Source organism: Mesoplodon bidens, assembly GCF_964165515.1.
Source record: "Mesoplodon bidens genome assembly, chromosome: 6".
In the NCBI taxonomy this organism is placed as follows: domain Eukaryota; kingdom Metazoa; phylum Chordata; class Mammalia; order Artiodactyla; family Ziphiidae; genus Mesoplodon; species Mesoplodon bidens.
The window spans coordinates 38887001-38999026 of NC_138162.1; the positions used below are offsets into that span (position 1 = coordinate 38887001).

The 112026-nt window shown below is 39.4% G+C and overlaps 2 protein-coding genes across 4 annotated transcripts; both read left to right on the forward strand.

Moving 5' to 3' along the window:
- Positions 1 to 4154: 4154 nt before the first annotated feature.
- On the forward strand, positions 4155 to 33418 carry ZNF367 (zinc finger protein 367). Its single transcript, XM_081236949.1, has 5 exons — positions 4155 to 6076; positions 23617 to 23767; positions 26793 to 26912; positions 28236 to 28374; positions 30898 to 33418. The coding sequence occupies exons 1-5, from the start codon at positions 5666 to 5668 to the stop codon at positions 31118 to 31120; spliced, it is 1044 nt and encodes a 347-aa protein (XP_081093075.1). The 5' UTR covers positions 4155 to 5665; the 3' UTR covers positions 31121 to 33418.
- A 2203-nt stretch (positions 33419 to 35621) lies between these two features.
- SLC35D2 (solute carrier family 35 member D2) lies at positions 35622 to 87264 on the forward strand. Of its 3 annotated transcripts, XM_081236950.1 has the most exons (12): positions 35622 to 35826; positions 51499 to 51532; positions 53483 to 53569; positions 60157 to 60224; positions 64639 to 64710; positions 65908 to 65976; positions 70358 to 70460; positions 71757 to 71849; positions 77180 to 77247; positions 84748 to 84826; positions 85804 to 85886; positions 86609 to 87264. In XM_081236950.1, exons 1-12 carry the CDS (start codon positions 35675 to 35677, stop codon positions 86709 to 86711), a joined length of 1011 nt encoding a protein of 336 aa, XP_081093076.1. In that variant the 5' UTR covers positions 35622 to 35674; the 3' UTR covers positions 86712 to 87264. The 3 variants fall into 3 exon arrangements, with proteins under 3 accessions (XP_081093076.1, XP_081093077.1, XP_081093078.1); XM_081236951.1 differs by lacking the exon at positions 64639 to 64710; XM_081236952.1 differs by lacking the exons at positions 64639 to 64710; positions 65908 to 65976.
- Positions 87265 to 112026: the final 24762 nt, after the last annotated feature.

Sequence of the window (112026 nt, forward strand, 5' to 3'; positions counted from 1 at the left end):
GTGACAAAACAGTAGTCTCTACCTGTACTGTCCTTTTATAGGAAAACTCTACACTGTGAAAAGGAAGCTCATGTCTTTGGTGGATATCTAGTTGTGTGACACACCAGACCACTCTATCATTAGAGCCATTCTGTTGAAATCCAGCTTGGATATAGGTACTCTACCAGTTAGGAATGGCTTTGGGCCATTAGTGACAGATTCCAGAAATAAGAATGACTGAAGACCAAAGTTTATTTCTCTGTCACATAAAAGATATCCAGAACTGGGCCATCTTGGCAGGTGTGGCTGTTGCATCAAGTCATCAAGGACTCAGATTCCTTCTGTTTTTCTGCTTTACCATTCTTAACACTAAGCTTCAGTTTTTCAAAATGGCTGCTAAATCTCTAGACATCACATTCACAATTCAGGCTGGAAGAGAGAAGTAGGGTGAAAAGACTAAAGAAGCTTCCTGAGATACCACCTAGTAACATAGCTTAAGAGCTAATTGAAAATGAACACATCTAGTTTCAAGGGAGGATGGTAGATGTAGAATTTTAGCTAGGTACAATGATGCATCAAAAATATAGGGATTTTATTAAGAAAGAAGGGGACCATACATAGTCAGCTAGTGCCATAGGGTCATTCTGAATACAGAAAGGAGGAACATATAGCTTCCTGCTATGTTTCAGGGTAATAATGATTCAGTGTGGCACATTGGGTACTTTATTCCCTGATTAACCACATGAACTGGGTAAATGCAAAAACTAAAAATATTGTATTTTTAGAGTCTTGGAATTTCTGAGAATCAAATTCCAACTTATAGTCAGTCTAAATAATCACCAATTGTCATCACTATATGTGTGTTAAACAAATTTCATATACTTCAATGTGGTGTTTCCCAACCACATCACACATATTCACTTATGAAGTTAGTCAGTCAATTAACAAATATTAATTTAACCTCTGTGATATGCTCTGCAATTTGAAAGCTACTGGTGAAGATGAAAAAGAGACAAGACATAAGTGCATTGAATTCAGGGTCCATCAAATGGGATATATAAGATCAAATAATATTCTAATACATGTCAAAAGACTTAAAAGTTTTGCAAACTTTTGGACCTATCAATTCTACTTAGAAAAATATAACCTGAGAAAATTATCATGAATGCAGGCAAAGATTTAACTATATGCATGGTCATTAAAGCATTGATTTTAAAAACAGAAAACTAAGAAAACAAATTGAAAAATAGAGGATAGTTCAAGAAGCTATGGTGCTCCCATGCAACTAAATACAATGCCACTTAGATCACTGAGAAAGAATACTTATGACATAATACACGTTCATGATTTACTGTTAAATGGAAAACACACATCTCATTGGAAAAGATGTACCTTTTGCATTTTTAGTACTACCTACAAGCCATCTCCCTCTTCTCTGAGAACTGTTCTTCAGATCATAAAGATCCCAGCCCACCTCTTTACTACTGGATTGTGCCTGCTGATTGCACTACCTGATCCAAGCTGGACAATCAAATTCTACCTCTTAATAATTTGAAGTTGAGCTTTGCAAATGCCAATCTGTTTCTTCTGGTGGCTTGAATACAGCATAAACAACTCAGAGGCTGGTGTATGGTTGTGTATATTTAGCCATTTACTCGGAAAAGCAAAGAAACGTGTCTTCAGAGAGGAAAGAATGAAGTACACCTACAGATAGAAGAACTGAGGCCAGAAACCATGTGTCCCCAGAAGGCTCTGAAGACCAGTTTCAGGTTCTAATCCTGACTTTGAAGTCCATTTGACACCCCTGTTTCCTTTTAATAATTCTGTCTTTGTTTTCTAAACTGGTCTGACAGGCTTACTCTTACTTGCAGCCAAAGTTAGATTGCCTATTTGAAAGCAAAAGAGCTATTTCTAAGAAAATTAGCAATAACATCATAATGAGATATTTGGGCATTTGTGATGGTAGGTAGGCAAATCAATGTTAAAAATGTTTCCTTATACTCTTAACTTGATGAAACTCTCATTGCACAAAGTTTTTGGAAAATATTTTGGGGAAAGCTCTTTTGAATGAAAAACATATCTGGTCTATGTAGATATATTCCTGTTGATAGAGCTTAAAAATCCCACTGAAATACTATGGGGAACCATTTCCTCCTAGATTTCTTTCATCGTAAAAAGACTTTTTGGAACTCAAGTTTGAGTCTTCTGCCAAACAGAACATTGAGAAAATTATTTTGGATAATTTTTATGGTAAAATATCTTCCTGTTAATCATCTCAAAAGAAGTGATCAGGCATTTTTATCCCATTTCATGTACATTTATTTGCAAAGCTGTTTTATCTGCACTTTTAGCTGTGAAGACAAATCACTTAAAAGGATTTATGTTATGCTCAGTCTCCCACATTAACCAGAAGATTCTGTAGCAATCAAGCAGCTTCAAATGCTTGTTGATATTGTTTTCAAAGTGAAAAAAATCTTGCTTTCTTTTACTCAGATTGTATCTTGAAACTTTAAAATATATTTTAAAAAGAGAGTTTGAGGTATATAACTTTATCAGAATAGGCCTACATTTTTAACAACTGGAAAGACTACTGTAATTATATAGTAAGTATCCTTAGATGGGTTTTAGTATTCTGGGATGTTGACTCTGCCTAGGGCAGAACAAAGACATCAGAAATATGATCCACACACTTCAGACAGCTTCCTAGTTGCATGGAAATGGAGCCAAACAAGCAGATCTTGTATGACCTCAGCTCTGCTCCTAGAATCATCCTCTGCCCACTTCATACATTCCTGGCATGTCTTTCATTCTCTTGTGGCAGAGAGCAAGTGGAGTTGCCAGCTTACTGTTGATGAAGAGTAATTTTTAGAAGCAGAAAGTCAGTGTCTTGGTTCTGAATGATTCATCTTGAACTCTGGGGCATGTTAAATAGTAACTATTGGTGCTTAATCTGTTGGATCTTACTCAACCCATAATTTGAGAGTCCAAGATGGATATATCACTTTATTCTTTTCAGTGTTTTTCAAGTATAAAATAGATGGATTATAGTTTCCTTCTAATGGACTCACAAGTATGTGGTGCAGTCATTTGGCATAAAATTACAAAAACAAAATGAGTGTTTATTAATTAAGTAAAATGAGAAATGAACTTTCAACTTTCCACATCAGCTATTTATTAAAATATCAAATTGGTTTTAACCTCTAAGACCTGAAATTTCTAGAACATGAGGAGGTCTCAGAAATGTGGGGTGCCCATTTTTCAGCCACTTCCTCCTTTAGTTCAGCAGACTCTAAGGGGTATACTCCATAGGCAGTTTTCAGAGCCATCCTTACAAAAGATTTTTATCGAGTTAGGTGACCTTGGACAAGCCTGAAATTTCCTCATCTATAAAGTGGGAATAGTAATAACTACCTCACAGAATTGTTGAGAGCAGTAGAATGTAAGTGAAGCATCCAACCATATTATTGTATATCAGTAGATATATGCTATTATTATACTAGGCCTCCAGGAGATGGTAGCTACATACTATTTTGTTTATTTATTGCAAAGATATTTTCACTTGTTTCAAGGTTCAAAAGATACAAAGAGTTATATGTTGTATCTTTTGAAATCTTTCAATTTGTTTCCCAGCCATATAATTCCCCTTCTTGGGGTCAACTTATGTATCAGTTTCTTGTGTATCTTGCTAGTATTTTGCATATCTAAAAGCAAAAATGTATGTTTATTTTCCACCTTTTTAAAAAGATGAATAAAATCATACTAGTCCATTAAAAAAAAATTGTCTGCGCCGGGTCTTAGTTGCGGCACGCGGGATCTAGTTCCCTGACCAGGGATCAAACCCAGGCGCCCTACATTGGGAGTGAGGAGTCTTAACCACTGGACCACCAGGGAAGTCCCCATTTTTTCTTTTAATCACTTAAAAATGTATCTTAGAAGTTGTTCATATAAGTTAAACTTGTTTTTAAACACTTGTGGCATAGGGGTGTGTGTGTGTGTGTGCGCGCGCGCGCGTGTGTGTGTGTTGGGGAGAGAGAATACTCAGCTATTATGCAGGTCTGTTCTAATTACTAATCCTAACCTTTAACTACCAAATATTCACTCATTTATTCAACAAATATTTATTGAAAGTCTACCATGAGTCAGGCTCGGCCCTGGCAATAAACCAAAGAACAAAACAAAACACAGTCACTTCTTTCACATTCTAGTGAATACGAGGCTGGACATCCCATTTTGCCCCATCCCCTTCCGAGCCCACACTGGCCCTCGGTGAGTGACTGTCAGACTTGGACTCCGGTCGTTCAGGATCCCTCTGGTGCGGGGTGGGGTCCTTGAGGCGGGGGCGGGCAGAGCCGGGAATGACCCGAACCCTCCGGGGCACCCACAGCTCAACGCCCCTCCAGACGGGGGATGAAGGGCCGGCCCCGGACGGGTGAGGAACCACGGCGGGAGGGCGGGGAGTCCTCTGGCGTCTTTGGGGCATCCGTCCCGGGGGTAAGAATGGACACACGCCTGTGTTCATGTCCCCTCCGAGCCGCGAGCAGCACACAGGGACCTCAGAGACGACTTCCTTAACTATCCCACTTTACACAGACGGGAAACCGAGGCCCGGGGAGGCGAAGGCTGGGACTGATGCCCACCTCAGCCTTGGGGCGAGTAGGGGGTGCGGAGAGGGTCAACTCACAGCGAGTCCAACAGCTGGGCAGATGGGAACCAGTAAGAAACGACGCACCTTTTGGTGTCTACTAGAAACTGCAGTAAGAAGGCCTCGGTCCCCCTAGAGCGGGTGGCGGGAGCCACGGACGGCAGCGGGCAGCCCGGGCCCCAGCCCTTTAAATTCCCAGCCGCGCGGGAACGACAGCCCAACAGCCACAGGCGGGTGGGGCCGGAAGACGCGCGCCCCCGTCGGCCAACTACCACCCCTGGCCCGCCCCCTTTCTGATAACTTTCCAATCAGCAACTCTCTTACCGCCCGCCCCTGCCTGTCGCCCACAGCGCGCCTCCAACCCTGACTAACCGCGCGGAAGGACGGCAGGGGCGGGGCTACTGGAGGGTGTGTCTGGGCGAGTGCAGACGACGCGCGCTCCCCCGGAGTTTCGAACGCTGTTGGCTCTTCAGGCAGAAAAAAAATACAAGAGCCGCGGCCAATAGCGTGGCAGAAAGGACCCGCGCGCAGGTCCGGCTCCGCCCCACTCTAGCTAGAAAGAAATCCAGGCACAGCTATTGGCTCGCATGTCCTGTCACTCGTCGCTGCGGCCAGCGGGCAGGGGACTCGCGGTGATTGGTTCCACCCAGGCGCGAAATGTAACGCGGGAAAAACTGGAGCAGGGACCCCGGCGGCAGGTGGTTATTTTCGGGGGCTCGGCGCCGCGCGTCCTGCTTTCCTGTCATCGCAAGGCAAGGCGCCCGCTGCTTCCCGCCGCTGCAGCCTGCGTTGGGGAGCACAAAGAGTGGAGGGCGGGCTTGACCCAGGGTTGGGGTCCGGCCCTGGCAGCCTGGTGCAGGCCGAGCGGCTCTTCTCCTTCGCTGGCCGCCGCGCAGGAGGGTTCTAGGAAACGTCCGCCTGCCATGAGCCAGCGGGACTGAGAGCCGGCGACTCGGAGCAGCGCGGGCGAGCGGAGCAAAGGGCCAGACCCAGGCTCAGGGAGTGCGGCCCACGGCCGCCGGAGCTGCGGATCGGGGCCGGGCAATGATCCGGGGTGTGGAGGCGCCCATGGCTGACAACCCGCCGCAGCCGCCGCCCGTCATCTTCTGCCAGGACTCCCCGAAGCGGGTGCTGGTGTCGGTCATCAGGACGACCCCGATCAAGCCCACATGCAGCGGCGGAGGGGAGCCGGAGCCGCCGCCACCGCTTATTCCCACCAGCCCCGGCTTCAGTGACTTCATGGTGTACCCGTGGCGCTGGGGCGAGAACGCGCACAACGTGACGCTCAGCCCCGGAGCCGCCGGGGGCGCCGCCTCGGCTGCCTTGCCCGCCGCCGCCGCAGAGCACCCAGGGCTTCGGGGCCGGGGCGCGCCCCCGCCCACCGCCTCGGCCGCCGCCGCCTCAGGGGGTGAGGACGAGGAGGAAGCGAGCAGCCCGGACAGCGGCCACCTCAAGGTAAGCGGCGCGGGCGGGGCTTGGGGCAGATGGAGTTCGTTAACGGCGCGGCCCGGGAGCCGGCAGCGCCCGCAGACGCGGCGGGCGGGGCGGGGCCGAGTTTAAAACGCGAGGTCGCTCTGGCAGGGGCGGTGGCGTTGGCGGGTGACAGGACGCTGACGTCACTGCCGCGCGGCAAAAAACTGCCCCCGGGGGCGGGGCTAGGTTTCGGTCACGTGACACCTCCCGGTGGGTGGGGAAGCCCAGCAGACCGGAGGCCACAGGCCAGCAGGTGCCGTAGGCGGGAGCGTGGCCTTGTTGTCACGGAGGGGGATGGTCAACCCGCTCTGCCAGTCGTTCGGCCCACCGCTGAGTCTTTTCTGGCGGGAGAGGGCGGGAAGGGCCGCAGGCCTTGAACTGTTCCTCTGGGTGCGGGGGGAGGGGTTGCGCAGTTTCTGCCTCACCGGAGATACCCCGACCCTGCTAAAGATGCCCTGTAGAGATAGCCGAAGAACAAGAATGGACTTAGGGGAATCTTCCCCAGCGGGAGTTGAGCCCTCGCTGTCTTTCACGCATCCAGCGTACAACTTTGCTAGGTTCTGAGAGCTCAAGGAGTGGAATGGGACGCTTGTTGTCACCAACCTCGAATTGCTTGGAGTCTCAGACTGTATTAGAGCTGGAAAGGATTCGAACCTACAATTTACGGATCAGGCAATTGAGGCTTAGAGGCATTGGTGAAGGGAGCTCCCCAAGGTACACAGCTAGGTAGCGGGAACGCTGGTACTGTAGTTGAGTTTTTGTGGCTCCTAGTCCTGAAGCATGTGTTGGAGGTGCCTCTCTGCTGACATATACTTACCTCTATAGACTGTAAGCTCCAGGAGCTCCGGGACAATTTCTCTCTGGTAGACTTATTTGACTTTAATACCTTATACTCTGTAAATGCTGAATAAATGTGCTCAGTTAAGTATTTGTGTAATGAATGGTGCTAATATAAGGTTAATATTCAGATTCTATTTGTTAAGTGGCTATATAAGATAAGCAGTTTGCTAAAGATAAAACAAGTAAATCACCTTGTTGATAAGTACGTCTATATTGGCAAATACTATAAAAATTGAAACAGGTTTTATCATCATTTTACACGCAGTAGCAAAGATGTTGAAACACTGTGTTGAGCCCTGAGGAAATTGATACACTTTGTTACTAATGGCATTGTTATTAAAGAACTATAAATTTATACAGCTATATGCCTTGACACACTTCAACTCTTGAAACTGCACTTCAGTAAAAATTTGAAAGAAGAAGTAGTAGAAATATTTAGATTAGTGCTGAGTTTGTGAAGTGAACTATCACTGTGTGCTGTCTCTAGGTAGCCCTTAGTAAGATGGCTGGGTATCCTAGATATTTTTCCGTGTTAACATATTTACATGTTTAGTACTTAAAAAATATATATGTAGTAGGTTATATGGTTGAGCAACATAAAGACATATATGCACAAGTTACTTATAGAAGATTTTGCATCTATTATTTTATTCTTAATTATAACTGAATCTAATTTTGGATTATCCAAGAAGATTAATGTTATAATAGATAAGTGAAATCTATACTTTTGTGGGGGGGGCTAAAACAGTTTTATCTTCACATAAACCTTTTAGAAAACATTCTTAATGCGTAGGTTTGAATTTTATTTCCACTTTGTCTACCTCTTTTCAGAAGTAAAACATAACACAAGTTATGAAAAACATTTAAAAGTGAAAAGGCTCTTATATATTTCACTTTTTTGCCTCCTCACCATCTTTCATACCATAACTGTTTCATAAATTAGTAAACAAATTGATTTTAACGTGTCCTTTTATCAATGAAGCAATCCAAATACAGCTCCAAAAATTCATTCATTTAGTTTCTGCAACTTGAGGGGGAGCCTCAAGCCTCCGTATTTTGTGGCTTCTGGAATATACTTTCATTTAAGGAAGTTACCTAGTTTGATTTGTGATCAGTACATTCTAGACTAAAGATTGGGAGTTCCAGCCTCCTTTACTTTGTTTTGCTTCTCTAAAGTACTCGTAGTTCTTTTATCTCCATATACATCGTAGGTGAATCATGCTGGCTGAGTCTGCTCACTTTTTGGGAAGACAAGTTTGTAATATAGTTGGTGCCAATAACATGGCACCAACTTCTACCCCCTTCTCTCAGTATGTGGGTTAGAGGCAATAACAGCTGTGGGTTTGAGAACAACTTTTGTGTTCATTTACTGTCTTTTGATGCCACCTTTCCCATGGGAGGTGTTAACATCTGAGTCCTACACACCTGGTGTCAGCTTTTGCTTGCTTTCTTGTTTGTTTCTGCCCAACACTGCCTCTCCGCCTATGAGGAGAACGTCCATCTTCTACCAACTTATTTTGGCCCCTCATCACAAGATTGTTTAGCACTATTGGGATATAGTTATATATTAGCACTGTCTCTTCCCAGGTTGTAGAATTCTGGGAAGGAAGGGAGAAGGTCTAATTTTCATCTGCCAAATGATATTCCAAGCTTCCATATTTTGTGCCCTTTACTCAGACTGCATTCATGAGGTTACTTCTCCACTTTGGGACCTGTGTAGTTTGGCTTCTCTGCACATCCTCAGATACCACTTACCCTTCAGGACCCGCCAGCTGCCTATCCTGTTTCCCCTTTCTATCACCAATCACTTTAAACATCTAGGCTGCACATGACCTTACAAACAGCTGATTAGTACACAGAAGTTTTTGATAACCACCATGTTTAAACATAACGTCATGTTAACATGTTAACGTGAACATAGTAGCCACCATTTGTTATTTATTGCCTTGCAGAGCAAACCACCAGACTTTGTGTTGATTGTTTTGCATTCTTTAATTAATTTACCTTGTTTACCTGATGAAAAAGGATGAATTAGAGAAGTCCCCAAGATTAAGTTAACATCATACAAGTGGCAGAACTGATTGGAAATTTTTAGAGCCCTTACTCTTAATCTGTACCTGATATTGCTTCTGTGTTTATCATGTGTGTGTTGACTTTAGGGGTTTATTTATTTATTTTTAGTATTAAGAAGATGCAAGTAGGGAATTCCCTGGTGGTGGTCCAGTGGTTAGGACTCTGCGCTTCCAGTGTAGGGGGCATAGGTTTGATCCCTGATCAGGCAACAACATTCCGCCAGGCAGCATGGCCCCCCCACAAAAAAAAGAAGATGCAAGTAGACTTATGAAGTAATACACACTATTCATAACTACCTATATCTTGATTGAGATGCATCATGAGAATACACACAGTACAACAGATAGATGCAAATTAAGACTTAGAAAGTGGTCCAGATAGGTCAAGGTGAGGGATAGAGTTAGGAAGCAGATATGCGAGCCATAGGAAATTTGGATCTAAATCTGAATTCGAAAAGGGAAATAAGATCTATTTACATTTTCTCATGAAAGTGAGAAGGTACACATGCCTCCCTCTGAGAACTGTTTTTCTTTTCCTTCCATGTTGTATCTGTATAATTTATTTGAATTTTACTTTGTACAAAAATGTGTTGAGGACTTTTAGTTTTTTTAGTAATCACATGAATATAAAGTTTGAACATAACTTTTTCTAAAGCTTAGGTAAATGTGTACATTATTCTAAGTGGCTTGAGAAATAACTCCAATTTTATTAAATAACTTTAAAGTTATTGACAATGAAAACAAAATATTTACCATGAAATATTTTAGAAAACACTTTCAAAATCACTATCTTCTGGAGGTACGGAGATTGTTTTAAAAATTAAACCTGCTGAAGTATGCAAACATTTTTGGCGATTTATTCATTTTTCTTTCTAGTAGCTTATTTTGCAGCAGTTGCCATATAATAGCAATAGGATGTCTAAGAGTTTCTTTTTTAACTTTACTTTTTTTTTTTTTGCAAATCATCAAGCAGTCTTGACAAGATTTCTCTCTTAAGCTACAGGTACACTTAGTGGCTGATGAGTTAACTCTGTTATTGTCAAAATGTACATAGATACATGGTTTTCTTATTGCTAAGGCTAAAATGAAAAAGGTCCTCTTTAAGTGACACTGCTTATTCTTGTATATATGGTTAAAATATGCTATTTATTCATTTATTTAGGGTATTAGATGATTACTTGCCTTGTTTAATTTTCTTGGTTGAAAGAATGCACTTAGTGAAGTCTTACCTGTATATGGCTGGGATGTTGTATTATGTTGCATTTTTCAGCTCTTTATTTCTCATTTGGAAAATGCAAGTATGATTTGCATTTTCTTGTTCTAGATGAAACAAGATCTTAGAGTTACTGGGAGGCAGCCAAATAGTTAACTTAAAAAAAAAAAATCTTCCCCCACTATTAAACATGCTTGTTAAAATTTTTTTTTAACCAGAAACAGAGAAAATAGTAATGGATAATCTTAAAATTTTGATACTAGATAGTATTTGATACTAAATCAGTGATTTCAAATTGTAATAGAGTCAACAATATGTTTTTATGTATTTAAAAAATATTAGGGGGCTTCCCTGGTGGCACAGTGGTTGAAAGTCTGCCTGCTAATGCAGGGGACACGGGTTCGAGCCCTGGTCTGGGAGGATCCCACATGCTGCGGAGCAACTAGGCCCGTGAGCCACAGCTACTGAGCCTGAGCTTCTGGAGCCTGTGCTCGGCAACAAGAGAGGCCGCGATAGTGAGAGGCCCGCGCATCGCAATGAAGAGTGGCCCCCGCTTGCCACAACTAGAGAAAGCCCTCGCACAGAAACGAAGACCCAACACAGCCAAAAATAAAAAATAAATAAATAAATTAACAAAGATTTGTTGAGAATTACTGACCCTATACTTTGCAATACTATACATTAAATGTATTAAAAAAAATTAGGGAAATGATCCTTTCATGGCAGAGGAGTTGTATTACTAAGGTTTTTAATTAATCTTATTTCATGTTCCATTTCTTTCTTAACAGAACAAATCATCTGCTATTTTTATGGATCATAGATGCTGTGTTTGTTTTGCATTTTAAAAACTATTTAAAACAATTATTCATGATATGATCATAACCAGCAACAATTTATACAATTATTGTGGAGAATTGATGAGATCTTTATCCCATTAACAAATATTTATTAACAATGTGCCTAAGTCAGTTAGCTTAGGCTAAACCATGCTGCAGAATGAACCTCAAAATCTCAATCTCAACCTAAACAAAGCTCGTGTTATGTATCCTGTGAGGTTAACAGCAGGTGTGCTCTTCATCCTGTTCATTCTGGGACCCAGGAGGAACATCCCCTACCTGGGACATGCGAGTCTCAAGGCAGAGAGGAAAGAGAGATGGTAGAACCTTGTGATGGGTTTTAGAGCTTTTGCTCAGAAGTCACACATGTGATTTCTATTCACATTTTATTGGTCAAAGCAAAGTCATATGGCCAAGTTGGCCTCATTGGGGCCCACAGTGCGGAAAGAGCAGTGAATATTTTAACAATATTATAATCTGCCACAGTGCTTTCTCACATTCTTTTCCCTTATTATCATTATTATTTTGGCTGCATCGGGTCTTAGTTGTGGCACATGGGATCTTTGTTGAGGCGTGTGGGATCTTTTTTCGTTAAGGCACGTGGTCTCTTGGTTTCGGTGCTCGGGCTTCTCTCTAGTTGTGTCTTGCAGGTTTTTCTCTCTCTAGTTGTGGCGTGCGGGCTCCAGGTCATGTGGGCTCTGTAGTTTGAGGCACGCAGGCTCTCTAGTTGAGGCATGCGAGCTCAATAGTTGTGGCGCCAGCTTAGTTGCCCCCCAGCATGTGAGATCTTAGTTCCCTGACCAGGGATCAAACCCGCGTGCTCTGCATTGGAAGGCAGATTCTTTACCACAGGACCACTGGGGATGTCCCCTCACATTTTTTTTCTTTTTATACTTTTGTGGCAGAAAACACATAACATAAAATTTACCATCTTAACCATTTTGAAGTATTAACTATATGAACATTGTTGTAATAGAACTCCAGAACTTTTTCATCTTACGAAACCAAAACTGTACCCATCTCGAGCTCCCCCTTTCTTCCTCTCTGTGGCCCCTGGCAACCACTATTCTGCTTTCTGTTTCTAAGTTTGACCATTTTAGATAACGCATGTAAGTGGAATCATGTAGTATTTGTCTTTTTGTGACTGCCTTATTTCACTTAGGATAATGCCCTTAATATTCATCTATGTTGTAGCATATGGCAGAATTGCCTTCTTTTTTAAGGCTGAATAATTTTTCATTGTATATATCACATTTTCTTTATCCATTCATCTGTCAGGGGACATTTAGGTTGCTTCCACCTCTTGGCTGTTGCAGAAATAGGTTTTAATATCTAAGAATTTTTTAGACATGACTTATCCTATAAGATAACTCATCCATGTTGAGATTGAGCTTTTCTTTCAGGGTGAAAAGTGATTGAAGGGAATTTTGCTGTGGCTTATTATCAAGGTTCCAGGCTGATGTTTTTAAGCTTTGGGAAGGCTTTAGGTTTTTATATTGACAGCAGTAAAAACATCTTCAGTTTGGATGTAGGTTTTTTAAAATTTTTCTTTCTTTTTTCATTTAACTTATATATGTAAAAATTTAACTTACATGGAAAGAAAGTTTTTTTCTTCAAGGATATGCTTATTTTAGATTAGTTTTACATACGTAGAAATGTTAAGACATTACAGGGAGTTCCCATTAACCACATATCCAGTTTCCCCTATTGCTGACATCTTGCATTAATATGATATATTTGTTACAATTAACGAACCAAATTGGTACATTATTAACTAAAGTCCATAGTATGTTCAGAGCTCGTTAGTTTTTTTAAAAAATTGAGCAGAAATTCACATAGCATAAAATTAACCATTTTGAAGTATAATTCACTGATATTTAGTAATTCACAATGTTGTGAAACCACCACCTATATCAAGTTCCAAAATATTTTCATCGCCCCAAAAGAAAGTCCTGTATTCATTAAGTATTCACTCCCTTTTCCCCTCTATAGGCAGTCTCTGGAAAACACCAATCTGTTTTCTGTCTGTGGTTTTACCTATTTTGGACATTTTATTACATGGAATCATAAAATATGTGGCCTTTTGTGTCTGACTTCTGTTACTTACTATACTGTTTTTGAGGTTCATCCACCTTGTAGCATGTATCATTTCTATGGCTGAATAACAGTCCATTGTATATGTATATATACATATGTATATGACATTGCATCACACTGTCAAACTTTTCCACAGTGGCTAAAACTTTACATTCCTACCGGCAATATATGAAGTTTCTAGTTTCTGCACATTCTTGACAAAAAAACACCTATTTCTACTTTTTTCCTGTCTTTTTTTTTTTTTTTTTTTGAGTATAACTGAGTTGGTGTGAAGTCGTATCTCACTGTGAGTGTGTGTGTGTGTGTGTGTGTGTGTGTGTTTAATTTTTTTCCCTTCAGGCTTTACTGAGATATAATTGACCTCAATTATAGTTTTGATTTGCATTTCCCTAATGACTAATGATGTTGAGCATCTTTTCATGGGCTTGCTGCCCATACATACAACTACTTTGGAGATATGTGTATTCAAGTCCTTTACCCATATTTTATTTGAGTTTTTGTTGTGTTGTAAAGGTTCTTTATATATTCTGGATACTAAAACCTTATCAGACATATGATTTGCAAGTATTGTGTCCCATTCTGTAGGTTGTCTTTTCACTTTCTTGATAATGTCCTTTGACACAAATGTTTTATTAAATTTTAAGTCCAGTTTATCTATTCTTTTGTTGCTTAGGCTTTTGGTGCAACATCTAAGAATCCATTGTCAAATCCAAGGTCATGAATATTTATCCCAGTTTTCTTTTAAGAGTTTTAAAGTTTCAGCTCTGACATTTTGGTGTATGATGCATTTTGAGTTAATTTTTTATATATTGTGTGAGGTACAACTTCATTCTTTTGCATGTAGAATTCCAGTTATCTCAGAGCTATTTGTTGAAGAGCTATTCTTTCCTCATTGCATGTTCCTGGCACCCTTGTTGAAAATCAGTTGGCCATCAGATAAGGGTTAATGTCTTGATTCTCATTTTGTTTCATTGGCCTATGTCTTTCCTTATGCCAGTACTGCACTGTCTTAATTGCCATTGCTTTGCAGTAAATTTTGTAATAGGGAAGTGTGAGTCATGCTTTGTTCTTTTAAAATATTGTTTTGTCTACTTGGAGCCTCTTGCAATTCCATGAGTAGAGGATTGCTTTTTCCATTTCTGCAAAAAAGGTCTTTGGGATTTTAATAGGGATTGCACTAAGTCTGTATATCACTTTGGGTAGCAGTGGTATCTTATATTAAGCCTTCCAGTCCTAGAAATGTATCCCATAAATTTTGATATGTAGTGCTTTTATTTTCATTCGTGTCAAAGTATTTTCTAATTTCCTGTGTGATTTCTTCTTTGACCCATTGGCTGTTTAAGAGTGTTGTTTAATTTCCACATATTTGTGAATTTTCCAGTTTTCTTTCTGTTATTGATTTATAGTTTCATTCCAAGTATGTCAAAGAAGATGCTTTGGATGATTTCAATCTTTTAAAATTTATTGATTCTTGCTTTGGGCCTAACATATGGTCTATCTTGGGAAACGTTCCACGTGCACTTGAAAAAAATGGATATTTTGCTGTTTTTGTGTGGAATGTTCTTCATATTCTGTTAGGTGTAGTTGGTTTATAGTGTTGTTCAAGTCTTCTATATCTTTGTTGACCTGTCTAGTTGTCCTATCCATTAATTGAAAGTGAAAGTCTCCAGCTATTTTTGAGCTGTGTCTTTATTTTCAATTCTGCCAATTTTAGCTTCATACATATTGGGAGCTCTGTTGTTAGGTGTGCATGTGTTTATAATTGTTATCTCTTTTTCCATCCTTTCACTTTTAAACCTATTTATGTTTTTGGCTCTAAAGTGAGTTTCTTGTAGATAGCATATAGTTGGTTCATTAAAAAAAAAAATCCATTCTGCCAGTCTCTGCCTTTTGTTTGCAGAATTTAATCTATTTACATTTAAAGTGATTACTTACAAGGAAGAACTTCTCCCATTTTATTTGTTTTCTATAGTGTTATACCTATTTTGTTTATCAATTCTTCGATTACCGCCTTCTTTTGGGTTTGATTTTTTTGTAATGAACCATTTTCTTTTCTTTCTTGTTTCCTTTACTGTTTTTTTTTTGAATTAATATCACCTTAGCACCAATAGTATACAAAAGTTCTGCTCCCATATATTTCTGTCCCTCCCTTTTTGTTATTGTTGTCATAATTACATCTTATATTGTGTTCCCATTAACAAAGATTTATTATTTTTTTAATACACTTGGCATTTGTCTTTTATATAGGAAAGAAAAGAAGAGTTATAAGCCCAAAGTGCAAAACTTCTGGCTTATGTAGTTACCTGGTGTCGTTTATTTCTTTGTATGGCTTTGAGTTATTGTCTAGTGTCTTTTCATTTCTGCCTGAAGAACTAACTCCGTTTAGATTTATTGTAGGAAAGGTCTAGCAATGAAGTCTCTTAGCTTTTGTTTGTCTGGGAATGCTTAATTTCTTCATTTTTGAGTGATAGTTCTGTTGAATATAAGATTATTGTTTGATTTTTTTTTCCTTTCAGCACTTTAAACATGTCATCCCACTGATTTGCATAGTTTCTCCTGAGAAATCAGCTGTTAATCCTACTGAGGACTGGTATGTGTGATAAACTGCTTCTTTCTTGCTGCTTTCAAGAGTCTCTCTTTGTCTTTGTCTTTTGATAGTTTGATTATATCTCCATGTATATCTCTCTTTGTGTTTATGCCATTATTTCTTCAAATATTCTTTCTGCCCTAGTCTCTCTTGCCTTATGGATCTCCAATTATGTGTGTGGGGGTATGCTTGCTTGATGCTGCGGTGTCCCCCAGAATTCGTGTGTTGAGATCCTGACCCCCGAAGATGGTGGTGTTAGGAGGTCTTTGGGAGGTGCTTAGGTCATGGGGGTGGAGCCCTCATGAATAGAATTAGTGCCTTTATGAAAGAGGCCCTGGAGAGCTCTCTTGCCCCTTTTGCCATGTGAGGACACAGCAAGAAGGCACTGGCTATGATCCAGGAAGTAGTCCCTAACCTGACCATGCCAGAACCTTCATCTTGGACTTTACAACTGCTAGAACTGTGGGAAATAAACTTTGGTTGTTTATAAGTTACCCAGTCTGTAGTATTTTGTTTTAGCAGCCCAAATGGACCCATAAGACACTTGATGTCCTACTGGTATCATAGGCCCTGTTAATTCTTTTCTCTTTCTGTTCCTCAGACTGGATAATTTCAGTTGACCTATCTTTAAATTTGCTGTTACTTTCCTCCTGACCGTTCAAATCTGCCATTAAGACTCTGTAGTGAATTTTTTTCATTTCGGTTTTTGTATTTTTTAGTTTCAGAATTTCTATTTTTACAAATAATTTGTGGGGCTTCCCTCGTGGCGCAGTGGTTAGAGCCCGCCTGCCGATGCAGGGGACATGGGTTCGTGCTCTGGTCCGGGAAGATCCCACATGCCACGGAGCAGCTGGGCCCGTGAGCCATGGCCGCTGAGCCTGCGCGTCCGGAGCCTGTGCTCCACAGCGGGAGAGGCCACAAAAGTGAGAAGCCCGTGTACTGCAAGAAAAAAAAATTATAATAATTTGATTCTTTTTTGACATTCTCAGTTTGTTGAAACAGTGTTCTCCTGGTTTTCTTTTGTTCTTTGTCCATGGTTTCCATTACCTCTTTCAGCATATTTAAGACAGTTTAACATCTTTGTCTAGTAATTCCAATGTCTGCTTCCTCATAGGAGAAATTAACTCCTATGTATGGGAGTTAATATTTTTGTTTTTTTGCATGCTTTGTAATATTTTGTTGAAAACTGGGTGTTTTGAATATTATAAAGTAGTAACTCTGGAAATCAGATTCTCCTTTCTCCTCAGAGTTTGTTTTAGTTGTGTGCTGTGGTTTGTAGTTGCTTGGTGACTTTTCTAAACTGTTTTTGTAAACTCTATTCTTTATTGTGTTTGTTCTTTAAAGTCTGTTTCTTTAGCTTTAGTCAGCTCATATTTTGAGAGAGATCTTGAATGCCAAAAGAAAAACCCTCAAGAAACAAAAACAGAAAAGAAAAGAAAGGGGGGAAAAAAAACCCTTCTAACTTTGCAGAATGGTCTGTGCTGTAGCTCTCCTGCTATACTTAGCCAGACTGTTTACAAGTCTGTCTTAGCCTTCATTTCTTGCTTGTGCTGAGCCTAAAGATCAGCCAGAGGTGAAAACTTATGTTCTCTTCAGGTCTTTTCTGAGTATGCTTCCTGCGCTGGGCAGGCAAGTGTGTGGCTTCCTAAATTCCTGTCTTTAGGATATGTGGGCACTTTACAGTGCCCTAATTTCCCGAGGAAATTCTCTCCCCAACTTTTCCTCCCAGGCTTTTGGTGTGTCTGTGTGCCTTAGTTGAAATCTTTTCCCCCAGGTGGCAGCAAGTTGTTATTGGCCTTACAAGGTTTTTGAGAGATGCCCTCTGTGTAGCCACTTTTCTGCCCAGAGAGAGTTCTAAGTTAGCAAAACAAAGACAAGCATCTTGTGTCAGAACTTCAGGTAGCCCCCAGGCTGGGCAAAACAGACAAACAAAATTCTTTCAGAGTAGATAGAGTCTTCTCTCTTCTTTCTTGAACCAGGGACTAGATTCCTACACTAAGAATGAAGGCAGTAATCTTCAAAGACCACTGAGTGAAGGGGTGGGGCAAGGGTTGTAAAAATTGCTGCAAAGCTTTCCTACTGTGTTACGTTCCTTGTTTCTTGATTCATTGTTCTCTGAGTTGCTGTAAATTTCTCATCATTTTCTGGAGTTGTGACAAAGCTGATCCTGAACAGTTTTTGTACGACTTCTTAGTGATCTTTGGAGGGGTGGGCACTTGGAACTACCTACTCTGCCATTTCACTGATGTCACTCAAGAAAGGTTTCAAAAAATTATTTACAGTTATACCTTTGAGATATTGAGGGTTCAGTCCCAGACTGCTAGTCACACAAGCTTTTGTTTCCCAGTGAATAAAAAGTTATGTTTACACTATACTGTAGTCTCTTAAGTGTGCAATAGCATTATGTCTAAAAATTACCTCAATTAAAATACACTTTAAAAAAATTTTTCTAAAAAATATTTCTAAAAAATGCTAATCACTATCTGACAACACAGGGTTGCCACAAACCTTCAATTTGTAAAAAACGCAGTATTTGCAAAATGCAATAAAGTGAAGCGTAATAGAGACTCTGGGAGGGCTCCTGCCAAGGAGTACTTCCCAGAACTTCTGCTGCCAGTGTCCTTGTCCCCACGGTGAGCTACAGCCACCCGCCGCCTCTGCAGGAGACCCTCCAACACAAGCAGAAAGAAGTAAGAACTTGATTATCTGGGCAAGAGTCAGCTCTAGCCAACACCAGTCCCTCCCATCAGGGAACTTGCACAAGCCTCTTAGATAGGCTCATCCACCAGAGGGCAGACAGCAGAAGCAAGAAGAACTACAATCCTGCAGCCTGTGAAACAAAGACCACATTCACAGAAAGATAGATAAGGTGAAAAGGCAGAGGGCTATGTACCAGATAAAGGAACAAGATAAAACCCCAACTAAATGAAGTTAAGATAGGCAACCTTCCAGGAAAAGAATTCAGAATAATGATAGTGAAGATGATACGGGACCTCGGAAAAAGAATGGAGGCAAAGATTGAGAAGATGCAAAAACTGTTTAACAAAGACCTAGAAGAATTAAAGAACAAACAAACAGAGATGAACAATACAATAACTGAAATGAAAACTACACTAAAAGGAATGAATAGCAGAATAACTGAGGCAGAAGAAAGGATAAGTGACCTGGAAGACAGAATGGTGTAATTCACTGCTGCGGAACAGAATAAAGAAAGAAGAATGAAAAGAAATGAAGACAGCCTAAGTGACCTCTGGGACAACATTAAACACAACAACATTAGCATTATAGGGGTCCCAGAAGGAGAAGAGAGAGAGAAAGGACCAGTGAAAATATTTGAAGAGGTTATAGTCGAAAATTTCCCTAAAATGGGAAAGGAAATAGCCACCCAAGTCCAGGAAGCGCAGTGAGTCCCATACAGGATAAACCCAAGGAGAAACATGCCGAGACACATAGTAATCAAACTGTCAAAAATTAAAGACAAAGAAAAATTATTAAAAGCAGCAAGGGGAAAACAACAAATAACATACAAGGGAACTCCCATAAGTTTAACAGCTGATTTCTCAGCAGAAATTCTACAAGCCAGAAGGAAGTGGCATGATATACTTAAAGTGATGAAAGGGAAGAACCTACAACCAAGATTCCTCTACCTGGCAAGGGTCTCATTCAGATTCGATGGAGAAATCACAAGGTTTACAGACAAGCAAAATCTAAGAGAATTCAGCACCACCAAACCAGCTCCACAACAAATGCTAAAGGAACTTCTCTAAGTGGGAAGCACAAGAGAAGAAAAGGACCTACAAAAACAAACCCAAAACAATTAAGAAAATGGTCACAGGAGCATACATATCGATAATTACCTTAAACGTGAATGGATTAAATGCTCCATAGGGACACATACAGACTGAAAGTGAGGGGATGGAAAAAGATATTCCATGCGAACGGAAATCAGAAGAAAGCTGGAGTAGCAATACTCATATCAGATAAAATATACTTTAAAATAAAGAATGTTACAAGAGACAAGGAAGGACACTACATAATGATCAAGGGATCAATCCAAGAAGAAGATATAATGATTATATATATATATCCACCCAACATAGGAGCACCTCAATACATAAGGCAACTGCTAACAGCTCTAAAATACGAAATCGACAGTAACACAATAATAGTGGGGGACTTTAACATCTCATTTACACCAATGGGCAGATCATCCAGACAGAAAATTAACAAGGACACACAAGCTTTAAATGACACAATAGACCCAATAGATTTAACTGCTATTTATAGGACATTCCATCCAAAAACAGCAGATTACACTTTCTTCTCAAGTGCGTATGGAACATTCTACAGGATAGATCACATCTTGGGTCACAAATCAAGCCACAATAAATTTAAGAAAAATGAAATCATATCAAGCATCTTTTCTGACCAGAGCGCTATGAGATTAGAAATCAATTACAGGGAAAAAAATGTAAAAAACACAAACATATGGAGGCTAAACAATATGTTACTAAATAACCAAGAGATCACTGAAGAAATCAAAGAGGAAATCAAAAAATACCTAGAGACAAATGACAATGAAAACACGATGATCCAAAACCTATGGGATGCAGCAAAAGCAGTTCTAAGAGGGAAGTTTATAGCTATACAAGCCTACCTCAAGAAACAAGAAAAATCTCAAATAAACAATCTAACCTTGCATCTAAAGGAACTAGAGAAAGAAGAACAAACAAAACCCAAAGTTAGCAGAAGGAAAGAAATCATAAAGATCAGAGCAGAAATAAATGAAATAGAAACAAAGAAAACAATAGCAAAGATCAATAAAACTAAAAGCAGGTACTTTGAGAAGATAAACAAAATTGATAAACCATTAGCCAGACTCATCAAGAAAAAGAAGGAGAGGACTCAAGTCAATAAAATTAGAAATGAAAAAGGAGAAGTTACAACAGACACTGCCGAAATACAAAGCATCCTAAGAGACTACTACAAGCAACTCTATGCCAATAAAATGGACACCCTGGGAGAAATGGACAAATTCTTAGAAAGGTATAACCTTCCAAGACTGAACCTGGAAGAAATAGAAAATATGAATATACCAATCACAAGTAATGAAATTGAAACTGTGATGAAAAATCTTCCAACAAACAAAAGTCCAGGACCAGATGGCTTCACAGGTGAATTCTATCAAACATTTAGAGAAGAGCTAACACCTATCCTTCTCAAACTCCTCCAAAATATAGCAGAGGGAGGAACACATCCAAACTCATTCTATGAGGCCACCGTCACCCTGATACCAAAACCAGACAAAGATACTACAAAAAAAGAAAATTGCAGACCAATATCACTGATGAACATAGATGCAAAAATCCTCAACAAAATACTAGCAAACAGAATCCAACAACACATTAAAAGGATCATACACCATGATCAAGTGGTATTTATCCCAGGGATGCAAGGATTCTTCAATATAAGTAAATCAATCAATGTTATACACCATATTAACAAATTGAAGAAGAAAAATCATATGACCATCTCAATAGATCCAGAAAAAGCTTTTGACAAAATTCAAGCCCCATTTATGTAAAAACTCTCCAGAAAGTGGGCATAGAGGGAACCTACCTCAACATAATAAAGGCCATATATGACAAACCCACAGCCAACATCATTCTAAATGGTGAATAACTGAAAGCATTTCCTCTAAGATCAGGAAGAAGACAAGGATGTCCACTCTCACCACTATTATTCAACATAGTTTTGGAATTCCTAGCCACGGAAATCAGAGAAGAAAAGGAAATAAAAGGAATACAAATCGGAAAAGAAGTAAAACTGTCACTGTTTGCCGATGACATGATACTATACATAGAGAATCCTAAAGATGCTACCAGAAAACTACTAGAGCTAATCAACGAATTTGGCAAAGTTGCAGGATACAAAATTAATGCCCTGAAATCTCTTGCATTCCTATACACTAATGAGGAAAAATCTGAAAGAGAAATTAAGGAAACACTCCCATTTACCACTGCAATAAAAAGAATAAAATACCTAGGAATAGACCTACCTAGGGAGACAAAAGACCTCTATGCAGAAAACTATAAGACACTGATGAAAGAAATTAAAGATGATACCAAGAGATGGAGAGATATACCATGTTCTTGGATTGGAAGAATCAATATTGTGAAAATGACTATACTACCCAAAGGAATGTACAGATTCAATGCAATCCCTATCAAATTACCAATGACATGTTTTTTGGAAGTAGAGCAAAAAATCTTAAAATTTGTATGGAGACACAAAAGACCCTAAATAGCCAAAGCAGTCTTGAGGGAAAATAACGGAGCTGGAGGAATCAGACTCCCTGACTTCAGACTATAGTAGAAAGCTACAGTAATCAAGACAATATGGTACTGGCACAAAACCAGAAACACAGATCAGTGGAACAAGATAGAAAGCCCAGAGATAAACCCACACACCTATGGTCAACTAATATATGACAAAGGAAGCAAGAATATACAATGGAGAAAAGACAGTCTCTTCAATAAGTGGTGCTGGGAAAACTGGACAGCTATATTTAAAAGAATGAAATTAGAAAACTCCCTAACACCATACACAAAAATAAACTCAAAATGGATTTGAGACCTAAATATAAGACCGGACACTATAAAACTCTTAGAGAAAAACATAGGAAGAACACTCTTTGACATAAACCACAGCAAGATCTTTTTTGATCCATTTCCTAGAGCAATGGAAATAAATAAATAAATAAACAAATAAATGGGACCTAATGAAACTTCAAAGCTTTTGCACAGCAAAGGAAACCATAAACAAGACGAAAAGACAACCCTCAGAGTGGGAGAAAATATTTGCGAACGTATCAACGGACAAAGGATTAATCTCCAAAATATATAAACAGCTCATGCAGTTCAATATTAAAAATCAAACAACCCAATCCGAAAATGGGCAGAAGACCTAAATAGATCTTTCTCCAAAGAAGACATACAGATGGCCATGAAGCACATGAAAAGCTGCACAACATCACTAATTATTAGAGAAATGCAAATCAAAACTACAATGAGGTATCACCTCACACCAGTTAGAATGGGCATCATCAGAAAATCTACAAACAAATGCTGGCGAGGGTGTGGAGAAAAGGGAACCCTCTTGCACTGTTGGTGGGAATGTTAATTGATACAGCCACTATGGAGAACAGTATGGAGGTTCCTTAAAAAACTAAAAATAGAATTACCATATGATCCAGCAATCCCACTACTGGGCATATACCCAGAGAAAAACATAACTCAAAAAGACACTTGCATGCCAGTGTTCATTGCAGCACTGTTTACAATAGCCAGATCATGGAAGCAACCTAAATGCCCATTGACAAACGAATGGATAAAGAAGATGTGGTACATATATACAATGGAATATAACTTAGCCATAAAAAGGAACGAAATTGGGTCATTTGTAGAGATGTGGATGGATCTAGAGACTGTCATACAGAGTGAAGTAAGTCAGAAAGAGAAAAACAAATATCATATATTAATGCCTATATATGGAACCTAGAAAAATGGTACAGATGAACCGGTTTGCAGCGCAGAAATTGAGACACAGATGTAGAGAACAAATGTATGAACACCAATGGGGGAAAGTGGTGGGGGGTGTGGGTTTGTGGTGTGATGAATTGGGCGATTGGGATTAACATGTATACACTGATGTGTATAAAATTGATGACTAATAAGGACCTGCTGTATAAAAAATAAAATTCAAAAATTGAAAAAATAAGTGAAGCGTAATAAGTAAGGTATACCTGTATTATGATATTTTGTTTTAATGAGTGGAGTCCAAGAAATTATTTTAATGTTTATGCACATTGTTAACAGGATGGAATCCGACGTGGTAGACCCAGAGCAGATACTGTACGGGATTTAATAAATGAAGGAGAGCATTCGTCCAGCAGAATACGTTGTAACATCTGTAATAGGGTGTTTCCACGGGAGAAATCGCTCCAGGCTCACAAACGGACTCATACAGGTAAGTTGAGCAAATTTTAGAGAATGCCAAAAGTGATACTTAACTGAAAGCTGATTTGATGTTTGGGCCTATAAATTAATTTTTAGTTACCTTACATTTCCTTATTGTAAAGTTTTAAAAACAGGCACTGTGTAGTCAGCTTCTCTTTTGGTGGGGAGGGATAGTTTTCTGAACATTGATACCGTGTTATTTCCAAAGTTATCATGGTAATTAATGTAGTTGACACAGAAATGTTATTACTAAATTTGGTTCTATCCTTCTATGCACCCGAATTTTACTTGATATGCCCTTAAGTTGTCTGTATAATTGCTAAAACTGATTTGTAGGCCAAATCCTGTATCAGTTATAGTCAAATTTTTAATAGAATTTCTAGAGTCCTCAGGGTATTTGACCTAACTATTAAATCTAAGGTGAAGTATAATTTTTCAGAATTAAATGTATTGTAGGTAGCTATCCCAAGACTATCATACATCTTTTTTTGTGTAGAGAAGTTATACTTGAATTTAAAATACCATAAAAATACCATATAGAGGGCTTCCCTGGTGGCGCAGTGGTTGAGAGTCCGCCTGCCGATGCAGGGGACGCGGGTCCAGGAAGATCCTACATGCCGCGGAGCGGCTGGGCCCCTGAGCCATGGCCGCTGAACCTGTGCGTCCGGAGCCTGTGCTCCACAATGGGAGAGGCTACAACAGTGAGAGGCCTGCGTACCACAAAAAAAAAAAAAAAAAAATACCATATAGAGAGCAAAAAGATAATATAAAGAGGGCCTTGTTCTTTCCATAGATAAAGTTGGTCCCACCCAGAAGGAGCCATATGGTTCTAATAGTGATATCAAATAATTTACAGATGAGGAAACTGAGGCACAAAAACACCCAATTACCACTGACTTACAGCTTCTCATACCCTTAAGTCTAGAACTACACTGGCCAGTATAGTAGCACATGTGGCTGTTGAGCACTTGAAATGTGGCTAGTCTAAATTGAGATGAGCAGGATGTTTAAAATACACTTAGTATGAAAAAAAGAGAGTAAATGATATCTTTAATAATTTTTGATAATGATTACAAATTGAAATGATAGAATTTTAGATATATTGGGTTAAATGAAGTATATTATCAATTAATTTCACCTGTTTCTTTTTACTTTGTTAATGTGGCTACCATAAGTGGTTCTCATTCTATTTCTGTTGGTCAGTATGGGTCTAGAACTTGGGCTTTTAACCCTTAGTCCCCTGTTTGTTCCACTATGTTTATGGTCATCACCTGTTTCTTTTTTCTTTCTGTTTTTGAAAAGATATATATATATATATATATTTTTTTTTTTTTTTTTTTTTTTTTTGCCGTACGCGGGCCTCTCACCGTTGTGGCCTCTTCCGTTGCGGAGCACAGGCTCCGGACGTGCAGGCTCAGTGGCCATGGCTCACGGGCCTAGCCGCTCCGCGGCATGTGGGATCCTTCCGGACCGGGGCACGAACCCGTGTCCCCTGCATCGGCAGGCGGACTCTCAACCACTGCGCCACCAGGGAAGCCCGAAAAGATATATTTTAATGGTATGCTAGAATACAGTTTTCTTAGCTAAATCCCTGAAAAAGGGTAAAATTTTAATTTTGAATCATTATAAACTAAGTGGCCAAGATGTTTTGACTTTAGATTATTCAGTAAAACTATTACTGAATGAATATCTGATTTTGAGAATTTTTGTATTTTTTCAATCTACTTAGTCTGAAATAACCCCAAATAACTGGTACACAGCTGTAGAGTACATGTTGCTAGTGTGAAATCAGTTGCCAAGATTCAAGACCATGTGGCATAATAAGAAGGTGCCTGAGTCCCAGTCCGATCTACCACTAATCCATTGTGTGTCACCCAGTACTTCCAGGCTTACTACACTGTATGCCAGGGAACTGAGCCAAAGATCTCCATGCTGTAGTTAAGCTCTAATAGTATATGCTTTGTAAAAAGCTTTTGTCTTACTTTATCCTATGTTTATTAACTTGTGTCCAACTGTCACATTCGTTTAGTACATTTGTAAATAATGAGAAATTTAGGGAAGACTCATTACTGTTCTTTGAGTCATATGGGAAGAACCAGTATATAATTGTTAACCAAAGAATGTTTATTCAAGGAATAATAAGTTTAATTATGATTGAAAAACAACCTTTTTGAGTACCTTCTTTAGCCTAGCACTGTGTTGTATATAGGAATTGAAATGGAGTACAAGGTGTTACGCATCTTTGTATAAGGAGGGTACCATGATACATAAACAACATAGGACACTAAGTTAGTGAAGGGATATGTAGCTTAATATTTGGAGGTGGGGGTTGGGGGGTAGGGAGGAGTTTTACTGAGACTACAGGATTGGGAAGATTTGAATGGGCAGAAAAGATAGGGATTTCAAGGAGTAGAAGATGGGGAACTGCCTCATGGCTGGAATGAATCTCCAAGAGGGAAGTAAAGATAAACCCCACTCCCTAACCTAGTAGCTATAGTGCAGGTATTAGAGGACCATTTAAAAGTCAGCAGATAATTTTCAGTTGTTCAAGGAGTATAGTAGGGTTTGGGGTAATTTTAGAGGGTAGTTGCATGGCAGCTATTCTGGAAGTGCTGTGCAGGTCAGAGACTAGAGGCCTGCCAGGGTTCATTCTAGGTGGGAGGGGCTACCAGTCTGACCAGGGGAGGTGGCAGTGGGAAGGCAGGAGTGGCAGACATGTTAAAGAATCAGCAAGAGCTAGCGATTTGGATTGTGGGGTGAAAATGTGGAATAAGTTGAAGATGATAACTTTAAGGATTTGAACCTGGGTACCTAAAAGCTCAACGCCTAAAGAAAATATTGGGCTTCCAAGTGGATAGATGCTTCATATCATCTAAGTGTGCCCTTAGCACTTCCACCTGCAGCTCTGCAGAGGCTGTGACATGTTTTATTGTTGTTTGCAGTCGTAACTTATATAAAGGTTGATTCTCTCTCCCTGCCCCTTCCCCTTCTCACCTTATTGTCTCAGAAATAATATATACCATCTGTCTACTAAGGTGAGAGACCCTATCTGTGTGACTATCCAGACTGTGGAAAAGCCTTCGTTCAAAGTGGACAGCTCAAAACCCATCAGCGTCTTCACACCGGAGAAAAACCTTTTGTTTGTTCAGAAAATGGTATGGTGTTAGGAGTTAAGTTTATGGAATAGCTAGTTGGGAGTTAAAAGTTAGAATATCTTTTGCTTGAATTTTGGGGAAGTGAGATTTTTGATAAAGATTTAATCAAACCTCATAAGTTTTCTTCCTTGTTAATTGTGATCCATGCTCGATTTCCAGGAAATGACTGATTTTTAAATATTCTTTTTAGGTGAAAATCTTAAAGGGCAATTAAAAATGCTATATCCAGTTGTATGCTGTAGAAAAATCTATACAAGTAAATACAACCTTTAGAGTAGGCTTTTACTTTGGTTTTAAACTTTTTAACTGTTAAACTGAAAGAAGCACATTATTGTCGAAATTTTCAGTACAGGAGCGGGGGTGGGGTGGATTTTACCAGCTCAACACTGCTACTGTTGGTAATTTCATAGTTTCTTAAGCTGTTTTTCTTATGTACATTTTTACACAGTTATATTTGAAATCCAGTACAGTTTTGTTCTGTTGCTCCATGGTTTTCTTTTTTTTAAATAGATCTTTACTGGAGTATAATTGCTTCACAATACTGTGTTAGTTTCTGTTGTACATCAAAGTGAATCAGCCATGTGCATACACATGTCCCCACATCCCCTCCCTCTTGAGCCTCCCTCCCACCCTCCCTATCCCACCCCTCTAGGTGGTCACAGACCACAGAGCTGATCTCCCTGTGCTATGCTGCTGCTTCCCACTAGCCAACCATTTTACATTGGGTCGTGTATATATGTCCATGCTACTCTCACTTCGCCCCAGCTTTCCCCTCCCACCCCGTGTCCTCAAGTCCATTCTCTATGTCTACGTCTTTATTCCTGCCCTGCCACTAGGTTCATCAGTACCATTTTTTTTTTTAAGATTCCATATATATGTGTTAGCATATGAACGATTGCCTCAATGTTAGTTATTAAATATTTAATTTGTTTTTAAAATTTGCTTGTTACCAACAAACATGAGGGGCATGTTTTCCTACTTAAACTTTTGTTTACCTTTGGGATGTTTTTTTATGATAGAGTCCAAGAATAAAATTCCTGGGTCAGAGATTTTGAACATTTTTATGACTTGTGCTAATAAATCACTTTCCAGTGGGGTTGAATGCATTTACATTGTGATGACCAAGGTGAAAGAACCGTCTTCACATTCCTCTCAGTGGCATTGATAATATCAGCTTAGGGTTATTTTTTTTTTCTCCTCAAGTTATAGAATGATAAATTTCATCATCTTAATTTATTTTTCTCGGATACCAGAGAAACTGAACATTTTCCATGTCCGCTGGATGTCCAGATTCTGATAACTGTTTCCTTCTGTGTTTTGAAGGCTGCCTAAGCAGATTCACCCATGCAAACCGCCACTGTCCGAAGCACCCTTATGCCAGGCTGAAGCGAGAGGAGCCCACAGATGCTCTCAGTAAGCCCCAGGCTGTGGACAACCAGGCTGCCGCCGAGTGGTTGGCAAAGTAAGGCTCTCTCTGGAGTCTACTGCAGAACACTGCCCAGTGTGGGGGTTGAAGTTGGGGACTTTGACAGTTCTTTCAGTTTAAATAAGTTGCTTTTCTACACATTTTATAAAATAACTTGAAATGGCACTCTGTTTCCTGAAACCACAGAATTGTTAGGAGTTTCATTTGGATCTGTGTGATAGAAAACTACTATATGATATTAATTAGTCTGAGTGCTCAGACCACAATTTATTTTAAAAGCAAGAGTTTACCCCATTTGAAAAGAATGTTTTTTATGTATTCTATTTCATTTGTCATTAATGCAGTCCCTCTTCATTTTCTTTATATTGGTTTTAGCTACGTGTTGATTATTAGAGGGATAGAGACTAGATGTTATTCTAAAGTAAAATTCCAAAAAGCACCCAGTTTAATTTTTTCTAATGGCAACAAGGGGACCAGTATAAAAACATTTCTCTAAGGATATTTTGATTTAAGGAGTCATCTATCACATACACACCAGCAGCAGCTGACTGCCGCTCCCCAGCTTCACTGGCTTCCTCTGTACTGAGGATAAAGTCTAGAATCCCTAATTGTGTTGCTGTGGCTCTGCCTCCCTCTAGCAACACAGCTGTCTCCAGCCACCTGGGCTCCTTGTCTCTCAACAGCACTATTGCTGTTGTTTCCAGGCCTTTGTGCTCACTTCCCTCTTCATTTAGCCACTCTGCTCGTTCTTCATTTCTTACTCAGGTTAAACACCACTTCAGGAAGTTCTTCCCTAACCTGCCCACTAACCCCCAAAACAAACAAGGTTAAATGCACTTAATAGATGCTTTTAAAACACATTGTATTTTCCCTCTCAAAACCTCCTTCACACATTTACTTGTTCAGTGGCTATCTTCCCTGCTGGATCGTAAGCTCCACAAGGGCAGGAAATATGTTTGTCCTGAGTACTGCATCACTTCCTTCCTCTCTCTTCCTCCTGCCTGGCCCCCACTGCCCCATTATATCTAATTTTGCCCAAGCCAGAAACTTATTAGTCATCCTTGTGTTTATCTTCTTTTTCTCCCATCTACTCAGTGACCAACCTATGGATTCTACTTCCTTAACAATTATCAGATTCAGCCACTTCAGTCTTCTCAATCCATTCTCCATGCTGCTGCCAGAGGAGTCTTTCTAAAATGCTAATATGATGCTCAATATTAAGTCTAAGTCCTTTATTATAGCATTCAAAGCCCTTCATTACCCAGTCCTTGCTGACCTTGCTAAGGTATTTTGCTATTTTGCTATTTTCCTTTTTTAGTTGTCCTTCAAGTCATACTGAACTGTTTGCATTTGTCTTTTTATACTTCTGAGTATTTCCAAAACTTTTCTAGTTTGAGTAGTCTGGATTTCCTGAAATCTGGTAATTGTATTTTTTTTTGGTATGTAATTTTAAAAACAGCTTTATTGAGGTATAATTGGCACACAATAAATTGTACATATTTAAAGTGTATAATCTGGTGCGTTTTGACATATGTAGACACCTGTGAAACCGTCACCAATATCACGATAGTGAACTTACCCATCACTTTCACAGGCTTCCTCATGTCTCTTTGTAATCCGTTGTCCCTGCATCTCCCTGCCCTCCTCCACCCCAAAGGACACTGACTGATCTGCTTTCTGTCACTATAGTTAGTTCACATTTTCTAGAGTTTTATACAAATGGAGTCATATAGTATGTACTTGTTCGTCTGGCTTCTTTCAACCAGCATAATTATTTTGAGAGTCATCATGTTGTTGAGTGTATCATTTCATTCCTTTTCATTGCTGTGCAGTAATCTGTTATATGGATGCACCTCCATTTATTTATTAATTCACCTCTTGATGGGCCTTTATGTTGTTTTTGGCTATTACAAATAAAGCTGCTATGAACATGAATATACAAGTCTTTGAATGGACATTTTTGTAGGTAATGGTACTGTCATTTAAATATGCCTTTCTTTGGTTATCAAAGAAGGTGGAACATTTGTATTTTCTCTTGTGAATTATCAGTTGGCTACGTAATAGAAAATGATGGTGCTCTTAAATTTTTGAGTAAGCTCTATGTGTTACACATATTAATCCATTTGTCCTATTTTGTGGGTTTAAACTTCCTCATAGTTAACTCTGTCAGCAGCCATCATTCCTCTGTGGATAGAATAAATGGGTTTCTAATGATTATTCTACTGTTTCTATATTTTATTCTAGTCCATTTCACATATGATCTTTAAGGCAGCTATAGTTTAATGACAAAAACACGTGACTAGAGAGTTGAGTATAAGACCCAGAACTGCCACTTGTTGATTTTGTTATTCTGAGCAAGTCCTTCAACTTCTTGAACTTGAATTTTTTCCTCTGTTATGGAAAAACATGTAATGTATGTGAAATCCCTTTATAACTTTATAAACTGAAACACAAAATAATACTGTAGGAAAGACCTCCCCTTTTTTTTTCTTTAAAGAAAAGTGAACATTTGAGAATGTTATATATACTGTATAAGTAATACGGATGCATTTCATATAGGTACTGGGAAACACGAGAGCAGCGTACTCCCACCTTGAAAGGAAAGCTGGTTCAGAAGGCAGATCAGGAGCAGCAGGACCCTCTGGAGTACCTTCAGTCTGACGAGGAGGACGATGAGAAGAGTGGTGCCCAGCGGCGTCTGCAGGAGCAGCGGGAGCGCCTGCACGGAGCCCTCGCTCTCATCGAGCTCGCAAACTTGACGGGAGCGCCGCTCCGCCAGTAGCCAGAACACTGACTCTTTCCACTGTACAAAAGTACTGCCCAGCGTACTTAAAAAGTAGATCCTTGGGCGTAAGCTAAGCACCTTATTTGCTTATCATAGGCTGCTATTCTGTAGAAATTTATGAAGAATGTCATTGCCCCAGAATATGGGGTGAGAGAGAATTGCACTTTTTTTATATGGTATTGGATTTCTTGTAAAGTTTAACATATTGTAAATATGGGACGTCTAGTACAGGGTAGAAAACTACATATTGTGGGAAGCTAGATTTTGCAAGTTTAATGCATTCATTGGAAGCAGTTCTCACAGGAAGCACTTTCTGAATAAGACACTTGTATGAAAAAAAAAAAAAGAATGGTACATGTAGCCAAAGAAGGTTTAAATAGATTATTTATAAGATCATTTTTAACAATGTATATTAGTATGTTTAACAATACTGTAAACACTGAAACAAGCAAGAAAGTATAAGATGTGTGTAAGATATATATTTTTAAATTGCAAAATAGTGTGCCTAATAAGACTAGAGAAATGGAAAACTGACTATTTCGGAAGACTTTCTAACTTACCGACTTTGGAAGAAAATAGGTATTTGAAGATCTTGGTAAGATGAACAGTTCAGAATTTTCAAAATTGGAGTAAAATCAGTCTTATTCTATCTTTCTGAGGCTTTACAACTCACTGTGATATTTAGGTTTGAAAGCACTCGGCACCCTTAGCTTGTTAACTTGGGACCTTTTGCACATTTCATGTTTCTCATTTGCTGAAATTGAATGATTAATCTTGCAAAGTCTAGGTAACTTGGTAATTGGTATTTTTTAAAAATATTATGGGCCCTGTAATGAGATTTGGCAGTTGGATTTTTTTAATAAAAGGGACATCTACAGGGTTGTTTTGTAGTGAACTGTTTTAGATCCTTTGTTAGCAAACACTAAATTTAAATGTACTGCTTGTTTAGAATTATTAGCAAATGGAAGCCTCCTATTTATATTTTCAGTGCATAAAGCCACCTTCTTGCTTTACTTCAGAATAACATGCCAAGCTATTTTGTGTTCACTAAATTTAGCTATCAGTTAAACACTGCAGAAAATATTAGCGACTCAAATAAGTAGGCTTCTGGAATAGTTTTAACTGCAAGTGTGTTAACTTGTGTGGTGGTTTTAAATCATTTTTTCCAAAATAGATGAAGTTTTTAAACACCACTTTATGTACTGAAGCATGAATAGAAAAATCAAGAGCTGAGTAGTTCACCTCCTTTATGTAGGCATAAGCCTCCACCATTTTAACTTGTTTTAAGCAGAAACTAAATAACATCATAGCATGGTAATTTCATAGATTGCTTAATTGGAGTAAACTTCAGAATAAGAGAGGGAAATATGGGCTCTTCAGCGCCTTTTGTTTCTGTTTTGTATTGAAGTAGTAGCCTACAGATATAGGTTAAACATTATCTAAAATGTAGGCTTCTTTATCTCAAAATCCCAACGTGTTGCAGTACACAGATAGTTTAAAATATGTAGCCATGGGGAAGGGGAGGTATGTAAATGTCTTGAAATGGAGCAAAAGTATGAAAGATGATAGTAACAAATAATGTGTATGATGAGGACATACTTTAAAAATGTAATTCCTCTGTACAGTAAATTACAAATCTTGAGGGATTGTGTTGTTTTTTTTTTTGTAACAAGAGAATTTATATTTGTAATGGTTTAAGAATTTTGTTTGTAATCTGGTATATAGAAATTTAACTTGGAGCACTTAATGAGCAAGTAAGAGAGACTATAGTATCTGAATTTTCTTGGGTTAGGTTTCAACATTTTTCTCTAGAATTTTTCCTCTCAAATATGACTTAAGTGAATTTAAAAAGCGTCGTCAGTCTTGGGAAATTTAAAATTTGGTGAATTTACCTAAAGAAGGAAGTGCAGTAAGAATTTAAAAAATACAAATACTTGCCAGTTCACAGATAATAAAATTTAAGGCCTTCAAAAGTAAGAGTTTTTGTTTGTTTATCCTGTCAGCTTTTGCCAACTATAATAGTTATATTCACAAACTTTTTATTTGTATAATTGGAAGTTTTAAGAAATTATTACAACTATTTACTCTAGAAATATTTAAAATGTTCTTTTTTGATATAAGCTGTATACTTGGACAAAATACATTGGCATCTAAAATTTGAGGTGTGTTAACACTGCTTTTTGTTTTAAAAATGTGGTTTACATTCAGATTTTTGAAGTGTTTTATGCTTCATATGGCTAAGTTGTAGTTTGGCAGAGTTAACAGCATAAGAATAAACATGCTGTAATTTTAAAAGATGCTTTGAATAAAAACTTATTTTAATTTACAGTTTAAAGTACATGTTCATTCTTAAACCCTTTATAATTTGTTTTTCTTTTTAAAAATATAATAGCCATAATATAAAAATCTAAAGATGGAAAGAAATGTCAACTATAGCCATACATTCTCCCATCATTATTTTGGTGCATTTTATATTTCATTCCAGTCTCATTCCAGGCATCATTTTAGCATAGTTGGAACCATCATGTGGATTCCTTTTTCTTACTTTAAAATTATGGCCTTTTAGAATATAGATATTCATTTAACTTCCTCATCTGTTTCATTATTACAGTGTTAAAAATACTGGTGTAAAAAAGTATTAAACTATTGCCAGCTCTATCCCAGGCTTTATATTAGGGTAATCAGCAACTGGGATTTCATTTCACTTGTATCCAGGATGTGTTGAATCTGGGGTCAAACCCATAGAATCCACTCAGGGCCTGATTACTTCTCTGAGTCAAGCAAATTTAATTTTTTTATTAGTTATTTTTGGTAGATCTTTAGTTGTTTACTTGCAATGGCAAGGTTCAGCCTGTGCAGGCTTTGTGCAAAAGAATTTCACAAGCAACTCTTTAGTGTGAGTTGTGGTTTAAACAAAGTAAGGATGAGATTTTGACAGTGACTTAAGTTCCTGGAAGTATGTATATAGAAGCAAATTAAATGCAAATATGATTAAGGCTGTCTTTAAAAGTGACTTTAAAATAGTCTTAGACTTCCCTGGTGGTCCAGTGGTTAAGACTCTGAGCTTCCAATGCAGGGGGCTCTGGTTGATCCCTGGTCTGGGAGCTAAGATCCTGCATGCTGTGCAGCATGTGTGTGTGGGGTGGGGGGAGGGTGGGGGGGTGGGGGAAGCGTGACTGTTTTGCAGCCAAAACTTATTTGGAGACTCACTGGAAACACAGTTGATCTTTTTGAGGAAATTAACCAAAATGACTTCCAAGTTCAGATTTTTGGGTTCAACTTGAATATGAATTTATTTTCTATTTTAAACAGTCTTATGTGTGTTTGTTCCTTTCCTGTTTTGGGTAATGTAGACTCTTCCTTTCTGGCTCTTTTAGTGCTAGTTATTTGTCAGAAGTTCTGCTTTAGTTCTTATCAGTACTGAAAATGTTTTTGGTTGTTCAGTGACTCCAAAAGAAAACCATTGCATGGCATCGATATAATTAGGCTCAAATATCTATTTAACTTGAAATCTTTAGCTTTTCTAAGAAGTTGAAATTTCAGATTTTTAAAATTAATTATTTAGAATGAAAATATGGGACATTTAATTGAAAAAATGCTAGAGCAGGTAGACTGGTCAGAGTAGGCAGTTCTGGGAGGCCCTCCTTCAGTTAACATGAACAACAACCCGATGTTTAGATGCACCCATGTAGAAAAGAAATGGGTAGGGGGAGAACCTGCCTTAAAGCACCCAGAAGCAAGAAAAGCCTGGAGACTTTGCACCCACTATACCCCTAGCCATTCCACTCCTACGTATTTCCCGAAGATGAATGAAAATATACGTTCACACAAAATCTTGTACACGAATGTTCATGGAAGCATTTTTTTGGTAATAGCCCTAAACTGGAAACAACAAGACATGCCCACCACCTACCTAGTGAATGGATAAACAAATTGTGGTACTACTCAACAATGAAAAGACTCGAACATGGGTGAGTCACAAAAATAATAAAAGCGAAAAGAGCCTTGAAAGAGTACATGCTCATTTATATAAATTTTCTGAAAAGGCAAATCAAACCTAGGGGGGTCGACCAATGGGACACAAAGGGCACTTTTTGGGGTGATGTACATGTTCTATGTTTTGACTTGGGTGGTTACACGGGTGTGTGCATTTGTCAAAACATCGACTGTGGACTCATAAAATCTGCATTTCATTGTATGTAAATTGTCAGTTAAAAATATTGGGAAAAAAAGAAAGCAAAACAAACCCTAAGTCTTAACGTTTCTCACCAAGGCAGCAGTTTGGAGTATAAAGTAGGGTCTTTAAACTCTCCCAAACCCGTCTCTGTTCTCCTTTTAGACACTGAGAGTGGTGCTTTTGAGGACGAACTCCAGCCGAACCCGCTCCTCCCGCGCCGGCAGCGTGGGGCGCCCGGCAGGGCTCTCGGGCTTGCAGGGTTCCCGCCGTGGCCCTTCCTGTTTCGGCCGCGCCCTCTCCCGCGCCGGCCGGGGGCGGGGACGGAACTGGGGCAGCGCGGGCCGGAGTGCGGCCGAGACTGGCGGCTGCGGGACATGACGGCAGGCCGCCAGGCCGAGGGCGCGGGTACGGACCACGCCTCCGCGCGTCTGCCCTCCCGGGTGGCCAAGCTACTGTCGGCACTCTTCTACGGGACCTGCTCCTTCCTCCTCGTGCTGGTTAACAAGGCGCTGCTGACCACCTACCGGTGAGGCGGGCGCCAGAGGTACGGGCGGGGTCCGCAGGGGCCCCCGGCTGCTCCGCGGCGACCTGCCCCGGGACCTTCCCGTTCCGGCGCCGCGCTGTCCGGCGGGAGCTGCCCCGACCCCCGAGGTCCCCGGGTGGGGGAGAGCGGCGGGGCTGCCTCTGCCCTCGGTGCACCTTGGCCGCGCCCTGGTCAACGGGCGGGCGGGAACAGCGAGCGGGGAGCCTCACTGCTGACTCCCGTGCCAGTGTGGGCGGCTGTGTGCTCGGCACAAGGACCACGTTTTCACAGGGTCGGGACCTTCAGAGTGTTCTGAAAACCAAACCACAATCTAGCAAAGTCATTCTACTGTCAGTGAGTGCGGGCACACCTCACCGCCACTTACTGCTGTAGGACATTCCTCGCAGCTGTGCTTGTAGAGCTACCTCCCAGTGCTTTCACAAGTACTGGTGAGCTGGAACAAGTGATCTGAGTATGTTCTTCAAATGTGACTGTTTTTTATACAAATCAAGATGTTCAACCATCAGAAAAGTCCTGAATGGATAAGTTTATTCGCATTGTTTGACCATTCATTCTCAGATTATCAGCATGTTCATGGAAAAATGGGGAAAACAATTAAAAATTCATATTCTATACTTTTTTGGATGAATGTGCAGTAAACCAGCAAATTTGTAGTTCCTTGAACCTATTTGTAAAGAATAGAAAATCCTGTTTAATTTTGCATTCGTTGTATTGGCATTGAAAGAGTTGTGAATTTAGACCCAGCTCCACCATTTAATAGCTGTGCCTCTTGGGCCAGCCTCAGAGTGGGCAGTTTTTTCAGATGCAAAAGCTGGATAATTACAACTCTGTGAATTACCTCCCAGATCTCTGTGCGAGCTGTCAGAAGTGAGGGCTCCTTGTAAACTATACTGTGCTGCAAGAATGAAAAATCAGAATTTTATAAAGAGCCCAAAGAGACCTTAGAGTATCTTCAGCCCAAAGAGAGCGTCAGAGTATCTTCTTTTTACTTTATACTTGCAAAAGCTGAGACCTACATGAGCTTGGCTGGTTCCACCTCTAACAGATATTTACCAAGCACCTACTATGTGCCAAGCCCATCACTGGCACCAGGGAAGCAGCTGTGAAAAACGCAAAGCTCCTGCTGTGGAGATTCCATATCAGCGGTAGAGACAGAAAATAAACAGGTGGGCTCATGAATAAGCAAGGTGATTTCAGGTATGCTATGAGAGTGCCTGGGGTGGAATGGTTGGGGCTACAGCATTACACACAGAAGAAAATGTGCTGAAGTGGGCATGAGCTTCGCCTGCTGGAGGAACAGAGAGAATGTCATTCTGGCTAGAATGAGCAAGTGGGAGAAGGTAGGCGGGGAAGGCAGAATCACTTCATTCATTCATTCAATAATATTCACTAAGCCCCTGTTATATGCCAGGCACTGTTCTAGGCATTTGCGATACAGAGTGAACAAAGCAGATCAAAATTCCATACGTCGTGAAGCATCCATCCATATTCCTGGAGCATACCCGGAGCCTTCTAGTGGATCAGTAAATAAACTGGTAGAATTTATATTAAGTCAGATGCAGCTGTGTGGTCAGGAGAAAAAAATAAGGAAAGGGAGTTAGGGACTGTGGGCATGGGGAAGAGTTTTCAGTCTCAGCGTGATCAGTGAAGCCTCATTAAGGAGGTGACCGTTGAGCCAAGGCATGAATAATGTGAGGGAGATGGGGGAAGAACATTCCAGCATGGAAGAGTAAGGAGTTTAGGTGGGAATGGTACTAGATAGGGTCCCAGTATAACGGATTTCTAGATTGTGTAGGGCCTTTGTGGCCACTGCGGAAGCTCTGAGGGAGCTTCTGGAAGGTGTCAAGCAAAGGAGTAACATGATCTAACTCCCTCTAGCTGCTATGTTGAGAGCAGATTTTGGGGGACCAGGGTGAAGGTAGAGAGACCATGATAAATAGTTAAATTTAGTCTAAATGCAATTGGAAGTCCCTTGGAAGGTTTTAGAATGGGTAGTGACATGGCATCATTTGTATGATTAACAAGATTTCTTTGGCTCTTGGGTGGGTGAAAAACTGATGGTATTGGAGCCAGGAATCGATTGTAATATTCTAGATAATTTTAAGTGGTGGCTTGGACTGGGGTGGAGGGTAGCAGTGGATATGGAGGGAAGGGATGGATTTGGGATATTTTCTGGTGTTCCTAGGGCTATTGATATTCTTTACAAGGTCTATTAGTGTGTTGCAGCATGCTTGCTGGTGTCCATGGGGAACAGAAACCCTCCCTCAAAGAAATTAGAATGAATAGATCATTTAGTATACAATGCAAGCAAATGAAAGAAAAAGAAAACTTAAACACCTACCGTAAAAAACAAGAGAATGCTATTATAGGCTTTTGGGGAGTGTTGACAGTTATGTCAGTTGAAGTTTGAAGATAAGTCTCTGTTTTCTGCTCTTGACTAAGTAGTGTGCTCACTGACCACGGCAGTCAGTGCCTCCAAAAACATGTGTCTTCTTGTTGGAAGCAGGACCAATAAACACTGGTTAAGTGCTTGGAAGATGAAGGATAGTGTCCGAGCAGAAAGAATTTATATGAGACATCTCATGCTCTAGCCTTTTCATCTTTAAAATTTTGAGTTCCATGATTGAAGGAGGAAATTGAGTTTTTGTCTCAGCAAAGCAAAGCCCCTTATAACCTTATAAGCAAATATTTTCACGTTTCCATAATGTAATATTCAGTTGGAGGGCCCTGTTCAAAAAACATTGTTTATTCTCTCATCTCAAAATAGTTTAGGAGCACGTTTTTGAGGGGAAGAGGGTTGGGGTGATTTGGTTATAACAATAAACCATAGAAATCTGATCCAAACATTAGCTGTTTGAGGACAGAATGTTGTGTTGTAGGATAGAAGGAAGGACCTTTGTGTAGGTAGTCACCTAATTTGCAGGATTACGGGAATGTAGCTCAGGGGATTTTTTTTCTCTTACAGTTTGAGTAGATTGTGTCTGGTTGGGGTACAAGACTGGTGGGTGGTCTTAGTTATTTGTTAGTTTTAGGTCGTCGAGATGCTAAATTTACCTGGTTGGACAGAGAGAGCCTTTGAAGGACTTGGACTGTCAGACCCTGTTGGGGTGAGAGGGAGAAGCACGAATCTGTGGCCACTTGGTGACACTAGTGGTTCTTCGGAATCACATTCATGAGGGTTGTGCAGCAGCCTGGAGTGGGGTTTTTTTGTTGCTATTTTAATACTATTCTCTATGACATGCGAAGATTTCCTAATGATGCTTAGTAAAAAATATAAACTTAGTTGTATTCAGTTCAACAAGTATTTGCTCCATATTTGCTGTGTGTCTACTTTTATGCAATCGAAGTCTTTAGGATCATTTAACACAGTGGTTTCCAAACTTGCTTGGTAATGTGAATCACTTGGAGAGTTTTTTTTTTTTTTTTTTTTTTAAAGCTATTGAATCCAAGTCTCCAGTGGTGGGTGCTGGAAGTCTATATTAAAGAACAAAAACAACTCCTAATTTTCTCTTACTCTGATGAAAACCGGCTCTCTCCCAAAGATGCTGTTCCATTTGGCCCCTGGAATAGGAGCTGGATCCTGGTCACACCCTAGGTGTGGCCAGGAGGTGGAGTTGAGTCCTTGTAGCTTCCCACTGCCCCTGCTCTGTGGAGAGTCCAGACTCAGCACTCACTTTCTGTCCTCTCTGTAAGAGGCTCCTGAGCTTCTGTGGCTCATTTAGTGGAGTCCTGGTATTCCTCTCCACCCAGACTTGCATAAGCCTTCAGGACTTTGGGATACACATGCTGAACCATCACAGCCTGCCTTGTCCCACATCCCGTGGTCACTCCTAGGGCCGTGTGCTCAGTGTGACCCTGCCAGCCACTCCAGTCCCTGTGCAGGATGTCCACGCTCTGTGCTGCAACCCAGCTCATTTCTGCCACATTGCCCTTCAGGCATCCCTTCCCTCCTGGTCCAGCAGGAAGGCCCCTGCGCTGGAAGCCACGAGACTCCTTTCCAGCTCCTGCCTTGGCTGGTACTTGTCCTGCACAGCCTACCTTCTGCATCCTTCCTTCAGCATGGAGCAGCTCTGACTGTCCTGGGAGAAAAAACACTTTTGGGCTGGCTGGGTTGACGTTGAATTGATGATCACAAGCCTCAACCGGCTCTAGTACCACCTGCTAGTTTCTTCTGGGGGATTGCTTTCCTTGTCACAGAAATGACTCCTTCCCACTTTCTCTTTTACCCTGAAACCTCCCACACCCCCATCCTCCACTCTCCTCTGATACTTCATTGAGGAAATTGAAACTGTCAGATGATGTCCCCTTTCTGCTATGATGGAGGGAGCATCTTGTTCCTGTGGAAGGTCCAGCTCCCCACTTCTGGATGTCCCCTTCTCCCGGCTCCTTTCATTGTCCTCCTCTATTCTGCGTCAGCAACCTCTCTCTACCGGCTTAAAACATGTTTAGGTTTCTCAAGCAAAAATAACCCTCCCTTGATCCACATGGGTGCTCATTTCTCTGTTCCTTTCAGAGTCAGACTCTTCAAAGAGTTTTGCACACATACTGTCTTTACTTCCTTGCATTCAGTCCTAAAATAATTCAGTTAAAATTGGGAGTTACTTAAATACAGAAATGTACAAAGAAGACAGTAATAATATTGCATATTCCCACTACCTAGAATCAATATTTTGAAATATATATATATATATATATATATATATATATATATATATATATATATATATATATATATATATATTTTTTTTTTTCCCAGTACGCAGGCCTCTCACTGCTGTGGCCTCTCCCGTTGCGGAGCACAGGCTCCGGACGCGCAGGCCCAGAGGCCATGGCTCACGGGCCCAGCCGCTCCGCGGCATATGGGATCCTCCCAGACCGGGGCACGAACCCGTATCCCCTGCATCGGCAGGCGGACTCTCAACCACTGCGCCACCAGGGAGGCCCTCCTCCACCACTTTTTATTATGAAAAGTTTCAAGCACACAGAAAAGTGGAAAGCAAAGTACAATGAATACCTATACACATACCACTGAGGTTCAGTAATTAACATTTTGCTATGTTTGCATTTTCCCCTGAACCATTGAATATAAGCTGCATACATTATGACACTACACTCAGATATTTCAACATGCCTCTCCTGAAATATGGATATTCTCCTACATAGTATCATTTTTGTTCTTAACAAATTTAACAGTAATTTCCTAAAATAATCTAATACCAAGTCTATAATCATTCCAATTATCCCCAAGATGTTTTTTATGGTTGTTTTAAACATTTGAATCAAGATCCAATCAAAATTCATGCAACACATACAGTTACATCTTTTTAGTTTATTTTAATCTAGAAAAGTCCCCCGTTCCACCTCTTTCCCCTGACACTGAATTTGAAAAGCCTGGGCCAGGTGTGTTGTAAAGTGTCCCATATTATGGGCTGTCTGGTTTATTTTTTGAAGTCTCACTTAACTTACTCTCTTTTTTTAACTGAAAGTTAGATCTAAAGGCTTGATTACATTCAGATTAAACCTTTTTTGGCAAGACCACTTTATAGTTGACCCGGTAAACTTCAGCTTGCATCATATGAGGGATTGTGCTACCATTAGTCATGCTGGCTGTGTTTGAAGGCTTACTTAAGGTGGGGACTGGAAGTTGCATGTACATATAAAATGTAGTTTAACTGAATTGAATGGAGAAAAGAGAAATTAGAGTTCAACAAAAAGAATTGTTGACTTTCAAATATATATTTTTTCAATTTCTGATGGTATATATGGCTTCTCTGCTATAAATGATGACATTTGCATACTTCTCCCCATCTTTCCTCCCCTCCATGTCTTCTTTTACAGTGTAGCATCCTGTTGTGTAATTATAATCCCATAGTAGTTTGAATCTGTTCTATATTAAATGGATACAGTAGTCAGCACCCTTTTATCACAGTGTCTCCATTCCAGAGTTCATTATTTTGATTTGACTCCTAATTGGTTGATTCTGTTGTATTGTAGTATTTTTATGGAGAGTTCATGGCTGCTGTATTAATCGTGTTGAATATTCTTAACAGCTTTTTCTGCAACAAGTGTGCTTTTAGATCTGGAGAGTTTACTTATTCTCCCCATGTCAAGGAAACAAATTTGCCTTTTATCTTTTAATCGTTTTCTCTCTTTATTGAGAGAACAGCACAGCAATTAGCCCTCTCTGGTGGTATCTATCTTCTATATCTGTTTATGTTTGAGAGTTGGTCTTTTCCCTACTCATTCACTGTGATTACGTCATCTTGGTAATTCAGTTTAAAGCAGTGGCCATTTAGTTCTGTGTTGTTTCTAAATGGTTCATGTGGCAGTTATGTGGGGTTTTTTTATATCTTTATTGGAGTATAATTGCCTTACAATGTTATGTTAGTTTTTGCTGTATAAAAAAGTGAATCAGCTATATGTATACATATATCCCCATATCCCCTCCCTCTTGTGTCTCCCTCCCACGCTCCCTATCCCACCCATCTAGGTGGGCATAAAGCACTGACCTGATCTCCCTGTGCTATGCGGCTGCTTCCCACTAGCTATCTATTTTACATTTCGTAGTGTATATATGTCCATGCCACTCTCTCACTTCGCCCTAGCTTAACCTTCCCCCTCCCCATGTCCTCAAGTCCATTCTCTACATCTGCGTCTTTATTCCTGTCCTGCCCCTAGGTGCTTCAGAACTTTTTTTTTTTTTAAGATTCCATATATATGTGTTAGCATACAGTATTCGTTTTTCTCTTTCTGACTTACTTCACTCTGTATGACAGTCTCTAGGTCCATCCACCTCACTACAAATAACTCAATTTCATTTCTTTTTATGGCTGAGTAATATTCCGTTGTATATATGAGCCACATCTTCTTTATCCATTCATCTGTTGATGGACACTTAGGTTGCTTCTATGTCCTGGCTATAATAAATACTGCTGCAATGAACATTGTGGTACATGACTCTTTTTGAATTATGGAATTCTCAGGGTACAGGCCCAGTAGTGGAATTGCTGGGTCATATGGTAGTTCTATTTTTAGTTTTTTAAGGACCCTCCATACTGTTCTCCATAGTGGCTGTATGAATTTACATTCCTACTAACAGTGAAAGAGGGCTCCTTTTTCTCTACACCTGCTCCAGCATTTATTTGTAGATTTTTTGATGATGGCCATTCTGACTGGTGTGAGGTGATACCTCATTGTAGTTTTGATTTGCATTTCTCTAATGATTACTGATGTTGAGCATCCTTTCATGTGTTTGTTGGCAATCTGTATATCTTCTTTGGAGAAATGTCTATTTATGTCTTCTGCCCATTTATGGATTGGTTTTTTTTTTTTATATCGAGCTGAATGAGCTTCTTGTATATTTTGGAGACTAATCCTTTGTCAGTTGCTTCATTTGCAAATATTTTCTCCCATTCTGAGGGTTGTCTTTTTGTCTTGTTTATGGTTTCATTGCTGTGCAAAAGCTTTGAAGTTTCATTAGGTCCTATTCATTTATTTTTGTTTTTATTTCCATTTCTCTAGGAGGTGGGTCAAATAGGATCTTGCTGTGATTTATGTCGTAGAGTGTTCTGCCTATGTTTTCCTCTAAGAGTTTGATAGCGTCTGGCCTTACATTTAGGTCTTTAATCCATTTTGAGTTTATTCTTGTGTAGGGTGTTAGGGAGCGTTCTAATTTCATTCTTTTATAAGTAGCTGTCCAGTTTTCCCAGCACCACTTATTGAAGAGGCTGCCTTTTCTCCATTGTATATTCTTGCCTCCTTTATCAAAGATAAGGTGACCATATGTGCATTGGTTTATCTCTGGGCTTTCTATCCTGTTCCACTGATCTACATTTCTCTTTTTGTGCCAGTATCATACTGTCTTGATTACTGTAGCTTCATAGTATAGTCTGAGGTCCAGGAGCCTGATTCCTCCATCTCCATTTTTCTTTCTCAAGATTACTTAAGCTATTTGGGGTCTTTTGTGTTTCCATACAAATTATGAAGTTTTTTGTTCTAGTTCTGTGCAAAATGCCAGTGGTAGTTTGATAGGGATTGCATTGAATCTGTAGATTGCTTTTGGAAGTATAGTCATTTTCACAATATTGATTCTTCCAATCCAAGAACATGGTATATCTCTCCATCTGTTTGTATCATCTTTAATTTCTTTCATCAGTGTCTTACTGTTTTCTGCATACAGGTCTTTTGTCTCCCTAGGTAGGTTTATTCCTAGGTATTTTATTCTTTTTGTTGCAATGGTGAATGGGAGTGTTTCCTTAATTTCTCTTTCAGATATTTCATCATTAGTGTATAGGAAGGCAAGAGATTTCTGTGCATTAATTTTGTATCCTGCTACTTTACCAAGCTCATTGATTAGCTCAGGTAGTTTTCTGGTAGCATCTTTAGGATTCTCTACGTATAATATCATGTCATCTGCAAACAGTGACAGCTTTGCTTCCTGTTTTCTGACTTGGATTCCTTTAATTTCTTTTTCTTCTCTGATTGCTGTGGCTGAAACTTCCAAAACTATGTTGAATAAGAGTGGTGAGAGTGGGCAATCGTGTCTTGTTCCTGATCTTAGAGGAAATGGTTTCACTTTTTCACCATTGAGAATGATGTTGGCTGTGGGTTTGTCATATATGGCGTTTATTATGTTGAGGTAAGTTCCCTCTATGCCTACTTTCTGGAGGGTTTTTATCATAAATTGGTGTTGAATTTTGCCGAAAGCTTTTTCTGCATCTATTCAGATTATCATATGGTTTTTACCTTCAGTTTGTTACTATGGTATGTATCACATTGATTGATTTGTGTATGTTGAAGAATCCTTGCATTCCTGGGATAAACCCCACTTGATCATCCTTTTAATGTGCTGTTGGATTCTGTTTGCTAGTATTTTGTTGAGGATTTTTGCATCCATGTTCATCAGTGATATTGGCCTGTAGTTTCCTTTCTTTGTGACATCTTTGTCTGGTTGTGGTATCAGGGTGATGGTGGCCTTGTAGAATGAGTTTGGGAGTGTTCCTCCCTCTGCTATATTTTGAAAGAGTTTGAGAAGGATAGGTGTTAGCTCTTCTCTAAATGTTTGATAGAATTTGCCTTTGAAGACTTCTGGTCCTGGACTTTTGTTTGTTGGAAGATTTTTAATCACAGTTTCAATTTCAATCCTTGTGATTGGTCTGTTTATATTTACTATTTCTTCCTGGTTCAGTCTCAGAAGGTTATGCTTTTCTAAGAATTTGTCCATTTCTTCCAGGTTTTCCATTTTATTGGCATATAGTTTCTTGTAGTCATCTCTCATGATCCTTTGTATTTCTGCAGTGTCAATTGTTACTTCTCCTATTTCATTTCTAATTCTATTGATTTGAGTCTTCTCCCTTTTGTTCTTGATGAATCTGGCTAATGGTTTATCAATTTTCTTTATCTTCTCGAAGAACCAGCTTGTAGTTTCATTGATCTTTGCTCTTGTTTCCTTCATTTCTTTTTCATTAATTTCTGATCTGATCTTTACATTTTCTTTCCTTTTGCTAACTTTGGGGTTTTTTTCTTCTTCTTTCTCTAATTGCTTTAGGTGTAAGATTAGGTTGTTTATTTGAGATGTTTCTTGTCTCTTGAGGTAGGATTGTATTGCTATATACTCCCCTCTTAGAACTGCTTTTGCAGCATCCCATAGGTTTTGTGTCACCGTGTTTTCATTGTCACTTGTTTCTAGGTATTTTTTGATTTCCTCTTTGATTTCTTCAGTGATCTCCTGGTTATTTAGTAGTGTATTGTTAGCCTCCATGTGTTTTTATATTTTACAGATTTTTTCCTATAATTGATATGTAGTCTCACAGCATTGTGGTCGGAAAGGATACTAGATACGATTTCAATTTTCCTAAATTTAACAAGACTTGATTTGTGAGCCATGATATGATCTATCCTGGAGAATGTTCCATGTGCTCTTGAGAAGAAAGTGTATTCTGTTGTTTTTGGATGGAGTGTCCTATAAATATGAATTAAGTCCATATGGTCCAATGTGTCATTTAAAGCTTGTGTTTCCGTTTTTATTTTCATTTTGGTTGATCTGTCCATTGGTGAGAGTGGGGTGTTAAAGTCGCCTACTATTATTGTGTTACTGTTGATTCCCCCTTTTATGGCTGTTAGCATTTGCCTTATGTATTGAGGTGCTCCTATGTTGGGTGCATAAATATTTACAATTGTTATTTCTTCTCTTGGATTGACCCCTTGATCATTATGTAGTGTCCTTCATTGTGTCTTGTAACAGTCTTTATTATAAAGTCTATTTTGTGTGATGTGAGAATTGCTACTCCAGCTTTCTTCTGATTTCCATTTGCATGGAATATCTTTTTCTATCCCCTCACTTTCAGTCTGTGTGTGTCCCTAGGTCTGAAGTGGGTCTCTTGTAGACAGCATATATATGGATCTTGTTTTTGTATCCATTCAGCTGGTCTTTGTCTTTTGGTTGGAGCATTTAATCCATTTACATTTAAGGTAATTATCAGTATATATATTCCTATTACCATTTTCTTAATTGTTTTTGTAGGTCTTTTCCTTCTCTTGTGTTTCCTGCCTAGAGAAGTTCCTTTAGCATTTGTTGTAGACCTGGTTTGGTGGTGCTGAATTCTCTTAGGTTTTGCTTGTCTGTAAAGGTTTTAATTTCTCCATTAAATCTGAATGAGATCCTTGCTGGGTAGAGTAATCTTGATTGTTGGTTTTTCCCTTTCATCACTTTAAATATGTCCTGCCACTCCCTTCTGGCTTGCAGAGTTTCTGCTGAAAGATCAGCTGTTAACATTCTGGGGATTCCCTTGTATGTTGTTTGTTGCTTTTCCCTTGCTGATTTTAATATTTTTCTTTGTATTTAATTTTTTGATAGTTTGATTAATATGTGTCTTGGCATGTTTCTCCTTGGATTTGTCCTGTATGGGACTCTGAACTTCCTGGACTTGATTAACTATTTCCTTTCCCATATTAGGGAAGTTTTCAACTATAATCTCTTCAAAGTATTTTCTCAGTCCCTTTCTTTCTCTCTTCTTCTTCTGGGACCCCTATAATTTGAATGTTGGTGCGTTTAATGTTGTCCCCATGGTCTCTGAGACTGTCCTCAATTCTTTTCATTCTTTTTTCTTTATTCTGCTCTGTGGTAGTTATTTCCACTGTTTTATCTTCCAGGTCACTTATCCATTCTTCTGCCTCACTTATTGTGCTATTGATTCCTTTTAGAGTATTTTAAATTTCATTTATTGTGTTGTTCATTATTGTTTGTTTGCTCTTTACTTCTTCTAGGTCCTTGTTAAACGTGTCTTGTATTTTCTCCATTCTATTTCCAAGGTTTTGGATCATCTTTACTATCATTACTCTGAATTCTTTTTCAGGTACACTGCCTATTTCCTCTTCCTTTGTTTGGTCTGGTGGATTTTTACTTCGGTCCTTCATCTGCTGCGTATTTCTCTGTCTTCTCATTTTGCTTAACTTACTGCGTTTGGCGTCTCCTTTTTGCAGCCTGCAATGTCATAGTTCCTGTAGTTTTTGGCATCTGCCCCCAGTGGGTAAGGTTGGTCCAGTGGCTTGTTGAGGCTTCCTGGTGGAGGGGACTGGTGCCTGTGTTCTGGTGGATGAGGCTGGATCTTGTCTTTCTGGTGGGCAGTACCACGTCCAGTGGTGTGTTTTGGGGCATCTGTGAACTTAGTATGATTTTAGGCAGCCTGTCTGCTAATGGGTGGGGTTGTGTTCATGTCTTGCTAGTTGTTTGGCATGGGGTGTCCAGCACTGGAGCTTGCTAGTTGTTGGGTGGAACTGGGTCTTTGCGTTGAGATGGAGATCTCTGGGAGAGCTCTCGCCCATTGATATTATGTGGGGCCAGGAGATCTCTGGTGGGTCAGTGTCCTAAACTTGGCTCTCCCACCTCAGAGGCTCAGGCCTGACACCTGGCTGGAGTACCAAGTGTCAGCCACATGGCTCAGAAGAAAAGGGAGAAAAAAAAAGCAAGCAAGCAAGAAAAAAATAAATAAAATTAATAAAGTTATTAAAATTAAAAAGGTAATAAAAAAAGAAAGAGACCAACCAAACCAACAAACAAATCCACCAATTATGACAAGCACTAAAAACTAAATTAAGATAATCATAAAAATCAAAAATTAGTCATTCACATACAGCAAACCCCAAGTGTACAGTTGCTCCTAAAGTCTACCACCTCAATTTTGGGATGATTCGTTGTCTATTCAGGTATTCCAGAGATGCTGGGTACATCAAGTCGATTATGGAGATTTAATTTGCTGCTCCTGAGGCTGCTGGGAGAGATTTCCCTTTCTCTTCTTTGTTCTCACAGCTCCTGGGGTTCAGCTTTGGATTTGGCCCCGCCTCTGCATATAGGTCATCTGAGGGTGTCTTTTCTTCTCTTAGACAGTAGGGGGTTAAAGGAGAGGCTGATTAGGGGCCTCTGGCTCACTCAGGTTGGGGGAAGGGAGGGGTACAGAACGTGGGGTGAGCCTGCAGCGGCAGAGGCCGGCTTGACATTGTAACAGCGTGACATTGTAACTACTCTGGCAGTGGCGGGCTGCACAGGCTCCCGGGAGGGGAGGTGTGGATAGTGACCTGTGCTTGCACACAGGCTTCTTGGTGGCTGCAGTAGCAGCGTTAGCGTTTCGTGCCCGTCTCAGGTGTCCATGTTGATAGCTGTGGCTTGCGCCTTTCTCTGGAGCTTGTTTAGGCCGTGCTCTGCCCTCTGTGGGCAGACAGGGAAGGAATCCCCTCTCCTCCCATACCCTGAAACAATGGTCTCTTGTCTCTTAGGCAAGTCCAGACTTTTTCCTGACTCCCTCCTGGCTAGCTGTGGTGCACTGGCCCCCTTCAGGTTTTGTTCACGCAGCCAACCCCAGTCCTCTACCTGGGATCTGACCTCCGAATCCTGAGCCTCAGCTCTCAGCCCCCACCTGCCCCTGCAGGTGAGCAGACAAGCCTCTCAGGCTGGTGAGTGCTGGTTGGCAATGATCCTCTGTGCAGGAATCTCTCCTCTTTGCCCTCTGCATCCCTGTTGCTGCACTTTCCTCTGTGGCTGCGAAGCTTCCCCCTGCCACCTCCCGTCCCCACCAGTGAAGGGGCTTCCTAGTGTGTGGAAACTTTTCCTCCTTCACAGCTCCGTCCCAGAGGTGCAGGTCCTGTCCCTATTCTTTTGTCTCTGTTTTTTTTTTTGCCCTACCCAGGTGCGTGGGGATTTTCTTGCCTTTTGGGAAGTCTGAGGTCTTCTGCCAGTGTTCAGTAGGTGTTCTGTAGGAGTTGTTCCACATGTAGATGTATTTTTTGATGTATTTGTGGGGAGGAAGGTGATCTCCACGTCTTATTCCTCCACCATCCTGAAGGTCCTCCCCCAGTTATGTTGTTTTGATCCTCAGTTGCTTTCCTTAGATCAGTAGGTTCCCTTTTCATCTCACTTGATTGCTTTGTTATCTCAATTTTGAGCTCTTGTTTTATTGATACCTTCTTATTAAGGTGTTCCGTAGCTGGAAGCAATTATAAAGGGTGCCTTCTCTCTCTGTGTTATATTCTCTTCTAGGCTTATCTCTTTGTCTTCCTTCCGTAAGCCTTTCGTTGTTGTTGTTTTGTTGTTTGTTTACGTTGTGGTTTTATTATTTTGCTTCACGTTGCAGGTTGTATTCCTAAGCAAGGAGACTCTCAGATACAGGGGAAGTATACGGGGCGGAGCTCTTGGGACCCACTCCTGTTGGGGAGTAAGGGAAGCAGGATTAGGTAGAGCGAGAAGCTGGGCTGTGCTTTATCACAACAAAGCCTGATCCCAGGCCCTCGGGAGCTGGAAGGGCTCTACAGAGTTGTCTTGAATTGGGGTGAAAGCCCCTGGCTTTTATACCCCTGCATAGACACACAGGCTTGGAACACAGGCTGCTCTCCGGGAGTGGGGGTGCTATTGGCGAGGCAGCTTTCTTCAGCTGAAGTTGCCCTTGAGCAACGGGGGAATGAGTGCTTCAGTCCAGAAGAGGGTGTCTGGGTGGCACACCTGGCATCCATTAGAGCTCATTTGATTCTCACAGTGGTGCTGTCCAGTCATTCAGTTTTCTCTGATAAGGTAGGTTGGTTCTTTATTCTTTTCTTACCCTATATCTGAAATAAGTGTGTTTCCCTTTGACGTACAGATGGAGGGCTGAGGTGGTGGTGGTGGTGGTGGTGGTGGTGGTGGTTTTTGAGGTGATATTCCCCCTTTTTTAGTGGACTGAGAGAATGACTGGGAGCCAGTGAAGGGCTGGAAAGTGAGTGAGCCCGGTGAAGTGATGGGCTACCTTGTTAAGTATGGTATGAGGTAGGGGTTAAGATTCTGATTCCAGTTACCTAGGGCCATTTGTTAAAAGACCATCTTTTCCCTACTGCTTGCATGGTCATCTTTGTCATGAATCAGGTTTCCATAAAGCTATGTATCTGTCCCCATCTGTGTTCTCTTGCTTTGTCCTGTTAGACTATCATTGTGCAAATAGCGCACTCTCTCATTTATTGTAACTTTAAAATGAATCCTGGGGACTTCCCTGGTGGTCCAGTGGTTAGGGCTCCGTGCTTCCACTGCGGGGCACAGGTTCAGTCCCTGGTCGGGAAACTAGGATCCCTGCATGCAGTGTGGTGCAGCCAAAAAAAAAAGATCCTGGCATCACGTAGAGTCATTCTTCCAACTTTGTTTTTCTTCAGGATTATCTTGGATCATGTTTGCTTTTTGCCTTTGCATTCAGTCTTAGGATCAGTTTGTCAGTTTCCACAAAATACCTGCTCGTGTTTTTACAGAGAGATTTGATTTGATAGGTCAGTTTGTGGATAATGGTTCACTGCAATATTGATTCTAATCCATGAAATTTATTTAGGGCTTCTTTAATTTTTTAAATATTGATTTATAGTTTTCTATGTAGAGGCATTTCTTAGAAATCTTTTATTAGATTTGTACCTGGGTATATTATTTTGAAAAAAGGAAAACCGTATAATGAATCTCCATGTAGCCATCATCCAGTTTCAACAACCTTGTTAAATTTATATCACTCCTCCTCTCAATCCCAACCTCTCCCCCAAGATTATTTTGAAGCAAATTAAAAATGTATTAAATGTATTAAAATGTCATATGCATTTCAATATGAATTTCTGAAAGATAAGAGGGACTTATGTGTTTAAAAAAAAAACTACCACCCCAATATTATTTCATGCCTAAAAAAGTAAGAATGATTCCTTATTACCATAAAATATCCAGTTAGTGTTATTTGATGTTTTTTGGGTGCTATTGTAAATGAATACCTTTAAAATTTTATGTTCTTTGTGTTTTTATGATATATAGACATAGGAATGATTTTTTTTGTGTGTTCATCTTGTATCCAGTAACCTTGCTAAAGTTATTTATTATTTCTAGTAATTTATCCCCAGATTACTTTAGCTTTCTACATATACAATTGTGTTGTTTGTTAATATGACAGTCTGCCTCAAGGGGCAATAGAAGTTGCCAAGTTTAGCAATGATCAGTTTAAAAAGTGGAAAAGAAATGAACAAATGAAAAGTGAACAAATTTGACAATTTCACTAAGACTGAAAAAAAAGTCTAAGACTTTTTAATAACTCCTATCATTATGTGTTGTATATTGTCTTCAACTTTTTTTATCAGTTGCTAATATTATTTGTTATTCTATGTTCTTTGTAGTTTCCCATCACCAATTGTTCTTGGAATTGGACAGGTAAGTGAAAAAAAAATTACCCTCTTAATTAGTTGTCAGTACACATGATGAAATTTTAAGTGCTTTTGTTTAAGACTGGGGTTTACGAATTTGTTCAGCTGGCAGAGGACCATGGTACTTTTGGTGAAACAACATGAAGTATTGACACACATCTTATTTCATTTTACAATTTAAGAACAGTTGTATTTGTAGGAAAAAACAACTAATTTTAACTTCCTTAATAGAATTTAATTACTCTAAAGCAAGGGGGCAGCAGACTGAAAGCCTCCAAGGTCTGCTGGGTAACAGATGAGTGTGCACAGTTTAAGCCACTGTGCCTGAGAAGAAAAGGGTTAGGGAGATGAGGTGAGGCCCACTAGGGATCAGGGAAATCTAATTTTTACATCAAACCCCCTAATTTGTAAATGGTGGCAGCAGATTCATATTTTCATAAAACTCTCTACGGGCCGAACAAAACAGTTTCCTTCCTGAAGTTTGTGATGTTTGTTCTCAAGTGTAAGGATAAACTTGGATAAACTTTCAAACTTACCCCATTTGGCTGTTTCTGAAATTTTCCATTAATATTCATTTGTGGCTTTTTTACTTTTTTGGTCATATGCTGATGATTTCTAGTAGGCACATGGTAACAGGCACCAAAGTTTTTTTGTTTTCATTTTCCTTTAGTTTATAAGGAGAAAAACTTAAAATTATAAAAATTGTATCTGTTAACTAAATTTTAAATTGTGAATCTGGAATTTATATGATTAAACATTATTCTAGTTAAATGTTTTGCTAATAAGGTACTCTTTGCACATCGTTTTAGGGAGAAAAAAATCATGAGGAAACAATATCTTTCCTTAAGGTCAAAAAATTTATATCTTTATGGTTCAGAGTGAAAATATGTTAAAAAGTACTTTAATAGATCAATAATATGTGGTAATGTGCCCTTTGTAATGCCCAAAGCAAATAAATTCACTGGATTGTACTCAATTAAGGTAAAAACGTTTATGATTTGCAATTTGTGGGGGAAGAAGCCAGCAGACCAAATTTAGAAAGTCTGAATTGTAGAATATTTTAAATAAGTGTTGGTATATTTCTGTAAGAATTATAAAGTAAGTCATATATACAAACTACAATTATAATTCAGGGTGGGCTTGAGTTATATAAATCTATTATAAGTATTAAGTTTGTACACTCAGGCTCGAGGTTTAGGATGGTAATCATTTTGAAGGAGACCTTAAATTTTTGCATCCATGATAATCATTTTGAAGGAGACCTTAAATTTTTGCATCCTAATGTGGAGAAAAGTAAGTTCTAAAATTTGTGTAGAAAGATGATATTAAAACTTTTTATTTTATAATAATAATCTGGAGTATTTCTGATATACCTGGTGTAATCCAGATTAATAGCATTTGAATGAGATGTTTTTGCAACACCGGCTAGATTGGAGAGAAAAATAAATCCCTTTTAAAGTTTGTTTTGCTCTTAATTTGACTTTTGTGTTATAGAAATATTAAACTTTACAAAATATGTTTATGTGTGGAGTTTGCCTCCCTTACCCCTTCCTTTCATCCCCACACTTACTTTCTGGGGTAAGGTGACCATATGCTCAGTACATAGGAAGGATGGTCCAGGATCAACAAGCAGCCTCACCGCCTGTGGTCACTCTGGTCAGTTTTGGGGACACCGTTCCTTTTTCCCACTGTTGTCGTTCCTTGATCCCCTTGAGATGTCGTATATATGTTATATTTGATGTTATACTTTTTGCCTATAGTTCTGGTGCAATCTATACGGTGGCAAGAAAAACAATTTTAATATTTCAAGGAATGATAATTTTTTTGGAACCTAGAAAATGGACTTTTCAGATATATATATATTTTTGGTGAATCTCTTTTCTTTTGATGATGTGTTTGTACCTCAAATAGTCTTTCCAGATATTTTGCTGAAGTTTTTCTCTCCCCTTTTCTTTAGATGGCAGTTACCATAATGATACTATATGTGTCCAAGCTAAATAAAGTAATTCACTTCCCTGATTTTGACAAGAAAATTCCTATTAAGGTATGTGATGGAAAGTACATATAGCTATGATGGAAGATGTAGAAATACTATAGAATTACAAATTGATTTTAAGAGTACAGGTCTGCTTCTGTACACATGTGCTTCCTGCTGGCAATGGGTAGAAACTTCTTAGTAAAGATTTCATATCATTCAGTGGTCCACTAATGTAACATAATAATAGTAAAAGTATGTGCTTAGCAATGGATATTAAATAAATACTATGTGTCTTTTGAAATGGCAAAGCTTTCTAACAGGAATTGGCAGGCTTATCTGGTAAACGACCAGATAGCAAATAATTAGGCTTTGTGGGCCAGACCATCATTGCTGCAGCTATTCAGCTCTGTACTATGAAAACAGCTGTAGATGATACGTATATAAATGAATCGGTGTAGTTGTGTTCTAATAAAACTTTATTTGCATAAATAAAAGATGGGTTAGATTTATCTCTTGGGCCCTCCCAATTTGTTGATCCCTGTTTTAAATTTTCATTTTTAGCTTGGATTGATAACAGTTGTGAGTAGAATGATGAATAAACACATTTTGATATACGTAGTTTTTTTTCCACGGTGGAACTAGAAACATGAGACCTGCCATTCCTTCCTGGGAATGTGGAATGGAACTAACTTATTTATTTATTTATTCTTTTTGCGGTACGCGGGCCTCTCACTGTTGTGGCCTCTCCCATTGCGGAGTACAGGCTCCGGACGCACAGGCTCAGCGGCCATGGCTCACGGGCCCAGCCGCTCCACGGCATGTGGGATCTTCCCGGACCGGGGCATGAACCCGTGTCCCCTGCATCGGCAGGCAGACTCTCAACCACTGCGCCACCAGGGAAGCCCCGGAACTAACTTTTATTGTACAGTTGCTGAGTGACATGCATGAGGCCAGACATTTAATTCCTAGAGCAATCCCATACGACAGGTGGTATTAAATCGATCATGGTGACATTTTTGGATTTAGGGAGGTTAAATCAGACTGCAGTTTCTTGAGAGTGAGGACCTCACATGGTTTGTTCACTGCCACGTCTCTCAGGCCTGGAAAAACACTGGCGTCTAGCTCTGGATTATTCATCAGGTCGACTAAGCACATACTTACTGCATCAATAATCAGGGACATCCACAAAAAGAGAAAAACAAAATATTGAAGTATAGGAAAGATATTAACCCAATCATCAAAAGAAAAATCAGAATATTGTTGGGGTTGCTTACACTTAGCTTATGATATAATTTTTAAATACTTTGAACAATTGTGAAATATGATCTAGACATAGGAAAAAAGGCATCATACATGACTGTGTAGTTGAATGAATAATTACCCTTGTAATCATTACCTACGTCATGAGATGGGATCACACAATCCTTCTTTACCCACTATTCTGACTTGTAGTAATAATTTTCTTGCTTTCTTTGTAAGTTTTCTGTATCCTTGAATTCTGTAGTTTAGGTTTGCCTATTTTGGGATGTTATATAAAGGGAATTAAACTCTATATATTCTTTTGTATCTTGCTTCTTTCACTTAATATTATGTTGGTAAGAGTCATCCACATTGTTGTGTGTAGCTGTATTTTATTTCCATTGTATAAATATATTACAATTTATTTATCTGTTTTACTGTTTATGGTAATTGGGGTTGTTTCTAGTTTGGGCCCTAGAAAAATAAAAAGTACTGTTCTGAACATACTGATAGTTGGATCTTGATGCACAAGTATTAGTCACCTAAGGCTCCCATAACAAAATACCACAGACTAGGTGGCTTAACAGAAATTTATTTTCTCACACTTCCAGAGGCTGGAAGTCCAAGATCAAGGTGCCAACAGGGTTGGTTTCTGATGAGAGTTCTCTCCTTGGCATATAGACAGCTGCCTTCTCACTGTGACCTCATGTGGCCTTTACTCTGTGCCTATGCACTCCTGGTGTCCCTTCCTCTTCTTATAAGGACACAAGTCCTATTGGATTAGGACCCCACATTTATTACCTCATTTAACCTTAATTACCGCCTTAAAGGCCCTATCTTCGCATGCAGTCACCTGGGGGCTAGGGGTTCAAAATGTGAATTTTGAGCAGATACAGTTCAGTCCAAAACAGCACATGTGCGTGAGTTTTTTGGGAAGCTTATCAAGAAGTGAAACTGCTGACTCCTAGGGTGAGCATATTGTCAACTTGAGTAGATAATGGCAAACTGTTCCCCCAAGTGGTTGTACCAGTTCCCACTCCTGACGAAAGTGCATGAAGGTCCCTATTGCTCCTCATTCTTGCCAATCCTTGGTATGCCAGTCATTTTAAATTGTGCTGATCTGGTGGGTGCATAATGACATCTTCTTGACTTTTATTTGCATTTCCCTGTTTATTAATGAGGTTGAGTGCCTTTTCATTTTTTAGTGCCCATTTTGATATCCTCTTTTGTGAAATACTTGTTCAAGACTTTTGCCCATTTTTCTGTTGGGTTGATGTCTTTTTCTTACTGATTTGTGTAGGAGTTTTAAAAAATATATTAATGATAGTCCTCTTCTTAGTTATACACAGCATTACAAATATATTTCCCCGCTCTGTTTCATATCTTTTTATTTTCTTTATTATGTATTTATCTTGTATTCCTTTATCATGTATTCCTTATCATGAAAAGGAATCTTACTTTTAAAATAGTTAAATTTTATCAGTCTTTTTCTTAATAATTAATCACTATTTTTCTATTTAGGAAATTCTTCCCTACTCTGAGGTTATGAAGATATTTTTCTAGATAAAAGATATATTGTTTTTCAGAGTTAGGTTTTTAATCTGCTTGGAGTTGATTTTTGTGCATGGTGTGAGGTAATGGTGTACAATTTCATTTATTTTTTCATTTGTCACAGACTCAGCTGAAAAGTTTATCCTTAATATTGTGCCACTTATATCATGGTACTGTTGTTCACATATGTTTCTAAGCTCTCCATGCTTTTTCATTTGTCTATTTGTGTTTCTGCACCATTACCTCACAGTCGGAATTACTATTGCTTTATGCAAAGTCTTGCTATCTGGTAGAGCAAGTCTTTCCTCCTAAGTTCTTGGTTCTTCACATTTTTATGTGAATATTAGAAGCAGGTTGTCAAGTTTCATGAAAAATAACCTTTTGGGATTTTGACTGGAATTGCATTGAAGCTCTAACGCAATTTGGAATGAATTGACATCTTTAAAGTATTGAATCTTTCAATCCATGTACATGGTATACATACCCCTTCTTTAACTGCCCTCAGTAAAGTTTTATAATTTTCTCTATAGAATTCTAACAGTTTTTATTAGATTTGTTCTGAGGTACATCTTTTTTTTTTTTTTGGCTATTGCATGTATCTTTTAAAAACGGGAATTCCCTGGCAGTCCAGCGGTTAGGACTCCACACTTCCATTTCAGGGGGCACAGGTTTGATCCCTGGTCAGGGAACTAAGATCTCGCATGCTGCGTGGCACGGCCAAAAAAACCCCAGATTATTTGGAAAGTTAGAAGTATATCCACTAAAAAATTATTCACAATGTAAAAGTTGAGAGTTATATTTTATTCGGCGGGAATTTTTAGTACTTCAAGCCTGGGAGGCAGCATTTCAAGTAACTGTGAGAGACCTGCTCAGAGGAGGTGAGGTTAGGACCCAGGACATATAGGAGTTTTGCAACAAAGGGCAGGTGGTCTGAACATCAAAAGATTACTGTTAATTAAAGAAAACCGGATATGTCAACTTAAGGAATTTAGAGCTTTTCTATATATGGGAAGATGCAAGAGTCTGGGCTCACTGAAATCATTCCTTTGATATGCAGCTCAGCTATCTGGGACCAGTATCCTGTGTTTTCATATCCTGAGTTCCTCAGGGCTCACCAGCTCACCATAGGCTGTGGCTGCAAAGGTGTGGCTGCAATGGCTGGTGACTGTGACATCCTTTGTTTGCTGATATGGCAGGACATATTCCACTTCTCAGCTACATATTTTTATCTTTCTTTTGTATATTGTCTTTGTATCTGCAACATTCTAACTTTGATTTCTTTTACTTGCCTTACTGTATAGCACAGGACCTACAGTGCAGTGTTGATAGAAATGGAAACACTGGGCATTTTTGTCTGATCTCAAAGGGGACACTTTTAATATTTCGCCATTAAGTGTATTGTTTGCTGTAGGTTTTTTTGAGATGCCTTTTTTTCTGTGTTCCAGTTGCCTTTTGCTGTAGGGACATAGACACTACCTCTGGATGGAAGGGAGTGTCAAAGTCACATTTTAAGAGTATGTGAGAAGAGAGATATTGCTACAGCCATTATGTCTGATTATGGATTTGTCTATTTCTCTTGGCATTTCTGCCAGGTTTTTTGTTTTGTTTTATGTATTTTGAGACTGTATGATTAGCTGCCTAAATTTTTTTTTTTTGATTGTACCTCGTGGCATTCGGGATCTTAGTTTCTTGACCAGAGATAGAACCCATGCCCCTTGCAGTGGAAGTGCAGAGCCCTAACCATTGGACCGCCAGGGAATTCCCATAGGTGCCTAAAATTTAAATTAGTTAAATCTTACTGGTGAATTAAAGTGTTTAATTGTGCACAGTGGAACTCCTCTGTTTCAGTTCTTTTAGTGTTCCCCTGGAATTCAAAACAGGCATCTCTAACTTATCAAATTATAAAGTTGATTAATTAATGCACTAATTAATCAGCAGGGGAATTAGCACAAATAATTTAGCCCATGGTTAGCAGAAACTAGAAGTCAGTACTGTCTTTATTTTGAATTGTATATGGAAATAGGGACAAGTGATTCTCTTCAACACCTAAGAAACTCTAAAGTTGTAATATCACCAGCTGTGTGATTGTTGAGTCAGTTGTACACTGTTAACCAGAATGTTGTTGACTGAAAAAAAATGTGCAATGTAAAAGTTGAGAGTTACGTTTTATTTTGTGGACAAAATGAGGACTTAAGCCCAGGAGGCAGTCTCTCAGATAGCTCAGGTGGCTCTGAGGGACTGCTCCCAAGAGGTGAGGGAAGGGCCAGCATATAAAGGAATTTTTGCAAAAAAGACCAGGTAGCTGGAACTTCAAAAGATTATTGTTAGTTAAAGAAAGCCAGATAGTATCTCAAGCTAATGAATTTAGTGCTTTTCTATGTATGGGAAGATGCAAGAGTCTGGGCTCATTGAAATTATTCCTTTGATGTGACCTTAGCTATCTGGGACCAGTATCCTCTTCCTTTCCATCCTGAGTCTCCTCAGGGTGCACCATGGGGGTGACTGCAGTGACTGAGGGGTTGGCAGTGGGCAGCCTGTTTGTCTCCATCCTGAGTTCCCTCAGGGCTCACTTTCAGGGGGGCTGTAGTGGCTATCAAGCCATCAGGCTGCAACATCCTTTGTTTACTGATATGGCAGGCCCAAACAATTTTCATTTACAGTGTTGATGAATAAAAGGGAAGGTCCTGGATCTATTTTCTTGCTTATGTTTCTTGAGCAAATTTCCTAATAAAGAAATTCTGTAACTTTTTTGCAGATGACACATAGTATTTAAAAATCTTTCAAAAGATATCTGAGTTGCACGCTTAGTGTCTTTTTAGTGGAAAAAGAAATGTTGGAGTCATCTTGATAGCTATGGAGTATTATATTATTTAAAAAGTTCTTAAAAGTTATCGTATGAGCTTATGAAGGGATTTTTTTTTATTTATGGAAGACTAGGTGTTACGTTTTGTCTCTTTTTCAGTGTGTTCTGAATAATATTTCTCTTAACAATCAGAAAATAATTCAGGAGCTCAGAGCTCAGTAAACCTAATTCAAGTACAAGCTACATTGTTTAACCTTGGTAGATATTTAATTATTCTAGGCCTTTAAAACAAATAAAGTAACTCCAAAGTAATGTGGCCAGTATACACAACTTTTTTTTTTTTTTTTGCGGTACACGGGCCTCTCACTATTGTGGCCTCTCCCTTTGCAGAGCACAGGCTCCAGACGCGCAGGCCCAGCAGCCATGGCTCACGGGCCCAGCCGCTCTGTGGCACGTGGGATCCTCCTGGACCAGGGCGTGAACCCGTGTCCCCTGCATCAACAGGCGGACTCTCAACCACTGCACTACCAGGGAAGCCCCATATACACAACTTTTTGAAAGTGTCACCAACTGTGTGACACATCAATGGGATATAGACCTTTGCCTTTGTCCAGAAAAGTGCATGTATGCATAGATAACAGAAGTTTGCATACTTTTTCAATGGCCTTCTGAATCTCATTCATAAACTATATTTATATAGTTTATCAGCGATAAACACCCATCCTCAACTCACCAACCTGGCTAGGGGTCTCCACCTAAGAGAGGTGCTTGTTTAGAGCTTTCTTTTAGGGAAATAGTCTACTAATGTGGGCAAGGTCAAGAATTCCATTTCTATCCAGCCTCCACACCACCACCATGATTATGGATATCACTTCCTACCTATTTTTTGATCACATGGAGAAACTCATGATGTGTTCTGGATTCTGGAAAATTTAGTCATTGCAAGGAAAGGAACTCAGAATGATTTGCTTACTGATGGGGAGTGAATGTCACCATTTTTATATATGAAAGAAAATGTTATTAGAGTACTAACCAAATATTCTTTCTTTTTTTATTGAAGCTGTTTCCTCTGCCTCTCCTCTATGTTGGAAACCACATAAGTGGATTATCAAGCACAAGTAAATTAAGGTAGAGTGCAGGATAATGGTTTATCGGAGTCTTCACTTGTTTGCTTTTAGTGTCACAAAGACCAGCTTTGATTTTTCAAGATATTGCTTGGGCTACATATAGAAGACAATAATATTCCATATTTTAAGAAAATAAGGTAGAGTTTTGAATTTAATTTGATAATGCTTTAGAAATGTTAAAAAGCTGATATATTTTTCTTTATGTTCAAGTCTGAAGATAGAATGTGAGATCTATAGAAATCAAGCTAGAGAAGGTATGATTTATTCAGGAAGATTCATTTATACGAACATGGTTCTGTGTAACTTTTGGTTTCATCACAGTTTTATAAAAGCAGGAATATTCTGTCAGATTTGGTGTAGGTCAGGCTTGGTACAAGGAGAAATAAATGACAGACGTTATTTTCAAGTATGTGATATGTACTTCTGAAATCTGCATTTGCATTTATTTTATGGTCCTTTGACTACTCTGTTAAAAGTCACTGCAAAAATGAAAATAGAAGTGTACAAAGACCAAGTCATCCTATAAATTGGAAAGCGTGGTGTGAAATATGTAGACTAATGAACACACATTAGGGTGACAAACCTTATGAAAAAGATGTGAATAATGGGAAAATAAAGTCTGACCAAAGGGTGACAGTAATGGAAGGAAACCTGTTTGTATAGGGAGAAAAGAAAAATGGCAGGTAGGAGGTAGACCAGAAGGAGAAAGTATGTATAAAACTGAGAAATGTGAAATTAGGCCTGTTGCCTTTCACTCTTGTTTGGAAAGGACAGATTGTGGTTGTTGTGAAAAACAAAATGTCCAATACTGTTTTTAGTTACGTATTTTAGTTGTTTTGTTGTTTCCTTCTGGGATTAGGACAGTCAATTTTCCTTAATTGTCTTAAATTTGTATTAAAACTCCCTGTGGTAGGTGCTATTGCTGTGTTGCCACATATCCTCTTGCCCTGTCTCTGAGCCCACTTGCAGTGTGGGGATGCCTTCAGTTACCCTCATAGCTGCCCAGCTGCACTGGGGGTCTCTGCCTCACAGATGAGGACTTCTTGTTTTAGTGATCTTACAAACAGCTTTATTACAAGTGTTCTTCAACATTTCTCTACATGCATAGCAGAAGAGGTAAGATGAAGGCTTCTTGGGTGCTGTGGGGGCTTTCAGCAAGTGAGACTGAGGAGGAAGGAAGGAAGATTGCTTATACGTGGTGTTAGGTAGTATGTTTCTCTGTCTCCCCTATTTTCCATAAACTGGTAGTTGGTCCTAGAGGCTTGATCAGATTCAGATTCAATTTTTCAGGCAACATAGGTTTATTGGTGATGTTGGGTTCCTTCTACTGCATCACCTCATGGGACACATAATGTTTTATCCCACCTTTAATGATATTTAATTGATCAGTTCCACTTTTAATGATTTTAAGGGGTCAGTCTGGTCCCTTCATTAGAATGTTTCCCATCAATTTTTCATCTAATGGTTTTAGCCTCTATTGATGATCATTGTCTAGATCCGTTATTTCATTTCAAATTGAAAAATGATGATTTTCTAACTATATCAGCCCTTCTACATTAATTGTCTAAACTTCCTCAATAGATACAAACTTTCATTCACCATATCATACAGGAAAGGCAGGATAAAGCTTTATTTATAAATGTTCAGAGTAATAAATTAGTGTCCTGTCACCTTCAATAGTGAGTTGTTGTTTTTTGTTTGTTTTGTTTTTTACCATCATTATTAACTCATGCATTTTCATTTATTTGAAACAAGTCCCTCATGAGATATGCATTTTGCAAATATTTTCTCTCAGTCTATGGCTTGTCTTTTCATTCTCTTAACACTGTCTTTCAGAGCAGAAGTTTTAATTTTAATGAAGCTCCACCATCATTTTTTTCTTTCACAGATTGTGCTTTTGGTGTTGTATCTAAAAACTCATTGCCAAACCCAAGGCCATCTAGATTTTCTCCTACATTATCTTCCAGAAGTTTATGTTTTACATTTAGGTGTATGATCCATTTTGAAGTTAATTTTTGTGAAAGGTTTAAGGTCTGTGTCTAGATTCAGGTTTTTTTACGTGTAGATGTCCAGTTGTTTGAGCACCATTTGTTGAAAAGGCTAGTCTATCTCCATTGAATTGTATTTGCTCCTTTGTCAAAGATTAGTTGAATATATTTGTGTGGGTATATTTCCAGGCTCTCTATTCTGTTCCATTATTCTATTTGTTTCATTTACTTAATGTTTTAATTCATTATATAAATACTTCTTTTGATGCTCAAATTATATCATCTCAGGTCAGTGGGAACCTCTTTGAGTTGACTCCTATGTTCTAGGGCCCCAGTAGTCTTTGATTACTTCCTTGCTTCCTGGCACATGATGTCCCAGATTTATTTGGACTTTTCCTGCCATTTCTCCAAGGATCCCCTGGTTATTTTTAGTGTGAGGTTGAGGCCATAGTCTGGGTGCTGGATATATTTAGAAGGAAGGGCTAACACAGTATCCTGATGAATAATATGTAGGGTATGAGAAAAAGAAAGACCAAGATGCCTTCATGGGTTTTGGCCTGATGAAGTGGAAGAACAGAATTGCTATTGATTAGGTCTATACCTAGGAGTAGGATTGCTGGGGTATGGCCATTCTGTGTTTAACATTTTGAGGAACTGCCAAGCTGTTTTCCAAAGTGGCTGTGCCATTTTACTTTCCCACCAGCAGTGTACGAGGGTTACAATTTCTGTACATTCTTGCCACATTTGTTATTGTCTATCTTTTTGATTATAGCTATCGTAGTGGTTGTGATGTCGTATCTTATTGTGGTTCTGATTTGCATTTCCCTGATGATTAATGATATTGACCATCTTTTTTTTTTTTTTTTTTTTTTGCGGTACGCGGGCCTCTCACTGTTGTGGCCTCTCCCGTCGCGGAGAACAGGCTCCGGACCCGCAGGCTCAGCGGCCATGGCTCATGGGACCAGCTGCTCCACGGCATGTGGGATCTTCCCGGACCGGGCACGAACTCATGTCCCCTGCATCAGCAGGCGGACTCGCAACCACTGCGCCACCAGGGAAGCCCCTCATGAGACATTTTTAAGTGAAGTTCCTGAAAATTCTTTCTGCACTGCTCTCTGGTTGTAGTGTGAAACCCCTCCTAAGGTCTGGTCAGGAGGAGCTGCCCACCCCACCCCCTAAACGCTGTGGTTCTGACTTTCCTTTCTTTGGTCACCATCTTCTCAGGGTCACATTGGAAGCAGATGGAGGTGTGTTTTTCCAGCCCTGGCGGTCTGTGGCTGTGCATTGAGCTGTGTCCTGGAATCTCTGGGTTTTGAGAGTGGGTGAAAGATTCATAAGTATTTTTGAAAGGCAGTGAATGTGGCCTCATTACATAAAGTTTTAGAGAAAAATTACCCATAATTTTATCCTCTAACATACTATTTTAAATACTCACTTTCAGTCTTTTTCCATATACAGAATGTATTTTATTACAGTTGTAGACTCTACATAGTTTTGTCACCTCCTTGATTTATTTAACATTCGTTTTTCAAGAGTGGTAAAGTTTTATATTATAGAATTAATGTATAATGTTCCCCCAAGTGGATTTATCATCAGTTATTTAATCATTGCCTTGTTTGATATTCAGGTTGTTTCTGATGTTTTTCCCAAAGACATTTCTGTAATGAACATGTTTGTGCGCATGATTTTTTTTCTTTCCTTTGGGTTATTATCTTAGGGTAAGTTTCCCAGCAAGAAGTAATTAGGTCTGGGCTTCCCTGGTGGTGCAGTGGTTGGGAGTCTGCCTGCCAATGCAGGGGACACGGGTTCGAGCCCTGGTCCGGGAAGATCCCACATGCCGTGGAGCGGGTAAGCCCGTGCGCCACAACTGCTGAGCCTGCACTCTAGAGCCCGTAGGCCACAACTACTGAGCCCATGTGCCACAACTACTGAAGCCTGCACGCCTAGAGCCTGTGCTCCGCAACGAGAGAAGCCACCACAATGAGAAGCTCGTGCACCACAACTAGAGAGAGCCTGTGCGCAGCAGCGGGGACCCAACGCAGCCAAAAATAAATAAATAAAAATAAATTAAAAAAAAAAAAGAAGTAATTAGGTCCTAGGTTAGGATTATTTAATGACTGTCCATACATAGTCCCAACTTGATTTGTCAGAGGCTGTATTGGTTCACATTGTATATAATCTTTTAGCACAAACTTTGTAGTAGTTGGATAGTATGATGTTTTGAATTTTTAGTAAGTAAAAGTGGCGTGAAATTATTAAATCTTCATTTCTTTTTATTATTTAATATGATTTATTAGTAACATATGTGATAATTAAGGTTAATTCCTTATATTTAATTTGGAAAATTAATGGGCTTAATTAAAAATGTAAGGCATTAAAAAAATACTTGGTGTCTGATGATATTATACTTGAATCTTTTCCTGACAGCTTGCCGATGTTCACCGTGCTCAGGAAATTTACCATTCCACTTACTTTACTCCTGGAAACCATCATACTCGGGTGATTTTTGTTTTTCTTCTTTTCCTCTGGTGTCCTCTCCCCACACCCCACATTATTTTTACCTAGCAAATTCTCAACATCTAGTCATCTTTTCAAATAGTTGATTTGAAGTGCTAGTAGCAACAACTTAAGGGCAAATGGTTTGTTCACTTAAAAGCAGTCTCCTATTTCCATGATTCCCTAAGAATGTAATGAGTGTTTTTTAAAAACAATTATAATTTTACATTAGATAAATAAAATGTGTGTTTGGTCAAAAATTATTAAAAAAAAAAAAAAAAGACAAAGAACCCCAAAACAGATGTAAACCTGTTTCCTGAGCCAGATGGAATATACACTGATTTTGGAATGTAGAGGAAAAGTTGTCCACGTATATAGTATAGAATAGGAGTGCAGAAAATCAGGGAAATTCATTCTGATGCAGTAATTATGATGTAACATCAGAATCAATAAATTTTTATAATGTTGGTTTAAAAATTTCTCATAAAGATACTCAGGCTGACATCTAAAAAGGTGATTCTTGATTTTGCTGTGCAGATTATTGAAGGATGAAATTTGGATGATGGCCCACTGTTTTAAGTTTTACTATTGAATTTTATCTTAATCTTTGGATGCTTGATAAAAGTATATACCAACTAGACCCACCAGCAGGAGCTCTTCTGCATTTTGTCCCAGCGTCTTTCTAGTGAGAACAGAGAAATACATCTGTAATTAGATTAAGACAACTACTTAAGAAATAAAGTAAATTTGGTCTGATTTCCTAATCCATTTAAGTTACCTTTAGTACTCTTTTTACATAAAGCATTGTCCATTAGATATTAGCTATAAAACTGTTAACAATGTCTGTTTGCAGTTTATTTATTTATTTATTTACTTTTTGCGGTACGCGGGCCTCTCACTGTTGTGGCCTCTCCCGTTGCGGAGCACAGGCTCCAGACGCACAGGCTTAGTGGCCATGGCTCACGGGCCTAGCCACTCTGCGGCATGTGGGATCTTCCCAGACCGGGGCACGAACCCGTGTCCCCTGCATCGGCAGGCGGATTCTCAACCACTGCGCCACCAGGGAAGCCCTGCAGTTTATTTTAAAAATATAATCTATATTTTTTCCTCTCCTCCTCCTTTCCTTATCTATCTATCTATCCATCCATCTATCCATCTGTCTGCCTACCTATCCATCCATCTGCTATTTATTTATTACAGGAAACAGTATTCCTTGAACATCATTGTCAGTGTCTTTGCCATCATTCTTGGAGCTTTCATAGCAGCTGGGTAAGACTTTGGACTATTTCTGCTCAATAACTCCTTTGTGTCTTTGACAATAGACCTGGCCCCCTCCTCATTTTTCATTTTCCATCTGGCTGCAGTTGAATTGAGCAGCCAAGAGACAAATCTGTTGACGTTAGTGGAATCCCCATGTGTTCCTCTGAAAGTCAAACTGGGTTCCAACTTGGCCAGAACATTTCTGAGAAATATATAGAGTGAGCATTATAAGGTATTAATACATCTTTTCTTCATAAAAAGGAGTAAACTGTATACTTTTATTACTGAATGTTTGTCTTCAATATAAAAATTTTACAAAGAATTTTGAAAAGTTCTTAGGCATTTGACTAAGAAGAATAACAGATTTATAAAGCCCTTGTAAGCTGATTTGTTTTATCATCCTGTGATGCCTTATTGGTCAATATTTCCAAGGGTGGAATACGCTCATTAAATGTTTGGGACATGAGCCAATACCAGTGCATGACTACTATCTTATTCATTAATATACCTGACCAGGAATAGGACTCCAGGTTTGCATTTGAAAACAGGCACTCGGACTCCTTTTATAGCATAGTGGTTAAAGCATGTGTGCAGTTACCTTCCTTGGTTTGAAACTTAACTTCCGTCAGCTATTTCTTAGCCTCTCTGTGCCTCAGTTTCCTCATTTATAAGGTATAAATGATACATTTGGCCCTGTGTGTCCAAGGCTTCTGCATCTGTGGATTCAACCAACCATGGATCAAAAATATTTTTTTTAAATTCCAGAAGATTCCCTAAAGGAAAACTTGGATTTGCTGTGCACTGGCAACTATTTACATAGCATTTACATTGTATTAGGTGTTATAAGTAATCTAGAGATGATTTAAAGTATATGGGAGGATGTATGTAGGTTATATGCAGACGCTGCACATCATTTTATATAAGGGTCTTGAGCATCCGTAGATTTGGGTACCTGCATGTGGAGGGCGTGGGGGTGTGGCGTACTGGAACCAGTCCCCCGTGCATATGGAGGGACGACTGTAATAGAAAAGAAAAACCTATGCGAATGAAAGGAAGAAAGAAAAAGTTGGAGGGATTTCAGTTAAACTAGTTTCATTAACTCATTTAGAAACAAGAGTTCTGGATCATTAATTGCAAATTAAATAAGGTGTGGGCTACAGAGCCAGGATGTCTAGAACCTTATTCTAGTCTCCTCACTTACTGGCTATATAACCAAGAACAAGCTATTTAACCTCTGTGCCCCAGTTATTTTGACTATGAAGTGCAGATTAGAATATCATCCACCTAATAGCATCACTATGAGAATTAAATGAGATAATAATAAACCAAGATTTACACTAGTTCGTGGCCAAATTCAACAAAAACATGTTGAAGCATTTACTGTATGCCAGGCATCATTCTATGTGCTGAGGAATCCAGCAGTTAACAAGACCGAGAACAATCCTTGCCTTCATGGAGCTTTCATTCACGTTGGTGGAAACAGATAATAAGCAAAAGAAATTGATTAAAAATATAGCATGCCAGCTGGTGATAGATATTAGCAATAATAATGATGTTTATTATTGTTATAAATGTATTTAGTCCCTTGCCTAGACCAGGGTTTATTATTTGCATTTTTATCTGTAACTTCCTCTTCTCCAATTCTAGCTGTGGCTGAGCTCAGCCCCCTTAAAGCTGGCCTGTTTGGTTTCAGTGCTGTGTTTCATGCCTGATATGGTGCTGGTACAGACATTAAGATGCCACACTTAGAGCCTGTTTTGGTCATGAAGACTTTTGTTCAAACAAAACATATGCGTGAAGTAGCTAAAAAAGGGAGGTGCTCTGTTGAAAGTGCCGTCCTCCCACAGGGCTGAGGTCTCCCCTGGGCCTCCTCTCTCTTCTAGGTTTCTTGGAGCTCAGTTTGAAAACCACTAACTTAGAGCCAGTTGAAGACTTTTACAAAAATTGGTTTATAAAAATGTAAGTCTTTGATGAGGAATGGAACTTCAGACTCTGTGTGTATGAAAGCACATCTCCAGAAGCAGTTAGTAGGAATTCAGCTCATAGGTGATACTCTAGTGAGCTGAAAGGGTAAATAGTGTTTCCCAAAACATCTAACTTTTACCCAAGAGCCAGCTTGGAATAGTAATTCTCGGCTTTCCCCTTCCTCAGCACCCACAGAATGGATAGTATCCCTGTGGGTAACAAGCACAGTTCTTAGCTGCAGCCCAGCTGTAACCGCACCCTTCTCTGCTCTCACTCAAATTAACTCATCAAATGCAGGTAACAGATGAGCCAGTTTAGGCAGCTGTAACAAATAGCCCCTACATCGTGGTTGTTTAACATACCAGATATATTCTGCTCACACTCCAGATACATACTAACATCAGTGAATGCTGTGGGAGCGCTCTGCCCATTGTAGCTACTTAGGGACCCAGGGTGATGGAACCTCTGCCTTAAAGGGGGTTTCCTTGCTCATCCAGAAGAGAAGAAGGCATGTGGGAAATTGTCTGCTGGCTCTCCAAGCTTTTCCCCAGAAGTGATGTGTTACTTCTTCTTACATTGTATTTGCCAAAGCAAGTCACATGACCAGCAAAAGTTGAAATATAATGTCTGTGAACAGCCCTAAATGACAATCACATGGCTTAACCATGAATCTGCTCCCATTTATAACACAAGTAAATTCTTATCAAACTTCTGTGCTTTCACTACTGACCTAAACAAATGATGTTGGGAATTCCTGGCCCCCTCAAGTAGGAGACCTGAAAACTCCAAGAATTCCCCTTAGGCTCTCTGAGGAAGTGAGTAACACTTCCTTTCCATTCCTCTGGAATCCTCACTTTTTTGCTCATTCATCTCTTTGCCATCTTAGGGAATGGCAGACTCTTCTTAACACTGAGCTGAATGTGGGTAGGAAAGATCTGGAAAACCCTTATTTTCAGAGGTTCTATTGTGATTGAGCCAGATAATTATGATTTATGATGATCTAAAATTAATTTATATACTCACAAATATATTTGTAGGTAAATAATGCCAGTGGAAGCCTCAAGCAAAATCTGGTTTAATTTGCATTCAGATTTTGATGCAGTTTTTGCCTATTTCCTTCTTTTTGGTTAGAAATAATCTTATTTTGATACTGAAGGGGATAAGGATATGCCACTCCAATATATGCCACTTTGGCATAAGCATTATTTTGAGTTGAAGGCAATTTAGAATCAACAGATGTGGGAAGAGTTCTCTGCCCTCCCTTTTCTGCCTAAAAGTAGACCATAAATTTGCCTTTGTGAAGGTGTCCCTTGGTCCTGTACTTGAAATAGAAAAGCAGTTCTTATCACCAGAGACAGAGAGTAAGCATCAAGATGAATCTGCATAAACAAACCTTATTAAAATAACCCTTATCTTCCACTAGTTTCCCCTATATACTTCCTAGTCCCTTTCCCACAATTTATTTGTTCCTTAACACCCAAACCCTCTTTTTTGTTAAAATGGTATCTAAGCCCCAGAGTCTGACCACTTCTTTGATTTTCATTTCTTTTCTGTGAACTCCTGTGCATGTAAAATATTTAAAACAGTTTGTATATTTTTCCCCGTTATTCTGTCTGTTGTCAGTTAAATTCGCAGGCCCCCAGAAACTGACCCAAAGAGGGTAAAGGAAGCCTTCTTGACAATATATACTTAAGAATTTGGACATAGGTGTGGTACTGTTTGCAAGGTCAAGTGCAGGTGAACGCATCACATCTGGGATTAGCTGTTGTTCACTCTCTCCTCCCTTTGCCATATTCCCCCCGAACATTTTTATACTAGTGTTATTTATTTAAAATGGAAATTGAAGAGAAGATGCTTCAAAGAATGGGAAGAAAGGGGCCTTAGAGGAGTTGCAGAGAAGGAATGGATCCCTGCCTTGCCTTTTTGATGGGCAGGATAGTGGAGGTGCTAGTGGATGACGTGACTGTTTGAGGACCAGATGGAGGTGTCAGTTCCTTATTTGACCCCTCTACCCTGTCACTGCTCAGCTATCCCCAGAGGGCTGTACTCTGGGGAAGGCCCTATTTACTACAATAAGAAAAGCCACAGGTGGGTTGAACAAATCACTCCTCTTAGAAAAGCAGGGCTCATGCCATTTATCAGTTAGCAAAAGAATGGCTTTGCAGTCAAAGGAAGATGGTTAATGTCCCTCTGGTTTTAAGCGGTTGTGATTAAGTTTAAGCCTCCGGAAGGCCTGGTTTTGTTTTTGTCTGGGGACAGGGCAGAAGAATTAACCATTCATCCCCATACAAGGGGAAAATATGCCAGAGAAAAGGTAGTTACTAGCATCACAAATGGATTTGATTAGGAAAGATGAAACAGAGAGTGTCTGAGGCCAAGTTGTGAGTTTCTGAATAATCATACTCCTCTGTGTTCTCCCTCCCAGTTCTGACCTTGCTTTTAACTTGGAAGGCTATATTTTTGTATTCCTGAATGATATCTTCACAGCAGCGAATGGTGTTTATACCAAACAGAAAATGGACCCAAAGGTACCAGATCTTCACTCCTTTAGCGTTTAGGCTTTGTCATCTGGCCACTGAAATTACATGAAAAAATGAACTTGTAAAGCTGACATTTAATTTAATTTATATGTTATGATCTACAGATGACTAATTTCTTTTTAATTATCTTGTCTGCATAGGTTCTTGTTACTCCTTGTCTTGCCAAGTTTGGGTGAAAATTAGGTAGGAAGGGAAAAATGGGCACTATTTTAGATGCAAAGTCAGGCTACTATATAGAAAGGGGATTGTTTTGAAAGGCAAATTAAAATTAGAAGAAGATTTTTTTACCATCATCATCAGTGACCAATGTGAAGTCAGGAGTATTCTGAAAGCAGCTGTAGTTTGAGAGTCTGGAGATGTGGGTTACAGATACAAGTTTTGCTGCTGACTGGTTATTGTGACCTGGAACCTTCACTTCTCCAAACCTCAGTTTCCTCATCTGTGGAATGAGATGATTGGAATGGATAATTTATAAGGTCCTGTCACGGGCGGGTGGGCAGATGAGCTTTCCTTCGGTGTGGCTGCCCTCAGGTCAGAGCTCCCAGCCCTCACCCCCACCCCAGCTGTGCAGGAAGCTCTGGAGGATGGGCCAGGCATATGTTTTTTTGTTCCAAGTTCTTTGTGTTGAGTGAGGGTGTTCTCTCTGATGGACAGGCTTATTCCTATGAGCTGTTTTTTTATCTGCGCTGTATTTTTCTGCACTACCATTTGTTTTTTAATGGTGGCAGTTTTACAAAACTGGTTTTGCTGTCTTTTGAGAATCACAGTATGTCACCCTGTATGGAAAGTGGTGGATGTAGCCTCTAAAGAAAATTAAATTTATGCAAGATTAGAAAACAAGATACCTGGTGTTTTAACCCTGCTGTTCCTTAATAAAAAGAGCAGATGTTTTTAAGGGGTTCTGTTTATATTAATATTGTTAATGCTGTTTACTTTGTTCCAGATTTCCCATTTTGAATAACATGCTTTTAAAAAAAGAACAATTAGAATGTTAGAGATGGATGGAACCTCGGAGTCCATCCATCTCCATCCATTTTATCTGTCATTTTTTGGATAAAACAAATTTTTTTTTGGAAATCACAGTACACTTGAAATGAAGCATTTTACATCAGAAATTTGCTGAAAATATTCCAATACAGAGCTGGTCAGAATGCATGTTCTAACTCTGCATAAGTACATGGTTGTATAATTAGCTTCAGGGGAAAATAAAATAAAATAAATGGCTCCAGGAAATCTGATGCTTCATATTTCTAAAATTGAGTGGAGTTTTCTTGGTTTTTGCAGGAGTTAGGGAAATATGGAGTGCTTTTCTACAATGCCTGCTTCATGATTATCCCAACTCTTATCATTAGTGTCTCTACTGGAGACCTTCGACAGGTGAGCTGATGACAGTCATTCATTCTTACTTAGCAGTGTTTAAAATTTTAATATTTAACCTGTGGTACTTACTGAAATAAAAAGTGTATAAAGGTAACTAGGATTTCGGAAAGCAAGATGTTTGGTACCCCCAGTAATACCTTTGGCACTTTCCTTTTTTTGGCATTTATCTTTAGAACTGTGGGGAGTAGCAGGAAGTAGTCAAAAAAACTCTGGTCTTGAAGCTTTTTGCAAAACAACAACAAAAATCTGAGTTTGAGTCTCACTTTCCCCTTTGTTGGCATGGGGATCCTGGGAAAGCTAGTTAACTTTGAAGGGGATTTTGATAGTTTAAAAAATGGATTTACCTATTTATTACCCTTGTTATGGACATTTGGAAAAATACACACAAAATAGAGAGAATAATTTAATGAACTCTCATGTACCTATCACACAGCTTCAACATTTTTTGGCATTTCACCATTCTTATTTCATCTATCCTCACCTGCTCTCACTTTTTTCCCCCCGGAATATTTTAAAGTAAATCCCAGACATCATGGCATTTGCTTCTAAATATTCCAGGATCTACGTTTGAATTTTGAGAAGGTTTTGTTCTTTTGGTATTTGCCCTGTTCACCTTATCTGCTGTACACCTGTCAGAGACAAATAAAATGATAAATTAGTATAAGGATGGGAGGCCCAGTTGGGGGGTGGGTATCTCTTAGGAAGAGTGAATGTTCACCCCATAACATCCGCATGGCTACTTTGAAATGTGCGGGCTCAGAAAGTTGCCAGACAAACCACTTTAAGTTCCTGTGAGAAACAATGTGTGCTGGGCAAAATCCTGGTCTAGTGTGGCCTCTGGCCTCTCCCACAGACGTCCCCCTCCACACCATGGGCTGGTCATTAACCTTCATGAACCCTGTTGTTGCTGGGCTGGGGGTGGGGTTCACAGTCCCCCACCTTTGCCCCCACCCCAGCGGCAGACGTTGACGGCATTTCTGTATTGAACAGTCAGCATGGTTGTGTGGTGCACACAGGTTGAGCCTCAATCCCATTTGTCACCTTTTAGGGGTTTGAATGACTTTAGAAGGTTTCAGATTCCGGGGACTCCTGGGGTGAATGTCAGGGCTTGTTGTTCTTTCTCAGAACTATACTTTCTCCCTTGTACAGTTCCTTTCTCAGAACAAGAGAAAGGTTGACCGGCTTAGCAGCAGTGTCCCCAGGGGTAAACATCCATTTCCATATGTTTATATTGAAAACTACCAAGAAACCCCAGTTTTGATTAAAGGGGTCTCAGTGTGTGAACCTGGGCCTCACTGTTAGTTCAGAATATTGGAAGTTAAGGTAAGCACCCCATATACCTCTAGCAATGATGAACAGGGCAGAATATCTAAAAAACACGTTATTTATTTTTCAGCTACCATCAATTAAACCAATTTAGTGTCAGCAGCATTACATAAACAAGGTGAAATTATGAGCCCTCAATGTCCTACCGGCTTGTCTCTTTTCATTATCATAAAAATGAGTTTTTCTTTTGAGTCTCTGGAGTTTATCTGTTCTGAGGTTCTGGTACTTTATAGCCTTTCAGATATATATTTATTTCTAGAAATAGAAATCTAGAAACTTCTAGGAACTCTTAGAACACCTGATTGAAACTAAAAGCACATTTCCCTATGGGAACAGTGTTATAAATGGCATAGTGACCAGAAACTGAATTTAGGTACCTTTTGAAAATAGACTACGTGTATTATGTTAATAATTTATAACAGCATTTCAATAGGAATATGTATTTCCACATTTAAATCATTGACTTACAAACTTATAGCATAGTGCTTTCAGAAGTTGCCACCTGCTTGTAATGATTACCATGCAGAATTATTATACTTTCTCAAGTAATAGTAAAAATAGCTAATAATTATTGAGGAATTATTCTATCAGACATTGTTTGAAGGATTCTACATGAACTGTCTCATTGCATTCCCACAGTAGCTTGAGGAGAAGGTACTATTATTATCCCCATTTTATAGACAAGGAATCTAGGGCACAGTGTTCAAAAAACTTTCCAAGGACAGTTAGTGATAGATCCAGGAGGCTGTCTGGCTCTAGAAACACATCATCTACTGTAATCTCAATTTTAAAAAAATAATTTATTTATTTATTTTTGGCTGCGTTGGGTCTTCGTTGCTGCGCACAGGCTTTCTCTAGTTGCAGTGAGTGGGGGCTATTCTTCCTTGCAGTGTGCAGGCTGCTCACTGCTGTGGCTTCTCTTGTTGCGGAGCACTGGCTTTTGGCTCATGGGCTTCAGTAGCCATGGTACGCAGGCTTCAGTAGTTGTGGCTTACAGGCTGCAGAGCACAGGCTCAGTAGTTGTGGTGCACGGGCTTAGTTGCTCCGCGGCATGTGGGATCTTCCCGGACCAGGGCTTGAACCCATGTCCCCTGTACTGGCAGGCAGATTCCCAACCACTGCACCACCAGGGAAGCCCCTCAATTTTTAAATTTGTATCAGTATATGAAAAGTGTTTGTTTCTTTCCTTCACATATGATAAAAACTATAACCTATCACTTATAGCTTAAAAAGTATAAGAGGCCTAACATTTACCTTAACTTATTCGATCCTGGTGTTCTAGGAGAATATTATGCTCCTATTCTGGCTTTCGATGCTGGAATATCTCAGTATTTACCCATCTAGCCTCTTCTATTTGATCAGTCTCTTAAGATTTCAAACAGAAGTTACTATAGTTACCTTAGAGCCCCAGCAATGATAACTGTTCACTGAAATTCCAGATGGATCAGAGCTAAATATATAGATTTAATTTTAAAGTTTATAAGAAAAATTATAATCAGAAAAAAATATTTTTTTTCTGTAAGAGACTGTAAGAAAAGGCCTTCTATAAGATGACAAAGATACGAAAGTCATAAAGTTAAAAATTTGGCTCTAATTTAAAATTATTATATGATAAGAGATGCCAAAAGAGGTAACACTGTAATCAGTAATTTAAAAAACTCTGTAGGAAAAAGTAGTAAGATTTTCACTACTAATGTTGTTTTGCTCTGTGTTCATTGAATCACTATGAATTTCTTCCAGTTGGTCACTTTTAACCATGGCTGAATCCATTTTAGACTGTGAACCAAATACAAAAAAGTAGTGAACTTACATAATTAGGTGTGTTAGTCTGCAATATAAAATTGCATTTTATTTGCCAAGTTTGGTTTGATTGTATTGAAAGTTAATTGAGGAATTCGAGTGAAAGGTTAACTTCTCTTGTTAATGCAGTACTTTGATGAGTCATTTTTCCCGGTTGACTGTAGGGGGTCAGAGATTGTGTTAAGACTCGTGTGTGTGACTCACTGTACTGGGGGTTCACTCTTGGACCTTGGACTTACACAGTCAGCGACTTAACTCAGCAGATCTGGTAATAGCACCTTGATTCTATCTGTGATTGACAAAGTCAATAATGCCAGCTCCTCTTGTTAACAAATTAGGCCCCTGGAAAATAGTGGGTGAACTTTCTTTAGTTATTTGAATCATTGCAATAAGTTCAAGGTACATTTAGTGTGTTGCAGTTGATGAATAGGGATAAATAATAGGACTTTTTTCTGATTAAAAAACACATTAATGAAAAATGAAAAAGATTCACACTGCAACATATTTTCATAACAATAGTGAGTCTAAATGAGAAAGTACTTAATATTGTTACTCATCTTTAATTATTTTCTGTGTTTTCAAATAAATGTCATGCCACATGACTTTTTAAAATGCCACCAGCACAGCCTCATCATTATTAAAGAAACAAAATAAAACTAAAACCTATCAAAATTTAGGTTGGCAATGAATCCAAGTATTTTTATGAAAATTACTACATAGCTCTCAGTGGTTTATGTGGTATCAAGAATATATAGTTTTTGTATACTGTTTTCATAAATACTCCCAGTTCTTTGAGTAAATAAGTGTTTTCCTACCTTTGGTTTGAAGTTTGGGGCATATGCTTTTCTCTTATTCACAATCTTATTTAATTTTTCAGACACAGAATGTTTTCCATAAGTTTCTGTTTGGTTTTGATCTTTGACTGTCTTGGTATAAACTGTCCTGGATGTTTTATGACCCTTTGATCAGCTTGGGGCTCGCCAGTAAGACAGATTTATATTTATTATATTTTTTATTTCACAAGTAAGTGTTAAAAAGAAAAGTTTTATTATGAAAACTTTCAAACCTGTTCAGAAGGAAAGAGAATAGTATAACAAATCCCATGTACCCATCAACCAGGTTTGGCAGTTATCAACATTTAATGTGTATTTTTTCATAAGAGGTGGTCAAAGTGTTACTAATGAAACAGTGACAGTAAAGTGTAACAAGGTTGTACTAATCAGAGAAGAGAATTCCATTTTAATTGGTTTAAAAATTTGAACGATAAACTTAAGAAAGATTTAAATAGTTTTAAATCTACAAAGTTACTAAAACTTGGCTAACAAAGTATTGCTTAATAGAAAGTGAATAGAACTTATATTTAATCATGTTATTCAGCATGTACTTACATATAGTCTTGAGTCACCATAAAGTCATTTTTGGATGAAGGCAAGGGACAAATCATGAATAAAATACTCCTTTTTATTGTTACCTGTCTTTTCAAAAGGGTTAATTTTATTTTCTCACCTAAGAGCAGAAGCTGTCTTAAACTTCTCTGTCTACCAGCTCCTCCACCCCAATTACTTGATTGCTTTGTAAATAGCAAACAATAGTTTATTTGTTCATGATACTCCCTAAGCATTTGCAAATTCTCTTTTTTTTTTTTTTTTTGGCTGCTCTTAGTTCCCCAACCAGGGATGGAACCGGGCCCTGGAAGTGAAAGCTCCGTGTCCTAACCACTGGACCGCCAGGGAATTCCCTTTTTTTTTTTCCTCTTGTGCAAATTCTTGAAAACAGTTTATGAACTTTAAGTTTTCTTAGTCTTGCCAACATTATTAAATTTATAATAAACTTTCTTTTAATATTATTTATTAAAAACACCACGCTGATTTTATGACTACAAATTAGTAAAGATTTAATGATAGCCACAGCAATAATAGCTGTCATTTTGTTCTTGCCACCTGTAAGTTTCTAAACAATTTCATTAAATCCTCACATTGACCTTTTGAGGAAGTTTTTTAAAAAAATAATCCCCATTTGTAAAATGAGCCTGAGGTTTCAGGGAGGAAAAATAATTAGCCCAATGTCACACAGCTGGTATTACCCAGGATTTTTGAAACTGTATTTTCTGTTTGTGAAACTGGAATTTGTACTAGAGTGTACACACTGGTAAAACCAATATTATTAATCTAACCATTAGTTTTCTTTCTTTTTGATAATAGGCTACTGAATTCAACCAATGGAAGAATGTTCTATTTATCATACAGTTTCTTCTTTCCTGTTTTTTGGGGTAAGAAGCCATAGATAAGAAGAAGCTTTGGTCTATGGTATCTCTTAACAAGTCAAATCAAAATATATATTCTGTCTACTCTGTCAAAATCCCTTTTTGCTTCTCCAACTTCTACTGAAAAGTAGCACTGCAGAAGAGGAGTGGATTGGGACCCATGCTAAATGTGACCTCCAAAATATGATGTTGCATATTGATTTCTGAAAGTTAGTTTGAAGTAAAATCAGCTGCCCTATCAAATTCAAATGTGTTTTTTGTCTTTGTCACAATGTCCCAAGTTTCCCAAGATTCTCACCTCACATAAATATTTGGAAATAACCGTTTTCTGTAGTGTTGTACCTGTTATATTCAGGGTGTTTTCTGAGGAGAGGTGCCCAGGCCATTATATTGCCCAATAATTTTAGGCTTTTGTTCTTAAAATTTTCCTTAGGTATAGCTTCCTGTTGAGTGGCCATGCAGTTTGTCTTTTTATATGTTCCCCAAACTTGAAAAGTCCTTTTCATGAATAGATAATACATACAACTAGTAAATAATCCAAAAGCTGCAAAAGGATGCATAGGGAACATAAGCCACCTTCCCTTCTTCTCTGCCTTGTGGCACTGCAGTTTTCCTCTCCAGAAGCAACTGCTGTTTTGAAGTCTTTGGAGTATCCTTCCTGGACTGGGCTCCATGTATACACAAGCACCTGTGTCTTATCCCATAAGAAAGGGTCTTTGAATGACTGTCTTGGAATTATTTGTCAAAAGATTTTTCCTGTGAAGAAAGATGAATTCCCCCTTATTTTTTTACATTACTAGTACTGTAATTTTCATTGTGTGTAAATGAACTAAGACAATTCATGAGTCTTTGATCAACACTCTTCAATTCTTAAACTTGATCTTAGTTGCAGTTAAGGTAATCACATCAGTAAAAATATTTATGTATATCCTCAAGTTCAGTAATTCTCTCTTTAGCTGTGTCTGATTTAATGTTTAACCTGTTTTTTGGAGGTTTTTTTTAAATTTATTTTTTATTGAGGTATATATAGCTGATGTACATTATTATGTGTTTCAGGTATACCACATAATGATTCACAGTTTTTAAAGGTTATATTCCATTTAGAGTTATTATAAAATATTGGTTATATTCCCTGTGTTGTACTGTATATCCTTGTACCTTACTTATTTTATACATAATACTTTGTACCTCTTAATCCCCTACCCTATCTTGCCCCTCCCTGCTGGAGTTTTTGATTTTAACAATTTTATACTTTATTTGTAAAAGTTCCACAGTTTGTTTTCAAACTTATCTGTTCATTCTTAACATTCTTTTGTTGGTCATCTTTGAGACTGTACCTTTTATTTCTTTAAATATTACACACATAACTATTCTGTATTCTGCATCTGATGATTCTAATATCTGCAGTTCTTGAGAATCTAAATATGTAGTTGGTTGACTAAATATGTAGTTTGTGAGTGTCATTATGGTTTGCTTTCTTGTGTATTTGGTGACCTGTGATTTGTGAGCATATTATTTAATCTTAATCAGTCCTGTGGACTGAAAATAGGAACTTGAGAAACTTTCCTGAAGGGACAAATTGTTTTTAGTCTAGTTGGTAGCCAGGTGTGCCCCTGACTTGGACCACTCTGGCCTTTTTGAGGGTCTGGCCTCAGTGGGCTAGTGTCCCTTCTCACTTGGGGTTTGACCCAGGGCTCAGTTTACAGACAGTGCTGTTTTGCAATGGCCTCTGCCCTGAAGCACCCTGATCCTGTACCTATTGTCTGCTGCTCTGATGCCTGCCTGGCTCAGATCCCCTTATCACTCTGTACCCAGTTTCTCCCTTTTCCAAAGGGGGGATATTAGGCAAGCTCTTGTGCCTCTTTCAAAACCAACAGTCTCTCAAATAATGTGTTCTTTCAGGCATTGGTTGTTTGGCAATGGGTGAGTACTAAGTGCTCTCAGTACTTAGGCAGCCATTGTTGGATGCCTAAGTGTAGTAGGATATTTGTAGTTTTCCCAGTTGTTGACTGAGAACATATAACTTTGAAAAAAATCTACTAAGCTGTGTTTGTGAGTTACCCTTTGTGAAATCATCCTTTCCCCCCCATTACAATTAAAAAAAAGTCAACCCATATCACACAAACTCAGACCAGCACATTTCCTTGCCTAAGCCCATGTTCACCTGTGAACAGCAGAGCCAAGTTTTAGTTTTATCTCATGTCATTATAAACTTGATAATATTTTTGTTTTGTTTTGTCTTTTTTTTTCACTTGCACTTTACTATTTAGCCATTCCATGAAGGAAATACAGAAGTAAACCCTTTTTTTTTTTTTAATTTAAAAAATTTTTATTTTTGGCTGCGTTGGGTCTTCTTTGCTGTGTGCGGGCTTTCTCTAGTTGTGGTGAGTGGGAGCTACTCTTCATTGTGGTGTGTGGGCTTCTCATTGTGGTAGCTTCTCTTGTTGCAGAGCACGGGCTCTAGGCATGTGGGTTTCAGTAGTTGCAGCACGCAGGCTCTAGAGCGCGCGGGCCTCAGTAGTTGTGGCACGCAGGCTCAGTAGTTGTGGTGCATGGGCTTAGTTGCTCCACAGCATGTGGGATCTTCCTGGACCAGGGCTCGAACCCATGCCCCCTGCACTGGCAGGCGGATTCTTAACTACTGTGCCACCAGGGAAGTCCCAAGAAATAAACCCTTTGACGTCAGCTGTCTGCAGTGAGTGGTGGGGTGGGCAGTGCCTGAGCTGGCACTTCTGGGGCTTCTTTGTCAGAATCTTGACCCTATTTATCTACAACTACATGCCTTTTTTCCCAATTAATAACGTGCTTCCTAGAAAACAAATACTCTCTTTATAAACGTTCTTAATCAGTATTTTATCAGTAGTCATTTTGCATGTAAAAATGTCATAAAGGCATAGTAATAAAAAATAAATCAGTAAATGATGAAAACATTAATATTTCAGATTCTACAACTTTAAGGGTAAAAACTAGGTAGGTCTCAATTTTTTAAGTGGGTCTTTTGAGGACACTAAAATCATGGCATCATTCTAACAGGTGCCTGTACTCTGGAATCAGATGGCCTAGATTTGAATCCTGGCTTTGCCACTTTTTAGCTCTGGGTCCTTGGATAAGTTATTTACCCTCTCTGAGCCTCAATTTCCTTATCTTTAAAATGGGAACAATGAGGTAATGTAGCTAATTTATAAGGTTATGTGGATTGAATGAGTAAAGAACACTTAGTGTAGACATATAGAAAATGTTCAGTAAGTGTTAACTATTGTTGTTGTTAATATTTCTATTTCGTGAGTCCAGCCTGTTCAGTTTGGCTGTCCTTTTTCACCCCAGACAGATTTGGTTCTGCCTATAGCCCATGACTTCAATAGTTTTTCTTCTGTTATGTCTACTTCATCTTCAACCACCAAGTTTTAATTCTGAAACTGCTCTAGAAGGAAACTTCCATTTTGGCATGGTGCATTTTTCAGAATCCTGCTTTCTTACAGTTTCTCACTCAAGAGGACACTATGATCAGGTCACTTGCTTCTTTGCAGTAATAGAAACCATTGTAAGCTTCTGAGCATATCCTTGCTTTTCAGAACAACTGGAACTGGCTGTCCCTTCTCTTCGGTTCATGCTCAAGGAGCCTCAGGACTAACATGTGCGTGTTCCAACCCTTGACTCCAGAGAACTCTCTCTCAGCTTCTTTCTTATTTTCACTGCTTTCAAGTTTGCATTTCAAACTTGCTTTCTCTGACCACCAACCCTCTATCCGGAGTTGAAAATATAATTTAAAAATTATAACACTTTAAAACTGTATGTTAAGAAGCCAGTGGAATGGTGAGAAGAGCAGACTTTTCTTCTGAGTTATGGTGAATGATTCAGCTTTAAGAAATGCTATTTGTAATCAAGAGTTTGTAAATAAAGCATATGATGAAGTGAAATTGCATCAGGCAGGTAAACTGGATTGTGGGAGCCATGATAATTTAATGCAGGTAGAGGTAAAATAAGACTGAAATTTAAGTTGACAAACTAGATTTTAAAAAGCTAGCTCTGCTGTTCTTTTTAATCTTGCCGAGAAGTGACAGGTTCTGGTTCATTCACACCAGCATCTGGCACCAGCCCCTAAGCCCTGGAGGCAATTATCCTAATCTGTTTCTGCCCTAGTAGCAGCCTCTTTGATCTCACTGAAGCAGTAATATATTCCTTAATAGAAACACAAATGTATCAATTTTCCCTACTCACAGCATAAAAAATGTTCTATTCTTTGAACCTTCACTGATCCTGCCAAGATGTAGGGTCCAAGACAAAATAGGATTCTGCTGATTGCTTGGGCACAGGAGTGACAGAACCTTCAAAGAGTGCAGATATTTCCACCATTTCCCAACAAACCAAATTGTAGTGTAAAATCGATGCTCCAGGAAAATAGATCATATTTATCCCATGACTTTGGCTTCCCTGGCACACCACTGAGGTCTGGGGTAGGAGCAAGTTTTTACCAGAGATGGGCAAGATGAGATTACTTGAACTCCTTTGAAATCTGAAATAAGAGAGTAATGTGCTTGGGTACAATCGTGGTTGGTGGAAGGAGTGTAAAAGTAGCATTTTATTATTTGAACATTCGTGTTGGATTTCTATGTATGCTTGTACATGGAATGGTAACCAGCAACAAGTTGTAAACAAGGCCATTTGAGTTCTGCTTGTGACTCCCACGAGTGTGCCGTCCAACTTTGGGTTAATCATTTATTTTTTGTGTTATTTTTCAGAAACAGGAAGAAACCTTTGAGCAAGGGTTCTGGTTCAGGGGTTTTCACATGGGCACCTCCATCCCTTGGGGCCCTATAAGCCAAAACACCAGCTGGTATCTGTTGTCTGAATAAATGTGTATCTTTTGTATGTGCCATTATTTTTCAAATGTACACAGATGATAAGTACGATTTTATAAGTACGTAATGGCAGAAATCTACTGAGCAGTGCTTTTAAATATCTTTACATTTTATTAATTCACAGATGCTAAAATCAAAACTGTCATGTGGAGGTTGACATTTTTGGTGTTAAAAGTGGTTTCCTTTGCACTGAGTTAATGGAGGGTCTTTTAATTCAGAACCTTGGTCTTAGCCAAAGGACTGTGTAGGTACATATTTACATATAAAAATAAATCATGTTTCTTAGAAAAAGTTTTAATACACTCCTTTGATCCTCGTCATTTTATAGTTACCCTCTCTGGGGACACCCAGGTGGTATACTAAGAAGTGCAGCCTTTCTGTCTGCAGAAAGTGGCTGTTCCTGTATCAGATGCCATCTGTCACTTAGGAGGACTGCCGCTAATTCAGACTCCCCTAGGAGGCTGGAGACAGGGACTCCTCCCCTCGCTCAGCCCAGCTGGTGGGTGAGTGTCCTAGTGGCCCACACTCATGCTAGATGGATATTGGCCAAGGTGGTTTCACTAAAATGTGGAATGAAGAAAACATTGCATGATTGAAACCCTGGAGTAGGAAATTTTAAGCAAAAATAGGACATAAAGGACATTCATGACTGTCCTGGGTTTAAGGCTGCACTCCAGTTTAGGAAGCCTGCAGGAAGCTTTTCTGTGTCCTGGAAATTGGGTTGGGCCCCTCCTGGGAGTTGTGATCTCTGTTATTTTATTAGACTCTTAGCTCCTCCAGGGCAGATGCTGTGGGTTATATACTCTTACTACCCAGGCCCAGCAGAGCAGGCACCAAGTAACACCAGGTTGAGTTTTTTAATCTTTTCACTTTATGCATAAGTTGGATTATTTATAGTTCCCTGGGACTCTAAATTAATGTTGAATTTATTAAAATTGTAAAAATTTTTTAAAAACTTAGATTTTCTTAAGCCAATTTATAAATATTCTTGCTCTATTTATAAAGCTAGTAATTTTTATATTAACATAAGAATATTTACTTTCATTATTCGATTAGTGGTTTGTTAACCCAAGTTTAACTGATTGAAATCTCCTAAATAATTTACTGTAAATCAGTCTTGTTTACAACTTAGTGAATTAAAAAAATTAAACATTTAAAATGTGATTTACAAATGTAATTTACCTGATTTTTCCAGCAATTCCAAGCCTTAATAAGGCCCTAGAGAAGCTGATGGGCCAGGTTGCTTTACAAGCCTAGCAACTCTTTGAAATCTACTAAACCAAACTTGGCAGTGTGGTAAATCAGCTTCTTTTAAACATCTGAATACTGTGTACAGACTTAGATTTTCTTATTCCATTCAAGTGAAAATTGCAAATTTAATATCAGTTGCACATTTTAAATACAAGCCACAAAGACCAAGATGTTGGATTCTCTAACTTGCCAAATTATTGTAATTACCTTAATAACAAAGACATACATTATTTTGAAGATTACAGAATTTGTTTGTAATTGAGTTTATTCCTCAACTTAATGTAAAAGCTTGATGTACGTTATCTCTAATATTTTTCTCTATCATCCCTGGTAATGAACATACTCAGGACAAAAACGGTTACTGTGTTTGTGATCTAGATTCTGTTATTAACAATCAGAAGTTTGGTCCTGGACCTGCGACTGGGTGCTAAATTGCCCCAGGGGGAGTCTCCCTAATGCTTAGGGGCTGAGCCCTTTCTTAGAGTACAATTCCCAAGCTCATGCCTTCTAACATGTTATGCTCTCTCAGTATCTTTCCAGTTTCATTCTCAACCAGTTTTTATTGTAACCTCTTTCAACATTTAATCACCTGATTCCAGTGGATGAAATTTTGCACCCCACCTAGGTTACAGCTAATTTTCATTACTACTTGAGTGAAATGAATATATTTCTTTACCTCTGATTGAATTCTACATTCCTGTGTATATGTATATTTTCTTATCTGGTGTTTGGTCATGATTCTGTAGTCATTTTGTTGACAAGTGTCAATATACTGGTCAGTGTTGAATGCCTGTCAAATTAACTTTAGTAATAAGGTACAGGAGTACCACTGGCATGTGGAATCCATTATTTAAATCTTCTTTGTCCAAAGCTAGCAATCATTCAGCTGGTTTTCCCTGCTTACACCAGTGGTTCTCAGAACAGGCTGCACATTAGAATCATCCATAGAGCTTTGATATGGCATATGGCTGGGTCCCCACCTCAAACCAGTTGGAGACCCTCTGCCGGGCATCATGGTGTTAAAAGTGCACCAGGTGATTCTGATACACAGAGAGGATTGAAACCCACTGTTGTAACATCTGTTAAAGGAAAGATTTCAGATCATTTAAAAAATCTCATTGTCCTTATCCCCTTTTTGTGGAAACACTGATGGAAAATGCACAGACAAAATGAAAAGGACATCTAAGGTAGAAAGTTTGGCTAATGCACGACTGGACCATTTTCCTGAAAATGTCGAATTATTGAGATGTTTTAAGATGTAGGTATTTTTAAATCTTTATGGTGTGTTTTTCTTTATTTGTTTAAAATACCTGTGTGGGTCACTTACTGGCTCTTCTTAATCTGCTTATTACCCAGACCAGTAAGGCACACTCAAGTGTTTTCTTCCTTGCCCCAGGTTTCTGTTGATGTACTCCACACTTTTGTGCAGCTATTACAATTCAGCCCTGACGACGGCGGTGGTTGGAGCCATCAAGGTAAGTGGTTGAAGCCTTGAAATGCACAACCAAATTGGGGAATTGACTGTTTGATTTTATTGTTGTTATTACCGTGCTGTAGTAAGAGTGGAGGCTTGTGATATTTTCAGCTGTGCCTGGGTAATCCCTCCTACGTCTTCTAATCTAATCCACAAAACAGAGGGAAGACTTGCTAATTTAAAAGGAAGAGACAAATTATGACTTAAATTGAGAATGGTGGGAAGGGATGGTCTGGGAAAACCAAGTGAAATAGCTGAAAAAAATTCCAAATTTCTGTGCTAAGATACCTTGTGATCTACAGTTTGGTTTTCTGGGAGAACCTTGCTGACTAAGAAAGAGAATTCTTGTGAAGAACTGTTTTCAGTCTAGATCTATACTCAATTATAAGGTGATTAACTCTGGGATTGGTGTGTATGCTGCGTGTGTGTACATGCATTTGAACACACACTAATGTATAGGAGGGTGGAGGTGTTCTAAATTCTGTTCTGCAGTTGCTTTGTGTTTCTGTTCATGTGAACTCCTACCGTGAGTGAGTGCTTCAACAGTAGACTTCTCTGTTGGCTGCCCAAGGGCCTCTGAGAATACACTGGACAGAGTACTGCTTGTAATTTATCAGATGTCTTAGTTTGTTCAAGTTTAGGACTAATATGATTAAAATTCACTACCCAATGATGGTAAAGAGATGAAATCTGGAAAGCTGATTACAACCCAACTCTTACATCTTTTTCCTATGTATTAACTGGAAGAGGGTATGGATAATGCAGTTTCTGTGGTTATGGTGCTGTAGTTTATTTCATTTTCTTTATAAAGCCATATGTAATGGTTTTTATCCACTTATTCAATATTCCATGAACCCCTACTATATGCGAGTCTCTTTGAAAAGTAACTAAAATATTTAGTTTCAGGTGTCATATATATATGAGTTTTCCCCCTAAAGCCTTTACTTTTAAAATCATTAATCGTCTCTTTTTCTGCAGAACGTATCCGTTGCCTACATTGGAATGTTAGTAGGTGGAGACTACATTTTCTCTGTATTAAACTTTGTAGGGTTAAATATTTGGTAAGTGGGATTTTTAAATGAACTCATTTTAGTAAAATATGAATTTTTAAAAGCCTGATTAATATAAGTGAAAGAGCAGGAGGTGTTTTGACTTTACAATTTCTAGGATAAAATTTACTTAAATCATTCAGTTCATCTCTTTTTATGACATACACTTTCATGTGGACCATGGGGACATGTAATGAAAATTCAAAGGGTTGAGATCTAATTTTCTATTTCCTCCTCTCAGAAAAGCCCTTAAGTTGTGTGTCTTCCTTTTGTAAATGGGCCTCACTAAATCTGTGCTCCATTGAAGTGCCATGTGCTAAGGATATTGGGAGGAGTGACTAAGATACTTTTGAAAGGCATTTTGGGGTCTCAGAGATGGGACACCATTTTAGGATAATGTAGAGTTTATTCAAGTAATAACCAAGTGCTTATTTTTTCTCCAAGTTTCTCTATTAAACTTGATCTGCTCTTTTTCTGCCCCCAAAGATTTGTAAATAAGAGGGTTAATTCTCATCGATTAATACACAAATTTGAGGAAGTAAAACAGAGGGCTCAATAATTCCCTTCAAGTTAAGCTGACTGCATGGTAAATCACCTATACTTCAATAAAATAAAGAAAAAGAAACAGCCAAGTTATCAAAAAAATTAAGTTGACTGTATTTATAAAGATGTCAGTAACTGTTGGTTGTACCATCTATGGAATTTATTTTCACTCTCTTTTATTCTCCTTTCAGCATGGCAGGGGGCTTGAGATACTCCTTTTTAACTTTAAACAGCCAGTTAAATCCTAAACAACCTGCGGATGAAGAAAACATCCCTCAAGATTTGAAGGGCTAGAACCTGGGGCAGAATTGCAGACTGGCTTGCAGACTGGCTTGCAGACTGGGGGGAACGAGGGAATATTCCCAGCTGTTTTGGTTGTGGCACTCCCCCCTGGTTAAGGCACAACAGGAATGTCTGCAAAATGCAAAGAGAATCTACATCATGTGCTGCATGAGGAGCCATCATCAGCCCTGAGAAATGTATCCGGGCAAAGCCTTACCAGCTGAAAGTGAATCTTCTCAAAATAAACCACTGGTGAAAGGGATTGTTTCCAAGGCACTTGCGTGGACCACACATCTGTGTGCTGTTCCAGGTACTGGGAGTGCTTCAAAGGAGGTAAAAGGCCCATGCTGTGAGGGTGCTTATCAGCACCTTGGCCTTAATTTCAAAGGTCCCAGCCAAAGCAAAGTGCCAGTGGGAACATTTTTTTGGTTTAAACAGACATGTCTTTATTTTAATAAAATCAGCCACTTAACTGCCAGTAGAGTTATTTGTTAGCTTTGATTTGATCTTATATGTTGGTATCTTTTCCCAGTCATCAAAATAAAATAAAAATAATTTATATGCATACCTCATACTGTGATATTATTGTAGACAGGCAGAAAAACAGTAGGTCATTTATTCAGTCTGCCTTGAAGGGTAATATTCCTTTTAAGGCTCATGTTGGGAAAAATTACAAAATAACTCAATGGAAAAAACAATACTCAGTGTGCCCTGTCAACATTTAAGTTGGTCATATTTCTCTCCTATTCTGCTTCCAGGTTTGTTCAGGGGCTTTGAAATTCAGATCATATGGACTTTAACCAAGGTACATTTTTTTCCTGGGCTTGCCAGACCCCCCAGACCAGTGGTGTGTGGGAAGGATCCCCGGTTTGGATGAGAGTTATTATCATCTCCATCAAGAAATGGACTGTCCCCATCGGGGTCGTGGTGCAGGGTAGGGCCCCAGTCTGGAGGGGGCCAGTCAGGAGCTCTTCTTTCTAGTCTTGTCTTCACTGCTAACCTACCAAGACCTTCACAGGTCATCTTGCCAATGTTGCCTCCCTTTTTTAATCTTTAAAATGGAACTATGTCTCCAAATCCCTGCCAGCTCTGACTTTCTAAGTTTATAGAAGCTGAGCCAGATGGACAGGGCAGCAAATGAAGGAATGATTGTGTTGACATGCTTCAATTTACTTTAAAATTTAAAAAAAATTTAATTGTAAAATACACATAACATAAAATTTACCATCCTAACCATTTCTAAGTGTACAGTTCAGTAGTGTTAAGTATATGCACACTGTTGTGTAGCCAACCTCTACAACTTTTTCATGTTGCAAAACTGAAACTCTATACCCATTAAACAATAACTCCCCATTCCTCCCTTTCCCCAGCTCCTGGCAACCACCATTCTACTTTCTTTCTCTATGAATGTGACTACTGTAGGTACCTCATAAAAGTAGAATCACACAATATTTATCTTTCAGTAGCTGGCTTATTTCGCTTAGGATAATATCGTCAAGTTTCATCCATGTTGCAGCATGTGTCCAAATTTCTTGCCTTTTTAAGACTAAATAATATTCCATCATATGGATATACCACATTTTGTTTATCCATTCGTCTGTCAGTGGACATTTGGATTGCTTCTACCTCTTGGCTGTTTGCGTATAATCCTGCTATGAACATGGGTGCACAAATATGTCTTTGAGACCCTGCTTTCAGTTCTTTCGGATAGTTGAAGGAAACTTGTTTCCTCTATACACAGAGCACTTCTGATGCCAAATGTGTGGGATCTTTCCCTCACATTAAGCAATTCTCCAACTCTTTGGACACCAACTAGGGGTCCTGCAATTAAATGCAGACTCTACCCGGAGTTAGCACAGACCCCGCAGGTTAAGCGCTTAGTTCCCCAAGACTGCTCCCTACTTCAGATGCCAAACCCAAGTCCCAGGTTGTGACTGGTGCTTCTGACCAACTGACCATCAATCTGGGGTCTCCACACCCCCTTCCTCGGGTTTAATAATTTGCTAGAATGGCTCACAGAACTCGGGGAATTGCTTTACTCTCTACTGCCAGTTTATTATGAAGCATACAACTCAGGAACAGCCAAAGGGAAGAAATGCATAGGACAAGGTATGTGGGAAATGGTTTGGAGCTTTCACAACTCCTCCAGGTGTGCCCCACTCCCAGCACATCCATGTGTTCATCAACTGGAAGCTCTCCAAACCCCATCGTTTGTTTTTCACGATAACACATGAACCACAGCCACACCATTTTATATTCCCACCAACAGTGCACGGGGATTTCAATTTCTCCACATCCTCACCACTTGTTGTTTCCTTTTTTTTTTTTTTGGTAGTAGTAGTAGTAGTAGTAGTAGGTGTGCTAATGGGTATGAAGTGATATCTCGTCATAGTTTTGATTTACATTTCACTGATGGTTAGTGATGTTGAGCATCTTCTCATGTGCTTGTTGGCCATTTGTCCATATTCTTTGGAGAAATGTCTATTCAAATCCTTTGCCCATTTTTTTTTTTTTTTGCGGTACGTGGGCCTCTCACCCCTGCGGCCTCTCCCGCCACGGAGCACAGGCTCCGGACGCGCAGGCCCAGCGGCCATGGCTCACGGGCCCAGCTGCTCCGCGGCACGCGGGATCCTCCCAGACCGGGGCACGAACCCGCGTCCCCCGCACCGGCAGGCGGACCCCCAACCACTGCGCCACCAGGGAAGCCCTCCTTTGCCCATTTTTGAATTGGGTTGTTTGTTCTTTTGTTGTTGAGTTGTAGGAGTTCTTTATTTTTTCAGTTTATTTTTAAATTGGGGTATAATTGCTTTACAATGTTGTGTTAGTTTCTGTTGTACAGCAAAGTAAATCAGCCATATGTATACATATATCCCCTCTTTTTTGGATTTCCTTCCCATTAGGTCACCACAGAGCACTGAGTAGATTTCCCTGTGCTGTACAGCAGGTTCTCATTAGTTATCTACTTTATACATAGTAGTGTATATATGTCACTCCCAATCTCCCAATTCATCCCACTCCTCCTTTCCCCCCTTGGTATCTATACGTTGATTCTCTACGTCTGTGTCTCTATTTCTGCTTTGCCGATATGTTCATCTGTACCATTTTTCTAGATTTCACATATATGCATTAATATACAATATTTGTTTTTTCTTTCTGACTTATTTCACTCTGTATGACAGTCTCTAGATCCATACACATCTCTACAAATGACCCAATTTCATTCCTTTTTATGGCTGAGTAATATTCCATTGTATATATGTAACATATCTTCTTTATCCATTCATCTGTTGATGGATATTTCAGTTGCTTCCAAGTCCTGGCTGTTGTAAATAGTGCTCCAGTGAACATTGGGATGCATATGTCTTCTTGAATTATGGTTTTCTTAGGGTATATACCCAGTAGGGGGATTGCTGGGTCATATGGTAGTTCTATTTTTAGTTTTTTAAGGAACCTCCCTACTGTTCTCCATACTGTCTGTATCAATTTACATTCCCACCAGCAGTGCAAGAGGGTTCCCTTTTCTCCACACCCTCTCCGGCATTTACTGTTTGTAGATTTTTTGATGATGGCCACTCTGACTGGTGTGAGGAGATACCTCATTATAGTTTTGATTTGCACCTCTCTAATAATTAGTGACGTTGAGCATCTTTTCATGTGCCTCTTGGCCAACTGTGTGTCTTCTTTGGTGAAATGTCTATTTAGGTCTTCTGCCCATTTCTTGATTGGGTTGTTTGTTTTTTTCATATTGAGCTGCATGAGCTGTTTGTATATTCTGGAGATTAATCCCTTGTCAGTTGCTTCATTTGCAAATATTTTCTCCCATTCTGAGTATTGTCTTTTCCTCTTGTTTATGGTTTCCTTTGCTGTGCGAAAGCTTTTCAGTTTCATTAGGTCCCATTTGTTTATTTTGGTTTTTATTTTCATTACTCTAGTAGGTGGGTCAAAAAAGATCTTGCTGTGATTTGTGTCACTGAGTGTTCTTCCTGTGTTTTCCTCTAAGAGTTTTATATAGTGTCCAGTCTTACATTTAGGCCTCAAATCCATTTTGAGTTTATTTTTGTGTATGGTGTTAGGTAGTGTTCTAATTTCATTCTTTTACATGTAGCTATCCAGTTTTCCCAGCACCACTTATTGAAGAGGCTGTCTTTTCTCCATTGTATTTTCTTGCCTCCTTTGTCATAGATTAGGTGACCATAGGTACGTGGGTTTATCTCTGGGCTTTCTATCCTGTTGCATTGATCTATACTTCTTGTGCCAGTACCATACTGTCTTTCTTTTCTTTTCTTTTTTTATAAATTTATTTATTTATTTATTTTTGGCTGAATTGGGTCTTTGTTGCTGCATGGGGGCTTTCTCTAGTTGCAGCAAGTGGGGGTTACTCTTTGTTGTGGTGCACGGGCTTCTCATTGTGGTAGCTTCTCTTGTTGTGGAGCATGGGCTCTAGACACACAGGCTTCAATAGTTATGACCACTCGGGCTCAGTAGTTGTGGTGCACGGGCTTAGTTGCTCCGTGGCATGTGGGATCTTCCTGGACCAGGGATCACCCGTGTCCCCTGCATTGGCAGGAAGATTCTCAACCTATGCCACCAGGGAAGTCACTACCACTGTAGGGATTTTGATCACTGTAGCTTTGTAGTATAGTCTGAAGTCAGAGAGCCTGATATTCCTCCAGCTCTGTTTTTCTTTCTCAAGGTAGCTTTGACTGTTTGGGATCTTTTGCGTTTCCATACAAATGGTAAAATTTTTTGTTCTAATTCTGTGAAAAATGCCATTGGTAATTTGATAGGGATTGCACTGAATCTGTAGACTGCTTTGGGTAGGGTACTCATTTTCACAAAATTGATACTTCCAATCCAAGAACATGGTATATCTCTCCATCTGTTTGTGTCATCTTTGATTTCTTTCATCAGTATTTTGTAGTTTTCTGACTACAGGTCTTTTGCTTCCTTAGGTAGCTTTATTCCTAGGTATTTTATTCTTTTTGTTGCAATGGTAAATGGAATTGTGTCCTTAATTTCTCTTTCTGATCTTTTGTTGTTAGTGTATAGGAATGCAAGAGATTTCTGTGCATTAACTTTGTATCCTGCAACTTTACCAAATTCATTGATTAGCTCTAGTAGTTTTCTGGTAGCATCCTTAGGATTTCCTATGTAGAGTATCATGTCATCTGAGAATAGTGACAGTTTTGCTTCTTTTCCAATTTGGATTCCTTTTATTTATTTTTCTTCTCTGATTACCATGGCTAGGACTTCCAAAACTATGTTGAATAATATTGGCGAGAGTGGACATCCTTGTCTTGCTCCTGACCTTAGTGGAAATGCTTTCAGGTTTTTACCATTGAGAATGATGTTTGCTGTGGGTTTGTCATATATGGCCTTTATTATGTTGAGGTAGTTTCCCTCTATGCCTACTTTCTGGAGAGTTTTTATCATAAATGGTGTTGAATTTTGTCAAAAGCTTTTTCTGCATCTATTGAGAAGATCACATGGTTTTTACTCTTCAATTTATTAATATGGTGTATCACACTGATTGATTCACATGTATTGAAGAATCCTTGCATCCCAGGGATGAATCCCAGTTGATCATGGTGTATGATCTTTTTAACGTGTTGTTGGATACTGTTTGCTAGTATTTTTCTGTATATGTTCATCAGTGATATTGATCTGTAATTTTCTCTTTTTTTGTGATATCTTTTTCTGGTTTTGCTATCAGGGTGATGGTGGCCATGTAGAATGAGGTTGGGAGTGTTCCTTCCTATGCACTTTTTTGGAAGTGTTTGAGAAGAATGGGTGTTAGCTCTTCTCTAAATGTTTGATAGAATTTGCCTGTGAAGCCATCTAGACCTGGACTTTTGTTTGTTGGAAGATTTTTCATCACAGTTTCAATTTCATTACTTGTGATTGGTATGTTCATGTTTTCTATTTCTTCCTGGTTCAGTGTTGGAAGGTTATACCTTTCTAAGAATTTGTCCATTTCTTCCAGGTTATCCATTTTATTGTCATAGAGTTGCTTGTAGTAGTCTCTTAGGATGCTTTGTATTTCTGCAGTGTCTGTTGTAACTTCTCCTTTTTCATTTCTAATTTTATTGATTTGAGTCCTCTCCCTCTTTTTCCTGATGCATCTGGCTAATGGGTTATCGATTTTGTTTATCTTCTCAAAGAACCAGCTTTTAGTTTTATTGATCTTTGCTATTGTTTGTTTCTATTACATTTATTTCTGCTCTGATCTTTATGATTTCTTTCCTTCTACTAACTCTGGGTTTTGTGTGTTCTTCTTTCTCTAATTACTTTGGGTGTAAGGTTAGATTGTTTATTTGAGATTTTTCTTGTTTCTTGAGATAGGCTTGTATTGCTATAAACTTCCCTCTTAAAACTGCTTTTGCTGCATGCCATAGGCTTTGGGTCTTTGTGTTTTCATTGTCATTTGTTTCTAGGTAATTTTTGATTTCCTTTTTGATTTCTTCAGTGATCTCTTGGTTTTTTAGTAGTGTATTGTTTAGCTTCTATGTGTTTGTATTTTTTACAGTTTTTTTCCTCTTTTTTTTTTAAAGTTATTTATTTTTTTATTTTTGGTGTGTTGCATCTTTGCTGCTGCATGCAGGCCTTCTCTAGTTGCGGCAAGTTGGGGCTACTCTTCGATGTGGTGTGTGGGCTTCTCATTGTGATAGCTTCTCTTGTTGTGGAGCATGGGCTCTAGGGCACACAGGCTTCAGTAGTTGTGGCTTGCAGGCTCAGTAGTTGTGGCTCACAGACTCTAGAGCACAGGCTCAGTAGTTGTGGCACATGGGCTTAGTTGCTCTGCGACATGTGGGATCTTCCCAGACCAGGGATAGAACCCATGTCTCCTGCATTGGCAGGTGGATTCTTAACCACTGCACCACCAGGGAGGTCCACACCTGTCATTGATTTCTAATCTCATAGTGTTGTGGTTGGACAAGATGCTTGATATGATTTCAATATTCTTAAATTTACCAAGGCTTGAGTTTTGACCCAAGATGTGATCTATCCTAGAGAATGTTCCATGTGTGCTTAAGAAGAAAGTACATTCTCCTGCTTTTGGATGTCCTATAAGTATCAGTTAAGTCTATCTGGTCTATTGTGTCATTTAAAGCTTGTGTTTCCTTATTAATTTCCTGTCTGAATAATCTGTCCATTGGTGAAAGTGGGGTGTTAAAGTCCCCTACTATTATTGTGTTACTGTTGATTTTCCCTTTTATGGCTGTTAGCATTTGCCTTATGTATTGAGGTGCTCCTGTGTTGGGTGCATATATATTTATAATTCTTATATCTTCTTCTTGGAATGATCCCTTGATCATTATGTAGTGTCCTTCCTTGTGTCTTGTAACAGTCTTTATTTTAAAGTCTATTTTATCTGATATGAGTATTGCTACTTCACCGTTCTTTTGATTTCCATTTGCATGGAATATCTTTTTCCATCCCCTCACTTTCAGTCTGTATGTGTCCCTAGGTCTGAGGTCGGTCTTTTGTAGACAGCATATATGTGGATCTTGTTTTTGTATCCGTTCAGCCAGTCTGTGCCTTTTGGTTGGAGTGTTTAATCTGTTCACATTTAAGGTAATTATCAATGTGTGTTTTCCCATTACCATTTTCTTAATTGTTTTGTGTTTGTTCTTGTAGATCTTTTCCTTCTCTTGTGTTTCCACCTAGAGAAGTTCTTTTAGCATTTGTTGTAAAGCTGGTTTGGTGGTGCTGAATTCTCTTAACTTTTGCTTGTCTGTATAGCTTTTGATTTCTCCATCGAATCTGAATGAGATCCTTGCTGGGTAGAGTAATCTTGGTTATAGGTTTTTTCCTTTCAACACTCTAAATATATCCTGCCACTCCCTTCTTGCCTGCAGAGTTTCTACTGAAAAGTCAGCTCATTATCTTATGGGGATTCCCTTGTATGTTATTTTTTGCTTTTCCCTTGCTGCTTTTAATATTTTTTCTCTGAGTTTAGAGTTTAATTTTTGTTAGTTTGGTTAATATGTGTCTCAGTGTGTGTCTCTTTTGGTTTGACCTGTATGGGACTCTTTGTGCTTCCTGGACTCGGGTGGTTATTTCCTTTCCCATGTTAGGGAAGTTTTCAACTATAATCTTTTCAAATATTTTCTCAGACCCTTTCTCTTTCTCTTCTTTTTCTGGGACCCCTATAATTCGAATGTTGGTGCATTCAGTATTGTCCCAGAGGTCTCTTAGACTTTCCTCATTTCTTTTCATTCTTTTTTTTTTTTTTTTTTTTTGCGGTACGTGGGCCTCTCACTGTTGTGGCCTCTCCCGCCGCGGAGCACAGGCTCCGGATGCGCAGGCTCAGCGGCCATGGCTCACGGGCCCAGCCGCTCCGCGGCATATGGGATCCTCCCGGACCGGGGCACGAACCCGTATCCCCTGCATCGGCAGGCGGACTCTCAACCACTGCGCCACCAGGGAGGCCCCATTCTTTTTTCTTTATTCTGCTCCTTGGCAGTTATTTCCACCATTCTATCTTCCAGCTCAGTTATTCATTCTTCTGCCTCAGTTATTCTGCTATTGATTCCTTCTATTGTATTTTTCATTTCAGTTATTGTGTTGTTCATCACTGATTGTTTGTTCTTTAGTTCTTCTAGGTCCTTGTTAAACATTTCTTGTATCTTCTCGATCTGTGCCTCCATTCTATTTCTGAGATTCTGGATCATCTTTAGTATCATTACTCTGAATTCTTTTTCAGGTAGATTGCCTATTTCCTCTTCATTTATTTGGTCTTGTAGATTTTTACCTTGCTCCTTCATCTAGAACATCTTTTTTTTTTGTCATTTCACTTTTTTTTTGATGAGTGGGGCTGTGTTCCTGTCCTGCTGGTTGTTTGGCCTGAGATGTCCAGCACTGGAATTTGCAGGCAGTTGGGTTGAGCTGGGTCTTGGTGCTGAGATGAGGACCTCCGGGAGACCTCACACTGATTAATATTCCCTGGGGCCTTAAGTTAGCTGTTAGTCCAGTGGCTTGGACTCAGTACTCCCACCACAGGAGCTCAGGCCCAACCCCCAGCCTGGGAGCCAAGACCCTGCCAGCTGCGTGGCACAGCAAAAAACAACAACAACAACAACAACCAAAAAAGAGCAGAACGATAACAAAGAATAAAAAATGAAGTTAGAATAATAAAAAATATATTAGAAAAAATAGAAATGAAAATGAAATAACAACAATAAGGCAAAACAGAACCACAACAGCAAAATATAAAATAAAATAAAAACTTAAAAGATAAGAATAAAAAAATAAGAAAAAAAACATTCCCTGGTACCTCTGCTCTCAGTGTCCTTGCCCCTACAGTGAGGCACAGCCAACCCCCGCCACCCCAGTAGGCCCTCAAAGACCCCTAGTTAGGCCTCTGGACCCGGCATGTCAACCCCACCTCTGTGCGCATACCTTTCACCAGCGTCTGCTCCTGAAGCTGGCCTGGAGCACATGTGCCTGCGCGGGCCAGCTGGGGTGCAGACCTCCACAGGCATGACCGCAGGGACCAGCACAGCAGGAGGAGCCTTGGAAGGAGGGCAGTGCTTGGCCCTCCTGGACCTGTAGAGCCAGAGGAGGCCTTGGTGGGGATGTGGCTCAGGCCTGGGACCTGTGCTGCCAGAGGGGTCTTTAAGGGGGGCTCAGGCCCAGGACCCATGTGGCTGGAGTGGGCTTTGGGGACACCCAGGCCTGGGACCCCAGCAGGCTTGCTGGGGCCTAAGCAGGCAGGGGAGATCCTGGCCACTTTCCCCTCTGATCCCATGATCCCTCAAAGGTCCCTCTCCATCCCCGCTGATCCCCTCACTGTGAGTGGGCCCCTCTGAGTGTGGGAATATCTCTTCTCCCGCAGTCCCCCTGTCAGGGGCACTGGTCCAATCCTGCCTCCACCCTTCTTACCCCCCCTTCCTTCCCTTCCACGTCCTACCTGGTTGTGTGGGGATTCCTCCCGTCCCTTTAGGTGTCCGGAGTCTCCCACAAGTGCCCAGTAGGTGCTCCCTCAGAAGGCTGCCTGTGAGGGGATGCAAACTCCATGTCCTCCTACTCTGCCATCTTGACTCTGCCCCCTGTTTCAGTTTACTTTTTTTTTGTTTGTTTGTTTTTGCGGTACGCGGGCCTCTAACTGTTGTGGCCTCTCCGTTGTGGAGCACAGGCTCTGGACGCGCAGGCTCAGCGGCCATGGCTCACGGGCCCAGCCGCTCCGCAGCATGTGGGATATTCCCGGACCAGGGCACAAACCCGTGTCCCCTGCATCGGCAGGCAGACTCTCAACCACTGAACCACCAGGGAAGCCCTCAGTTTACTTTTTAAGGGTTTCTAGAGTATTACCTTGGGGCTCCCAAACTGTGTAACCACCTTCTCTTGCATCATCAACATCATTTCTGAAACCCAGGGACCAAAAGTGGTAAGACTTGAAAAATGTAAACATCAACTCACTTTTTTCAGTGACAAAACAAAAACAGGGACTTCCCTGGTGGTCCAGTGGTTAAGACTCCACACTCCAAATGCAGGGGGCCCGGGTTCATTCCCTGGTCAAGGGACTAGAACCCGCGTGCCCAACTAAAGATCCCTCATGCCTCAGCAAAGATCCCGCGTGCCGCAGCTAAGACCCAGCACAGCAAAACAAACAAACAAACAAACAAACAAACAAACAAATAAATAAATATTAAACAAACAAACAAAAACAAGATTTGCTTTCTTGCAAAAATTTTTTTTCTAATTTTCATTGTTAGAATTCTTAAAGGAAGATGCTTTTGTGTTTTTCTAAAGTCTTAATATGGTCAGTCTTGTTTTAATAGCCAGAATGCCTTGGAATGGGGTTCTTATTTAAATGTTTTTCTTTTGCAGTCACCTCAAATACTTGGCCTTAAATGACCCTTTCTTTTTACCAGTGTGGAAAGACTTCTGCTTCCATATGTGACCAGCAGAGGGCACCCTAAGAACAGCCCAGCAGTCCTTGCAGCTGGGTTGAAACTTGCAGTTTCTGCTCTTCCTCTACAGAACCAGATTCCCATGGTGGGAGGTTGATGGTAGTGCCAATCTGGCTTTTGAATTAAGGTTAGCTGAGAATGCTGGATGCAGAGAGGTGGTGCGAAAGGGATCCATGAGTTCCAAGGAGGCTAAAGAAGAAATGTAGCCCAGTGCCCCAGGTCTCTGGATTTCTTCTAAAAAAAAAAAATCATGGGCTTCCCTGGTGGCGCAGTGGTTGAGAGTCCGCCTTGCCGATGCAGGGGACGCGGGTTTGTGCCCCGGTCCGGGAATATCCCACATGCCGCGGAGCGGCTGGGCCCGTGAGCCATGGCCGCTGAGCCTGCGCGTCCGGAGCCTGTGCTCCACAAGGGAGAGGCCACAACAGTGAGAGGCCCGCGTACCGCAAAAAAAAAAAAAAAAAAACAAACCCAAAATAGAAACTATTCTGGATGGAGCAAAGAAACTTAGTTTAATGTGCTTGATATTTTGCTTACGTCTGGCTATTTTACTGCTAAAAACAGTGACATTTGTTAACTTGGACTTTTTCTTGCTATTTTAATATTTTTCTATATATTAGATATATAAGTACAAGTACAGGGGCACTGGAGTTTTGTGACAGCTGAGTTTGCCTAAAGAATGAAACCTAGTTTAGAGAAGAGTTATATATTTTATATATTGTTATTATTGTATATTTATATATTACATATTATTTTAATTTATATATATTTTCTGTGCCCTCAGGAAAATGGCAAAGGTACATATGTCAATACTTTCAGAGACTTTAGTGACATTTTTCCTTTTGCATCATCGCGTCAACTTTTCAGTCTTGGTGAGTCATTTTTATGACTTGTGAGTAATTTCTGTTTTCTGTGAATGGATATGTGTACCTGTGCATACATTTTGAGTGCTGGGACTTGCCAAGGGTCAGCGATTTAGCTGACCAGTAGCTGCTACTCCGTGGTAGCTTTGGGAAACTGAGGGCATCCAGCACTCAGAATGTCCAAGTTCTCTTTCTGTCATTAAATACTGAAGCACATGGTAAAACAAAGCATGCCTCTTTAGGATGAAACCAGAAACCCCAAGCCATTTCTCGGACTCCCACGGTCAGGGAATACCATCTGTGTGCCTCTGACTCTCACCTCCACTCCAGGTTGAGGTCTCCCATGATAAGCCTCAGAACCTTTTCTCTGCATTGTGACCTGGACCAGAACAGCACATTACCTGGGGCTTGTTACAAATGCAGAATATCAGGGTGCGCACACTGAATAGGAATCTGCATTTTAACCCAGGTGATTTGAGAAGCACTACCCCAGACTTTTGGCCCAGACCATATTTTTAGTACCAAGGGTTCATAACCTGGGGTTCACAGAATTTAGTGGGCTGGTGAACTTGGATGGGGAAAGAATACATATTGATTTTCCCAAACCAAAATTTAGCATTTCTTTTCATTTGAATGTAGGCAAGACCACAGTAATACTGGCTGTGCGTGTGACTTTGGTATCAATAGAAATTGAAATACTTTCATATCACTTTATAGTTTTTGTAGAAAATCATTTATGTGCTGCTCAGTATTCTGGTAGTTATTAATGCCTCCACTAGTTCTTGTTATTTAATATGTTCATAAAGAAGAATATTTTTAGTATATCATATTTAGAAAATATTGCAATAACTTTTTATGGTAACTGGTTTTCTTTATAATTTTATGGTTTTTTTTGTTTTTGTTTTTGTTTTTTTTTTTTGCGGTACGCAGGCCTCTCACTGTTGTGGCCTCTCCCGTTGCGGAGCACAGGCTCCAGACGTGCAGGCTCAGTGGCCATGGCTCATGGGCCTAGCTGCTCCGCAGCATGTGGGATCTTCCCGGACCGGGGCACGAACCCGTGTCCCCTGCATTTGCAGGCGGACTCTCAACCACTGTGCCACCAGGGAAGCCCAATTTTATGTATTTTATTTCATGTATTTAAAAACATTATTTGGAGAAGGAGGCTGTAGCCATCCCTAGACTGCTGTTGTAGTTCATGGCACTGAAAAAAGTAAGGACCCCTGCCTTAGAGAGAAAGAAAAAATTCCAGATTAATATGTTTCCTCAAGAAGTTGTTCCATTTTTGGCCTTAGTACCAGCGGAGGCTTGCTCCTAGATGGGTATAGGTAAGCCTGGGGAAATTTTTACATCTGCTACCTGGTGGGAAGGCATCATCCTCCAGTCAGTGTGGTCAACTGTCTGCAGCTAGAGGGAGAAAGAGGGAGAGGGAAAGGAAGGGGAGGAGAGGGGAGGGGAAAGGGAGGAAAAGGGAGGGAAGGGAGAGACAATGGGACAGGATAGCTAGACTTCACTGCCACATCCTCTTCATTCAAAGTTCAGAACAGAGATGTGCCTCGTCAATTGTGTCACAGTACTCAACCTTGTTCTTCAAAGTCTGCTTACCTGAAGCGTGATGTTAAGTCTATGGAAAGGTGGGACGGCAGCATGAGATGCTCTGTGGGCCCACTCTCCGGTGAGACAAGAGAAAGTAGAAAAAACTATAAAAACCGTTTAAGGTGTCTGGAAATTGTCCTAAGGGCAATTAGAGATTAGAGATATGTTTTATTTAGGTCTATGCAGTGTTAAAATATTTTTTGAGTTTGTTGATGTATATTGCTCTGTCATTTAAATAAAATTTTTTATAAAAATTGAGAAATTTCACATTAGAAACTGGATTTCTAGCATCAGTTGAAAGAAATCACAACTTGCCAGCTGGGCCAGAATTTCCACAGGACAACACTCAGCTGGCACTGAGGTCGAGGGGGCAGTTTTAATTTTGCCATGTTCTCCACCATTCTCTGTGTCGCCAGCGGTGTGGCTATGTTGGCCTTCCATCAGTGTGCTTGTAGTGTGTTTCCTTAAAACAGAGTTGAGAGGATAGGAGGAAAATGATAGCTGAATCAAGAGAGCCAAGGTTTGTACTTGTGGAAATAGAAATTATACCTACTCTGTGCCTGTGTTGAAAGAATTAAGAATTAAGGTGGCTGGCCTACTTCATTAATTTGTTACTTCTCTTCCTTGACTGTAGGCATTTGAGTTTTTTATTCCAGTTCTAGAGGGCTAGTTCTCAAACTGTTTTATCTCCATACTATGTAGAGTTGCTAGACATGTATGGCAAGAAAAAATTTTTGTTACCATTTATTGAACTATAAAAATAATGTATTTACAGCCAACATATTGGTGGTTGTCAAGGTGGTGGGGTGGGGGTGGGTGAAACGGGATCAAAAGGTATATAAAAACATCCAGTTATAAAATAAATAAGTTATGGAGATGTAATGCACAGCATGGTGATTATAGTTAATAATACTGCACTGCATATTTGAAAGTTGCTAAGAGACTAGATCTCACCATAAGAAAAAAATTTTTGAAAATTTTGTAACTTATGTATGGTGATAGATTATTTTGCAATGTGTACAAATACTGAATCATTATGTTGTATACCTGAAACTAATATAATGTTATATGTCAATTATACCTCAATAAAAAAATCAAACATTAAAAAAATTTGCTGACGTAAGTATACTTATGATGGCTTTCCAGCTTATACAGTTGTTTTTAAAATATAAAAAGTGTTATAAGAAATTTTAAAAGACAAAAAAAGTATTTAAAAGCTGTACATTGAAGTTAATGTTTATTGCTATAATAACATAACACATTCAGTTGCATTTCTTCAGTGGGAAGAAAACAGCTAACAGACTGGAAAAAATAACAGGTCTCCACATTGAAGAATTTAATTTTCAAATACATTGAGGTACTCTTGTGAATAGTGAAATATGAATTTATTTTAAATCTTTTCTGAATTCATAGTCAGATATTGACAGGTAATTTCTCAATCTATTAAGTGGAGTTGAATACATTTTTTGATGTTGAAAAGTAAAGGTAGGGGAATTCCCTGGCGGTCCAGTGGTTAGGACTCTGTACTTCCACTTCAAGGGGCACGGGTTCCATCCCTGGTTGGGGAACTAAGATCTGGCCCAGCACAGCACAAAAAAAAAAAAAGGTGGGAACTTTGGTTTAAAAGCAAGCACACAAGTGAACTACTACATACTTCCATTTCTGGTAATATGGAAGGCTAAGTTATCCACCCTTTAAAAAAAAACTGTAGGATAAAATTTGTTTAAACTGAGGTACAATTTACATTCAATAAATTACACAGACCTTAAGTGTACTGTATGTACATGAGCTTTGATAAAGTTGTACTCCCATGAACACACATATCAAAATATAGAACATCCTCATCCCATGGAAAAGTTCCTTATGACCCTAACCAATAAATCACTGCACATCTACCAAGAAACCAGTGTTCTGATTTATTTTACTGAAGATTGGGTTTGCCTCTAAATGGCATCATATAGTATGTACATGTGGTGGGTAGCTTCTGAAATGGATCACAATGCCTGCCTCTTTATATTCACTTCCTTGTATAACCTCCTCCCTTTGAATTTGGGCTGCACCTAGAATGTGAGCTAGCTTCTCATGTATAGAATACAGCAAAAGTAATGGGTGGTTCCTTCTAAGATTAGGTTACAAGAGAGTGTGGCTTCTCTATCTCTCTGACTCTTCTCATTTGCTTGATCTGATGAAGCAAGCTGCCATTTTCTGAGCTGTTTTATTAAGAGGCCCACATGTCAAGGAACAGCTGTGTGTGTGTGTGTATGGTGGGGATGGAATTAATCTGGCAACAAACATGTGAGTGAGCTTGGAATGCATCTTTGCTAGCTGAGCCTTGATTCAGCCAATGGGAAGATCTGGAAAGTTTTAATAAAAGTGGTATCATCTAACCCGTTCTTCAAGTTTTGGTGGACTTTAATTCATATATATGACTTTCAGTTACAAAAGTAATACATGTTCATTGTGGAAATTTTAAAAATATAGAAAAGCACAAAGATGCAAGTTTAAAAAAAAATGAGCTCATAAATCCCACTACCTCAGTATAAAAACATTATTAACATTTTGGTGCACATTCTTATAAACATTTTTCTTCTAATCATCACATCTAAAAGAACAATTGGGACCATGCTGTTTAGTCATCTGCATTTTAAAAATTAATTAATATTTATTTATTTAACACCTTTATTGGAGTATAATTGCTTTACAATGTTGTGTTTGTTGCTGCTGTATAACAAAGTGAATCAGCTATACATATACATATATCCCCATATCCCCTCCCTCTTGCTCCTCCCTCCCACCCTCCCTATCCCACCACCCCATCCCACCCCTCTAGGTGGTCACAAAGCACAGAGATGATCTCCTTGTGCTATGTGGCTGCTTCCCACTAGCTATCTGTTTTACATCTGGTAGTGTATATATGTCAATGCTACTTTCTCACTTCGTCCCAGCTTACCCTCCCTGCCCCCCATGTCCTCAACTCCATTCTCTACGTCTGTGTCTTTATTCCTGTCCTGCCCCTAGGTTCATCAGAACCATTTTTTTTTGATTCCATATATATGTGTTAGCATATGGTATTTGTTTTTCTCTTTCTGACTTCACTCTGTAGAACAGACTCTAGGTCCATCCACCTCACTACAAATAACTCAATTTCATTTCTTTTTATGACTGAGTAATATTCCATTGTATATATGTGTGACATCTCCTTCATCCATATATCTGTTGATGGACACTTACTTAGGTTGCTTCCATGTCCTGGCTATTGTAAGTAGTGCTGCAATGAACATTGTGATATATGTCTCTTTTTGAATTATGGTTTTCTCAGGGTATATGCCCAGCAGTGGGATTGCTGGGTCATATGGTAGTTCTATTTTTAGTTTTTTAAGGAACCTCCATACTGTTCTCCATAGTGCCTGTATCAATTTACATTCCCACCAACAGTGCAGGATGGTTCCTTTTTCTCCATACCCTCTCCAGCATTTATTGGTAGATTTTTTGATGATGGCCATTCTGACCGGTGTGAGGTGATACCTCATTGTAGTTTTGATTTGCATCTCTCTAATGATTAGTGATGTTGAACATCCTTTCATGTGTTTGTTGGCAATCTGTATATCTTCTTTACAGAAATGTCTATTTAGGTCTTCTGCCCATTTTTGGATTGGGTTGTTTGTTTTTTGATATTGAGCTGCATAAGCTGCTTGTAAATTTTGGAGATTAATCCTTTGTCAGTTGCTTCATTTACAAATATTTTCTCCCATTCTGAGGGTTGCCTTTTCATCTTGTTTATGGTTTCCTTTGCTGTGCAAAAGCTTTTAAGTTTCATTAGTTCCCACTGGTTTATTTTTGTTTTTATTTCCATTTCTCTAGGAGGTGGGTCGAAAAGGATCTTACTGTGAATTATGTCATCGAGTGTTCTTCCTTTGTTTTCCTCTAAGAGTTTGATAGCCTTACATTTAGGTCTTTTACCATTTTGAGTTTATTTTTGTGTATAGTGTTAGGCAGTGTTCTAATTTCATTCTTTTACATGTAGCTGTCCAGTTTTCCCAGCACCACTTATTGAAGAGGCTGTCTTTTCTGCATTGTATCTTCTTGCCTCCTTTATCAAAAATAAGGTGACCATATGTGTGTGGGTTTATCTCTGGGATTTCTATCCTGTTCCATTGATCTGTATTTTTGTTTTTGTGCCAGTACCATACCACCTTGATTACTGTAGCTTTGCAGAATAGTCTGAAGTCAGGGAGCCTGATGCCTCCAGCTCCGTTTTTCTTTCTCAAGATTGCTTTGGCTATTTGGGGTCTTTTGTATTTCCATACAAATTGTGAAATTTTTTGTTCTAGTTCTGTGAAAAATCCCATTGGTAGTTTGATAAGGATTGCATTGAATCTGTAAATTGCTTTAGGTAGTATAGTCAATGTTCATTCTTCCAGTCCAAGAACATGGTATATGTCTCCATCTGTTTGTATCATTTTAAATTTCTTTTACCAGTGTCTTATAGTTTTCTGCATACAGGTTTTTTGTCTCCTTAGGTAGGTTTATTCCTACGTATTTTATTCTTTTTGTTGCAATGGTAAATGGGAGTGTTTCCTTAATTTCTCTTTCAGATTTTTGCTGTTAGTGTGTAGGAATGCAAGAGATTTCTGTGCATTCATTTTGTATCCTGCTACTTTACCAAATTCATTGATTAGCTCTAGTAGTTTTCTGGTAGCATCTTTAGGATTCTCTATGTATAGTATCATGTCATCTGCAAACAGTAACAGCTTTACTTCTTCTTTTCCGATTTGGATTCCTTTTATTTCTTTTTCTTCTCTGATTGCCATGGCTAAAACTGCCAAAACTATGTTGAATAATAGTGGTGAGAGTGGGTAACCTTTTCTTGTTCCTGGTCTTAGAGGAAATGTTTTCAGTTTTTCACCATTGAGAATGATGTTGGCTGTGGGTTTGTCGTATATGGCTTTTATTATGCTGAGGTGGGTTCCGTCTATGCACATTTCCTGGAGAGTTTTTATCATAAATGGGTGTTGAAGTTTGTTGAAAGCTTTCTCTGCATCTGTTGAGATCATCATATGGTTTTTATCTTTCAGTTTGTTAATATGGTGTATCACATTGCTTGTTTTGCATATATTGAAGAATCCTTGCATTCCTGGGATAAACCCAAATTGATCATAGTGTATGATCCTTTTAATGTCCTGTTGGATTCTGTTTGCTAGTATTTTGTTGAGGATTTTTACATCTATGTTCATCAGTGATATTGGTCTGTACGTTTCTTTTTTTGTGACATCTTTGTCTGGTTTTGGTATTGGGTGATGGTGGCCTCGTAGAATGAGTTTGGGAGTGTTCCTCCCTGTGCTATATTTTGGAAGAGTTTGATAAGAAGAGGTGTTAGCTCTTCTCTAAATGTTTGATAGAATTCACCTGTGAAGCCATCCGGTCCTGGGCTTTTGTTTGTTGGAAGATTTGTAATCACAGTTTCAATTTCAGTGCTTGTGCTTTGTCTGTTTATATTTTCTATTCCTTCCTGGTTCAGTCTTGGAAGGTTGTACTTTTCTAAGAATGTGTCCATTTCTTCCAGGTTGTCTATTTTGTTGGCATATACTTGCTTGTAGTAATCTCTCATGATCCTTTGTATTTCTGCAGTGTCAGTTGTTACTTCTCCTTTTTCATTTCTAATTCTGTCGATTTGGGTCTTTTCCCTTTTTTTCTTGATGCGTCTGGCTAATGGTTTATCCATTTTGTTTATCTTCTCAAAGAACAGGCTTTTAGTTTTATTGATCTTTGCTATCGTTTCCTTCACTTCTTTTTCATTTATTTCTCATCTGATCTTTATGGTTTGTTCTGCTAACTTTGGGTTTGTTTTGTTCTTCTTTCTCTAATTGCTTTAGTTGTAAGTTTAGGTTGATTATTTGAGATTTTTCTTGTTTCTTGAGGTAGGATTGTATTTTTATAACCTTCCCTCTTAGAACTGCTTTTGCTGCATCCCATAGGTTTTGGGTCGTCGGGTTTTCATCGTCATTTGTTTCTAGGTATTTTTTGATTTCCTCTTTGATTTCCTCAGTGATCTCTTGGTTATTTAGTAGCACTTTGTTTAGCTTCCATGTGTTTGTGTTTTGTACAGTTTTTTTTTTCCTGTAATTGATATGTAGTCTCGTAGCATTGTGGTCGGATAAGATACTTGATATGATTTCAATTTTTAAAAATTTACCGAGGCTTGATATGTGACCCAATATATGATCTATCCTGGAGAATGTTCCATGTGCACTTGAGAAGAAAGTGTGTTCTGTTGTTTTTGGATGGACTGTCCTATAAGTATCAATTAAGTCCATCTGGTCTAATGTGTTATTTAAAGCTTGTGTTTCTTTATTTATTTTTATTTTGGATGATCTGTCCATTGATGCAAGTGGGGTGTTAAAGTCCCTTACTATTATTGTGTTACTGTTGATTTCCCCTTTTATGGCTGTTAGCCTTTGCCTTATGTATTGAGGTGCTCCTGTATTTGGTGCATAAATATTTACAATTGTTATATTTTCTTCTTGGATTGATCCCTTGATCCTTATGCAGTGTCCTTCTTAGTCTCTTGTAATAGTCTTTATTTTCAAGTCTATTTTGTCTGATATGACTATTGCTACTCCAGGTTTCTTTTGATTTCCATTTGCATGGAGTATCATTTTCCATCTCCTCACTTTCAGTCTGTATGTATCCCTAGGTCTAAAGTGGGTCTCTTATAGACAGCATATATATGGGTCTTGTTTTTGTATCCACTAAGCCAGTCTGTGTCTTTTGGTTGGAGCATTTAATCCATTTACATTTATCACTTATCAATATGTATGTTCCTTTTACCATTTTCTTAATTATTTTGGGTTTGTTTTTGTAGATCTTTTACTTCTCTTGTGTTTCCTGACTAGAGAAGGTCCTTTAGCATTTGTTGTAAAGCTGGTTTGCTGGTGCTGAATTCTCTTAACTTTTGCTTGTCTGTAAAGATTTTAATTTCTCCGTGACATCTGATTGAGATCCTTGCTTGGTAGAGTAATCTTGGTTGAAGTTTATTCCCTTTCATCACTTTAATTATGTCCTGCCACCCCCTTTAGGCTTGCAGAATTTCTTTCTTGTTGTTGTTGTTAACATCTTTATTGGAGTATAATTGCTTTGCAATGGTGTGTTAGTTTCTGCTTTATAACAAATCGAATCAGCTGTACATATACATATATCTCCATATGTCCTCCCTCTTGCATCTCCCTCCCCCCCTCCCTATCCATCCCTCTAGTTGGTCACAAAGCACTGAGCTGATCTCCCTGTGCTCTGTGACTGCTTCCCACTAGCTCTCTATTTCACACTTGGTAGTATATATAAGTCTATGCCACTTTCGCACTTCGTCCCAGCTTATCATTCCCCCTCCCCATGTCCTCATGTCCATTCTCTAATTCTACGTCTTTATTTATTTTTCCTGCCCCTAGCTTCTTCAGAACCTTTTTTTTTTTTAGATTCCATTTATATGTGTTAGCATACGGTATTTGTTTTTCTCTTTCTGACTTACTTCACTCTGTATGACAGACTAGGTCCATCCACCTCACTACAAATAACTCAATTTCGTTCCTTTTTATGGCTGAGTAATACTCCATTGTATATATGTGTCACATCTTCTTTATCCATTCATCTGTCAATGGACACTTAGGTTGCTTCCATGTCCTGGCTATTGTCAATAGAGGAGACCTGCAGATTTTCTGCTGAAAGATCAGCTGTTAACTTTATGGGGATTCCCTTGTATGTTATTTGTTGCTTTTCCCTTGTTGCTTTTAATATTTTTTCTTTTTAATTAATTTTTGATAGTTTGAGTAATATGTGTCTGGCATGTTTCTCCTTGGATTTATCCTGTATGGGACTCTTTGTGCTTCCTGGACTCAGGTGGTTATTTCCTTTCCCATGTTAGAGAAGTTTTTGACTATAATCTCTTCAAATATTTTCTCAGACCGTTTCTCTTTCTCTTCTTCTTCTGGGACCCCTATAATTCGAATGTTGGTGCATTTAATGTCATCCCAGAGGTCTCTGAGACTGTCCTCAATTCTTTTCTTTCTTTTTTCTTTATTCTGCTCTGTGGTAGTTACTTACACTATTTTATCTTCCAGGTCACTTTTCTTTTCTTCTGCCTCAGTTATTCTGCTATTGATTCCTTCTATTGTGTTTTTAATTTCATTTATTGTGTTGCTCATCATTGTTTGTTTCCTCTTTAGGTCTTCTAGGTACTTATTAAACATTTCTTGTATTTTCTCCGTTCTATTTCTGAGATTTGGGTCATCTTTACTATCATTACTCTGAATTCTTTTTCAGGTAGACTGCCTCTTTCCTCTTCATTTTTTTGGTCTGTTAGGTTTGTACCTTGCTCCTTTATCTGCTGCATATTTCTCTGTCTTCTCATTTTGTTTAACTTTTTGTGTTTGGGGTCTCCTTTTCACAGGCTGCAACTTTGTAGTTCCCGTTATTTATGGTGTCTGCTCGCAGTGGGTGAAGTTGGTTCAGTGGCTTGTGTAGGCTTTCTGGTGGAGGGGATTGGTGCCTGTGGTCTGAGGGGTGGGGCTGTTTCTTGTCCTGTTGGTCAGCAGGGCTGCATCCGGTAGTGTGTTTTGGGGTGTCTGTGAACTTAGTGTGACTTTAAGCAGCCTCTCTGCTAATGGGTGGGGTTGTGTTCCTGTCTTGCTAGTTGTTTGGCATGGGGCATCCAGCACAGGAGCTTGCTGGCCATTGTGTGGAGCTGGGTGCTAGTGTTGAGACGGAGATCTCTGGGAGGACTCTCGCCAAGTGATATTACGTGGGGCTCTGAGGTTTCTGGTGGTCCAATGTCCTGGACTCGGCTCTCCCACCTCAGAGGAGCAGGCCCGCCACATGGCTGGAGCACCAAGGCCTTGCCAGCCACACAGCTCGGAAGAAAAGGAAGAAAAGAAAAAAAAAATGAACAGATAGAAGCCCAAAACAAATAGTAAAAGCAAAACTAAACAGACAAAATCACACAAAGAAAAATACACACACAATCATAAAAAGAAAATCAAACAAAAACAACAATAACAGAAACTAAACAAAGAAAAATCCCCAAACAGACAGAACCCTAGGACAAATGGTAAAAGCAAACCTAAACAGAAAAAATCACACTAAGAAACACACACACACACACTCAAAAAAGAGAAAAAAGGAATAACAATAATAAAAAAAATTTTTAATGGGAAGATAGCAACCATACCAATAAACAAATGCACCAATGATAACAAGCACTAAAAACTAAACTAAGATAAATATAAAACCAAAAATATATCAGACACAGAAAGCAAATTGCAAGTCTGCAGTTGCTCCCAAAGTCCACTGCCTCAATTTTAGGAACATCTGTTGTCTCTTCAGGTATTCCATAGATACAGGGTTTATCAAGTTGATTGCGAGGATTTAATCCACTGCTCCCGAGGCTGCATGGAGAATTTTCCCTTTCTCTTCTTTGTTCGCACAGCTCCTAAGGTTCTGCTTTGGTTTGGGCCTCACCTCTGCATGTAGGCCACCCCCAGGCATCTGTTCCCCACCCAGACAGGAGGGGGTTAAAACAGTGGCTGATTAGGGCTCTTTTGCTCACTCAGGCCGGGGAGAGGGAGGGGTACGGTAGTCACAATTGGAATGCAGGGGAGCCTGTGGTGGCAGAGGCCAGCATGACATTGCAACAGCCTGAGGTGCAACTTCTCCCGGGGAAGTTGTCCCTGGATCATGGGACCCTGGCAGTGGCGGGCTGCACAGTTTCCCAGGGAGGTGTGGGTAGTGACCTGCGCTTGCACACAGCATTCTTGGTGGCAGCAACAGCAGTGTTAGCGGTCCATGTCCTTCTCTGTGGTCTGAGATGGTGGCCGCGGCTTGCACCCATCTCTGGAGCTCGCTTAGGCAGTGCTCTGCCATCTGTGGGCACACAGAGTAGGAATCCCCTCTCTTCGTGCACCCCAAGACAATGGTCTCTTTCCTCTCCAGCAGGTCCAGAATTTTTCCCAGACTCCCTCCCAGCTAGCTGTGGTGCACTAGCCCCCTTCAGGCTGTGTTCACGCAGCCAACCCCAGTCCTCTCCCTGGGATCTGACCTCTGAAGCCCGAGCCTCAGCTCCCAGCCCCCACCCACCCCTGCGGGTGAGCAGACAAGCCTCTCGGGCTGGTGAGTGCTGGTCGGCACTGATCCTCTGTGCGGGAATCTCTCTGCTTTGCCCTCTGCACCCCTGTTGCTGTGCTGTCTGTCCTCCTTGGCTCTGAAGCTTCCCTCCAGCCCACCCCCGTCTCCACCAGTGAAGCGGCTTCCTAGTGTGTGGAATATATATATATATATACACATATACACACACACACACGCACACACACATTTTTAAAGGACTCCACATATAAGAGAGATCATATAGTATTTATCTCTCTTCTCTGGCTTACTTCACTTAGCTTAATGCCCTTGAGGTCCATCCTATCCGTAGAGTTGTCATTTAAGTACTTATGACTGCTTTTGTACTACAATGGCCAGGGTCTGTTTTGCAACAGAGACCGTATGTCCCACTAAGCCTAAAATAAAATCTTTACTATCTGGCCCTTTAAAGTGAAAGTTTGCTGACCTCTGCTCTAGATCTAAATAGTTTAGAAGAAATATAGGGGACAAAAGAACATGTTAAGCAACACCATGGAGATGCAATCAGCAAATTCAAAATGTGGAAAATTCTATAAGATTGACAACTTAATTTCTTAAACAAATAAATGATAGTAAACATTTTTTAAAGGGTGGGAGAGAAAACCTATACCACTTATGAGACATATGAATTTAATGCAATGTGTAGTCCTTTCAGAAAAAAATGATTCAAAAGTCAACTTAAAAATATGTATGTAACAATCAGGGAAATTTAAATACTGACTGTATATTTGATGGAATTACTACTAATTGTTAGTTTGTAATAACAGCATTATTTTTATGTTATTCTTTTTTTTTTAATTTTTATTTATTTATTTATTTATGACTGTGTTGGCTCTTCGTTTCTGTGCGAGGGCTTTCTCTAGTTGCGGCAAGTGGGGGCCACTCCTCATCGCGGTGCGCGGGCCTCTCACTATCGCAGCCTCTCTTGTTGCGGAGCACAGGCTCCAGACGCACAGGCTCAGTAATTGTGGCTCACGGGCCTAGTTGCTCCGCGGCATGTGGGATCTTCCCAGACCGGGGCTCGAACCCGTGTCCCCCGCATTGGCAGGCAGATTCTCAACCACTGTGCCACCAGGAAGCCCCTATGTTATTCTTTTAAAGAGTCCTTCCCATTATAGGGGTTTGGGAGTAGGGAAAATGGGTATATACAAAGTAAAAATGGACAAGAAATAATAGTTAATTTTGTTATTAACTGTCATCATAGTTACCTATACCGATGGGTAAGTGAGGGTTCATTAAATTAGTCTCTCTACTTTTGCATATTTTTGATATTTTTCTTATTATAAATTTCTATAAGAGCAAGAATTTTTAAGGAAATTATAAAAGTTATTGAGAGACATTAAGAAGACCTAAAAGGAGAGATATGCTAGTTTGTAGGTTGAAAGACTCAATATGGTAAAAATAAAAGTCAGTTTTTCCCAGTTGAGCCCCAGTAGGGCTCACCCCAGGGAATTCAACAGCAACCACCCCCACCCCCACCCCCCAATAGCTTTCCAGCAAGTTTTGTCAGCTTCCCAGTGGGGATTTTTGGTCCCAAGCAGCAGTTCCCTGCTAACCAGACTTATCCTCCTGACTGTGAACAGCTCTGTCTTGGGCAACCCAGAGAACTTCATCACCAACCAGTTGGCTGCAACCACACTCTCTCCAGTGAGGTCTGAATCCCAGCCTTGGCTCCAGGAATTCCCTTCCAAGTTCATTTGTTTCCTAAATACTCTTTTTCAGCCTTTGAGTATTCTTTTGAGTTTTCTTTTATGCCCTTTTAGTAGCTAATTCCTAACTAATTTTTTAATA

What these genes read in the sequence shown, in the direction of transcription:
- ZNF367 (XM_081236949.1), top strand. Translation starts at nt 5,666, where the DNA reads ATGATCCGGGGTGTGGAGGCGCCCATGGCTGACAACCCGCCGCAGCCG. An exon ending in CGGACAGCGGCCACCTCAAG is followed by an intron (nt 6,077 to 23,616) that starts GTAAGCGGCGCG and finishes CATTGTTAACAG; the next exon opens with GATGGAATCCGACGTGGTAG. An exon ending in TCACAAACGGACTCATACAG is followed by an intron (nt 23,768 to 26,792) that starts GTAAGTTGAGCA and finishes CTGTCTACTAAG; the next exon opens with GTGAGAGACCCTATCTGTGT.
- SLC35D2 (XM_081236950.1), top strand. Translation starts at nt 35,675, where the DNA reads ATGACGGCAGGCCGCCAGGCCGAGGGCGCGGGTACGGACCACGCCTCC. An exon ending in CTTCTTTCCTGTTTTTTGGG is followed by an intron (nt 77,248 to 84,747) that starts GTAAGAAGCCAT and finishes TCCTTGCCCCAG; the next exon opens with GTTTCTGTTGATGTACTCCA. An exon ending in TTTGTAGGGTTAAATATTTG is followed by an intron (nt 85,887 to 86,608) that starts GTAAGTGGGATT and finishes TTCTCCTTTCAG; the next exon opens with CATGGCAGGGGGCTTGAGAT.